Source organism: Pseudoliparis swirei, chromosome 17, assembly GCF_029220125.1.
Source record: "Pseudoliparis swirei isolate HS2019 ecotype Mariana Trench chromosome 17, NWPU_hadal_v1, whole genome shotgun sequence".
Lineage (NCBI taxonomy): Eukaryota > Metazoa > Chordata > Actinopteri > Perciformes > Liparidae > Pseudoliparis > Pseudoliparis swirei.
The window spans coordinates 16,347,808-16,469,703 of NC_079404.1; the positions used below are offsets into that span (position 1 = coordinate 16,347,808).

General features: G+C 42.3%; 4 protein-coding genes across 11 annotated transcripts; 2 read left to right on the plus strand and 2 right to left on the minus strand.

The window, feature by feature from the left end:
- Nucleotides 1–35,269: 35,269 nt before the first annotated feature.
- Nucleotides 35,270–37,716, minus strand: LOC130207591 (5-hydroxytryptamine receptor 7). The gene is made up of 2 exons (XM_056436237.1): nucleotides 37,127–37,716; nucleotides 35,270–36,176 (listed from the first exon to the last, which is right to left on the minus strand). Exons 1-2 carry the CDS (start codon nucleotides 37,714–37,716, stop codon nucleotides 35,270–35,272), a joined length of 1,497 nt encoding a protein of 498 aa, XP_056292212.1.
- A 3,870-nt stretch (nucleotides 37,717–41,586) lies between these two features.
- Nucleotides 41,587–45,787, plus strand: prorsd1 (prolyl-tRNA synthetase domain containing 1). The gene is made up of 4 exons (XM_056435635.1): nucleotides 41,587–41,720; nucleotides 44,160–44,285; nucleotides 44,387–44,476; nucleotides 44,683–45,787. The coding sequence occupies exons 1-4, from the start codon at nucleotides 41,640–41,642 to the stop codon at nucleotides 44,899–44,901; spliced, it is 516 nt and encodes a 171-aa protein (XP_056291610.1). The 5' UTR covers nucleotides 41,587–41,639; the 3' UTR covers nucleotides 44,902–45,787.
- A 2,690-nt stretch (nucleotides 45,788–48,477) lies between these two features.
- Nucleotides 48,478–91,319, plus strand: usp54a (ubiquitin specific peptidase 54a). Of its 8 annotated transcripts, none has more exons than XM_056434862.1 (22): nucleotides 48,478–48,564; nucleotides 66,214–67,004; nucleotides 72,078–72,170; nucleotides 72,284–72,418; nucleotides 72,510–72,623; nucleotides 73,161–73,243; nucleotides 73,489–73,591; nucleotides 73,704–73,850; nucleotides 73,968–74,117; nucleotides 76,270–76,501; nucleotides 76,794–76,985; nucleotides 77,494–77,628; nucleotides 78,532–79,243; nucleotides 79,552–79,670; nucleotides 80,302–80,466; nucleotides 81,226–81,345; nucleotides 81,981–82,167; nucleotides 83,307–84,181; nucleotides 84,471–84,565; nucleotides 85,709–85,825; nucleotides 87,905–88,145; nucleotides 88,696–91,319. In XM_056434862.1, exons 2-22 carry the CDS (start codon nucleotides 66,813–66,815, stop codon nucleotides 89,286–89,288), a joined length of 4,800 nt encoding a protein of 1,599 aa, XP_056290837.1. In that variant the 5' UTR covers nucleotides 48,478–48,564; nucleotides 66,214–66,812; the 3' UTR covers nucleotides 89,289–91,319. The 8 variants fall into 8 exon arrangements, with proteins under 8 accessions (XP_056290837.1, XP_056290836.1, XP_056290838.1 ...); XM_056434861.1 differs by lacking the exon at nucleotides 48,478–48,564 and adding an exon at nucleotides 59,990–60,078; XM_056434863.1 differs by lacking the exon at nucleotides 48,478–48,564 and adding an exon at nucleotides 59,990–60,078 and having other exon boundaries at nucleotides 88,699–91,319.
- Nucleotides 91,320–91,926: 607 nt separating this feature from the next.
- Nucleotides 91,927–120,607, minus strand: mmrn2a (multimerin 2a). Its single transcript, XM_056434870.1, has 11 exons — nucleotides 120,351–120,607; nucleotides 110,610–110,732; nucleotides 107,368–107,474; nucleotides 106,767–106,847; nucleotides 103,217–103,759; nucleotides 98,056–98,477; nucleotides 97,503–97,742; nucleotides 96,690–97,154; nucleotides 96,053–96,416; nucleotides 94,120–94,674; nucleotides 91,927–93,674 (listed from the first exon to the last, which is right to left on the minus strand). Exons 1-11 carry the CDS (start codon nucleotides 120,605–120,607, stop codon nucleotides 93,271–93,273), a joined length of 3,561 nt encoding a protein of 1,186 aa, XP_056290845.1. The 3' UTR covers nucleotides 91,927–93,270.
- Between the last annotated feature and the right edge of the window lie 1,289 nt (nucleotides 120,608–121,896).

Here is a 121,896-nt window from a genome sequence, read left to right on the forward strand (position 1 = left end):
GCAACATACATTAATTATTGCCATTTGCATAGAGTAAACATTACTCATATGCTTCATAATACATTAATAACAATATCAATATGCTCCCTAATATTTCCTATTATAATATCTTTCTATATGTATTAATTTAAAGCATAAGACCTCTGCACATGTTATCAAAAGAAACTATTACAACATAACACTACCTTGTGTAAATATTTTGTTTCCTCTGTGTATTTTAGTATTAGTATTTAGTATTGTTATTGTGTTTTATTTTTATTTTCTATTAATGCTCTAATGTGCATCCACTGCTGTGATCATGAAATGTCCCCACTGTGGGACTAATAAAGGAATATATAATCTTATCTTATACTTATATAATATACGAATAACCAATTGTAACATCATGGCTGATAACAACTTGACAATTGTAAAATCATACAAACTTTTTCAAACTACCGAAGATGATTAGACGTATTTACAACAATCGCACTGTGTTCTCAAGTATTCATTAACTATTAATGTGCACCAGGTAAAGCCACTCCATACAAGTATCCCCGAGGAGGAGTAATGGGGTCCAATACGAGTGAAATTGGAAATACACATAACACTAACTGTGCGTCATCTCCTCGTTCCCGTCATCATTTGATTGTCCTCCATTTTTCCCTCCTGGTGCTTTAATTGCGTGTCTCGCGTCCGCATCAGACAGATTCTCAGCTCGAGCACATTTACCTTCCCTTGATGAAGAATCAGCTACCGGTGTTTGGAAAAAGAACTTGTCAGAACTGGGTCGATTGGCTCTTGATACCTCCTCATGTTTGTTTTTTTCTGTCTCTCTCCTCTGTTATTGTTTCAAGGATTTTTGTTTTTCAGACCACTTCTCATCAGAATCTCCAATCCACACAACAATTTGAAGTCTTGTTAACTTCACCTAGAATTGAGTGTTTTGACATTTCCTGTACTTCCAGCTTTCTGCTGCTCTGTGTCATTAGTTGCTCCCTTTGATGTATTACTCTGAGCCTACTCACTAAATGGACTTTATTTACCCCGTATAGTTTTTCAATGTCAGATAATTGTCTTTCCTCGACCACCCCATAGTGCATTTACTCAAAATCCATCCCTGTTGAACCCTGAAGCAACGCACGACATCTTTTAAACCTCACAATCTATTATTGATTCTATTGCTTACCTTCAGAGGAGGAAAGGAGAAGCTGCAGTGAACCTCAGCAAAGTTTTAAGCTTGCCAGATGGCTTTTGGCCTTTTTGATGTTGTAAAATATATATATATATATATATATATATATTACAAATAATTACATTTAGGCAAAAATCAGCTTGATATTACAGCAGAATGTCTGCAGCTGTTTAATAAATATGTACCGTATCTACAACACCTTGAAAGTTCTCATGGACGGAGGAGTCAGTTCTGGAGTTCGGCTCAGTATTCATATCCTGTACCGTAACCACGGCGCTTAATCCTTTTCACATATTGGGACGCAGCAGAATGAGATGTAGGACTCCCTAATGGGAACGGATCACTGTCTCAATGGGAGAAAATAAAATGTAAGGAAGAAAGATGAGCAGGAAAGGAAATATTGGCAATATGACTTTGACATGTCAGTTATACAGTAAAGCCGAAAGTTTTGGGAGCTCTGGTCTGTGCAGCTTCCAAAGTTTAGTATATTTAGTAAAATAATGGACTTTTTTTGGCCTTGCTACTTACTTACTTACTGCAACCTTTAAACATAAGTTGGAATCATTAAAATTGTAATATTAAAGAACTTTTAATGGCTTGCATTTGGAAAAACAATATGTAATATTATGTATTATCTTCTGAGATTCTTTTCATTGATTCTGTAGGAGTCCCTTAATCTTGCCCCGCATTCGCCCATGGATTCAAAGCTTCTCAAAAGAAAAGTACATGTGTTTATTAAATGTAATAATAACATGATTTATAATAAGGACCTTACGGAGTTCACAAATTGCTTTCGACAGACAAAACTAAATAAAAGCAGTGACCAAAACAATATAAAAACAGAAAGTCCACCAGGGAGGCCAAACGAATGGAGGATGCAGATCTGACCACATAATATATCCACAGATAAAACTGCTGCTTTAGATCAAATCAATACATTACAAAGCTTAGAAAAAGGAAATGTAATTCATCAGAAAAACTAAAGGAATACAATCAAATAAAAGGATGACAAATTGGTTTCAGAATAATGGAAGTTTTAAGCTTCAACATTGGAACAACCAGAAAATACATCAAAAAAATACATTAAACTAAATATTTCCCGTTTGACGACAGAAAATAAACTGCACTTTACCTGCGACTGCAAACTGATGAGGCCGCCTCACTCACTGACTGGATCAGCGCTTCAGCTGAGAGAGACTCGGCTGAGAAGAATGCTGCAAACAGAAAGAGTGACAGACAGGAAGTGATGGACACACACCGAGAATAAGGCGGAAGAACGACGTCAAAGTGAGAAGAAGAGGAGGAAGACAGAGATGAAGCGACGGGGCAAAGAAAATCATGAGAGAATGGCGAGTGGGAGGGAACGGGAGCTGAGAGGATGTTTCCGGAGGCTGTGTGGGAATTAATCCAACAGTGAGCGGTAAGCAGAGCACAAATACATCACCGTGAGCCGCAGAGCTCCCTGTGCTGAGACGGCTGAAAGGGAATATTATTAACATGCAAATGTGGCCCATTTACTGCAGGTGCAAAGGCTCCGATTGGAATATTTGGATGAGTGTGTGTGTGTGTGTACATACTCAATGAATCAAACAGTGGCAGGTAAGGCATTCACACACACCACGGATTAGACGTATTAACACACACTTTGCACTTCTTTTGTGAGGACCATCATTTACGTATTACACACACTCCCATATAGCTCCTTTCACTAACTTTTAATCATTCTGGTTTATTATAACTTGGGTCATGATTTATGAGTTTAGACTGTAATTCCTTGTGGATATTGTTCTGAATATTATCAGAAGCGCACACCACCAAAGCACTTTGTTTGAGGTTTAAAACTGAAATTGCACATCCACCTTAAATATGCATATATATGCTGTCAGGGTCCATCACATCAAACGACCACGCATACTGATCTTTAACTTTGATTAGCTGATCATTATTATTAAATGTATTTAGACTTTTAAATGCTTAAATAGAGGTGAGAACTTTACAAAGTGTCTCGCTTGGTTCCAGGCTTCTGATTTGGTGACAGGTTGTGTTTACCTCACTGAGGGTTGTTTACGCCGTGGGGGAAACCATCAGCAATCAGAACTACGGTATTATTATACTTGACAAATGCAGGGAGTTTAATGACCATGAAAATGTCGAAAAAGCATGTAGAAAAGCTTTTTTCTTTAATAATCTGTGGAAAAAAAGAAAATCCAAAGCAACAGCTAATGCAGCTTCCAAGTCGGATAGAAATTGGTTTGCCACGTGATTGTTAGGGAAAGACGAAACGTTATTGACTCCGTCCCAAAACATAAATCGGCTAATAGAGAAACACAATGTCAGGATGAGATAAAAAATAAAGTGCAACAAAGTATAAATTCAGTCCGATAATCACCTGACTCCCTCTCAAGGCCTGAAGCTGAAATTGGTCCTCACAGAGATAGAAATACACCAGCACACACACACAAACACACACAAACACACACGTGCCTAATTCTGGCCCCGCTCAGAATAAATCACTCCTATTAAAGGCTGGAAGCGTTCGGCATTAGTTATCCACGACCCGAGTCCGAACCCGAACCCGAACCACTGTGGCAGTCAAACAGGAACAAAAGTTCTCGAGGGGCCAAACCATCCCCCCACAGGAAAAAACTACTTTTCTCTAGTCCCCCCCCCCCCCACCATACGTTTATTTGTGCTCATTTTTCCAGGTGAGTACTTAATTCCACCGAAGCTTCAGGGTGTTTCAGTCCAATCGTCGACGCTGCTCCGCATTGTGTTGCCCATCTTTTGTATGCGCCGATTGCGATAAGCATGAATGAAAAAAAATGCCATCTTTTTTCACTGTGATAATTATTTAAGCTTTTAAGTGTTTGCTGTCTCCCAGTGGCAGTTTAATGCCCCCATTATAATTATAATTAGTGTGGGAGGACGTCCCACCACCAGAAGGTCACCGGCTTGATTACAGGAAGGACCGACGTGTCCGTCACCCAGTAGCCTGAAGCTAAAACACACTATTAGAACACACTCTAATTTGAATATAACCTTCTTCTTCTTTTTTTTTTTTAAGATTGTCAACTTTCTCTGTAATTATATTTAATATTTGACACACTTGAATATGAAAAACCTTTTACTGTAGTTTGCCTTGATATTTATATTTATTTTTAAGAAGAAGTGATATTGTTAAAGGGGCAGTTCACCCCCAAAATCAGAAATACATATTTTTTTCCTCTTACCTAGAGTTCTATTTCTCAATCTTTCATGACCCAGTTTTGGAGATATCCTCCATAGATTGAATGTCTAACTTCTCTCAAATATATTCAGACTATATACCTAAATACCCAAATAATAAATTTTAGAGACTTGTCTGTTTCCAGAACTCCTGAACCGGTTACTCAAGATAATCCACACATCTTGTTGTGAGCTGCTTCATGTAGGAAATATAGTTTAAGAAAATAGGTCCTTCATGAAACTGCGCCAAACAATGTCTGTGGATTAAAACAATCCACTATAAATACGATAAACAACACCCTTGAATGATAAATAGCCACATAGTTAGGAGGAAAGGTATGTATTTAAGGTTTCTGGGGTGGACTGTCTCTTTAAACGTTGCTGTGGACTCTCATGTTTCTGTGATGGGGTGATATGATATTCAGCAGTATGCGGTGCGGAGTAAATGAAGGACAAACTGATCGTCTTTAAAGAACATTTTGTTTTCATTACAGAACAAAACACAATTATCGGTTTTATGGGTTTGGGAGCTGCTGAGGGCTTTTAGTCCCAACAAGGACAACAAGTCCTCCAAAATACAAATGGCTAAACACCTCATTCGTCCATGTCATCCAGAACAACAGAAGTGTCTCGTGGATCAATTCAAAAAAGTTACATTTACATACACACGCACACGGGTAAGGAGCATATAGAAACGGATGAAACGCAAACATCTGGAGAGGTTACGAGTGTAAAAGTGATGCGAGGCTTTGATGCTTTTGATATCATTCAGAAGTTCCTTGTGAGAATTAAAAAATCATCCGGTGAAAAGTCAAGATGACTTGCGTACAAGTCATTTTAAAATGAATTTAAGATGTTCACAAAGCACATTGTTTCAGTGACTGTATAACCAGTATGATGCATTTCTTTTAAAACGTGGCCATTGTAATGTTTTATCATCGTGAAAATTCTCTTTCACATTCATCCCTGAACGACAAAGAAAAGACGTCAACGAATCAGTTAAGTTGAGTCGGATAAGATTACAAAACAAGACGGAAAATAATAAATAAGAAGAAAGTTCACTATTGAATTTGGAAAATATATGACAAAACATCCGAAGCTGCATATCCGGCTTATTTTTCTGCGCTTTCAATCAAACAACTTGACAACGATTCAAATCTCAGCCAGTAAATGTGCACAAATTAAAGCAATCGCTGCCGAAGGAAGACCATCTTCAAACTGAATAATGGAGTGTACGTTACACAAGATTTGCTGTCAAATTATACCAAACCACCAATGTTCAAGGCTCTCATTATGCAGTATTTTTGTATAGTCAACAAAAGACCCATTTCAGCTCCAATGTCCAGATCTCAATACTCTTCAACTTTCCTGCCCTATGTGTGGCACTCAGCCTCAAACCCACTGGGTAGAAGACGGACAGCTTCACTCACAGATCACATAATCTTTTTCAAGGCTCAGTAAAGTCCCAAGACAGCTGGGCACTGTAGTCCATAGCCAACGTTACTGGGCCACTGGGAAAGGCAAAAAAAAAGGTCATCCAGCACATGAGGTGCACTTGGTTACATAAAAGCCAAGAGTGATGTTGCAAAGGAAGAAGGAAGTGAGATGAATGGAGGAAGGAGAGGAGGAGAGAGAGCAGATTACTGTATAAAAAAACATTTAATTTAAGGACTCCTATAGCCAGGGGTGCACATAACTGATACGCAGGTATGCATGCGTGAAGATAATCAACAATGCGTAATGCCACTTGTGTTACTTCGCGCCTTTGCGTACTTTACCGATCTGATATTGATCGTCTCTACACAACAGCATGTCATTTCTGTCTCTACGTGTCGCGTTAACACTTCTCGGCTTTCTGTCTCGCGCGCCACAGAGCTCCGATGCCGGCGTGTGTCACTTGCACTTGTGCCCCCCCCCCCCACACCCCTGCCTATAGCCACAACTTCTGTAAGGTTTGAGCGTGAGCTTTTGATTTCTACTCTCGAGGTCTGTCATGTTTTATTCATTAAAAAATATCACGTGGGCCAGAGAGGATCTTTGTAAAAATAATACTCTCTCTAGAAAGAACTAATTCAATTCAATTCAATTCAGTTTATTTGTATAGCCCAATTTCACAAATTACAAATTTATCTCGGAGTGCTTTACAATCTGTACACATAGACATCCCTGCCCCAAAACCTCACATCGGACCAGGAAAAACTCCCAAATAACCCTTCAGGGGGAAAAAAAGGGAAGAAACCTGGAGGAGAGCAACAGAGGAGGATCCCTCTCCTAGGATGGACAGATGCAATAGATGTAATGTGTACAGAAGGACAGATTTAGAGTTAAAATACATTCAATGAATATGACAGAGTGTATGAATAGTTCATAGTAGGCATATTCCACGATGGAGACCTCCACGATCCATCAGGCAGATGGCGGTGGGGAGGAGGGTGGTAGTCTCAACAGGACAGTGGCGTAGTCATGAGCAGGAATTCCACGACCCAGACGATCCATCAGGCAGATAGGATCTATGCCGTCTCATAGGGTCCGATGACCCCATGAGACGTAAAGTCAAGAGGACTTCCGGGAGAAAGCAGAGTTAGTAACGTGTGATTGAGAGATGAAATTCATCCTTAAGGAGAGAAAAAGAGGAGATAGGTACTCAGTGCATCCTAAACGTCCCCGGCAGCTATAAGCCTATAGCAGCATATCAAGGGGCTGGACCAGGGCAAACCTGATTCAGCCCTAACTATAAGCTCTGTCAAAGAGGAAGGTCTTAAGTCTACTCTTAAACGAGGTGACTGTGTCTGCCTCCCGGACTGAAATTGGAAGCTGGTTCCATAAAAGAGGAGCTTGATAACTAAAGGCTCTGGCTCCCATTCTACTTTTTAAGACTCTAGGAACTACAAGTAGTCCCGCATTTAGTGAGCCGACTTGAGCCGCTTCATTTTGTGACATCTTTTGGTTCCAGCATATATTGAGCCATCATTTCCACCTAAATATATATATATATATATTTATATTTATATATATAATAACAAAATAATACTGATTGCAACTGATTGTATAATAACAATCAGTTGCCATGAAATGTATTATTTATTATCGCATGCTCAACAGAGGATGCAACCTTTTTAATTATAAGGACTCCATAACATGAGGATAGTGTTAGGGCACTTAGAAGCTAGATAGCTTCAGCCTTAACCCTTTCGGTCAGCCGCATGTATCTTTCTTCTTTTTTTTAAATTACTGGTGGTTGTATATTTTGCTGATCGAAAAATATATATATAAACTAAAAAAATTAAAATAAACTAAAGATTTTTCAGGTTCAGCTCCGCTACTGGTGAGGCTGAAAGAGGAATTATTAATATGTTGTTTTCAACACATCTGTGTTTCATGAGACAATAAAAAGGGAGGTTTCGCTGACAGCGGGGCTTTCGACTTATTTTCATCGTCTAAAAAAAAAAGAAGTATTCTCACTGTTGTGCTATCAAACCAAAAAGGAATCTTGTACATTTGAATATCAGAGGGGGGAAACTTTTATTTAGATTCCTAATTTTTTCACAGCCTCTAAAATTAGAACCAGGAGGCTGTGAAATGGTAATTCAACATGTGCATCACACCACCGCAGATTTCAACACGACTAAAGTAGAGCACCATCTTGATTATGTAATATTATGTTGTGTCTGTCAGTCAGTCCCCCTGTCATTAAAATAAAAAATTTGATATTCAAGAAAACCAAGGAAGTAGAGGAGACTTGTCCTTCTGAGAATTAGTCCACAGCATCAGAGTGAAGAGATTTTGAAACGTGGTTAATTTGTCCGTGTTTTTATTTTTAACATAGGAAAAGGTTGATTGAGTTAAATACAGGCAACAAAAGTACCTGAAATAAAACAATGTCAGGTTAAAAAGTTTGTTTTGGTGTCACTTTTTGTCTTTTTTTAAAGCATTTTTTGTTTTTTTTTGTTTTACTCTTTATTTGTCAGGGACAAAGCAGCGCACATTATTACACAGAGTGTACATGTGATACAGAAGGTTTCTAGCCAATTGGCTAATTTGCAACCCCAGTCCCTGGTCAGGCCTTTCTAAAACAAAACAAAACAAAACAGGAACAAGAAACATGTCTAGATCTAAAACTAATCTAAAAGTGGTGTATGTGTGCAGACAGCTCTCCATACACAGAGAAGACCTGACAAAACATCCATGCATAGACTGAGTGTTCATACACCTAACCATACACATCATAAGATAATAAGATATATACAAGAGCAACACAGGCAGTAGATCCTCTAAACTAAACACAGTCAAATACAATACAATAAAACCCATACAATACAATAAAAACCCATTAAATTGAGTGTGTGCGTGTGTGTGTGTGCAGGCTGGCGCATGTGTTTCAGTGTTGACATCCCTGGTTTACTTTTAGCCAGAGTTTTACCTTGCTATTAAATGTTTTCAGTTCGGTTTGTGTTTTTAGTTCCGTTGGTAAGTCGTTCCAGAATCGGGTCCCTTTTGTTGAGAAACATGACTGACCGAAAGTGGTTTTGCGCATCTCTGCTGTGCAGTTGCCACCCACTGATCCCCTAGTGGCCACTCTCCTGGTGCACGTTTTTGTCACACTAAGACAGAGTACAGAAGGTGCTATGTTGTTTGCACATCTAAAGATGAGTTTTAGAAAGGAAAACTTAATGAAGCTGTCGAAACTTAAAAGCTTGTATTTATGTAAAATTAAACAGTGATGTGTGGTTATTGGTTTCTGGTCCATTATTTTCAGTGCCTGTTTGTATAATGATGTGACTGGTTTGACTGTTGTCTGGGAGGCTTGGCCCCATACAGTAATACAGTAAGATATATGAGAAAGAATCATTGCGTGAAAGTACAGCAAGGCTGCCTTGACTGGTATGTGATGTCTTATGATTCTGAAACAGTTCAGATTCGTCCGGACGGTCTTGCAGAGTTTGTTAATGTGTTGTTTGAAGTTAAGTTGTGAATCTAAGACAACCCCTAAAAATTTGAATTCACTAACTTCTTCTATGGCCTCTTGGTCTATTTTGATGGGGCATTTAGATTTCCCTCTTATAGAGAAGCACATGGAGACAGTCTTTTTGATGTTTAGTGTGAGATGGTTATCTTTGAGCCATTGGGATACTCCCTCCATCTCCTTGGTCAGGGTCTCTGGTGCTGCACCTGGTGTCTTAGCTGAGGCATATATAACTGTGTCGTCAGCGTACATTTGACAGTTCGGATTGACAGCATGTTGGTAAATCGTTTATGTATAGACTGAACAGCAGAGGCCCCAAGATGGAGCCCTGTGGAACACCCATAGTGGCTTGTTGTGTCGTTGAGAGTTTGTTGTTTATTTTGACACGTTGCTGCCTGTGCGCTAAGTAAGATGCAAACCAGCCGATTGCATGTTCAGAGAAGTTGAAGTTGGTTAGTTTGTTCAGGAGTATATTGTGGTTCACTGTGTCAAAGGCCTTTTTGAGGTCTATGAACACAGCTCCCACCACATTACCCCTGTCTAAATTGCTCTTAATGTTCTCGGTTAGGTAGCAGTTAGCTATTTCTGTTGAGAATCCTTGTCTAAATCCAAATTGTTTGGGGTGGATCATGTTATTGTGTAAAGAATATATATTATAGTTTAGCATAGCTTAGTATTGTTTGCATAAATATTATGTGTAAGATGGAAAACACTGAATGGAAGTTAAAATCTCCAGCGGAGCACTCTGGTGCCTGACTGATCTAAAGAAAGATAACAGTAACACTTGGTGAGGTTCCGTGAGCCCCCCTCCTCCGCATCCACACATTCCGGAGGTGATCACATACAAAGAGCTCTCTATACTCTCAGAGCATAGGAAGGGTCCAGATGTGGCCATTATTCTCCTTTTAGACACTCGAGGTCACTCACTTTCCCCCCCCTTCACCTATCCCCTCACACGCTCACACACTCACACATGGGAAGAAGCCCCGGTGTGTGGACGGCCTTCGGAGAAGATCCAGGCCCCATTCCTGAAGAGATAAGGCCCGAAGGAGTCTTCTTACAAGAGAGGACTATTAAATCAACTATCTCCTTTTCACAACCTATGCACTCATTGGCAGGCAGAAGAACCAATGAAGGAGCGGCAGAGGCGGAGCTGGCAACAAGAACCAATGAGAAGACACCGCCCCCTTATGCTCCTGTCCAATCAGACCTGGTCCGTTCGGTTATTTAAAATGGCCGAACACTCCAACGCGTCTTCTCTCCAGCGCTGGGGCCACTGGTCCCAGCGGAGGAGGGGGGTCCATGCATGATGTCTACTTGTATCCGGATTTCTGAATAAAACGCTTATAGATGTAACGTAGAAGTCTACCGCTCTTTCTTCCAGTGAGTGTCGTCCAGGTGGTGTGTCGCTGTCCAACTCCAACAAATGGTAGCAAGAGAATGGTTGTGAAATCCGGTCCAGAGACCTGAGGAGGACGAGCACGAGAGACCCCAGACGGACCACTTGTTCTAAGACCCGCTCCGAGAAACTGATCGAACCGCGGTGTCAAAATAAGGTAGGACTGAACCTATTTATTTCAAATCAGTCAAATTGAACACTCTAAACTTGATCAGGAGTATTGGATGTGAGTATTGGAACTGCTAAATGTTTTGACTTGATGTAAATAATAAAATAAAGCGTAAAAAGGGAAATCACGATACAGTTTGACAGAAAGACCTCAGGGAGGCATTAAAAGACTCTACAGAGAGCCGGTCAGGGGCCGAAGTCGGGTCAGGGGCCCGCATCAGAACACATGTGTATGCATAATCTGTGAATGAATGTTGAATAAATGTTGTCGGTGAATAAATGTTGTCAAGGTGAATACTGCACGTTGCTGAGTAAAGAACACATTGTATGGCGATTATGTACTACGTTTAAAAGCAGTTACGAGTTTGAGATTGAGGAAGATACTGAGAAACAACGAGGAAACTCTGAAACTTAACAAGAGCAAGAGAAAACGAAACACAGGAGGAGGAGACAAGCTGCTGCGCTCCCCCGGGCACGCGCCTTCACAGAACAGAGTAGCCCCCCCCACATAGCTGCGCGCGCCGTTTTACACCCTGCAGGCACACAGAGCGAGAGAATAACAGAGCAAGAACAAGGACGGAAGAATTCTTTTTGAAGATAACTATTAATTGATAGAGTGTGTGACCATCATCTTTCTGTCTGAAACATAGTTTTTAATAAGTACGTTGTTTGATAATATTAACAGAAAACGGACATTTGCAGTTCAGATAAAATATAAAAGAACACAACAACAACAATTAGCCCCCTTCCTCCCGTTTACCCTCCCCAACCAACACGGTCCCTAAGATGAAATCCAGCCGTTGAATATAGCAGAACAGACAGACTGACCACACGACACCATGACGACTCCAACTATATACCTGGTAGAGGAGACAGGACAATAGGCCCGTACAATTGCTACAACTGTGATGAGCCAGGGCACTGTGCCAAAAACTGTAAGAGGCCTAGAGGTAACTATTACGGAAGAGGTGCAGAGGAGGAAGGAGGAAGGACCTGAAGTTATAGAGGACCCCAGGGAAACCCTGTTCAACAACAGCAACAGCCTCCACAGCTACAGACTCCCCCTCAACAGCCCCCCCCCCTCTGCAGCAGACAGCAGCACAACCACAATACATCATAGTCTGTATCCAGCCCTCCTCCAAATCCATAAGCACTGATCTATCAACAGCCACAGCAAGCCACGTTTGCACCGCTTCAAGCTTAGTTATGCATAAAAGAAGCCCGTTCAGGAGTAACAACTGGGGCAACGGAGGCTTTAGACGAGTATTAATAATTTTTTAATTATAGTCAGGCTGGACATTGGGCTAATTTTTGTCCTTATCCACCACAGGGTTAAGCAGTCTCAGTCAGGACCACTTCAGTACTCTCATAATGTCTAAACCCCGCCATAACAAGCACCCAACACATAGCTACAGCCACAAGGCAATAGTGATCCACGGCACCAGGCCTGGACCAGAGACAACATTAGGCGTACCCAGATCCAACAGCTGACAGCGAACTGTATCCACTGAACAGAAGTGTGCCACGCCCACTAGTCACCCAATGATTCAACTGGAGACTAAAGAGACACTGAACAGGAAGCAAAGCGTCCGGTGGGACAGAGTAGATGATGATATCACACCTCTGCATGATCACATCCAGCAGTGGAGACTTTGGTTCAAAGTCCTGCATCCCTACTCGCCACCAGGGGACCAAAGACATTGTGCCCTTAACTCCTCCTTGATACAAGATGAGATCTGAGATCCTGAGGGACTGCCTGCAACACGAGATTGAGGTTCGTGAAGACCCAGCAGAGGAGGCTTGGAGATCTATGCAGAACAGCAAGGAGTAGCAGCGGCCGGTGAATGAACACCAGAGTTGCAGATTGTATGCAGTCGTTGACACTGCAGCTCGACGTCACAGTGTTGGTCCAGAGTGGAGGCACAGAGAAGAACAATGGTGAAAGCAGAGGTTGAGGCTACGGACTGGGTGCACAAACAAAATTAACACTTGCATTACTCCACATTTGAGAATATGTAAAGAACTGCACACACATCGGAGGTCCAGTTAGTATTAGAGACACATGCTTAGCCACACACATAGTAGAGAGAACACTGATCATGGGGACACTGACAACATGCGAAACTTATTTCCAGATACTTTTAGGACTAAAGGGTGAACTGATGTGTGACTGATTCCGATAGCTCCCGTAGAGATAGAGTTAAAACTAATGATTCAATTTAATCGTCACCAGCATCCCTTAAGGATGGAACAGACTGTAGATATATTTTTTAAATCATAGAATGGTTGTTATAGGAAGGTGTACTGGAGAGGACGAGGGCTCCCTGGAATACATTAATTAATTAATCTCCTAAACTTGGAAAATGGGCCTTGATTTGGGGCCAATAAATAAATTTGTAACCCGTTCTTTAATAATTAGGCCGACTTATTCACCAACACATTTTTGACAATTTGGATTAAAGAGATATTTTTCTTTGAGTGCTATTGCCAGTGTTGAAGATATAGTGTTGGGTTTACTATTGATTTTTGATAAACAATAGTGGTTATTATTACAGTAATGCCGTTAGGCATTGTAATTGATTTCTCATCACTGTTTCAGTACTGAGTTTTATTTGTTTATCTTTTGTTTTTTGATTGACAGTTTTAGAGAATAGTGTTGGGTTTACTGTGTTTTGGGAAAAGACAGTGGTTATTATTACAGTAATGCCATTAGGCTTACGAGTAATTGATTTCTCATCACCGTTTCGAAACTGAGTTTTTATTTTAGTCGGTTTCAAAGGATAGTTTTGGGTTTACTGTTTTTGGAAAATAGTGGTTATTATTACAGTCGTCCGTTGGACGTCTGAGTAATCGATTTCTCATGAGCTGTTAAGAAACTGACACCTATTTATGCGGTGCTAAATTGGCAGTTTTGTTTAAAGTAACGAATATTCTCCCTTCATTCCTTACCCAAGCACAAGGATGACGCTGTGAGTTCAGACAAGACATGGTTCTCCTGTATTGATATGACAGACGCAAGCATTTTTATTTTATTTCTCTCCTTTCTTCTAGAAGTTGACTGTTTATTAAGATTATTATTATTGAAAAGGATGGATTTAGGAATTCCATCCTATTTCAAAAGGATAAGCGATAGAAGCACACAACAATCTATGTTGACGCCAGACTATTAAGAGGAGGGCCAGAACAAGTACAGACTAATAGATCAGATATCAGTAGGTTTAGAATCAGTGACCCCAGAGAACCATAAAAATAATTTTTTGAAATCATAATATGCTTGATAAATGAAAAGATGTAATCTTATTTGTGTTCCTTCCATAGTTATGGTGATAGTAGATGGGGTTCAACGTCGACGGATTCGAAGAAGAGCCGCCACTCCTGTACACATAACTTGCGAGTGTTTGACCACATCCCATATAGTGCACACATGCACACACTTAAGGTATAGAGTTACAAGACGCATCAGGTCCGACAACAGAACACATTTTAACAACAAACTGCTGGGGAAAGTTGATATGCACTGGGCATAACCTACAAGTTTGGGTCTGTATATCACCCTCAGTCTCAAGGATTGGTTGAGAGAGCCAATCAAATAATTAAAAGGATAATGTGCGAAGGCGCTTCCACTAGGTACTGATGACCATGAGATCATTACCAGGGGGGAAGACGTCACCAAGTGAGTTAACAGGAAAAAGTATGCCAGAGCCACCCAGAGATGGAGGTCATATGCCACCTCTGGATGTCTGTAAAATTGAAATGCCAGAATACATAAAAGCTCTAATTTCTCTCTCACCAAAGCTCTCTCAAACCAGGTTGTTCGAGCCCAGACGATCGATCAGGAGGCAGCAGAGCCAACCAAAGTAAAAGTAGGTGACTGGGTCAGGGTCAGCGTTCACAAGAGGAAGTGGACTGAGCCTAGGTGGACTGGTCTGTACGAAGTGAAGGAGGTTACTTCACACATGGTCCAGGTCAAGGGTAAGGCAGAGGCACCTTGACACCACCTGACACATTGACCCCCCAGCTACCTGTCCAACAGGGACATTGACAGAAACACAATCAGATCGGAACAGCTGGAAGGCAGACAAACTGTTCTAATGGTCATGGGACTGACCCTTGCCAGTATCGTAGGATTAGTCATGTGAGGTTTAGAGAAGAACCTGCCAGGAAAGACAGGAAAAGAAAAGTAGGAAAGACAGGAAAAGAAAGGTTGTAAAGACAGGCAATGAAAGGTTGTAAAGACAGGCAAAGAAAGGGTGGAAAGAAAGGAGACAGAAAGGAGACAAGAAGGAGACAGAGAGAGACAAATGAGAGAAGAACTAGACAGAAAAGAGAGAAATCAAGAAAAGAAGACTCTTATTGTGAAAATACTTGGTTAAGCGACTTGACCGGAAGTGACATTTTGACCATGGGTTAGTGACATTTGACCCTCCATTGTTAGCGGAACTTTGAACTAATCACTAGGCGTTGAAGGCTGGAAGCGTGATTGAGTGAGGATTGGCAGATTTTGAGTCTGGGACTCTGGGGATTGGAGATAGCGGGCCTCATCAACAGATATCTCGGCGGAAGGAGGGCAGAGGACCAGGAGCCAATGAAGAGATTAGGGTCTGACCACGGCACACAGTTTTGCAACCAAACACTTACCACATTTAGAAACAAGCACCTACAAGAAGTTGAGAAATATTTCTAGAGAGCACATTCACACGGAGCAGTCTATTGCCCAATCACAGGTGATAGTCGAGCTAATCAACAATTGAAGCAATTGAGACAATGATGGCTAAATTATCCTCAAAGGAGGAGAACATTTCTCCCATGAGTTATTGACATGAAGACCCATGCAGGGTCTACAGAGAGTTAGGAGACAGTCCTAGACTTGACATATTTCAGAGAATATTCTGGGGAAAAATAACTGAATAGATCTAAGTTTTTCTCCAAGTAGGTTGCTGAAGCCCACTAGGAGCCAGCTGATGAGTCATCAGTGGAACCAGGTGACTGGGTAAGACTCGAGGTTCACATGGGAAGTGGACTGAGCCCAGGTGGACAGGGCCGTTTGAAGTTGTTGAAAAAACTTCACACGCCCTCCAGGTAAGAGGCCTCACAAAAACAAATGGCACCATATAACCCATTGTATATTTGCAGATCCGCCGACCAAAGAATCACCACCAGTCCCTGAAGAGTTGCCAACTCAGGAGGGTAATTCTGAGTAAAAGATGTGTGATCACCTTCACACATTTCTAGGCGCAATATTTGTTGATAATTATGTTCATATCTGAGACATTAGAGCGAGAGTTAGGACTGCGACACAGGAAGATGTGTGCAGATAACATCGACACTCTCACCGCTCACCGTCTCCTGTCATTAATGGCACCTCGATGTGCAAATGTTTTGTTTTTCCCCATAAGCTGTTTTAGGGTTCGAGCACGAGAGAGGAGGGTGCTGGACGAATACCTGCCTGCTATCAGATCCTAGTAGGATTTGAATATTTCTATGCCCCAGTCAAGGCCATAGATAGGATCAATTGCATTTATCATAACCAGTAAAGATAAATAAAGTTAGATTGGATTGGATAAGTAATTGAGACTCTGTTGAACTGACGGATGGCCATTTAATAGATGATTCCTCCCACACGGGGTTGAGAAGCTGTTCCTCCGACTCAGTTAAAGATTGCAAATTCAAGCCTAGAAAGTATTAGATACTTATTAAATATAGAAATTAAAATTAAAATGTTCATAGTCAAGTGTCACATTCTGTATAGATCCGGCCTAGTGGCTGTTGTGTTGTGTTTTCTCATTCTCTTCAACAGCTACACCTGACGCTCCAGCATCGACCTCCATCGTGTGCTGACTGCCTGCTGTGAGGACCTGCCATGAGGAGCTGCCCACAGGAGCATCGGACACCATCATCACCCGGCTCAGAGACTGAGGAGCCAATGAAGAGCACGCTCTACCACCCACGATGCTGCCCATGAGTCATTTCGATTCCAGGACCCATGCGACACCAGTGAAAGAACAACAACAAGCCTGGCCAGGACGATCCAGACGAAATCAAGTTCGAGACCACCGGATAAAGACCCCATCGACAGCCGGAGGAGACGCTGAAGAGGAGCAGAGGAGCAGAGGAGCAGAGGACCAGAGGGACCAGAAGGACTTCCAGGACCCAGACCAGGATGAAGCAGATGACGCAGACCAGACCAGGATGAAGCAGATGGATTGCAGCGGGGACCGGATCGTCAACTGGTTATCAGGATGCCAACCTGCTACACCAGCCGCTAGGATGCAAGACCCCCCCCCCCCCTGCCTGACCACTCTCAATTTCACCTCTTTCCTTCGACACCTGCACACTACAGATTTAACGCACACAGACATACTGACTTCCCTAGGATGGAAGATCTAAGAGGGTGGATCGGGTACCACATGACAGAAACCACGCCCTGTTTCCAGCCCTAACAGAGAGACTCTCCCTGAGAAATAGGTATCTTACAGGTCTTATGGGACCTTAATCTGAACGAAAGATTATATTTCAGGAGACTTATTCACGTCAAATGGCAGAGCTAAGACAGGACGAGGAGACCAGGACACATAGCCACTAGGAGGCCAGGCCATGACAAGATCTGGCATAAAGAGGGAAATAAATATTCCCAGAGAAAGGGTTCACATCCAGCGGATGTGAAAAGAGGGATTTGTAAAGAATATATATTATAGTTTAGCATAGCTTAGTATTGTTTGCATAAATATTATGTGTAAGATGGAAAACACTGAATGGAAGTTAAAATCTCCAGCGGAGCACTCTGGTGCCTGACTGATCTAAAGAAAGATAACAGTGACACTTGGTGAGGTTCCGTGAGCCCCCCTCCTCCGCATCCACACATTCCGGAGGTGATCACATACAAAGAGCTCTCTATACTCTCAGAGCATAGGAAGGGTCCAGATGTGGCCATTATTCTCCTTTTAGACACTCGAGGTCACTCACTTTCCCCCCCCTTCACCTATCCCCCTCACACGCTCACACACTCACACATGGGAAGAAGCCCCCGGTGTGTGGACGGCCTTCGGAGAAGATCCAGGCCCCATTCCTGAAGAGATAAGGCCCCGAAGGGAGTCTTCTTACAAGAGAGGGACTATTAAATCAACTATCTCCTTTTCACAACCTATGCACTCATTGGCAGACGAGAAGAACCAATGAAGGAGCGGCAGAGGCGGGAGCTGGCAACAAGAACCAATGAGAAGACACCGCCCCCTTATGCTCCTGTCCAATCAGATCTGGTCCGTTCGGTTATTTAAAATGGCCGAACACTCCGAACCGGCGTCTTCTCTCCAGCGCTGGGGCCACTGGTCCCAGCGGAGGAGGGGGGTCCATGCATGATGTCTACTTGTATCCTGATTTCTGAATAAAACGCTTATAGATGTAACGTAGAAGTCTACCGCTCTTTCTTCCAGTGAGTGTCGTCCAGGTGGTGTGTCGCTGTCCAACTCCAACAATTGCTTTCAAGGTAGTCAACTAATTGATCTTTTATGATCTTTTCCAGGATTTTGGAGAGAGCAGGTAGTATTGAGATGGGCCTATAGTTACCTGCTTGGTCCTTTGCACCTGTTTTAAAAATTGGGGTGATAATGGCTTGTTTCCAGCTTTGTGGGAATCTGCCTGTTCTAATGGAGAGATTTACTAGATGTGTTATAGGTTTAACCAGGGATGAGCAGTGAGTTTTAATGAAGGCGGTGTCCAACCCAAACACGTCCTTAGCCTTAGATTCTTTTAATGTGTTAATGACTTTGCATATTATTTCCTGACTTACCTCCTTAATTTGGAAGGATTTAGGTTTAGCCTTTGATCCCTGTAAGGTTACTGGTTCAAAGTTCTTAGCAAGCTCTTCCACTGACTGAATAAAGAAGTTGTTGAGTTCATTTGCAATTTCTAAGTAGTTAGTGCTGGTGTCCCCATTCACTTTCAGTTCTGTTATATTTTTTTGTTGCCTTGGCTTGTGTTTAGTGAGGCTGTTGAGGTGCTTCCAGAGTGATGCGCTGTTCCCTTCCGCTTCCTCAATCAGTTGCATGTAATAAGTTGTTTTTGCTTTTCGCAGTTCTCTGACTACTCTATTTCTCAATCCTTTAAAAATGAGAAGATCCGTATTAGTTTTAGTAAGTAATGATTTTTTCAAAGCATAGTCTCTCTGTTTCATGAGCTGTAGTATGTTATTATTCAGCCAAAGTAGGGAGACTTTTCGCTGCGTATCTTTGAATGTCTTTGTGTATTTCCTAACCAGGTTTATCAGGTTTTGTGTTAGGGAATTACAGCAATTTTCTAGCTCATTGGTCTGTAGCACATTATCCCAGTCTAATTTATGTAAGTCATCTTCAATTTGTATATGTTTGTTTTTGGGAATGCCCTGGTTCCCGGATTTTCTTTCATTTGTAAATTTTGGGAGACGTTGTTTAGTGAGTTTTCGGACGACCATGGTCATATTATGATCAGAAAGTCCTGTGAGTAGGTTATATGTTCTAATAATTCGCTGGGGTTTATTTGTGATTATTAAATCTATCAAGGTTTTACTTGTTCGTGTAATCCTCGTTGGGCCTTTCACCATCTGCTGGAGACTGTGTTTTGACACCAGTCTCTTTAAGTTCGTTCTACTTTTTTTCTCTAACCAGTTAATATTAAAATCACCCAGAAAAATTGATTCTGTACGAGCATTTATGTATTTAAAGAGTTTGTCGAGATCATCATAAAATGAAACATCATAAGATGGTGGATTGTACAGTACAACAATATTAAAATTCATCTTTGGCGATAAAACAATGTTCACAGCTAAACATTCAAGTGTCGTGTTCAGTTCAATTTCATTACATTTTAGAGTGTCTCTAACATAGAGTAAAACTCCCCCCCAGCCCTTGTCAGTGGTTCTATCTTTCCTATAGCATGTGTAGCCAGGAACATCAATAATGCTGGTCGGGATGTTGCTATACAGCCAAGTTTCACTCATTGCTAGAAAATCTAGGTTAGAGTCCGTTAGCAGATGTTCAATCTGGTCCCGTTTTGGCACTATACTACGGATGTTCAAGTGTCCGCCTAATATTCCCTTAGGTTTAGACGTAGGCTCCCATATTACCCTTGCATGATTTACAGTCTGGAAGAATCTGAATTCTCGTTGCTTTCTTGCTGATTGGAGCATACCTTTGGACATCCCTTTGGAGTTATTTTTCAGGGTGCAGGGTAGTGTCATGAACAGTGGTCCCCAAACTAAGGCCCCCGATTTTTCTTACAGTCTGGCCACGCAAATCCTAGACTAGCCCCTGTCAAATAGAATGGAATATGGCGAAAAGGTTAGGTAAGATCTCGGAAAGGGTTATTAATATTTGGTTATGTGTGGCTTTCTGGAAAACAATAAATGTTTACATAGGAACCCCTGCGATAGTCACACTTTTTCTGAGAAGGGAAAAGTTATATGGCCCTCACAGGAAAAAGTTTGGGGACCCCTGGTCATGAACCTCAATACGTTGTTACTGTTACATACTCATTACGTGCATTACTCCTCGGTGAGGGTCAACACAACCAGCCTACTTGGTAAGGTTTATAAAGATTAGAGTTCATGTTAAAATAAGTGTGTTACTAAACTTAAGGGACTTGCGGAAGTTTAGTGCTTTAAGGAAGCTCGATAAGACGGATGCTAAAGGGGGTATTTAAAAACACATTGAACATTTATGGTAGTATTCTATTTCCTCACCCAGATATAAAGTGTAGCCCTGGGGGGAAATCATTTTTAATAATAATAATAAGCCACAAAGATATTCTTGCTCACAACTGCAGCACACAAGTACCTTTGTAGAAAGTACGCTTGGAGTAGAGTGCTAGAGATATGATATTTTTTCTCGCAATGCCCGTGCGGTTGCCACGATAACAGCCGTTGCGATTTAATCCCAACCGGCTCGGGGCAGCGAACATAAATGAAGATCAACGTCCCATGTTGTTTTTCATGAACTACTCCATTAGCAACTGCTAAACCGATTGGGACTGCGTGCTGCACACAGCGCGAGCAGCTTTCCACGCGACAGCAGGACACGATGAAAGGATTTTGTCACCTTGATGAGGATTTTAGAGGCGTGCAGCTCTTCATCGCCAACAGCTCAGTGTGGCTGCCACGTCGCGTTCATTTACTCCCGGCACTATTTAAAAATGGATCAAGTGTCAGAAAATGAGAGAAGAAATGCATATTGGAGGAATGAATGCCGTCAGCGAACAGCGGCGATAAGAATCGATGGGCTTCCTGTGGCAAGCCATTTGTATGTAACTTAATACTTCTCCAATACGATTTGGAGGAGAGTGAACAGCGAGGCAGATTTGAATGAGATCAAATTACGACATAAAAACGCTGGTTTACACGCCGCATCATTTCCTGTGAATCCCTCGTCCATGTGAAGTCAATTGGAATAGAAGAGTCACAGGAATGGTAGACTCCGACACCAACAATAAAACAAGTTTCACACTGCTGTGGTTTTGTATACGAGCTGTTTTGTTTTCTGTTTATTTGATCTGATGAAATGCAAACAAACTCATTTTTCATAGAGGAGTGATGAAAGGGAGCAGGAATTTCATAGCACATGCTTTTCATAAAGGAATGACAATTCTTTCCCACAGAGAAAGAGGGCGGGAGAAAGTTATTGCTTAAGGAGATATATACTTTTTTTTTTTACTATATAAGCACACCGATTGTTAGGATAGAGTGGAAAGGTGCAGACGAAGCGGAAATGAAAGGGCAGATGGAACTACCGGTATTCTTTTGGTCTCAATCCAAAAATATACTTTTTGGCTAAGCTTCTGGAAATAGGATTTCTCTTCAGGAGCAAATCAAGTTGAGGGAGATATATTTGGGCAAAGAATCCAAAGCTCATGATCATACGTCTAAGCAAATCCAACAGTTCTACTTCAGCATTACATCATCTAAATAACTAAAGTCTCTTTTCACAAGACTTTTATTATCGTAGAGATCACACAAGTTAATTTTATACAGGCGTGTTTAAAAAAAAATGTCTAAACTATCGTATGGTTTGTTACACCGAACCATCTGAAAAGCCGTCATTGTTTGTAAAAACGGATATTTTAAAATAAAATACTTGGTAGGTGATTGGAGGAACCATCTGTCTGTTGCCAAAGCCAATCGGATCAAGAAATGCCTTCAAAACTGCTGTTATCTCAGCGAAGAAATATTCAAGAATAAAAGTAGAAAGATAGGCACGTCCAGGCACTTTCAGCAATATTGTTATAATAAGAAGAAGCTCAGAGACACTCAACAGACTAATTTAATTCATCTTTGTGCTCCTAATGAGCCGTGTGTTGGTCTGATGTGACCACATCTCTCTCTCAGTGTAACTCACTGCAAATGAGATTCATATTTTCAATATTGCCACTAATAAGCAACTTTGAGCAGCACAAAAGAAAATATGGTCATGGTTATTTTGGAAAAGGAAAGCGAGAGCCTCTCTACAGCGGAGCTGAGAACGTCGGTCCACGATGATTTACATTCGGAGTTGGTTTCTGAAAAGCAAACGGGCATCCTGCACATATAAAGCTCCCAACAGCTCACCATTTTGCATTTGGTGAAGAGAATCTCAGCACAAACGTCAACTTTTTAGCTTTTAGTTCGTCGCTTAATCTGGTGATACTAGTGGTCACATGCATATAAAACATCATGAGGTCAAGGAAAGATGTGCAGGAGAATTCATAAGACTTAGAAAAGAGAATCGGACCGCACTTACTCAATGACAGACGGATGTTTTCCTTTTAGCAATGTATTTATTTATTTTTATATCCATCGTGTGCAATTAAACAACGACGGCGGATGTTATCGGTGGCAGAATGGTGCGCCTCTGCAATTAATGCTGTCACAATAAATTGTGGGACACTATTATATCCTTTTGATATAATCCAATGGATGTCCATATTCTGAAAGTTAGCACTGCAGGGTCTTACTTTCGCCGAGAGAAATTCCAAAAGCTCTTGTTATGGACGCCATAAATGCGTCTAGCCTTTGAGACGGAGGACCGGCACTCGTGTCACGCGTGAAACCAAAAGTTTGTGCCGTAACATACGTAGTTTAAGTCACGCTACAAGCGTAGACATTTTACGCCAAACATGATGCTTCTTCTACCTTAACCAAATGATCACATCTCCTAAACCTAACTGCCACCATCTCACAATGTTAAACCATGTGTGACAATGTCAATCGAGAACCTTCGGCATCTAGACACTGTGCGAAAGGACGCTTTACGACAAGTAGGTGTGGGATCACGTTGATGCCTCCAGGTCAGGCCTCCATAGTAATACTAAAATACTAAATATACAGAGGATACAAAATATATACACTGACAGTGATGATAATGCTAGTTTAACACCTTTAAATCAAATAAACAGTATACAATGATTTTTTAATCAATATTTCAAGTGGATTTTTATCCCAGGAAACAATTCCGAAACACAAACTTCGTCAAAAACCCTCTCCAGCTGTTAAAGACGACTGACAGCTGATCCAGCTGTGATCAGAATCACGTTTCCTCGTTTCCTCCCTCCTCCCATGGTTTCCTTGTGCCTCTCCATGCATCCCCGGTGGGCGGGACTGAGAAGCAAGGAAAAGACACAAGCGAGTGGAAACCGAAACGCAATTAGGAGACTTTGGATGCACCCGTTGTGTGAGACTTGATTACAGGAGGCGATGCAGCGCGCGAGGCTCTGCACACCTGTCTCCACTTAGACAATCACACTCACACAACTACTATGCGCAGGTGTCACGCTGTGGCGTTCATGTCTCGGAGAAGAAATGTAATATGGAAGTCTTTTACACAAAGTTTCCTATTTTGTTTCCCCAATTCTTTCCGTCTATCTTCAGTCACCATTAGGCTATAGTATAGTGTGTCGCATGCTCTCAGCCCTGCATGACATCTGCGGTTTTCTTTTAAGCAAACGCAACAGGAGTCTCTTTTTAAAATTTAATCAGCATTTAAAAATGTGTGCGTGAGTGTGTGTCACACCAAAATGTATTTCAATTTCGACTAAGCGAAGAAAGTAAAGCTCTTCGGCCTGAGCTCACCAACAGCTTCTTCAACTTTACTTCATTCTGGAGGGCGTTGCATGAAGAGGGAAGAAAACATGAAAGGATTTTGCTTTTTTAATTGGAAATGTTGGGGTTATGACGTACTTTGAAGTTCCCTGCTGTCTCGTATAGCCTAATTTCTGGGGTGTCATATTTCTTCTAGCACCTGACATGTCAAACTCCTAATGCTCCTTCACTGCAAAAAAGAAAGAAGGAAAAAAACTACACGCTGCTTTTATATTTCTAAAATATATTTTTGACTTTTTTATTTTTGAATAGTGACTGCGAGAGTACTCCCAGCACCACAATCACAACCGTCTCGTCTTCATTGCGATTATTTCTTTCTCTGAATGACGACTCTTTCCTGCATGCAGGGCCCCTCCGGTTTTAATTTTTCTTTTATTCCAGCATTAAATGGGATTACCCGGAATTATACCCACCATGTCATTCCTGTACTGCATGCTGAGTGTAACACTAAACTGCCATGACTGCTGCATGTGAAATGACTCACAGATGCGCACGGAAAAAGTAAACCGCCGATGTTCCAGTGGCTTCTGAGTAGGCCTAGGTAGAAAGAGTCAAAATATGTCGATACAAGCATTTAGCAAACTGGTGCATTTGAGCTCCAAATAGGAACAAAAGCGAGTGTCGAGGCCTGTGAATAAAAATAGAAAATGGAGGTGGAATGTTTGAAAGGGTGAGACATGAGAGAGAGCACAACAACACAAAGGTGACAAGAAACCTAGATTCAGAAGTCTGGGTGGTGCGAGGGAGAGAAAGCCACGCAAAGAGACAGCAACATATGCCCAGCTCATTATTAAGTAGAGAAAAACGAGGCACATGACGACAGCGACAGAGAGACGGATGATGGAGAATTTAAGAAAGACACAAGAGACTTAAGGAAGAGTTTGTTTTTAAGCAAACTAAAGAGAGATGGTCGAGGACAGGTGACATTTTTTATGAGATATAAGATGGTGGAGAATTTTTTAATGGAGCAAAACTATTTGAGGAAAGATGACAAGATGACGAGACCCTGCCTCAGGTTATACTTCTGATGTGGATCTTTATTTGGGGGTGGAGTTACACAGGCTTTAAGTGTTGCTAAAGGTGTTTACATGAACATCTATTCATTATAAATTCTGGGAAGAGGACTTGCGAGTAAGATGAGGGGTAAAGTGTTTCTATAGTGTGGATGTAAAGTGTGTCTATGAGGTCTTAATGAGGCAGGCTGGCTGATCCTCGACTGCAAAGGCCTTGGCTGGAAAGTTGAAACCACTTTAAAGCTTTGTCTCCAGCGTCGATAAACGTCAGATTGAACAGCCCTCCTTTCTCGCTGCCACCGACCTAAAGACACAATCAGTGTAATGGCCGACCAGATGAAGTCACCGCTGTTTTCTCCGCCGCCTCTCCGCACACGCTGAGTCATCACAATCAACATGTCTTTGACTCGTCATTTTTGCACGGCCAGTTGGCTCGCGTCACAGTAATGACACTAAAAGCCGATAATTAAGTCCGGAGGGATTTTGACAGCCGCAGACTGTCGAATTTCTCTCTTCATCTTCCCATTGTTCATTCATTTGCAGTCCCTTTCTACTCGTCTCTTCTTGCATGACCGCTTTCTCTCCTCTTTTTCTCCATATGTGTCCATCATCTCATCTTTACCCTTCTTCCTCTCTTTCCATCTAAATCTGATTCTTTTCGTCTTCACTCTCTCTCACCCCTCCTCTCTTTGGCATGCACTATACTCACGTACACAAGTATAAAAACACAGAATCCACTTCTCCTGGTGTATAAGTGCAGCGTGTTTGTTGTTCTCCAGCTTCTCCCCTGCGTTCTGATGTGTTTTGCAGAAAGCAGAGTCAATATATTTCAAAGTGTTAACCCTTGTGTTGCCTTCGGGTCAATTTGACCCGATTCAATGTTTAACCCTCCTGTTACCTTTATATTTACTAACATATTTTACCCTTGAGGTCAATGTGACCCCAGCTATTAAAATCTCCAGAAAATTATTAGAATTAATATTGTTTTCCAAGTTTAAGTGTGAGGTACTTTACGTTTGTTTGTTGACTCCCGAAAGAACACCGACATTAAACATTGAATCGGGTCAAATTAACCCGAAGGCGACAGGAGGGTTAAATATTGAATCGGGTCAAAATGACCCGAAGGCAACACAAGGGTTAAATGTGGGAAGGCTGAGTCGATAGCGAGCGCTCACGTCTAACGCCATTCGAAAAGCCTCGGACCGGAAAGTAAATGAGTCAAACTTCAAATTGTGTCGGCATGGGTATCGATAACAAGTTCATTTTAATCAATAAAAAGTTGCACAGAAATACTGAAGTGCACTATATGCATAGATACACCCTTATTAGGTACACTTTGCTGGACCCATTTTGCCTTGTGAACTGTCATCATTCTTCGTGGCATATAGATTTAGGAGGTGCTGAAACGTTCCAGATGCTTTTGTTCCAAATTGACATTTTAGCATCACATAGTTGTTGCAGATGTGTTGATTTGAGCTTTGTGACATGAGTTATCTATCTGTCTGGAATCAGGCATTAGATGATGGGGCATGGTAACAAAAGGATGCGCGTGGTCAGCAATAATAATGAGACAGGTAGAGAGATGGATTCTACTTTTTAATTTTTAATTTCCCTTAAAAGTTTTGTTTCATTTCATGTCATTTCGATCTTTGGACCTTGAGAGGGAATGTGGTTGCGCTTTGTGATACTGTTGTCTTTCGTGAAATGTTCTATTTTGTGAGATGTGCTTTGACCCACAGGGCCTCCGTTGTTTGACCCACTGGGCCTCTGTAGTTTGACCCACATGGCCTCCATAGTTTGACCCACAGGGCCTCCGTAGTTTGACCCACAGGGCCTCCGTAGTTTGAACCACAAGGCCTCCGTTGTTTGACCCACTGGGCCTCTGTAGTTTGACCCACATGGCCTCCGTAGTTTGACCCACAGGGCCTCCATAGTTTGAACCACAAGGCCTCCGTAGTTTGACCCACAGGGCCTCTGTAGTTTGACCCACTGGGCCTCTGTGCTCAAACCAACAGCCATTTCACATACAAAGTCCCTTAAATGACCTTTGTTACCAGTTCTGGTGCTTTGTTTGAACCTCAGCAGATCGTCTTCCCCGTGTTTACTTGCCTTGGCTGCAATGTGATTGGCTGATTTAGATATTTGCGTTAATGAGCAGGTGTACCTAAAGTGATCAGTTATATTTAAAAAATTGTCATTTGATTCTTTGGCACTGTTGTCATTGAAACTTTAACACCAATGAAGCCCATTTTTCAATTTGTATTTAAATGTTCCTGATGATTATTATTGCTTTTAAGTGTAAGACACTCAATTGCAGCAATATGGTAATGTATGAAATTTAATATCTGAAGCCGCTTATTATCAGCTGGTAATGTTCCTGCTTCAGGTTTTTATACAACGGCAGCAGCAATGGGGAGCATTTGACTTTTCGCAGATCAGCATGAATTTTAAATTTGTTTTTGAACATGATATCTTCCTCAGCAGAGCACAGGGCGATATCATGAGAATGACAGTTAATTACAAAAATGAATATAACGAATACAGAGCTGTGAATCAGCATTCTGTCACTTGTTTCCGCTGTTCAGGCTCTTTTTCAAAATATATTACAGCAAGTTCATCTTGTTATTCATTAAAGAGGTGATTCATCTGGATTTTAAGGAAAGCTTATTTCTGAGATATTCATACAACATGTTTTATCTTCAAAAAGTAGGTCTAATCTTTGACGGACTCAAATCGTTTTTCCTGGGGAAAAGTTGAATAAATCTTATTCTGCATTATAAATACATGGTCATGTATTTTAATAAGTTTTTCATGTTATAAATTATTGGCATTCTAGTGTTGACACCCTGCAGAAAAATGGGGAGAGCCAAAGAATAGATCATTTATTTTTGAATGCCAGCATAGGCTAATTTAGCTGCAAAGACATATCATATCTTCAAATTTTATATTTTTACCTTCGCATTGAAAATGCGGAAGGTTAGCTTTTGATCTCCGTGTATTTATTTATTCATTTATTTATTTATTTGTATGCGTGTTACTCGCATAACACAAAAAGTATTAAACCGAATCGCATGAAATTTGGTGGGATGATTGGTTATTATCCGGGGACCATTTGATTAGATTTTGGGATCGATCGGGTCAAAGGTCAAGGTCATGAAAAGGTCAACATTTTCTTTTTACCATAGCACGGTCAATTTGTATCCAATTGGCATGCAACTAATGCCAAAATGTTCATAATTCAATGCCCAATCTTGTGATATGCGAAGGTATGCGCTCTACCGAGTGCCCATTCTAGTTTTATTGTGTTTTTGACATTGGAATGATGCACAATGCTTGGATGTGTAACCCTTGAAAGTCACATGTGTAACGCTGTTTCTTTGGCTCCACTCTTCGTGGTCCAATTCATTACTTGGAAGTTGTTCCCTCGGTTGTTGATTATTTCTGCCTCGAGTGCACCCCTGCTGCACGTAAATGTTTGTGAAACTTAAATTCCGACAGGCGCAATTCAAACAACATCACGATCTGTGTCAGTCCCCGTCTCTCGCGTCCTCTTGTTTCCCTGCAATTCCTGTCCCTGTGATTGTCTGCCCTGTCCCTGATTGTTTCCACCTGTGTCCAATCACCTCCAATACCCTCCCTGTGTATTTAAACCCTGTTTATCTCTTTCCCCAGTGTTGGTTTGTACTGTTTACATTGTGCTTGTTGACCTGTTATTTTGAGTTAAGAAGATTCAAGTTACTGTGTTTGGTCTCTCTCTCTCTCTCTCTCTCTCTCTCTGGCTGGCTTGCTGGCTACAGCAGTTGTGACAATCTGTGTCTCTTTGTGAAGCAAAACTCATATCTCCATCTAAACAGACTTTTCTTGGCGTCTAATGTTCTATTATTAAATGCATTTTTAGATATTTGTGTCATAATTCCAGGCCACACATCCTCAACATGACAGACAATGGTTAAAAAACTCCACTTGCTCTAATCAGCTATTACAACGTGTGTTTTCTTTCGGCTGTCTTTGGTTAATTTATTCATTAACTTTCCGAGAGCGAGGCCCTGAATTAACACCATCGGCCTCTTTTCGAAGCATCGCGAATAAATGTTGTAATGTGGTGGCGATACGAGGTGTTTTGACACTGACAACATATTTATAGAAAGACTAAGGATAGCTTTGAAGTGTTTGATTCTTCTGTGTCGTCTAATCAAACCGGGTTTGGTGAAACCATTTATTGTGCCATTTGTACGTGAAGCGATATACATTATTCCATCCTGATGATGATCTATTATGAGAAGTCAGTTGGTTTTGTGATCAAGATAAGGACAGGAATTCAGTTGATGTTTAGAATCATCTTTAATAAAAAAAAATGAAAAATGGCTTCACAGCTCAGCTCGAGGATAACAACGAACGCAGCACACACACCAGAGCAGCGGCGACCCCGACCTTCGACCTTTCACCTGCAAGTTGCCATGCGATGCCTGTGGAGAGCTGCAGAGGCCGGTGCCAGCTCAGCACTTTGCCTCTGCACAAATACACTATACATTTTCACTTCCGAGTATATATGTGCTTTCTTTAGGTGCTAATCAAAAGAGGAAGTCCACACAGGAAAGAAGGTATTCACGAGGAGCATTTGTTTGAGGCAAAGATGTCACGCTGCACGTTTTATCATCACGCACTCCCTCGATAAAGATGTATTCACATTTGACACATCTTCTCGTTGAAGGGTGAAGTTCTTCCTTCACCGTGTCGGCGCTTTGAAGTTCTCCATCGTCTGTTCACTGCGGTGTTATTGGTCAAACGCCACATTAAATGCTGTCTTTCTTAGGACCTTTTATACACACAGAAAAGTAATGGTTCTTAAATGGTTCTTTAAAAGGCTTTGTGGTTCTACGAAGAACCATCACCTACTGAAGAACGATTATTTCATTTGAGGCGCCATTATAGGCTCTTTGAAGAACTCTTTAAGGAAATGGTTCTTTAAAGAACCCTGGTTTGAAAGGTTCTTTGTGGAACCAGAAATATTGCCTTAAAAACTATTTTTGAAGGTTATTTGAGACACCTTTATAGGTTATTTGAAGAAATGTTTCTTTAGAGAACCCTGGTTTGAAAGGTTCTTTGTGGAACCAGAAATGGTGCTTAAAATAACTTTTTTGTTCAAGTTCTTTGAAGAGCTATTTAAGGAAATGGTTCTTTAAAGAACCCTGGTTTGAAAGGTTCTTTCTGGAACCAGAAATGGTGCCTTTAAGAACTATTTTTTAAAGATTCTTTGAGACACCATTATAGGCTCTTTGAAGAACTCTTTAAGGAAATGGTTCTTTAGAGAACCCTGGTTTGAAAGGTTCTTTGTGGAACCAGAAATGGTTCTTCTATGGCATCACTCTGAGGAACCATTTTTGGTTCCAGATGACACCGTATTATTTTTTCTGTGTGTATGTTGTTTTATAACTTGCACTTTTCTAAGTATTGTTCCAGGAATTGAAGTTGCCACACAGGTCATACAACTTTCCTTTTAAAAGGGTTATTAAATCCAGTAAAAGCCTGCAACAACAAGGTTTCACTGTGACAACGCATTTTACAGTCCTGTCCACAGTAATTGTTTGTGGGTTTATGCAGAAAATATAAGAAATGTATTAGTCGTAGATGCATTTCTTCCCTCCAGATAAATCCCATGAAGCTGTTCTCGCTGTGCCTTGTGGGTCTTTAAGACCAACTGTGATGGCCCGCCGCCCGCCGGAGAACAATGGAGTCAACTCCCTTTCTTTCTCCCGTTTCCACCATATTATACGGTATGCATCGCATTCCTCACACATTAAATGTGTGGTTCAAGGCATATAAAAGGAATATTTCCCCCCCTGGACCGGTCTTTGTTGTGGGCACTTTGATGCTGCTGGCAGTACAAAGTCCTGCAGGATCAATGTTGTACTTATTGTCCCAGTACATCCCCTTTGGTACATATGTTCAAACCAGTGGCGGCTGGTGAATTTTTTTTGGGGGGGGGCGCAGTTTAAATAGCACTCAACAATGAGAAGAAAAGAGGTTTTGAGTAGAATATTGTAAAAAACAAAGCTTTATTTCAAGAACACAGCGTGCTCATCAACACTGTCCAATAACAACTATCAACACACTGTAACTTTGGGCATGAGAGGTTCAGAGCAGCTTTAAGGAACATTGGGTTGGGTTTCAGAGGTTTGCAAAATAAAAGAGTTTCACCCTCACATGAAAGAGGTTCAGAGCAGAATAGAGTCAGAAAGATCACATGATACATTGGGTGACAGAGCAGACCCACTACTGTAAAGACAAGTAGCCTCCTCTCTTTAAAGTTGGCAAACTTCTCAATAACTCTAATAAGACAGGGTTAGCTTCATGCTGTTAGCGAGTTAGCTCCATGCTCTTAGCTAGATAACTGCGGCAAGATTCGTGCTTTACACTTGTCTGCAGCTCTTTAGATCCCTCACCCCGTTGTAGTCCAGAGAGTTTCAGTCCCAGGACTTTGGAACAACAGACAGGGGAAATTAAACAGCGCATTACTCACTGAGCCTCCAGCTGACCAGCTCCGTTAGCTACCTGCTCGCGTAGCTCCGCTGAGGGAACGCCGGTCTCTGATCTGCCGAATAGTCCAATCATGTGAAATAATAAAACGATGTCATTGGCCAATGAGCGCACATTTTTGCGACCCAAGATTCACGTTTCATCCGCCAATGAGAAGCCGTCCTTACTGAAACGACCGTGAAATGTTTTCTCGATGCCGTACACACACGTTAGACCAGCGACCCGAAAAAGGGGAGGGGCTTCTCTCCGTGATAATGAGTGGCGATATATTATATTTTTTCACATTAACTTAAGTGGTTGTTGACAGGCTGATGGTCTCTCACACACATTTAGCGCGTCAACACGGTATATTTACTATTTAAATGATTTGGCATATAATGTTTTTTGACAGGATGTATTTTTTTTTTTTTTTTTTTTCATCTAAAAATTTTAAGAGGGGCGGCGCCCTAGCGCCCCCTATGGACGAACCGCCACTGGTTCAAATGTGATTAAATGCTCTGAAACAGCCCTACATCGTGTCGTATTGTGGCCTCCAGGACATTCTCAAGCGGAGCATCTGTTGACACAAGAATCAAAATTTCATACATTTCTGGCACATTTATAGAAGCTGGCAGACAGAAGTTAAAAGTCAAGATAAAAGGATTAAAAGAGTGTCTCACTTCACCGTAGGTCCTTTCATTTTATTAGTTTTTTGTGAACCTCACATCGAAGATACTCTGGAACCATCCATTGTTTGACAGCCATCCGGTCTGTGCCTTTCAATAATTAGATGTTTGGTTGACGTGTCATTTTCGCTGCCATCATTTCCACTTTTTTTACCCTCATCGCAGGTTGCAGTGTTATGTTCTCCTTCTCACACTTTTATTTTTCATTTTTAGTGGTAGAATTCACAATATCACACAAGAAAAGAAGCAAAACGTGTTTAGCAATTTGTTTTTTTGTCTATTTCCCAATACCTTGATAATCATCTTGCAACTTTATCTTTGGACCTCTTCGGGGATCTTCTCGATCACCAGTTTACGAACCACTGGACTTAATCTTGAGTTATTTATGTTAAGTGAGAAAGGACAAACATCAAATGATAATACGGTTGTTATTTTATTTGAGGCTGAGATGCAGCCGACAACCATCAGACACCACAGCTGTGGTTCTAAAATTTGATTGACCGTTCAACACACCTCCGTTCCCCTCTGTCTTCCTCTTTATGTCACGCAGCTCATGCCGGGGCCCATAAAGCTCTTCATATGGCACGAAATGTAAATGTGATGACTATCATGTCGATTTTTTGGTTCTGAAATTGTTATTGTTAATATTTAGTATATTTATTTAATATAGATATTGTCAAGCTAACAATGACTTCACTCCTATATGAGCTATCGTGGTGTATTTATTCTATTGTTGTGCTGCTTCAAGAGGTTTTGAATCCTCTCTCTGCTTCGAATGCTCTTTTGAAAACATGTGCCACGGCTCAGATCTACTGGCACACACTCGCCATAAATTCGCCGACGGGAAATGGAGCCGTGCCACGTCGGCACGAGACAAAGTACAGTTCAGCAGGTTTGCGACCTTTTCAGCTCACAGCCCCAAAAGTGAGCCGATTACTTTCCTTAAAAATGCTGAAGGCATGAATGTGCAGAACCATAAACTAGGATTTTCACATGGTAATAACCGTAGATAGATAGGTACCGGCATTATTGAGCTTTTTAAAGAACTTTTATACACATATACAGAATGATGCTTTCCAAAGTGATACAAAAGGATGATGAAAGAAAGAACAAAGGTTGTAGTCTGGTCGACACTTTGTAATTCTGTTCTTCAGTTTGTAATTTACAATGTGGATGAGACTTCCCACCGATGATGAAGGCCAGCTGGGTGAATCCACTAATCTCTGCGGGGGTGGGAGTGGTGGGGAGGGGAGGGGGCGCTTAAAAGCACCAATGAAGCACGCGACTATCATCATCTCTTTCTCCCCTTACGCCCATATCAGATTTCTATTCTGAGCCTCATCCGGGATGAATAGCCCGAGAGACGGCTACATCAGATCACGCGTCTCTGTAATTAGTGTCTTAGATCCCACAGAACTCAATGATAGCAGAAGGTCAACAGGTGAAGAGCGGGATACATTCAACGGTGGTAAGGAAAGTAGTGAAAGGAATCGTATCTCAGGGTATGTGGCTGGGCCACTGCTATGCCCACGCTATCTGGATTCAGAAGATTGGCTTAAATTGTTCGTTTTTTGGGTTATTTTCCCCATAAATGTTTAATGTTATAGAGAAATACTTAGAAAAACAATGATTTCAGGGGCTTTAAACCATGTATTAAGATGAGAAATTGCAGGAATCAGCCTCTCACATGCAAGGAATTACAACTTCTGTCTGTTTTCACGGGACATTAATTGTCTTTTGGGGTTTTGGGCTGTTTGTCGGGAAACACTCTGAATTTCAAGACATCGCCTTGGAGGTCTAACAAATCTAGATGGGCGTTTATTTCATATTTTCATCCGTTGTTAAACTGATAACGACTTGGTTGGGAAAATATGAACGTACAAGAAAAAAGTAGGTCATTGTGTAAGAGAGTTTTAACCATGATCCCCTCCTCCGTCTGGTTGGCGCCTGTTTCACAAGCTGTTGTGTGACGTAGCACTGAGCCGTGGTGCAGTGAGTTTGTAACGGAGACCATTAGGTATGTGCTGCAGCCAAAACGATTCAAAGGGGATCGATGGTTCCCTGTGTTGGCTTCATATTAAGAGAGCAGCCTGATGGAGAAAAAACCACACATCTGATTGATATTAATAGTTTTGACGATAAGATAGTGGTTGTGTCTTGAATAGAAGAAAAAATGAGGTTTTTTTTGGCACATTTAACACACAGTGATATCCCCCCCACACACACACAAGCATCTTCAAAAGATATAAACTCATATCAGGTATGATAAATCATCTGAACAAACCCATTTTGATTCTTTTGCCATAAGCTTCGTCCAAGAATCGATGTGGTGATCCATTTGCGGAACCATTTTACGTCAGTTTAATTTTGTTAAATTTTTTTTCATCCTAACTTTTCCACTTGTTATCTTGCTCGTCCAAAGACGGAAACTCAACATCGGGACGTGGTGGCAAAAGAAAACGGTGATGACCGGGGACCACGATGAAGACATTTTGGTGTTCTAGCCACATGCCCCCCCCCCCCCCCCTCCATTTCTTTTATTTAGTTGTCATCGAGGGCACATTTTTTCCTTGGCTCAATCCGAAAAAAAATACAAGACACTGGCTACTGAGATAGAAAGTTTCCACTTGCGGAGATGGACGAGTGCAACGTCTGTGTGTAGCTCCGCCGACTTGTGTAACGACGTCAAGTGCACCAGACAGTGGGGCCGCAATCAGTGGTGAATGCACCACGGTGGCAACCGTCATTGCAATTGGTGCGCGGCACATAACGAAGAGTCCGCCGCAGCAGCCACGATTCAGATGGAGTTACTCCTTTCTCAAATGTTTCCCAAGAGTTCTTCGGGTGTTCCCTTCGTCGGGCATCCATTTAATCGCAGCTTCCTCCCTCATCTCGCCTCAGCGATCATTGTACAAATCTGAGGAAAGAAGCAATCTGGCGGCGTGGTGGCATCGTGCCGCAGTCCAAAGCCTCCCGGGCCGCCTCCCTCTGGCTCTCTCTGAAGCTGATTGGCAGACCGACAACTTCTACTCATCAGAGTCTCGCTTCGCCACCAGTTTCAGAGCCTCGTGCATGCCCGCCGCCGACAGCTTCCGATTGATGTTCCGGTAGCGGCACCGCAGGAGGTTACTGTAGGTGGTCCTCAGATCACGGTTGAAAAATGCATAAATGAAGGGATTAATGAGGGAGTTGGCGTATCCCAGCCACAGCAGAGTTCTCTCCAGCCAGAGCGGCACGCAGCTGCACTCCACGCCGCAGACGAAGGGCCTGGCGGTGGACACCAAGAAGAACGGCAGCCAGCAGAAGGTGAAGGCACCGACCACGATGCCCAGAGTGGCGGCGGCCTTCTGCTCCCGCTTGAAGATGGACTGGTTTCTCCTCTTCCGCCGTGGTTGGTGTTCGCCGGTCTTGAGGAGGCGAAAGACGCGAGTGCCGCACTCCTCCTCCACCTCGCGCTGGAGCTTCAACGCCGCCGCCACGCAGTCCAAGCTCTCCTCCTCTTCCTCGGCGTCCCGCTCACCCTCCGTGGAGTCGACGCTTCCAGTTTCTCCCGATAGCGCCGGCCGTTGAGCGTCTTGGGCTCTTCTCGCCCCCCGAGGGGCCGCCCCCGCCCCCGTGCCCCTTTCCCCCTCCCTGGGGAAGCAGGTGATATTGTGCTTGGCGGCGCTAAGTTTGGCGGTGTGGTAGATGCGGTTGTACATGATCAACATCACCGACATGGGGATGTAGAACGCCACCGCCGTGGAGTAGACGGTGTAGCCGAAGTCCTGGCTGATGAGGCAGACTCTGCCGTCGTTGACGTTCTGCGCCCAGCCGAACAGCGGAGGCAGGGTGATGGAGGCGGAGAGGAGCCACACGGACAGCACCATCTTGGCCATGCAGCAGCCATTTTGCCGGACGGGATACGTCAGAGGTTTCGTGATACCCAGATACCTGCAGGGGAGAAATATGTCAAGAGGAATGATTCCAACAGGAAAACACATTTATCTTTTTTTGTCTTTTTTCTCCTTTATCATTTCTACTCCAACACAAATTTATTTTTCTTGCCTTTTGTTAGCCACCTCAAGGTGCCCTTGATCAGCAACCCTTCCAGTTTTAAATAAAGCTGTTGTCTAAATGTCTGGGCTGTTTGCACTATTATAACCATTTACATAATCGAGTTATCCCGCCAGTCCACAACAGAAATGCAGTGTCTTGAAGGGATGATTTCCTAATTTCATTAGATTTAGAAAACTACCTGTCAAAAGATGGGAATCAATTTTATTTTTGTAATTTTTGTCATTTCTAATTTCGATTTGGTGCATTTTTTGTAATGTACTGAGTTTTTGCTCCGGAATGTATTTAACTCCCACTTTTATCCTTTTTATTCGATTCAAATAGGGTTAAGATAAAAAGAACCTGGTGCACAGAGGACAACGAACTGAACCTAAAGGTCAAAGGTCGTATGTCCAAGCGCCCTTGAGAGACACCCTGAGCCACAGTGAGCTTCTGCGCTTTGACTCCCTTACCAAAAAAAACACTTTTCAGTGACACGGCGACCAAATATCTTGCAAGACCGGTAAAGGCATTTTTGTAAGAATATGGGGTGTGGTGGGTGTGTGTGTGGGGGGTGGAGAGTGGGATTAAAGCAAATTAATTGTTTATAGTCAAATGTTTCTCCTGACTAAATCTACGTGTGGAGAGTTTTCTTTATTCCACCTTTTACGCACCGCAGTTTTGGAACCAGCAGTGTTATAAAATAAGGGTACCAATGAACAAAGTTTCTTTTACATATGCCCCGTTTTCTGTTCTGCTTTTTCTGAAGACAGTTTGTAAATGTTGGACGTATCGTTTCACTGCATTTCAACCTTTTACTCTTAAAGCATAAAATAAGTTTATCTCACCTATCGATGCTGATTACGCACAGACTCATGATGGACGCGGTGCAGCACATCACATCCATGGCGATGAAAACGTTACAGAAGAACTGTCCAAAAATCCACTGACCACCAATCAGATCCGTGATGCTGACGAACGGCATCACGGCCAGGGCCACCGACAGGTCCGCCACTGCAAGCGACACGATCAGATAGTTGGACGGCTGGCGCAGCTTTTTGACGAAGCACACGGAGATGACCACCAGCAAGTTCCCACAAATGGTGGAGAGTGTGAGCATGGTGAGGATCCCGCCGATCAGGACTTTCTCAGCCCAGCCGAAGCTGAGGATCTGCTCTCCGCACTGGGTCCCGTTCGTCTCCATGACCTGCGGCTGACTGGTGGTGGTCGGAGACGTCGTTGCCGCCGCCGCCGCCACTGCAGCTGCTGCTTCCGCGGCGCTGTGCGCAATCTTCAGCAGCCGGGGCGCAAGAGCCTCCGAGATCATCATGATGGTGGAGTCCCCAGGATCTCCACCGCCGACTCTATCCTCTAACATGATTGAGGATCTCATGTTGCCACTATCGACGGTTCCGTTATTCGACCCCGCAACAACCATTTTGCTGCCTTCTGTTCCTTTTTATCCATTGACTTGGAGACCCGTCCGGTGGTGACATAGACGCGCGCGGAGGTGCCAGCGTCAGTGTGAGAAATTAGTAATTCCCTTCACAGCCCCCGTCAGGGGTAAACTACTCTGACATGCTCTCTTTCCCTCATAAAGCCTCGACGCCTTAATTATTCTATTTAAAACTATATTCGTCATTACGCACGTGGCACGCTGCAGGCATACTCCCAAAATAATGTCCCAATAAAATACGATATTAGCCTATGTTCTTGTTGTCCGCTCTGCCAACCCCGCTACTTTTCATCCTCAGGTGTATAAATATAATACACTTAAAACCCACGGAGCGCGCATATTGTACGTCTCACATAAGTTGACATGTGACGTAAAAAAGCATGCTGGATGGAGCCTATAGGCTTTCGGGAAGCCAATATATAAATATATATAATCGTTTTTAAAAAAAATTATCCACAGACATAAACTCTTGGGCCTTTTTTGGGAATGAATTCCCCGGGAAAGGTCTTGGCGAGGACAATGTGTCCGTGGATGAGCGTGCGTAATTGCGCAGAATGACAATTTTCTTTGCTCCTTCTGGTATCGCCTGTGATATGGAGAGAGAGCAAGAGAGAGAGAGAGAGAGAATGGGCAGTAATTGATGGTGTGAAGGTTGCTGCAGGACATTTAAGACGATTGTTATGATACAAATAATACAACTGAGGAGCAATCTGACATATTTGGGATGATAAGATAGTCTCATAGGGCCATTATCAGTTTGTTAACATTTTCCATCACTCACACATGATTGAGTGACTTGTTTCCATGAAGACAGGTTCAATCTTATCTCCTGCTTCTAACCAAAGGGATGGAGCTGGACGGCTGAGCGTCATCTTTGTTATATAAGTGTTGGGACAAGAGCTGCAATTATACATTTATTTCCCTTTTTTTTAAACGTATTACATGTATGGTGCTGGAGGTGAAAGCAGGAACCCAAACTGCTCCCCAAGCCGTTTCATAATTTTCTGAGTCCAATTATTGTATGATAAACTCATCCGTGGGTGTGGTACTAATGCGGATAGACGTGGAGAGTGGCGCCCTCTAGCGGCCACAAGGAGCATGTTGCTACTGCTGCTGGTTTCTATCGTGCAGGGATTTTTTTTTCTCAATATGAGATTGTGTGTTTGTATATTAATTTACAATGTCAGCTTTTAAATGGTACAGTGTATAATGTATTTGCATTTATCTTACAATGTCTATAAATTGATTATTATGAAGAGCGGTGGTTCTCCGACTGGGGTTCGGGCCCTTGTAGAGGTCGTCAAGGAGACGCCGTCTATTCATCTCAAGTCATTTGTTTACAGCTTTGTTGACTTGTGCACCCTCACAATGACGCCATATCAGACACATCCCCCCCTGTATTATATATAATTAACCAAACGCCAGTGTAAACAGGTCTAGACTCTGTGTGGCCGAACCTCCAGTTTAGAAACTTGGGCCGTGACCTTCAGAGCTCTCCTGACGTTATTATGTTTTAGTACAGTCAGCAACTTTCAAATAGTTTGGTGATGAGTTACAAACTGCGTTGGTAATTGCAAACTTTAGATCAAACACTTATGGCTCTGACAAACACATCCACCACCTCGAGATGGACTGTATATTGATGAATATTGATGAAGTGTATATTTTATTACATTGTTTTATATATATATATTGTCATGATGTATATTTTATTACATTGTTTTATATATATATATATTGTTAATACTTTCTTCTTTTTTTGTGTGGATATTGTATAGTTTATTCTCATTCTTATTCTTTTTTTAGTCTGCTACTGCTGTCGGGTGTTTTGCACATAAGAATTTCACAAACCGATTATACTTGTATAAAAGGGGATGTGACAATAAAAACTTGACTTGACTTGACTTGATCTTTTCTCAAGACGTGGTTCAAACCTGAAATCGTACCTGTGGTGAGAAAGAAGTGGCTTCAGACGGGGAAAAAAGCAGACTCGGGAGAATATTAGAAACAAAAATCATCAAATTTAGGACACCATAAAACATATGTTAGGCATTATGTGCAGCTCACCTTACATACATGGATACATGTTGTTTTGTCTTATTATGGACAGCTGTGTGAAAACCTGCCAGTCACTATCACTGGCATCTCTTTGCAGACATCATGTTATTGTTTGACTCTTTTTTTATGTTGTTTTTATGCATGTGGGATTTAATAGGCTGACTTTTTAATACTTGTTTACCACCTATTATCTGTGAATATTGCATTAATGTTATTATCTTTTTTTTTGTTTTATCGCCCCATTCCACGATCCCGATAACAAGTCCAGCCAATGAATATATGAATAAATGAATAAGTAAATGACTGAATATCACCTCTTGCACCGCTACAACTTGTTTTACAATCACTTAAACTGAATTTATTCAGGTCATGTATTTGTTTCTTTGACTTTAATCTTTTTGTTATGGCATTTTGATTAATATTGGGAAGCATTAAGTGCAGCACATCACAGTCACTGTCCACGTTCCTCAGGTTGTTGGTAATTGACGACCTTCACTTCTCTACCGGCTGTTTGAATTGCCAAATAAAACTATTGAAGTGCCTTTAAAATAGGGTTAAGCATCATAAAGGTTCCTTAGCCTGAATTCTCCTTCACACAAGGTCTCAAGGAGGCATTTCAAAGTTTAACCAGCCAGCAGACTCGTCGTGTCCACGCAAGCCAATTTCACACTTTCCACTAAGTTTTATACAGGTTATAATTCTGCCAAGAAAATATTTGTTTTCTTCACAATCTTTCTTCAGTCTGAAAGTTGAGTTTGCCATTGTTGTGTCGGAAATAGAGAGAAGCCTTTAACTTCTTCTGTCCTACAGCGCTCTCTGCTGGGGCCGGACCCCTTAAATGCAGATGTCCGTCACTCAGTGAGAGTTTAATGGTTGATGATGACATTTTGAAGTCCGGACCACTCGCTTGACTGGGTTGTTTGTCCTAAAAAAAAAAACTTTCGGATTATGTACCATCATAACATTGAGATATGTTCCATAAAATGACCTATTTAATAGGTTTGACCTTGTTCTGTATGCATGTGATGATCGTAAAAAAACAAATACCTAACACCCAAGGAGGTGTCACTGGAGGCCAAAGCATCTGGCCGAACGAGGCGCTGCATTGGAACACAGAAAGATGATTAATGAACGGTCAAATCTGAATAAACTAGTTAAAAAACATAATGACTGCATGTTTAAAATGGTCCTGAAGATCTCCGGTGTCCTCTGGGTCCTCCAGGTTCAGGGGATCACTGAACTCTGAGGCTCCAGTTCAGATGGTTTGAAATTATAGAGCTTGATACAACCACCATCAACACACTTAATGAGGGAATATCTTTGAGTCATGTCAGTAGAAAATCTGAGTGAGATGTAATTGTAAATAAATAGCTTTAACTAAAGTTTCATTTAACAAAAGTGACCCGAGCAAATGATTTTCGGTTAAAAGTGACCCAAGCAAGGGACCCGAGCAAATGACTTCGGATCACTTTTCTTTCTATCTTTACATGTTGTGATATTACAGGAACAATTATTTTATTGTTTATCTGTATGTTGTATTGACCTAAAATTATTCTCAATATAATTTGTGAGTGTTGCAAAATCCAATGTAGAAGGCCACACGAAGTGGCAGAAGATTTGAGAACACCCAGTAGCTCACACAGTTCTCATCAGTATCATTGCGATGCTATTCGAGACTCTCCAGCAGGGGGCAGTGTTGCAGCAGTAAAGACATCAGCTGCCGTAGAGCTCAGTAATGAAGAAGAGTTTTCTTCTTCTTCGTGCAGCTGCTTCTGTCCGTCGCACAGACATTGATGTCCAATCCTTCGCAGTTTTCTCTTCGTGGATATAAAACATATTTATTAAAGATGTCTGAAAATTTGCGGGCCGAGCTGGAGAAATACCTGCAGAGCTTAAACATCCGGACGACGTGCGTGGAGCACCCGCCGGTAAAAAACAACAACTCCGGTTGTATGTTCACTCTGCTGATGTTAATATATACATATATATATCATTAAATATCATTTATCATATACGTCATTGAAGCTGGCAGAGGAATGCATTGCTGCAAGACGATTGCCTCCCATTGGAATACGACCCATGTCTAAGTTGTCTATACTTATACAGCACATTGTTAATAGACACGTGGACATATACATAAAGTTATTTGAATAAATGAGAGTTGCATTGCCTCTCTTGTATGCCGAGTCTGGGATGACGGTCTCTCCCAATTAAAAACGTCACCTAAAAGAGATGCACTGGCATTTTATTTTGAAAATATAAAGGTGATATATACACTACCGTTCAAAAGTTTGGGATCACTTAGAAATGTCCTTATTTTTCAAAGAAAAGCATTGTTTTTTCCAATGAATATAACATTAAATCAATCAGAAATACACTCTATACATTGTTAATGTGGTAAATGACTATTCTAGGTGGAAACGTCTGGTTTCTAATGAAATATCTCCATAGGTGTATAGAGGCCCATTTCCAGCAACTATCACTCCAGTGTTCTAATGGTACATTGTGTTTGCTAATCGCCTTAGAAGACTAATGTCTGATTAGAAAACCCTTGAAAACCCTTGTGCAATTATGTTAGCACAGCTGAAAACTGTTTTTCTGATGAGAGAAGCTATAAAACTGGCCTTCCTTTGAGCTAGTTGATTATCTGGAGCATCACATTTGTGGGTTCGATAAGACTCTCAAAATGGCCAGACAAAAAGAAGTTTCATGTGAAACTCGCCAGTCTATTCTTGTTCTTAGAAATGAAGGCTATTCCAAGCGAGAAATTGCAAAGAAACTGAAAATTTCCTGCAGCGGTGTGTACTACTCCCTTCAGAGAACAGCACAAACGGGCTCTAACCAGAGCAGAAAGAGAAGTGGGAGGCCCCGGTGCACAACTCAGCAAGAAGACAAGTACATTAGAGTCTCTAGTTTGAGAAATAGACGCCTCACAGGTCCTCAACTGGCAGCTTCTTTAAATGGTACCCAAAACGCCAGTGTCAACGCCGACAGTGAAGAGGCGACTCCGGGATGCTGGCCTTCTAGGCAGAGTGGCAAAGAAAAAGCCATATCTGAGACTGGCCAATAAAAAGAAAAGATTGGGATGGGCAAAAGAACACAGGCATTGGACAGAGGAAGATTGGAAAAAGGTGTTATGGACAGATGAATCCAAGTTTGAGGTGTTTGGATCACACAGAAGAACATTTGTGAGACGCAGAACAGGTGAAAAGATGCTGGAAGAGTGCCTGACACCATCTGTCAAGCATGGTGGAGGTGATGTGATGGTCTGGGGCTGCTTTGGTGCTGGTAAAGTGGGAGATTTGTACCAGGTAAAAGGGATTTTAAATAAGAAAGGCTATCACTCCATTTGGCAACGCCATGCCATACCCTGTGGGCAGCGCTTGATTGGAGCCAATTTCCTCCTCCAACAGGACAATGACCCAAAGCACACCTCCACATTGTGCAAGAACTATTGAGGGAAGAAGCAGGCAGCTGGTATGCTGTCTGTAATGGAGTGGCGAGCACAGTCACCAGATCTCAACCCCATTGAGCTGTTGTGGGAGCAGCTTGACCGTATGGTCTGCAAGAAGTGCCCATCAAGCCAATCCAACTTGTGGCAGGTGCTTCAGGAAGCGTGGGGTGAAATTTCAACAGATTACCTCAACAAATTAACAGCTAGAATGCCAAAGGTCTGCAATGCTGTAATTGCTGCAAAAGGAGCATTCTTTGACGAAAGCAAAGTTTGAAGAAAAAAATTAATACTTCAAATACAAATCATTATTTCTAACCTTGTCAATGTCTTGACTATATTTTCTATACATTTTGCAACTCATTTGATAAATAAAAGTGTGAGTTTTCATGGAAAACACGAAATTGTCTGGGTGATCCCAAACTTTTGAACGGTAGTGTACATTCCCAAACTCCCACACATTTCTGCTTTTAAAATGCACAATTATTGTTTTTTGTTTACCTTTCAGTGGCTGGACCTTCTAGTATCTACATACTCAACATACCCACATGCATAATTAAATAGCAAAACACTCTCTCATGGAAAAAGAGGGCTGTTGGGCAGTCCCTCCAGCTTTTGAGAAACAAGAAATCATTTTCAGATCCATGCTTACAGATTTTATAACACGTTTCTGCAGCAATACCTTGCTGTGACCGGCGCTTATGACCACTTTTACACGTAGCGTCATTCAGCTTCACACTGCGGCCCTCCAAGCAGGTAGAGGTTTATTTTATCAGCAAAAGTCCGTGTGAGATTTCAGTTTCTATAATGATTTAGTAGGTTCAGCAGATGTTAAACCTCAATGTGTCTTCAGAAAAGAAAAGAAAAAGCATGAGAACATATCTGAGTAATGGATGTTTCCCATCCTCCCTTGCAGGTGTTCACCGTGGAGGAGATGATGCCTCACCTGCAGGACGTGAGCGGAGCCGTCACTAAGAACCTCTTCCTGAAGGACAAGAAGAAGAAGGGCCTGTGGCTGGTATCGGCTCGGCACGACCGCCAGGTCCGCCCACGTCTGCACGTTCACCCTCTCGTCCATCTGGTCATGTTTCTCAGACCGCGTCCTGACTGCAGCGTCCCATAATCCTCTCTGGTCCCCTGCAGGTGAACCTCAACGACCTCGCCAAGAAGCTCGGCGTCGGCAGCGGCAACCTGCGCTTCGCGGACGAGGCGACCATGTTGGAGAAACTCAAGGTGAGGAACCCATTCGTTCTTCAGTGTCGAGTCATTTAACCAACCATTTAATTTTCCACCTGGGGGTCGTATCTTCTGAATATTAGTATTTACTTTTACTTTAGATAACCGCTATTACCATCAGGAATGCTGTCCACGTATTTCATACACCATCACTGGCCGATTTCTGCTTCCTTTGTTGATTCCCCGCATCCGGCTCCTCTCAGGTGGGTCAGGGCTGTGCGACGGCTCTCGCTCTGCTCTTTGACCGGGACCAGAGTGTGAAGTTCGTCCTGGACCGGGACCTGGTGGAGGGAGGCCACGAGATGGTCTGCTTCCACCCCATGACCAACGCCGCCACCATGGGGCTCCGGCCGGACGACCTGCTGCGCTTCCTCAAGGAAACGGGACATGAACCCGTCCTGGAGAGCTTTACGTCGGACTGAACCGGAACCGGATTAACCTGGGACATGAAAACAACCCGCAGAGCCAAATATGGACTTTATTCTGCTTCGAGGATAAAAATTTAAAAAAAGATAACAAATAATCAAAATAAGGCTGTCACGATATCTGACTTGTACTGCCAATAGAATGAATTCACATCAATGATAAATACGTTTCTATATTGGCTAATAATCAGTCAAAATATGAGCGTAGGGAGAGTGTGACCAATTACTATATATCAGAGAGGTTTTTATTTTATTCTAGAGGCGTTGGATAATTTACATGGTATTATACATGTATTATTAAAAGGATTTTAATGTTTTATTTTTACACATCACGGTTATTGTCAATAGCGGTATCTATTGCGACACCTCTAGATCAAAGACAACGCAAAAAGTCTTCATCGAGTACACGAAGGGAAGCTTGTGACTTTAATTTCATGACGCATTGTTTCGTATACTGATGAGCATGAATGTAGAGGGAAACATTTTAAAGCTCTTTATTTTTTTCATAGAATTGTCAAAAGTTGAAGATTAATTTTAGAGACCAAACGCATACATTGACTATCGGTTGTTAAATGTTCTGTCGGTCCCTGCTGATAAAATAAGTTTTAGGTGAATTTATGTTTTCCTTTTATGAAAATCAATCTTCAAATTGCCAAAATAAATGTTTGGTCCAGTTTGTCTGCTGATGTAATTAATTAAGAGCTGGAACTCCTATCAATAATGTGTCATATCTCCTGTTGATATTCTGTATTGTGACTGTAATGTGCACTTCCGCCTCTAGGGAGCACCAAAGATACACAGTGGGAAGGGTTGTTGGGCTTCTCGTGTAAAATGAATCACGTTTATGAGCTGTGACTAATGCTTAATAAATCGTTGAATCGTGCTTTATAGATCAATTGTGAGCCATTAATAACGTTTGGGTCAGGAACAGTCCCCCATTTAAATCTTGAATGTGTTTGTTAAGAACTAACATTTACAACATCATTGAAATGGTGATAAAAACCCTATATTAATTACAGACTTGTTTTTTAACGACACATTAATAACCAAATAGCATAACTGCATGTCTGATTTACCAATTGATGGTTACTTAATCAGTCATTCAATCAGAATTTATTTGTTTTGCTCTTTTTTTATATTAAAGTTAAGTAAAACACAAACAATAGCTGATTTAGTAATATATATATGTATATATATATATATATATATATACAAAATATTAAACATTGAGGAAACATTAGAGTTGTATTATTAGAAAAATAAATGAAGCTCAATTAAAAGCCAGACCAAAAAGATAGGTCTACAGTTTTCTTTTGAATAATTATTGATTTAACATTTGTTTACAACTACTTCATAGACTTTCAAATACCAAATATGAATTAATGACTTAATAATATATATAACTGCAGACTTAGTGACCTGAAGTGGGCCTCCAACATTAACACCATCCGCAAAAAGGCCCAGCAGAGGCTATACTTTCTGCGCCAGCTCAGGAAGTTCAACCAGCCTCAGGAGCTGCTGATCCTTTTTTACTCCGCCATCATCCAGTCTGTCCTCTGCTCTTCCATCACTGTGTGGTTTGGATCGGCCACCAAACAGGACAGAGTCAGACTACAGCGGATCGTCAGGTCTGCAGAAAGAACCATTGGTTCCAGCCTCCCCTCCATTCTGGACTTGTACACCGCCAGAGTCAGGAAGCGGGCAGGAAAGATCACTGCAGACCCTTCACACCCTGGACACAAGCTGTTCCAACTCCTGCCCTCTGGTAGGCGCTACAGAGCACTGTACGCCAAAACCACCAGACACAGAAATAGCTTCTTTCCACTGGCCGTCACCATGATGAACAATTAATCAGACTCTTCCATCTGCACTATCTGCACCTTTTGACTACTGTCTTTAATGTCTTTTTTATATTTATCCCGCTTATTGTATATTGTGTGTGTGTATAAGTACGGAAGAGCAAAGTGTAACCGGAGTCAAATTCCATGTATGTGCAAACCTACATGGCCATTAAAGCTGATTCTATTCTATTCTATTCTATATTAAAAGCAAGAAACCTTTCATAAGTAATGACTTCACAATCTGGCAACCAGTTCTCATTCAAGGCTTCTGATTGAAAACGTATTACAAAGTGGTTTGTTAAATATTAATAAAGCTGTGAGTTAGATCTCATAGATTATTTATTAGGCAACTTATTTTTGATTCTCATCTATTCTCTGATGTTGAAGGACGGTGGGAAGAGATTACAGAAAGGATGCGTTCTCTGACCCTGTGATTCAGCTTCAGACTGACCTTGAAGCCCTCATGGTGTGTCATTAGAGGAGAGAAAAGAACAAAGCAGGAATAACAGGAACTTGTGTGGAAAGTAGGGAGAGGCTGAAATTCTGGAAAGAATTATAAAATCCCTGCAACAATACATCAGTGATATTAAAGCTGGGGTCGGTAGGATATTGTTTCAATCATTAGGCAAGAAATCCTTAATAATATGTGCATTTGTTTAGGGGGCTCACTGGCTATAGCCCAACAAATGCAATTAGGGATTTAGATTGTATCTATATTTTTAATAAGATAACAGATTTGTTAGTCTTTTTATTCACTTATAATGGCATGGGACGCACTGTACACACAGAAACCATTACATATGGACTTCTGTATCTATATATATAGATATATATATGTAAATCTCTCAATGGAACAAAAGGTGCGTCGCCATTCTCGTGCTTTTATTTTGAAAGGACAACTGGATGTGCCGCGTGTTTGTTGACAGCAGCTTGGTCGGTCCTCCAGTCCTCACTCAGCGGTTCCTCAGACTTTGAAGGTAAGCAGCTGTGGTGGGGGGAGGTTGTGACGCAGCATTCATGTTTATCGGACTCTTTAACCTGCACCTGCTGCGCGTTATGTGTGTGCATGCGTGTGTGTGTGTGTTTGTGTGTGTGTTCGTGTGCGTGTTACTACCCGCATGCACAGTGACGCTGCACGTGCACATCCATCCATCTTCCTGCTGCTGTGAAACATGCTACTGGTGTTTAAAGATGCAGGCTGACGTCTCTGTGGATGTTTGAATACACGTGTGTGTGCGTGTGTGTGTTGTGTTTCCTGTATCTGAGAAATTACTACAGCCCAAAGTGCTAGTATTTATGCCTCTTCACGGTTCTCTTAATGTAACGTATTTATGTTATGAAACTTTTTGAGTGAGGAATGGACCGGAAGGATTAAACTAAAGTTCCGAAACTAATCAGAAACTTGTTTTATCATTTAAAATGATTTACTATTTACTATTGCATCAAAGTTTATGTATTAAATATCTATTATGTAATACTTTATTTTTTATATATATTTAACATTTTAGATGTAATGTTTATCAGTTTGTAGATTCGAAATAAAATTAAAATGTATAAATATATAGTGATAACCTTAAATCGGGAGTGTCTGTACAGTATTTTACACCCTGATTAGGTGTTTGAATTTCTGTGGGTTTAATGAAAACGTTACTTATTTATTAATACATCAAGATCAGTTTAAGGAGCATACTTTCTGTATTAATTTAACTTTCCCTCCAGGCTGGCTGACAGCCACACACTCAACCCACTCTGATGATGTCATAGTTATCTCAGCTGGAGCAAAGAGACTAAAACTGAAAACCAGCGTTTCAAACTGAAGGTGAGGAGTTCGAAAGACGGCGCTGTTTACCAATCAGGGAGGTTCTAGTAAAAGACACTACCCAGTTGCAATATGGGAAGTGTAGGAACCAGTGTTTCAGAGAATTAAAGAATGTCTCCTCCTCTGCGGCACAGATCTTAACCAATCTTCCTCTTCACACTGAATCACTGGAGGACAATTTAAAGGAATCAAATTGATTGAATTTGAGGTTGTGTAAATATCAGCAGAACAAAAGTAACTCATAAACACAATAAACTCTCTCTCTCTCTCTCTCTCTCTCTGTGTGGGGGGCTCTCTCGCCCTCTCTCTGCATTCCTAATGAGAGTGTGTATTGTTGCATTGTTGTGTAAAATTAGCAAATGAATAAAACGTTACATACTGACACTCAGTTCCCACGCTGAGTTTGTGTGTGTGTGTGTGTGTGTGTGTGTGTGTGTGTGTGTGTGTGTGTGTGTGTGTGTGTGTGTGTGTGTGTGTGTGTGTGTGTGTGTGTGTGTGTGTGTGTGTGTGTGTGTGTGTGTGTGTGTGTGTGTGTGTGTGTGTGTGTGTGTGTGTGTGCCACCCCCCTTTTCTAAAAAGACTGTTGTGAAAATCCTCTGTGGGAAAATGTGTATGTTAGCTGCCACAGTGCCACTGAGCAATTCACGATTGATATTTAATACTGAATATAGCATTGAAGTGGGTCATCATTTATTTTCAAATCAAGACACTATTCGGCCCAAAGGCCGATTGTTTTTTAAATTGTATATCTTTTTATTATTTTCTTTCTCAACTTCATTCTTTTACTGTAAATGTTGTCTGTTATTGTTGAAAAACTAGTGAACAGAATCATCATCAGCAGCTTTTCAAAGTCGTTGTATTGGTACATAATGATCATGTGAAAAAAATCTATATTCCTAAAATAAGATGAATCCCAAGCATATGAAGCTAAAATAGAATAGGAGTAAAATAGAAAGGACACAAGGGAAATTGAAGACAAAGTTACACGGTAAAGCGACAGTGGTTTAGTAATAGCACTTAGTGAGCAATCCAGTATATTGTTAACCATAATCATAAAATCATCTCCTGCAATTTAAAGACAGGCACCAGGTAGAAGTAGAAGTACAAAGTGAAATGCAAAACACTCAAGGAAAGCACACCGACGTTGCGTTGAAGTGCTCTCTCGCCTCTGCGGCCTATCGCTGTCTGTCGGCGGTGGTCCTCAATTGCAGCTCCATCGCCGTGGCGACAGAGAGCAGTCTGGTCGCCATGGGAGACGAGACAGAAATAAGTGTGTGTCCTTACTTGTGTGTGTGTGTGTGTGATTATTATTCTTCTCCCACGTCTAATTACAGTGTTACAGAACCCAAAGTTAAAGTGCTGCTGACACACATGTGTAACTGTGACTCTGTATGTGCGTGTGTGTTTGTGTGTGTGTGTGTGTGTGTTAAGCTGCCTGGAGCGTCATGATGTAATTGTTTTTCTGCTGTTTTTAGTTTTGTGTGTTCACGAGACACTAAACAGTGGTGGGAGTGAAACAATACTGATAACAGAAGTACCAGCTGCTCTCTTGGCAGCACTGTGGCAGTTTATGGCATTTTAGTTGCAGACACACGGATAAGAAAAGCAGCCGACTTCAACTACACGAGGTCGATAATACTTCTGTATTAATAGTATTATTAAGTCGGCTTTTGAATGCGGGACTTTTACATGTAATTCGAATGCTTTAACATTGTGATATTGGAACTTTCATTGAGATCTGAGTGCATTTAATTCCTCCTCTTGCGGATGGGAACTGCTGCGTGTTGACTAGTTTTAGGGAAATGCAGTTAGCTTAGCTTAGTTTAGCACACAGGCCGTTTGTCAATATCATCTAAGGACTTGTGCACTTTGGAGTTTGGACCCGGGGAGTCCAGACTCCGGGGACGCAGTACGGTCTTTCTGCCATTGGACCAGCAGCTCACTTGATGATGTCACAACCTCAGCTGTTGTTGCTAATGAGCTTTCTCCAGTTCTTTACTTTGAAGTATTTTCCCAATCAAACCAAATATGACAACCCTGTTTTTTTCGTTTTCATTTTCATTTCAAATTCAAATAGAAACTGGGGGAAACAGTGAGCAGCTATAGATATTATGTTGTGCAAAAATCAGAGAGCTTTAAAGGAGCTGCAGGATTATTGTATTACTTTTGAACAGAGCCAAGCTGGCTCCTTTCTCCTGTTTGCATTCTTTGAATGACCCCGTGACCTTTCCTGTACCGCCCCTCTCAGGACAAACGTTGCATATATAGCCGCGCGACAAAAGAGACTCGGACGTTGACTGCAGTTGTTTTTGTTGCCCTCCCTGCTGGCGTTTCATCTCCAAAATGAATTTACCCAGAGTATAATCCTTCTCTGGTTTATACATTTGCATATTTCATTAATTGGTTGGTTCATCCTGTGTGTGTGTGTGTGTGTGTGTGTGTGTGTGTGTGTGTGTGTGTGTGTGTGTGTGTGTGTGTGTGTGTGTGTGTGTGTGTGTGTGTGTGTGTGTGTGTGTGTGTGTGTGTGTGTGTGTGTGTGTGTACAGCCCCAGCAGGGTTTCTAGACCCAAAGCCTCATTAGATGCAGAGGACTGTGCAGGAGAGAAATAAGTTGTATCTTGATGTGACGTTCGGCAAGGAGACGGCTCAGATCGGAAGTCAGACCAGCACCCTGGGGTGCCAGGGGGAATTCAGAGGGCACTACATGTTGCTACTTAATTTGTTTGAAAATTAATTATTAGGTGTAAATAGTAAAGGTGCCTACTGTAATGTAGTAGCTGTGATTGGATTAAAATGGGAAATAGGGCATATCATTGGAGCACTGGGATCCACAGTTTGAACTATTATGTATGTGTGACAAATTATCCCTCACACACACACACACACACACACACACACACACACACACACACACACACACACTTGTGGTGAAGTGTCTGATCTGCTTTAATGGGTCTGTGAGGAATGTTGGCTAATCTCTAAATTGGTTGACACATGTTGTTTCCATCATTTATCTATCTATCTATCTATCTATATATATATATATCTGTTTCTCTCACTCATTTCTGTCTTTCTCAATCTTGTGTATTTATCTCTTTTTTCTTCTGTTCTAGTTTGTATTTTTTATTTCCTGCTCATCAAGAAGAATTTTACGGTTAAATTATACATCAGGTTGTAGTGAATAATCAGTAGTCTGTGTTTTCACGCATCCTTGAAGAAACTTGTGTGGCGGACGCTTCCCCTTTAAGAGATCCAGGAAGTGCTCGAGAGCAGGGGGGCGGTGGCTGAGGGGTGGTGCTTATTGAGGAAACAGGTGTGTGTGCTGACAGGGATGATGTCATTCTCTTGCTGAGTCACCTGGGAGACGGATGCTGAGTGTAGTGTGGACGGAGAGAGAGATAAAGGAGGAGGAAGAGGCAGAGGGCTGCATTCATCACTCCTGCTTTTCTCCCCGAGGAGGCGTCGGTGTGAGGAAGCAGGCCCAACAGAGGAGGAAGAGGGGGAAGAGGAGGCATTTGAATACTGCTGTCTGTCAAGGTGAGAGAGCGGCAGCAGGAATGAATGAGACACACACACACACACACACACACATTTACTCGTTTGTCCTCTCTGGGGCTGAACCGTCTCATTTGAACTCATCGCTTCACTGTGGTACTTGATTTAAGACCTCAACTCTGTAAAGGACTGTGCTGGTGGTGTTTCTGCATGCTTCAGCTTAATATACACTGTGTGTGTGTGTGTGTGTGTGTGTGTGTGTGTGTGTGTGTGTGTGTGTGTGTGTGTGTGTGTGTGTGTGTGTGTGTGTGTGTGTGTGTGTGTGTGTGTGTGTGTGTGTGTGTGTGTGTGTGTGTGTGTGTGTGTGTGTGTGTGTGCGTGCCACACACATGGCCATAAGTATGTGGCCACCTCCGTCCACTCACCTGCGAATACCTTTGATGTGTTTTTTTTCTGGTTTGGTCGAACCCCTTTAGTCCCAATGGAAGGTCATTATCATGCTGCAGCATATGATGATAATTTAAACAATAGGGAGCTTTTGGGCTCGAATAATTAGGTGATTAATCCATGATGATCATGGAGGAGGAGGAGACAGTCAAACAACAAACCTTCTGCCTGTAATATATCCAGCTCCACTTTGCTTGTTTGTGGGGAACTGTATTCACACTGGATCGTTTCAAACTGTTTCCTGCTCCTCTCTTGCATTGATGACTCATTTGTTGTCCTTGTTGATCCGACCTCGTGACCTTTTTAACCTCTGGTATCTGTGAAGCGGCCACCAGGCTCGCCGCGACCAGGAAAAGAAACGAGCATGCATTCGCAACAGCCGCAGGCACGTTGGTGCGTGTTTCCACTTGACCTTCATGCAAACTGTCGGTCTACTGAGGGCGAACATCTACGGTGGCCCGACCGACGGAGCAAGCCTTCGTTGACGGTGAAGTTCCAACAAAGCTAAAACCTACAACTCTACTACCACTTCACTAAACATCGTCGGACCCAACGTGACTCCTGACTGGCTGAGGGAGAAACTCCTAAAAAAAATTGTGTTTTCGTCAGGCTAAACTTTGAGATATCTTAGAGTAATTCAGTATTTATTTATTCTGACCGAAGTCAGAAGAAGTCCGTTCGCTCTTCAACAAACAATTTACTTTGGACCACGGAGGAATACAGTTCTCATCCGTCTGACAGAATTATTCATCAAACCATCAGACCCCAGTTTGTTCACCAATTCATGAAGTGCATATTTAATTCAATAAATACATAAACAAGCCCGATTCCATAACTATTCAGTTAAATCACGATGAGGTGAAGGTTTTTCGATGGTTTTAGTCTCACATTGAAGAAACGGGCACATCGAGGCTGTAAATATGTCCAGAAACCTATTTTATTACTTTTATTGCGAAATTATTTTACTTTAATAATATGTCACTTGTAAAAGAACAAGAGTTGCATAAAAATACTACTCTAAAGTTGTAAAGAGTGTCAGAGTGTGATGGATAAATCGCAGAGACAAAACGGGTGACGAATCGTCTGTACACACACATACACACCCACTCACACATAGCCTGAGGTGTGTGTGTGTGTGTTACCATCATATGACTGAGAGTAAACAGTGTAGATGTCATACTAGGGAATGGGAGGATTACCTCATTCAGGAAGTGGACATAGTGAAATAACAGGACACACACAGACACACACTGTAACTGTACCATATGCTCGGTGTCACATGACAGCATGTTGAGTGTTCGGTTGCTTCAACCAGAAACGTTTTTATTAATGAAGCCTTCATGATTTTGTGTAACTCTGCCCGTATTTTTATTTTTTATTAAGCATACTTGAAATATCACATTTCCAATATTTATCCCACGAGGAATCACATTTAACATGTGGTAAAAGGACAAGAAACGAGCAACATGTAGCTCACAGGTAGTTCTCGTTAAAGGTCAAGCTTGATATTAATTGTGAAATTGATGTTTTCATGTGCGGATGCAACACAAACGTCCCGAAGAAGACTAAACATTGACTTTGTCGTCTCTCAGAGTCAACAGTGTCTGCCGAGACATGCTCAAGGTGTTTGCATATCAGTGTGAGCTTCCATATGGTTCGCCATCTACTCTAAGGTATTATATTAAGTAAGTTAACAAAAGCAGTGTTCGGGTTGTATGTGTCAGGGGGCTTTTATTGTGACGGGGAAAACGGAAAGAGAAGAGAGGAAATGTTCCGGGAGTGTGTCAAGAATATACAGTGGGTACGGAAAGTATTCAGACCCCTTTTAAAATGTTCACTCATTGTTTCATTGCAGCCATTTGCTAAAATCAAAACATCATTTTGACAGAAAAAAACAAATGTAGAAATGTTTGCAAATTTATGAAAAAAGAAAAACTGAAATATCACATGGTCATAAGTATTGCAGTCAACGGAGCATCATGTTAATGTTTTGTTACATTATAAAGAAGAGGCGCACAATAACCATAGGCCACATTGGTGGCAGATGGTTGTGCCCTGGGACTGCGTTGGTTCAGACTAAGATCTCTCAATAATTATGGGATGGATTTTCATTGAATTGTTGTCCAGAGGATGAATCCGACTGACCTCAGTGATCCTCTGGATTTTTCCTTTTGCGCCACCACAAGGTTCGACTTTGTGGATGTTGGATGAAATGGGGTTCAGATTGTCATGGCGCCCTCAGGATGAACTGTACTTTAATCTTGCATCAAACATCAGATCAAGATTAAAATGTGTTCACTACTTTGGTTTATGACCAAGTAACTATTCACATTCCCATCAGATATAGTAAAAACAAAGTGTTAATCATAATGATGTTTAAACTGTACAGACATTACTGACTAACAGCATTTCCACTTTTAACCGAGTAAAAGATCTGAAGACTTCTCTCACCGCTGGATCCTGTTTAAGATATTAACTCGTGCACACAAAATATTTTCGTGTGCATACGATTTTTTAGAAGAAACATTTCAGGAATTTTGGGGCAACACAATTTAGTACATTTTGCCCCCAAAAAACTCTGGATTTTTACAAAAATATATAATTTTAAATGCAGGTCATTTACACACATGTTTTATGTATTCACACTTTTACTTAAGTAAAGGATCTGAGCACTTGTGGCCCTACTTACTTTATGTGACATGACTTCACGAAAAGATTCAAAAGCATGCATGGGAATATCATCATCATCATCCTCATCATGATTATCATCAGTATTGTTTGAAACAGTCTTTGAAAACTCAGTGGGAGAAAACTGGTTCAAACAGGACGCCCCCCAGTAAACACACACACACACACACACACACACACACATACGCTCGGTAATGAGCAGGAAGCTGCAGCAGGTCGGCACTGTCTCCCTCTCGTCTGTTTTGGCCTTCGGAGTCTTTGTACTCAAATCACAGCAGTTTTTTGTGTGCGAGCAGAAAGAGTCTTCGCTCTCACTTCACTGAGCTCTTTGTTCCTCATCATAAAACCACGGAGAGGGACAGTAACCATCAAACGCACCGCTGTGAGGAGATGGACATGACTCATTGTTGTGAATGAAAACACGTCGCGATGGCACAAACTGTTCATCGCAGTCTTTCGTACAACCGGGGAAACAATCTCACAATCATCTGGTTTTTATTGGAAACTTTCACTGAAAATTACCTAAAAAACGTGTTCATCTTCCTGTCACAGTACCTGAAATAACATCAAAGGGAGTGCTTTACTTTTTTTTTGTGCAGGATAACAATTAATACATTTTTTTCTTCTTCATATTTATCAGAACACTCACAAGGTTGTAAAGTCAAATTGTGATATTTCAAGAATAAAGTCATAATAAGATGAAAGTAAAGTTTTGATCAGAATAAGATGTAATAATATTTCCAAAATTTAAATATTATTAAAATATATACTTCAACAACCTAAAAACATGCACATCCTTTAATCATCACACGTAGCGTTTCTTTTAATAGCTTTTTACTTCAATACTACAAGTAGCTCATGAGTAAATAAACCTGTTTCCTTATTGTGATTTAATATTCACGTGCTCCTTCAATCTAAAAGCGTGACTTATTTCCTGCATAATACCTTTTGCCCCATGTGGTGAAAAAATACATTTCTTTCTGCTTTTAATGCAACATGTTCCTTGTCTGTGGCAGCTGTTTTCTCTTTTGGTGACCCACTTGTCACTGTTGTCCTTGTGCTGTGACCTCTGACCTTTGACCTCCTCAATGCTGCTCGGTGTGATCCTCTCTGGATAGAAACTGTCAATTTAAATCTCCCAACGCGGCGAACAGATAGACGGAGCTTCTCCACTTTATATTGATTGCGAAACATTTTTCAAACGAAGGGTTTTATGAAGCAAAAGGAATATAACAAAAAACTGACTTCAGACTTAAAGCACGAGTGAACTTGAGGATCAGCAATTTAGTTGAATTGAACTTGGATTAAAAGAGTTGACTCTTAAAGTTTTGTTGAACCATCACTCAAATAAACCCCCTCCAAAATAAAAGACCTTTCATATGTTCCCTCTATATTTCCTCTGTCATGTACCTCATCTTCAGTCTCTACGCTGTTCGTCCGGTTAGCCCACAGTCGTTCAGCCAGCCGGTAAACTGTACATGTAATGATGAAGAGTGCTGAAGAATGCAGTGCATGGTTCTAATCCATTTACATGTGTATACTTTGCCATTTTTATATTTAAATTGTGCAAAATTCCCTCATTTCCAGAACTTATCTCCCCTTGGAAAATATCTGGATTGTACCAACCCTTTGCAACTTTGTGCAAGGCATCCATTTTTGTTTGCCTCCACCCTCCATCTGTTGGGACTATAAAACTGGCTTTTTTCTGGCGAATTTGCACACGCCAATTGCTGGTGCGAATGTCTTCTATTTGTGTGACGGATAACCGACCATTTAGGTGGCATTTTAATTCAAATGTAATGCTATACAATGCAGTAAAAGTCCCTTTTACGCCAATGTTTTTATTAGTTGACCTTTTCTCTAGCGCCACCCTCAGGATAAAGTTTACATAGCTGTGTTCAGGTGTTTCCAAAAGAGCTCTGTTGACTATGCCAGATAACATCTGTTTACACAGATCTGCTCCCATTAACATCCATGGCGATAAACGTCATCGCATCATGATTCTGTCACACTGCGGAGGAACTTCTCACCGGGTGGGGAGGGGCGGGGGGGATGAGCCAGACCCTTTTTCCTCTGCTGGAAACTCCGAGAGCTGCCGCTGTGCTTTTAATATAAAATCCAAACATGTTGTAATACTCTGGAAGTACAAGTATTTGATGCATATATTTTCTGCGTGTGCTCTGTGCAGGCTGGTCCTGTCAAAACAATCCATCTGACAGTCACAAGACTTTCCATCTGCTCCCTCTCTGCAAACTGTTTACTTCCTTTTGAGTTTACTTCAGTGGTGGAAAACATATTTCGATCCTTTACTAAGGCTAAGGCACTTTTATCACATGAAAATACTCCTCTACAAGTAAAAAGTCCTGCATTAAAAAATTTACTCAAGTAAAAGTAAGAAAGTATTATCATCAGATAAATAAAAGTACTCTGTTGCTGAATATGTATATGTGTTTGTGTGTGTATATATATATATATACACACATTAAAAAATGTAGTCAAGTAAAAGTAAGAAAGTATTATCATCAGATAAATAAAAGTACTCTTTTGCACAATATATTTATATACATATATGTGTGTGTGTGTATGTACAATATGTATATATATATATTACTGGATTTCAATTAATGTAAATGCTGGGTATCTCATAATATAATAAGGAATACTTGTTTTGAGTTGATTTAATATTTTATTCAATTAATCTGAATTTGCAGTCGTAAAATGTTCTACTCTCTGAGTAGAAAAGTAGAAAAAGTTAAGTATACATACCTGGAGAAATGTAAAACCAAATTCATATAGAGGATAACAAGTAAGGCCTCTGCAGCCCTCTTTAGCCCTGTTTAATAGAAACCAGGTTGAGCAGCCTCCACCAGAGGAATGTTTGAGGGCTGTGGTTCAGATCTGATCTCCACCCAAACACTCCACATGAGACAAACAGCTTCTTCATGTTTTATTTCATTAAACATCATGAATTTATTTCTAACCACACTCTGACTGCCTGCCATCTCTCGCACATATTTTTCATCCTCTTGTTTATACTGGCGGCTTTCTTATGGAGCTCTGTTGCACTCCAGAGGATATTGTGTTAGTATAAGTAGTAGGTGGGGCAGTTGGTAGTAGTTATAGTGAGACACTATGATATTATGTATTATTATGGATACTAAGGGTTTAGAATGAGGAAAAATAATCGAAGACGTACAGACAAGAGCTTTGAGTCAAGTTATTTTCACTTTCCACTTCTTCATAATAATAACACCAACTGTTTTCTACAATTCTGTTTGGATAAGACAAACAGCGTAATAATTAAAACAATACATGCACAACTGGAGATTGGATGGAGTAGAAACGATTGATTTTTACAAGCCAGAATAATTTCGATAATGTAGTCCGTTCCAAAGTGTATCTTTGAAAACTGTGTCCAGATAAAATAAACGTGAAACAAGACGTTCATCAGGGAGCCTGGTTGAGAGTATCTTCAAATGTAAGACAGAGCTAGGCTAGCTGTTTCCCCCTGCTTTCAGTCTTTGTGCTAAGCTAACAACGTCCTACAGTTATGGTAGCCTAACATTAACAAAAGTATTCCCAAATCATGATCTCTCTCTCTTGCTCTCTCTTTCTCTTCTGCATTTTCATGAATGAATATTGGTCATACTCTTTTTAGAGTTACTTCTGGTTGAAGTATTCGTAGTATAAATACTATGACGTTTTGAATAGTGTTTGCAGCAGCTGTTAAAGTATTAATATGTTGGACTAAAATATTTATCTGAATGCTATACCTGCTAATGAATAATGAAACACACTTTAATGACTTGTTATATATAGTGTGTATCAGTCATTGGTTTATTATAATAACCTTTTAATAAACATTATGAATCCCTTACGCAGTGTGTGTCTTGGCAGACTGTGGTGAGCTGCCACATTGATCCTAATATGTTTCTGATGTGATCAATACCATGATCGATGCAGACACACACACACACACACACACACATTTGTAACACCAAACTCTAGTGATTATCCATAAATGTTCAGATAATTCAGTTTCTTTATCTGAACAAATACACATGATATGAACTAAAGGCCTCTTAAATTGCTGCGTTTTCTGCCCGAGTTTTATCTGAAATGAGTTTTAAAGATATATTTAGATATCAAACATGAAGGTAAAAGGAACAATCTGTCATCTCTTTTCTTGTTCTGTGATACGTAGGGAAACATTGGTTTTACTCCACTGCATATCTGACAGTTTTAGTTACCTTCGGGTGCCTTGAGAAGCGCTATATAAAATAAATGATTATTATTCGATAGATAGATAGATATATACTTTATTAATCCAAAGAAATTTAATTAACAGTAGCAGCACCAATAAAACAAAACACACACAAATAAAAAAAAAAAAAAAAAAAAAAAAAAACAATGAGATATATATGTATATAAAAAAAATATAAAAAAAAATATATATGTATATATACAACATATATGCATACACAATACTAATGACGATTTATTATTACCTTACAGATAAGGATTTTGGCCCCAAACATTAGTTAAAAATGAGCTCAACCTCAAGTCTAAAACCAGCTTTTACATTATTAATGCGTGAGTAACAATACATTAACGATCTGATATATAGTATCACAGGGGACATATTATACTATTAATACTTAACTTTAATTGCCCTGATACGACTGATGCGCACACTCGAGCTAACGTGTTGACACAGACGCACACGCGCTCATGCACGCGCACTGTGCGGCAGGTAGTAGCCCCTCCCCCTCAGTGCCGCCGCTTTAAACACAATAACCCTCCGTTTCTCCCGGAGCTTTTCGACCTAACTGTCCTCAGGTCAGCGGGGGATTTCTGCCTCTCCTCCGGGTTCGCGTGTCACAGGTGAGCCGCTCTCAAACGTCCATGTCGGTGTTTATTCTGTCCGCGGATTTGAACGCGGCAACCGCGGTCGCTACTCTCATTCACCCGGCGATAAAGCTCGTACTACGCCGTCGGTAACGTGACCGCCGGTTACACAAACGCGGCTCGATATTAAACGACACGCTTAACGGGGCCGTTAGATATTCAGCCGGTTTCGGCGGTTGGTGCTTTTAGCTGGTACCGCGAGATGAACTATTGGGTTTAAAAGCAGCGGGGATGCCGCTCTGCCTTCATTGTTCTCGGGGAAGTTTGGCTGGAAGTGGTGTAATGTGGAGCCCCGGTGCCTCTGTGTGTGTGTGAGTGTGTGTGAGTGTGTGTTGGTGTGTGTTGGTGTGTGTGCGGGGAGCGCTGCGCCGGACTCGGTTTAAAAAACACACCATTTTAAAACGCCGCATCGCTTTTTTAAGCAACTGTTCAATATGACAGGCGGAAGACTTGGCCCTGTGTGCTTGTGGTGGATCATACTATATATTTTGGTTTTAATAAAAACTCTTCGTTTTTAGTTCTCTGTCACTGTTTTGGAAGGAGGGAATTTACTCACACGAAAAGCAGATGAGGTCGTTTTTTTTTAAGTGACTTATTTTCCTTGTGTATAAGTGCTGAGATGTTGATTTAATTTCTTCCGATTTTAAGTTTGAGCCATGAACGTGTCACTAAAACTAACACGTGTGTTTTTCGGACAGGCAGCGGCTACATATTTAAAGCAACATTAAAAGTGTTCAATTTGTGAACCGAGTTTGGTGAGTCAGTTTTAACTGGAAAAGATTTTTGTAAGTCCGCTTTTTTCATTCCCATGTTGGAGACCCCGACCTGGTTATTAAATTATTATTAATTCGAGGGGTTCGAGGTGATCCGAGACTGTAACAGAGTAAAACAACCTGTAGGTCTGAATGGAGGCGCAGTAGTGCATGCTCTTCTATTTTTAATATAAATAAATCACTACTCGGGGATATTGGGGTACGAGATGTGTGTTTTGCACAGTGTTTTTGTTTTTCTGTGGGCTTTAAATTAAAAGTCACATTATTCAGCACTGTTCATGGGAAAATAATGAAAGAAAAGGAGGAGGAGCTCCTCCCAGTCTGGATGATTTACTGGTTATTCACCCAACTGCTGGAAGCTGCTGCTGCTTTGGAGGAATGTGGGGAGTGAAAATTAGAACAATACATTCACCACAGGGGGATGCGATGGAGGAGAAACAACAGTCTCTTGGCTTTTACAAAACTTCTTTTCGAATTCCCTTTTTGAAATGAAATCATAGCGAGCTCCATCGATCTATGTTTGACATATGTGGGTTGGCTACTGTGTGATGAAGATTCACCCCATTTACCCCTGGTATTCTGTACAGTATGTAAACATACTCCATAGTTTTATTATTAACTTTTCTTTCATGAAGAATCACACAAAGTAATTTTAAAGTTGCAGTTTGTCAATGCATAGCCAATTTAAAGTGAGATATTCTCATGGGTAGTACTACATTATATCACGTAGCCTAAGCATGTAGTACGCACAGTTATAGAATGTTGTAGTTGAGTAAAAAGTACAATATTACCGCCTTTGAGATATGGTGGTGTCGAGGTACGAAGTTGTACTCATTGATAGTGCAAGTACCTCAAAACTGTACTTCAGAGTAGTACTTGTATGCGTTATTTTAATGATAACATGGGAATCGTAGTTCTTTCTATACATCTGGTGCGAAAATAAGTTTGCCCCTGACCCGCTCATTTTCTACAACAAGTGCAGTGTTATCGTGGTGGGATTGTCAAGCCAGCGGAAGCTTTCAGCCTGAATCCAAATTCATTCTGTCGGACTAAAAAGACCAGACTGTTCTTGTCTTGAAGCAGCACAGTCACCGCTCGCCACAACTGACGTGTCCTTGACTGAGTCAAGACGTCGGCTTGTCTGAGAGTCTCGGAGGGACACAACAAGAAGCTAATTCCTCCTTTCACTGGGTTGAATTAAGTGATTGAAGTGCTCCACATTCCTACATTCTCTCGAGTTATTTTGGTGCAGTCGCAGCTCTGAAGGACAGCTGTATATTCATGAGCTCTCCTTTTTAGTCGTTAGGCCCCACATCCTCCTCCTCGACTGACTTGCCGACGAGGTCGGCAGCAAAAAGAGCTTCGGTATTTTACTCCTGTGATACTCCCAAGAGAGCAAACACATATTTTATTTAATTCATAGAGTTTGTAGCAAAGTCAAAAAGCTTTTATCTTTTAAATGCATGTCTGTGTCATGGCAGCAAAGGAAATGAGGTTCAATGACCTCATTTCTTTTAGAACAGTAGTTTCTGCTTCCTCCTCCGTCTGCCTCCTTCTGGGATTATCCACCATCACCTCATACTGTTGAGTGTTTCCTCCCTCCGTCTACATCACACACATTTCATTTTTAGAAATATTGATGTTGTTTGAACAGGTGTTAGCTGGAGTGTGCTGAATGTCCCGCAGAATACATACAATATTCTATTTTATATTAACCGAGCACCTACACTCAATCAAAAGGGAATAGTTTTAAGTTTTCATCTTGTGTCACCTGACGGGACAGTCTGATACCGGATCAATACGCTGTCTGTCTGCTGCCAGACTCTTTATCACTGCCTCACCATGTAGCCATCCCTGCTGGCTTCATCCCAGTGTTCCCAGTAGCATCACGTCTCCTGGTAGCTCTATTGTTAGCCCTGTGGAGCTGGAACCGAGCCAGCCTGGTGAATTAGAGCTGATTATAGCACTGAGTGTGTGTGTGTGTGTGTGTGTGTGTGTGTGTGTGTGTGTGTGTGTGTGTGTGTGTGTGTGTGTGTGTGTGTGTGTGTGTGTGTGTGTGTGTGTGTGTGTGTGTGTGTGTGTGTGCGTGTGTTTCTGTGTCTGGCTGTAAAGCCTCTGCGACAGACTGGCATTTTGTTATAGAACCAATTTTACACGAAAGCAGTCTCAGTGCTCACCAGGAGAGCAAACGACGTTTTATCGGCTGAAATAATCCTGACTCTCTGATTGGGTAGTCTGCCGTCCAGGTACGCCGACAGTCACCTGGATCCCATTTCATTCTCCTCCAATTTTATTCGGACCAGTATTGCAAAGTCTCACTCTAAGTTAAAAGGTTATTTCATTAAAATGTTGTATCGCAGTACATGATTCAGTCTTAAACCATTTGTTTTGTTATCACCTTCTTATTTCAGATATAAAACCATTGTGACATATGTATCGTCATCAGTGACATTTCATTTATATTCCCACGGAAATTCCCCCCAAAATGTGTGTTATTAGCTTCCCTATTCTCATATGTGAGTAGCCTATAGCACTGAGATCGCCGTCTCATCCCCCCGTATGTCTGCAACGTTATGCACATTGAACCGTCTCTGTCTTTTCTAATCTTTTTGTTAAACTATTATTCCAGAACTTTCCATTTGCCTCTACTGTATTGGAGACATTTATCTCCTAACGTAGACAAATAAAACCTAAACTACCTGTGCTGGGAGATACTCCAATTAGGGTGAAATTACCCTTCTTTCTTTCTAAAAAAATAAGCTTCTTTTCTCATTTCCTGAACAGTTATTAATAAAGATTTTAGTTTTATTAGCCGGAAGCAGAGATATCAGCCCGAGTCAGTCATGTTTGGGTGCTCGTCTCAGTTATTTAGTGTGAATGTCACCAGGGTTTTATTAAGGTCTATTTCTCTAATCCTCCTGGCTCCATAAGCCCCTAACGGCCCCTCACTTAGTCTTCATTTTACACTTCTCTCCTTTTTTTAAATTAACATTTCACTGGTGTTGATTAGACCTTGGGACACTGATGCGATGTAAAAAGCTTAAATCATTCAGGAAAAATAAGTTTTTCCAGCTCATTGCGGTGTAATGTGAAGGCAGCTGGAAACGTCTTCTCCACGGCTCATAAATGTCGTCGAGACCTTTTTGTCTTTTTGGCTCAAGACTTTTCACAAGTTTGTCAAACTCTGACAAAAAAACCAACCTTTTTTCTTTTGAATTGAGGAATAGATTAATCAATAGCGTGGTTGTGTAGAGATGATATTTATACCAACCGTTAACTAGATTTTCTCACAAATACTTAATCTATCGAAATAATTAACAGATTAATCGTGAATCTAAATTCTTCATATTTGCCCTTGCTGGAGCCAGGACATTATGCTTGGGAAATGATTTGAAAGATTGATCAAATATCAAAAAATCATCACCGACTCAGTTTTGTTTATTGACTGAATGTGTTCCCGCCACGGTTGGTTGGTTTGTTCATCAAGAAGAAATGTGTAATTTCTTTCTCTCAATAAATGAATTCATCAATTGAGGAAATGAGCTCTGCAGTCGCCGTCGTGTGCTTCAGATGGTATCGCCCACTTCCTGTTGGTGGCGGTTGCATCTTGCTGTTGAAGGCTTTTTGATTTGTTTGTTGTCATCTCAAAGAGTATAAATAAACAAAAATCAAGCTATACAAATAACAACGGTACACTCTGGTACACTGCTGCTTCTACTTTGAACTGATAACCAACTGCAATAAATAAGAAGTAAGTTGTTCATGGAGGAGTGAGACGGAAATACACACACACACACACACAGAGACAGACGGTCTAATCCTGTGCAGACAGTCTGATCAGGCTAATCCCTCCTCACCTCGCTCTGCTCTGACAGTCAGTTTACCGCTCACACAGCAACGACATAACACACACACAAACATATACTTACTTTCAGGCTTCTCTCGCTCTGTGTTGACACTTATTTATTCACTGCTGAGCTAAAATGAGGTAAAATCCCAGAGTTTATGTAAAACGGTCCCTTTAAGACCATCACAACATGTTTACTGTTTGTTTTTGAGGTTTGCAGAGCGTCTGAGTTGTGCCTGTTTTTTGTTTTTCACATTTTAAACCAGACAACTTGAGAAAAAGTGAAAGATTTACTGCAGCGTTGTCCCAAATCTTGTGTGTGTGTAACATCTGTGATCTCACACACATACATGTTCATAAGTACTTTAAACCGCATGTGCTACTTATAAAGTTGTGCTTTCTTTTTATATTTTATTTTTTAACATTTTGCCCATTTGTACTCTCCACCATCTTTTTATTGCAGCTGCTGAAAACCAATTTTCCCCGTATGGATTTGCATTCGATGTGTGTTTGGTGTGACTTGGCAGCAAATAAAGGCTGGAGTTCTTTGGCAGCGCAAGTAGACAGTCGATGAGATGAGAGAGACAAATAAAAGGCTGTAAATGCCTCTGTCCGTTTTAGTGACTGCAGTGTGAGGAGGAGGAGGAGGAGGAGGAGGAGGAGGGTTTCCTCTCTCTTTAGAAGTCGAACATTGTCTCCATATAAAGTCTTGAAAGGGATTTAAGGCCTTAAAACCAGCTGGGTCTGTTTTTTTCTTTTTACAGAGCATTGTTGGGTTAACGTCAGCATTACTGAACACACTGTCTTCACATTCTTCTTGACTTTTAAGGTTTCATAATATTTGTCAGCATGCAGCTTATTCACCAGCTTTGTTTGTAATGTAATGTCTATAATTATCTGCAGTAGGAGATTCAAAGCCCTTAAATAATGGCCAAAGAAAATACTTGTATGTCGGGATCAGAAATCTTTAACAAGTTGTGCAGGTCTTGAAAAGTCTTTAAGACATTTTAGCTCTTTTTATGGTTGATGTAGATGAGTTACAACTTGTTATTGATTCATAAAGTAACTACCTATCTTTTGGCTTTGAGCTCAGCCACTCATAATTGGCACATGTCTATATTAATGAAACACTTAAATGATCACTTTGATTATTCCGTGTCTTTTGTGGTGGTTGCCTTTGTGGGTTTTTTGTGTCTTTTAACGTAGCTGTTGGACTAGTTGTGTAACGAGGAATTATTGTTTGAAAACGTAATGAAAATGTAATACTACTTGATGAGTAACAGTTCATATTCTGTCATTGTTTGGCCATTACGATGGTAAAAGGGTGTCAAATTGTTCTCAATGCCATGTTGTAGAGGTCTTGAATATATATTCGGTAAATACAGCATAAACCGTGTGGATGAAACTCCAATAAAGCAATCTCACAGTCTGAATGTCATGTGCCAAACGCAGAAAATTAAATATCTCAAACTCTTTTTCTTTCTTTTGCAGATCTGACCTGTGACCCCCCCCCCCCCATGACCCCAGCGGTTGGTTCTGGCTAGTGTGGTGATGATGATGAGGAGGAGGGTGAGGCGAGGTCACGGCTTAGCTGCACATCTTGCGGTGTGAAAGGAGGGACGAAGAGGGACGAGTCCTTGAAAGTTTTTTGAGTGCAAAGAAGACGACCGTTGGAAGGTCACGCAGAGGGTACGGCAGTGATTATCAAAAGCGTAGGAATTTATGGGGCCAAAACCTGAGATGCAGAACTGCTGGATATCCTTGGAACCTTTTTTCAATATTTAGTGCAATTCTTGGACTGCAGAGATCAGTTTAAGTCTTTTACTGAGGACTTCATTTGTATTCTTCCTTTTTGGAGCAGAACTAGTTTCTTTCAGTTTATTTTTGTTTCCTCCTTCTCCCACGTGTCCGTTCTGTTGTCGGGAGTCTTCTTGATTTTTTTTTTGGGGGGGGGAATTTCATCCTCTCCTCCACCGGAGGGAATGGCTCTGTCTCCTTCGACACGAGAACGAAAGACGGGGAGCTGACTCCTGCTAGGAGCGAGGCCGAGAGGCGAAGAGGGAGAAAGAAAAGAGGAGCGTTCGGGGAAAATGTCGTGGAAGAGGAACTACTTTGCGTCGGGCGGAGGCGGGGAAGGCGGAAGCGGCGCCGGTGGCAGCAGTGGCAGTGTGAGCATGCAGGGGATGTTGACGACGCCTCGCACCGTGACGTCCATCGCTCCCAGTAAAGGGCTGAGCAACGAGCCAGGACAGAACAGCTGCTTCCTGAACAGCGCCCTGCAGGTACACCCACACTTTCTGCCATGTCTTGACTTCCCTCTTTCACGCACATGCATACACTACCTTTCTCTGTGACCCTTTGACCCCTCTTGTGAGACAGGATGTCCAGTGTACCCGTTGTAGAGCACACCAGCTGACTCTCCCTCTCGGGACCGGTGCACAAACAGTGTTTGCAGACGTGACATATCATTTGATTGAATAATTTATGACCACAAAGGGCTGAAACTATCAACAACCACAAAATACTCAATCAGTCCCCAGCAAGAGGAGCTTGTCTGTCTAATGACACTTGAACGACTGTCGGAAACAAAAACAAACGGATTGTTGTGCGTTTGTTTTTGCCCATCTGCTAACAGCTGTAGACTCGTGGTGACTTTGAAGACGACGGCAGTATCGGCCCTAAACGTGTTTTACGTGCGTCGGTATTGCTCAGCAATGCATCCACTGTCGCTGCTGACAGAAGCCTCAGTTCCACCGCAGTGCCTTTGAGCCAGCCACCAGTCAATGCTGCGGTTGGTAAACAGCAGTCAGACAGATGACTCCCCCATCCACATAACTACAGGTTTGATAATCTCCTCCATACTTATGTGAGCCTGTAATGAGCCTCCTCCAGGAGCCTGTAACGCCTCCCCAGACTGCACATTACACTTATTTATGAATCAGCCTTTTAAATAGGAGGTTGAGGAGGAGGTGTGTTGTATGCCTCGACAATACGAGCGGAGACCGCGCGAGAGCAGTAATTATTGGTGTTTAAACAGAGGCTGGCTCATTAACCCTGCAGGGTGGGGCTGCTGCTGGAGCGACAGACTCGGGTGAAGCGGGAAAAACACTCATTACGTCGTTTGACGGAAGCTTTGTGTGAGGTCAGCAGCGATATTGCATACGGCCAGAGGTCAGAGGTCACCGCACACAGACATCAGTGTCATCTGGCATCAATAAAAAAAAACTTAATCGGTATACAATTCTTAAATGGGTACCGAATTTTCCACGTCAGTGATATTTTCCGCTGTCGGTGGGAGTACTACTGCACATGTTTTGAAAGTAGTATCAGGCCTTGTGACGTCTTGATAGATGTCCTGATGTGACATCACTTGAGTCGGCGTTGGTTCTGTCTGAGGCCACGAGTTTGAAAAAAATAATAATAATCGGGCAGTTAGAAGAAGTGAGCTCACCAGACCTCAGTGGCCCCCTGTTTGAGCATTATAAGTTATAACACAGCTGGATGTCCAACTGAACCGGGCGTCGAGTTGCATTGTGGGTTATGTAGTCGCCAAGTTTTGACAAAGAGGAAGAATGTGCAGGGCAACGTCTCCGGTCTCCATCGATTCTGATCTTTTTATTTTTAAATACCAACTGGTTCCTGTGACTGCTTCACAATAAAACGCCTCCCTGTGTTTCCGTTGAGGTGTTTGGATGTGAAGCAGCAGCAGGAAGTGTTCAGAGTGCATTGATTGCCTCAGTCAGACCATACACCACTGTACTCTAATATTTATTCTCCACACATGCCCGACAAACCTCATTAACAGATTAATACATGAAAATAAATCAAACTTCAGCTCTAAAATAACTTCATACTTGTTTCAAGTAAATGTCGACAAACGGAGAATCCTTCCGTTGGAGTTCATCTCATTGGGATTAACGAGATGAACACAGTATGCTACAGTAAGGCTGAGGTATCAACTCTGCAGGATCTCCCGCTCCTCCTGAGCCCAGTGCACCGAGAACTCTCACACTTCCTCGTGACTCCTCTGCAGATACAACCTCGACCCCCCCCCCCCCCCCCCACGCCCACGCTTGTTCAACAGCCCTTCAGCTCTCCGTCCGTCTGTTCTTCTTGACTTGTCACCGTTGCCTCACGTCAAAACAAAGTGATCAAAAGGCTCGCGAGCAGCTGAGCTGAGGGAAGTGGAGGCGGTGTGGCGTGGCGGGCCGGGCGAGTCGTCGGGAGGCTTAGCAGCTCCGACATGTGACGAAGACGAAGTGAAGAGGAAGAATATGGCGGTAACGCATGCTGCTGAGGGTTTTAGTTCAGCTGTTCACGCAGCTTCATCTTCTCATCCTCCCTGCTGCTCGGGACGTCCAGCTTTCTGATTTTGCTTCGTTCGACTTTATTCATTCATGCCGTAATTCAATTCATACGACATTAATTTAATCGAGATGGGACACCATTCGCTGTGTTTGCAGGTTTAAACACAATAAATGTGAAAACTTTGAAACCTCTAATCTATCCAAAACATTTTTTAAATGTATTTGTATTATAATAGTAGAGACATCCACGTTGAAATCGGCTGTGATGTTTTTCTTCTTTTCTCCCATAAGTATTTCTAGCAAGCGGTATAATTCCCACACAAAGACGAACCCTTAAAGAGGGCTCCCTCCATTCCTCCAGCCTCAAAGCATGACAGACCATTACAACTACAAAGAGGTCCTCTCAGCCACCTGACGGCACTGTAGAAATATAATCCGTCTATTTAGTCTTTTGAGTGTGTTTAAGAGTAGAACGCACCTCCTTCAGATATTTAAAGAATTCATTAAAATCCACGGCGCATCCTCCCCCGTCCCCCGGTGGTTTACCCCCTCGGCAGGCGCTCCCACCCACCTCACAGCGTTCTGCTCCGTCAGAGAACCGCTCCTCCCTCCCTCCGCCTCATCCCTGCTTCGCCAGATGGGTTTGAGTCACAGGGTTTTATATATCTTTGACATTAAAACGCTTCCAGTTCGAATGTCTGCTGTGATTGAATGTGAGTTTGACGTAACATTATTAAAAAGCTTCAAAACTGACTGACAAATTGTCTCTGCAGGTAGATGTTCATGGAAAAAGAACTGAAACAAGAGCTGAAACGATCAGTTGGTCTGTGAGGACGTGATGCATTTCTTTGTCATACATCACATTAAAGTGAATATGTGACTGTTGGTGTGACCTCAAGAGGTCACCTCAGATTGTGGGAAATAATAACAGAGATGTTCACTGTTGGATGTCATTTTATAGATGAAATAATGAATAAGGTACATTTTAAAAACATATTTATAGAATGAAAGTATCCTGGATTTTTCTTGTTCGGGTCTGTGTCGACGGTTCGTTTCCTGGCCGGCCGAACGCTGCTGCTTCATCCCGCAGGAACAAAGTAACATATTGGACCTGGTGGGGGGGCGGGACAGGAAGGAGAAAACAAACGCACCCAAAGTGCTGACGGCACAGCGTTTCACTGAGGACTCCTGTCCCAAGGATGAGCCAGATTCACACCTCGGCTTTTAGTACAACACACCGGCTGTCTTTTTTAGAAGATGTTTGTGTGTGTGTGTGTGTATGTATGTTTATATAAAATGATTGAGTGATTTATGAATGTACTTCTGTCGATAAACCAATCGATTGATCAACTCATAAGTCCCTCTGTATATTCACGAGTTGAAGCCGTACAACTCTTGATAACAAGCTCCGCAAAAAGTGCCACAAACTGAGGCAAAGTTCTGTTTCATAAGAATTGTTCGTCGCTCCCAAGGATTCAAACTATACCCGAGTCTGACCTCCGGACTGCTGCGGCTCTTTTTAAAACCCCTCTCATTAATAAAGTGATGTGAAAATTCCTCTGTCTGAATTCCTGCCACTCGGGAGAGAGAGCGAGAGAGAAAGTAGTCTCCCCCAAAGTCTTTGCACATAAAAAAAACAACTGAAGTGTGAAAAATTGTGAAATATTCTGGGTTGAGCAGATGGGTACATAATATATACAGAAACTCATAGAAATATTCTCATCTGCAGTTTGAACCGAGTTTCTGTGCTGATGGCTTGTGATCCTGTGATGAGACCTCTGGCTGCCGTCACCGGTCCGACATCTGAAGTCAAAGCGTGGTTGTAGTGAGGGTGTTGGGTTGTGTTCGAACACGGTTAACTCCCACAGCTCAGTGGACAAGATAAGATGTTAGCACGTTTGTCAATATACCTTTATTTGTTCCTTCCCGTAAAAACTTCTTGAATCGATGTGACTTTACGTTGCTTGTCAGTCCAAACTGTAATCTCGTAAATGACCAAATAAGCGCCAAATACTCACATATTTAACTTTGCTTTTATAGCTGATGGAAGCGTGACTTAGTCACATTTTGCTACATTTCAAAAGTGAGCGTAAAATGTACTTGACAATTGGATGAAAACATTATGGCTTCTGTGACATTTGTTCTCTCTGACACGTGACGCATCGTGTTCCGTCCTTTTTTTTTTTACCCTGTACATCGTCTTGTCACACATACTCAAACTTTACCTCAACATCACTCTCACTTAAGCGCACTCCATCTCTCTCTCTCTCACACACACTCACACACTCCTCTTCACCACGCAGAAGGCCAGATGGTTTCCTGAAGCAGATGGAGAGAGTGATGAACAGAGTTTGACACACACACACACGCATGCATACTCTTTCATGTCTTCACTTGTGTTTTGGAATAAGTCTCTTTCGCTCTCTCGCACACATTTCATCTTGTCCTCAGGTCACTTAACCAAAAAAAGCTCTCTGATTGGCCGGCTGTGTTCTCAACAGCGGCTGCAGTGTGTCTGTGCTGACAGGTGATTGGCCGGTATCACACGTCACATTGAGCCATTTACTGGAGTCCGAGCGGCCGCTGCAGCACAGACGCATCGATTCATGCAGTCTATTCAGATGTTTAAGGATTTTTAATCTTAAAGATCAGTTGTCTGCCTTTAGTCTACGTACTTAAAAAGAAAAACGTTTCCTTGATGCGTTTGTCTTATGGCTTCAAATCTTACTGCAGAATCGTGGACAGAAAGGGTTTCGGAGAATCTTTCAAACTCTTAAATCGGATTATTTCAACCTGTAAGGTCAATCTTTCCTGCTCTATGTCGTCTGAGATTTGGGGATCATATTGTGGCAGGTATTCGGGTTTTTTTGGTGAGGGAGATTTTTCTATAAGTGTTGTCAGTTATATTATTTTACAATCTGACTATTTTTATTAAATCCTGAACCGTCTTCTCCTTATTTCTTTATCTGTTACCCCTTGAATGGGCACCTGACCAAGGTGTGTGTGGCTGTGTGTGTTTTTATTCCCTTTTGTGTCTCCGTCCCTCAGGTTCTGTGGCACCTGGATATCTTCAGGCGTAGTTTCCGCCAGCTGACGACTCATAAGTGTATGGAGGACTCGTGCATTTTCTGCGCTCTGAAGGTGAGAATCGCCCGTGTTCTGATCTCTGAAGCTGATCCCCGGGCCAGCTTCCTGTTTCTAAACACTCTCCATGCGTCTGTACACCCCCCCCCCCCCCCCACCTCGTCCTTCAGAGTATCTTCGCTCAGTTTCAGTACAGCAGTGAGAGAGTTTTACCGTCCGACGCGCTTCGCAGCGCCCTCGCCAAAACCTTCCAGGACGAGCAGAGGTTTCAGCTCGGCATCATGGACGACGCTGCAGAGTGCTTCGTAAGACGGCAGACGCTTCTTCGCTCGCCACTGGGCGTGAGAGGTACTCGGAGGACACGGTAACTCATTTCTGTTCTGTGTGTTTCTGCAGGAAAACATCCTGATGAGGATTCACTTCCACATCGCAGATGAGACCAAAGAGGACATCTGCACAGCCAGACACTGCATCCCCCACCAGAAGTTCGCCATGACGCTCTTCGAGCAGGTGAGACGGAGACGTGGTCTGACCGTGGACACTGCTCACCAGCCGAGTTCTTCTCTGCTGGAACAAGTGACAAAATATATATTTTAAGCTTTTGCAGTCTGACTCATTTGTCTAAATCAAGTAAAGATCTTCCAAAGTTTTAGTTATTTTTTAAAGATGCACTAATTGCAATTCTCTTGTCTTTCAAACTTTTGTTCTTCTTTTTTTTTTACCTGACCTGCCTGCCTTTTTAAATGAACATAATATATAATGACTCAAGGCAAACATTACTATATACTGTGTACGTAACCATATTGCAGAGCATCAACTATCATCTATCAACCCTATTAATTTATATATATATAATTATTTTTACAATATTAATAATGAGGAATATATTTCCTTAAAAGGAAACATAATTTGAATCAATATTATATTCAAATTACAATATCCTATTATCTGTTGAGATGTATTTTCAATATCAAGCTGTTGTCAGAATAACTGCGTTACACTGCCAGATGTGATATTTATGTGTGTGTGTGTGTGTGTGTGTGTCAGTGTGTGTGCAGTAGCTGTGGAGCAGCCTCAGACCCTCTACCCTTCATTCAGATGGTCCACTACATCTCCACCACCTCTCTGTGGTAAGTCTGTGTGACTCTATCTTTAGCTCCTATCTCAGAATAGGTAAGTTGAGGCCACACACACACACTCATGTCGCTAGGTAACACTTCAGGGTCACCTAGGCAACCGACTAATCACTCTCTCCATCATGGCACACGCCTAAGTGATTATTGTTTTATATACATCTTTATATACATCTTTTTGTATGAATAATTAGCCATAAACTAGAGCTATGAAATGAGTTTCTCCTCGTCCTCCTCCTCAGTAACCAGGCCGTGAAGATGTTGGAGACGAGGGAGAAGGCGACTCCCGGCATGTTCGGGGAGCTGCTGCGAAACGCCAGCATGGGAGACCTGCGCAGCTGTCCCGTGAGACATTTCATAACACATTTAATTGTTATTAATCAAGTGGTTACAGCGTTTAAGATGTAAGAATATCAATGTAAATGTTGTCCATGTTCTTCCTCCTCCTCCTCTTCAGAGTCAGTGTGGTCAGCAGCTCAGGATAGCTCGTGTCCTCCTCAACAGTCCGGAGATCATCACCATCGGTCTGGTTTGGGACTCTGAGCACTCGGACCTCGCCGAGGACGTCATTCACACCCTGGGAACCTGCCTGCGTCTTGGGGATGTATGGCGTTTTTGAAATATAAATTTGTTAAACAAACGCACAACAGAGTCATAAGCACACGGTGTTAGAAAATCCGTCCAGCGACTTCACTGAACTCGTCTTCTCTTTTGTACCCAGTTGTTTTACAGGGTGACGGAGGAGAAGGCTCGTCAGTCCGAGCTCTACCTGGTCGGCATGGTGTGTTACTACGGGAAACATTACTCCACCTTCTTTTTCCAGACCAAGATCCGACGATGGATGTACTTCGATGATGCGCACGTCAAGGAGGTATATTCATACCAACCAATCCTCTCTGTGCCAAAATCTAGAAATTAAATTAAATTAAATTATTATGTCATTATCTAGAAATTAAATTATGATGTCATAAAGATGTGATATTGTCTTTGGATGTAATGCGCCATTTCACTAATGCAGCTTAAGAGGACATTTTAAAATGTATTTTCACTATTGATTGAAGTTGGTAATTTTCAACACATATTTTTTCAAATTCACAAGATACCCAGAAGTATATGAAGTAATTAAAAAGACTTAAATGTTACACACTCTTTTAAATATATTTAGATGTCAAAACTCTAAGAATGCTTTTGAATGCAGTAGTTTTACTTTTAATAGAGATATTTATACAGTGATATTTTTACTTTTACTTAAGTAAAATGAAATTTAGTATTTATTCCACCACTGCAGTATATTTATTGAGTCACTGCCGGTATAGAAGCACAAATCTGAGTATGAGGAGGCGGTGTAAGGAAGGGAAATGGCCGCATGTTGTTGCCGTTAATCTCTTTCTCTTCCTGGTCATCCTCACACCTCTCTGACTTCCCTTCTTTACCTCCTTCTCCTCTTTTTACTTTTACTTAACTCTCTGTTCTTTTATTGCTGTACTCTAACCACATTAATGGACTCATGAGATATCACATTCCCCCACTGCCTCTGTGTCCCCCTCTCTCTCTCTCTCTCCTGGTTGTGAAAACAAGGATATCCCTCTATTGTTGAGGGTGTGGTCAGAGCGCACACACACACACACACACACACCCACAGCTTTTGCTCACACATCTCTTTCTTTCACACAATTTTCACACTAAGCGGTACACGGTTGACGGACAGGTCGAGGTTGGGGGATTTCGTGACGTCTCTTTTTAGATCTAAGCAGCTCTAGAGGTGAACAAGGACTTTTTATTTTTATTTTTGGCGGTGGGAAAATGGAGTAAAGGCTGAAATAACAAGCGGGAGGATTTGTTTCACAAACGGGAAAGAAAACGTTGTCTTCTGCCTGAACAAGCCGCCTCCGTAATCTCAGCTGCTGTCACTGTTTTTGCTGCTGTGTTTTCGAGGTGAACAGGGACGTCTTTCCTGCGGCTGGTAAATTAATTTACAGCAATGGTTTGATGTGGACCAGCTTTATTTCTTGACATGTGTTCAATAGGGCTTAGTATTGTGTCTCTACCTATGTTAAAACAACTGTTTTTGTTTGTTAAAATCCCTAATTGAATGTAATTAGCTTTTTTTTAAAGTAAAAAAACCTCAAAGATTTAATTGAGATCTGAATTTACTCTTTTGTCATCTGTGAAGGCAGAATATATATATATATACAGGACTGTCTCAGAAAATTAGAATATTGTGATGAAGTTCTTTATTTTCTGTAATGCAATTAAAAAAACAAAAATGTCATGCATTCTGGATTCATTACAAATCAACTGAAATATTGCAAGCCTTTTATTCTGATTTATTGCTGATTATGGCTTACAGCTTAAGAAAACTCAAATATCCTATCTCTAAATATTAGAATATCATGAAAAAGTATACAAGTAGGGTATTAAACAAATCACTTGAATTGTCTAATTAACTCGAAACACCTGCAAGGGTTTCCTGAGCCTTGACAAACACTCAGCTGTTATAAATCTTTTTTTTTACTTGGTCTGAGGAAATATTAAAATTTTATGAGATAGGATTTTAGAGTTTTCTTAAGCTGTAAGCCATAATCAGCAATATTAAAAGAATAAAAGGCTTGCAATATTTCAGTTTATTTGTAATGAATCCAGAATGCATGACATTTTTGTTATTTTAATTGCATTACAGAAAATAAAGAACTTTATCACAATATTCTAATTTTCTGAGACAGTCCTGTATATATTTATACTTGATGTCGATAACTTTTTAACGTCAACCTGGAAATGAACCGAGCGTCAGAAGATATGAAATGATGAATACATATCCGAGGTGTGACGGCACACAGAGGTCCCGGCCTCAGCTCGTACCCGTTCAAGAGATCCGGTTTGGTGTTTGTTCGGTTCACAGAGAGGAAAATGCATGACGATGCGTTTCCTTTCAGCTTTCTGTTACAAAACATTACAAAAAGTTATGCAACTAGTAGTAATAAGTACAGGATGTATTTATTCATATTTGTGTCTCCTGTTCTCAGATTGGGGGCTTTAGTACCGTCTCCTCGTGGACTCATCGTCCGCTGTGTGTCGCTCCCCTTCAGATCGGTCCCAAGTGGAAAGACGTGGTCTCTCGCTGCATCAAGGGTCACTACCAGCCGCTGCTGCTGCTGTACGCTGACCCGCGTGGAACGCCGGTGTCAGTCCAGGACCTGCCCTCGCGCTTCGACCTGCACCACCTCACCAAGGCCTGTTACGACAGCGAAGACTCGGGTAACTACAACACAGCTAGGAGTCGTAGTAGTAGCACGACAGCAAACATTCAGGTAACTAAACCAGGAGCGGTAGTGCTTGTTGTTGTAGTAGTTGTAGTACGATGACAGACAAGACTGAAAGACAGCTAACCGCTAGAGAAGTAGTTGTCGCAGTAGTCGTGGCAAGAGTGATGTTTAGCCGTGTCTGATATGATGTATAAGTGTGTTGTGTGTGTGTGTGTATAAGCACATTGCCACCGACTGCCCCCGACTTGTTTACTAACGCCATCCCCCTCCACTCGCTCGGCCAGGCCGCGAGCAGTCCATCTCCAGCGACACTCGCACCGATTCGTCGACGGAGAGCTACTCGTACCGACAGCCCTCCCACTCGCACCATGAGTCCCTGGCCAGTCACTACTCTTCTGACTCCCAGGGAACAGTCATCTGCACCGAGCGCCCAGACGGACCCCTGCACACCTCGCGCTGCAGCCTGGATACCGTAGGTGGGTCGATGGAGAAAAGGTGGTCCGGGTGAAGTAATGCCTCCATGAAGGTTGGGCGGATCGGCTCGAGGGACGTGCCTGACCATGATTGTACGACAAAGAAGACAAACCGAAACGAAAGCCTTTTTTATTTATTAATTAATCTGCTGATTGATCAATAACTAGTTCAATATACATTTTCAGTCAATATCTGCAATAATTTACATAAATGTAAAATCATGTTCTCCGTGTGAAGTCTTCATAATGTGGTTTGACTGAAAGTGGCCACAGACTATTAGCTGTTGTTGCAGCTCATCTCTCCGACAGCACGCCATTCATTTTACTTCTTTCATTTATATTTTATATATATTTGATTTGATCATCTTTTATTATGGGCAGATGGTATTGTTTTTATTTTCCTGTCTGAGCTTGCTGTGCAGTCATTCACGCTCTACCATTCGTCTTTACTTCTGCCATTGATGCGGTGGCCATGCTGTAAACATCTGTCACCATGCTTCTTGTTGCTAAGGCCACGTGACGGACAGTGAGCAGCACCAGTCTCTGAGGAAGGGAGGCGGGGCCGGGGATAGGAGGCGGAGCTCTAGCCGCCACCGGCGATCTAAACTCGACAACGAAGCCCCGTCGGCCGGTTACCACAGTGAGGGTAGGCAGGCGTGTTTGTGCTAATCAGGGTCCGGGGCACAGGGGCCAATCACAGGGCAGAGAGGAAGCTACAGGGTGGACTATTACATGCGTTTGTTAAAATTCAACCTACACTGGATATTTTATGACTATTTATGATCACGATATAGCTCCAGTACATGAACAGTTTAGATAAGGATCCCTTAAGTGTGGTTGTTTTAGGAGCAATGTTCAATATATATTGCATGTGTCACATTTCACGGCTGAAAAACAAATCAACCATATATATATATATAAGCCCATTTAAAAGACGTTAACTAACATTTAGAAATGCAAAGTAAGATTCCAACATATGAAAATGTATCCTAATTTTTAACTGTTCCAATATATGTCAGGCTCAAATGTTGACTTTAACTAGAATATGTGATCTGGCAGTTTTCCAGCTTATAACTAGAAAACTAAACTGGTTCGATCCTGTAAGGATGCACTGCCTTGTTTTATATTCCTTTTTTTTCTTCTGTGGCCAACATCACCCTTTTAAATTAAAGACTGAGGAAACTGAGCTTTTAGGGAGACTCTGATGACATGTTGAGATATTCCTTAATGTTAACATTTGGTGGATACATGCTTCTTTCTGGGGAAAAGAAAGATATAAAACTACAGGAGGAGAACTTGTGTTGCTGTCATCATTTTTAATTTTCACTTTTATTAAACCATTCGTTCTCTCTCCCCTCATTAATTTCTGCAGTCAGTAATGTACTCTTTCCTTTTGTCTTTATATTTTTTGCTATTTTTACTTTTATTTTCGTTCTCACACCTCTTTCTCCTCTTTTTGTCTTCCTTGCTTCTCTCCCTCTCATACCATCATTTTCTGCTTTTTCTCACTATTCCCCCCCCCCCCCTCTTTCTTTCCTCTTTCCTTCAGGAGAGACGTTAAAGGAGCAACAGGTTCCTCGTCACCTCCCCAAACCTCCCTCCTCCTCCTCCTCATCATCAACCAGTCGCCTCAGAGACTTCAAAGAGACAATGAGCAACATCATACACAGCCGACCCCTCTCCTCCTCATCCTCCTCATCTTTACCGGCTGCCGTCCTCGCCTCTGAAATCAACTCCTCCTCCTCCACCAACAACAACAACCACCATTATCCGGCCACCATTTCATCTGCCTGCCCCTCCTCGACTAAACCCCATGACTGGGAGGCCGACAGCACCAGCAGCGAGTCCAAGTCCAGCTGCTCGGGGGGAACGGGTTCGGGGAGATACCGCCCATCCTGGAGGCCTCGAAGGGAGGCCCTCAACATCGACAGCATCTTTAACCGCGAGAGGCGAAGGCAGGCGGGATACAGCCCGCTCGGCGCCTCCCTGCCCGACGACTGCGGGGCTCCGGCCTCAGGGGGAGCAGATGCCAAGGAGGATGCACGGTCTGTCAGGCCAGGCTCCTCCTGGACTCTTCCCACCACCGGCAGCAGCCACAGAGGAGATGGACCTGCAAGTGGAAGGGGAAGTGAAGGACGTGCAGAGCTGCCTCCTCCTCCTCCCCCTCCTCCCAGGCTGATCCAGAGGATGGAGAGCGGATACGAGAGCAGCGAGAGGAACAGCAGCAGCCCAGTCAGCCTGGAACTGAGCTTGGGCGACAGGTGAGCTCACACATAGTCCTTGTCCACTGATTTAGACCCTATGATTTAAACAACATACCAAACACAGCTGCACACGGGGCCAGAAAATGTGCCGGAGAAACCCTTCATTGACTTGTGTTTTTCTTCTCCAGTTGTCTGAAAGAATGTAGTCTTCCCTAACAAATGAGTAGCAAACTAACTATTTAATAGCAAAAAGGTGCTTTCAAGCTGAAGTTCAACTGTGACTAGTCGGATGGCTGGTTTTCTAAATGTTCAAGACTTATTACTGGATGGCACTGTGCTAAAGCCTGACTCTCTCTCGTCTTCAGGGACTGTGTTGTGAAGAAGCCCTCCTCCTCTTCCTCGGGTCCGGCATGGAGGAACATAAGGTCAAAGAGCAGTGGAGCTTTGCTGCAGGAGCTCAGCTCTGCCAACAGGGGGAGCCTCGGTATGAGTCCGACGCATAGACCTCACTTCATGTCTCCACTGCATCTTTCCATTGACTCTCTAAGTAATCGCGCCACTTGCTGCACACAGCTCGACTTGATGTAGAATCCTTCTTTACCACATATTTTAACGGCAAACAGAACGAAGGTCTATTATTTTCTGCTGCTGCCCTTGAAAGTGTTGCTGTTTAACGGAGCTGCAATCAAGTGGACTAACTTTTACCTTGTTTTTCTCATGAATAGCAGCATGTGCAGTGCAAAGTTTGCCCTATTTTTCTTTTCAAGTCATTGTATTTGACAATGTATTCTCTTCATAAGAGTTTTCATTGCAGCGCAGCATCGTCTCCTATTCAGAACCTCAGTATTGCAACTAAATATCGCCTACACCACCTCCAGAAGGTTTTTCCTTTTCATCTTTAATTTAAGGAAAGGAAGCCATTACCACTTAAATCGACACTACGTTTCATCTTGATGATCATCTTGTTCAACCACTCGAACTGGAAGCAACTGACAAATATTGAATCAGGCTGATCTAAATGTTTCACGTGGGAACACAATAATCTCTCCTTATAGGTGGTTTTGTTGCCATAGTTCCCAGTGATGACTAATTGTGTGTGTGTTTGTGTTGAGCAGCGCCCCCCATTGGCCGCAGCGAGTTGGACGAGCTGCAGGAGGAGGTGCAGAAGAGAGCGAGGGAGGAGGAGCAGCACCGCCGGCAGGAGAAGGAGAGGGAGGCGGCGCTTGGCTTCAACCCCCGACCCAGCAAGTACTTGGACCTGGACCAGCTGCAGATCCAGGGTACACACGCACACGCACACACACACACACACTAATAATGCTTTCAATATCTGTGAATTAACCATTGCATCATAGAACATATGGACTCAACTTTCTCTTGAAGAGTAAACATATATATATATATATATATAATTTATTTTTTAAATCAGTAAGTCAACAGAGATTCAGTCCATCATTGATCCAACTGTCAGGTGTGTGTTGTGTTGTTGTGGTTTTGTGTGTGTGGGGTAGTGTGGTGTGCAACAGGAATGTTCCTCATTGACCGAGTGAAAGGGCCCGACTTAGCTGGCACACAAAGGACTGAATGACCCACGCAGTATAAAGTGTGCATGTGTGTGAGAATATACAATACCACTACATGCACACTCTTCACTTTATACTTCTACAACTGTTTGTTGTTTTGTAGATTTTCCCAGTTGATTTTGAGCTGATTGTCAGTAATAATCTTCCCTTCAGTTACATTTCTGTCCAACACCAAACAGTCCCCCAACGTCTCTCTGCAAATAGAAAATGAATGAAGTCTTAACTGATGTTATGCTCTGCCGTTTATTAACCGTCTTCCTCTGATGTCAGTCTGAGGGCAGATTGTCAGAATTAATGGACTTCATGTGGGAATATTGTAATTTAAAAATTGCTACAAAGTAATACATTATAATCCTTTAGTGAAAAACTCCTATGACAGGTCTAAATTGAAAGCCTTACTCATCACCCAGCAGCACACTCACTGCGTGTGCTTCTGTGTGTGTGTTCATCCTGCAGGTAAAGGTGATAACTTTGAGAGATGTGTTTCGGAGGCGGAGCTTCTGCTGGACCAGTCGGTGCGTCTGGAGCAGGCGGGCGAGGTCACTGCTGTGCTGTCGGCTGTCAACGAAGTCGTCTGTAAGCTCCTCCCGATGCCCCCTTGTCTCACAGACGGACATGTTCAGCATCTCGCACCAAATAAACGCACTGCGAATGAGGTCACCACCCCCCGCCCACCAACCCTCTGCTTTGTTGCTAATGGCAACCAGAGGCAGCAGAGTGGCCTGCTGATGACTGCTTGGAATCAGCCAATGAGATTCCAGTGTGTTTGTTGTCACTGAGGATCACACACACACGCAGTCTCTGCTACACCACCTGTGCTTTCTCCTTTAGCCGCACACGCACTGCCCTGCTGTTGTTTCTGCAACACGACAAACAAAAACAACCAAAGCAGATGAAGACGTACAAAACTATGTTGAGACCGATTGCAAAGCAAATATTAGAAATCAAAGGCATCGAGACGAGAAGCAGTTTGGTTAATTTGACATTCTGAATATAATTTCTCCATTTCATCATTGTGAACCAAACCTGGGTTGTTTATCATTCCCATCATACACGCACTCATATTTTCATCATGTCTGATATTGATTTTTAAGATTTTTGCATGAAATCATCATAACAAGTTATTTTCTTCATCTTTATTTTGTTTCCTTATATATTCTTTCCTCTTTTTTTTTCTTCTGTTTTTTTTAATTTTCTGTACCCGGCTGCAGCCAAACTGCAGCTGGTGGCAGCTGAGGGCGGAGCTAGTAGTCACAGCCGGCTGCAGCGCTGCATGAGGAGAGCCCGCAGCCTGCAGCAACGCATGCAACTGCAGCAGCAGCAGCAGGACTCAGAGGCAGTCAGACTGCAACCGCAGCAACAACAGGAGGAGGGGCAGCAGCTGCAGGAACAGCCCAGGTACCACCTGTAGTCTGATCAGCCAATCAGGAGTAGCATTAGCACTCGGCCGCGGCGCATGTGTAAAATCCCAAAAAGTGAAATCTCTATTTTTGAACTATTTAATAATGACACTTTAGAGACTCACTCATCAGCTTTCCTTCCGGGACTGAGGTGAGATGATGGATTTCAACATCATCTCTGTGTGTATCTATCCGCCCTGGACTCCTTTGCACGGCCTCCTACTATAGTGCCGGTGACCAGGTACGGTTGGTGAGCACAGGTTAACATTAGAAGAAGAACGTATCGCTGAGACTCAGCGAGAGCAGCGGTACCACAGAGTTCTGGTTTTCATCTCTGCCCAAGACTTCGTGGAGCTGCAACATCTCACCGCACACCTCAGATTGTCACTTTGTGGATTTTAAGCCCGAGCAAAAGAAGCGCCGGCAATATGCAAAACCTTCCACTGGAAAATGACCAATAACAACAACTGAGCCACAGGAATAAAACATCAAAGACACGACTAAAGTAGTTTGATTTCATAGTTTATTTTTAAGTCTTAATTTTATTTTATTTTATTCACTAAACTGACTTGCTGGACCTGGAACTTGCTGGTCTTGATTCTTACTATAGGAATCAATGACATTGTTACTTCTGCTTCTTAATAGGAATACATGTAAAGCTCTATCTTGTCACATTAGCCGCAGCAGTGGAGATGTCATTATTAAGGAGCAGATACTATCATTAATATATTTCACACATTCACACATTACATTTCACCATGTCAACCGGCATCAGCTCCTGCTGACCAGTGACAGCTCTTTTCGTCTCCAGGTTGCATCTGTGTAGACACAATGTGAAGTCAGCTGTGGTGTATATACCCACTGAAACTACGCAGTCATGACAAAAGGCCCTTTTGTAAGATAGTTAAATTAGCAGTATTTAATGTTTTTTGTTCGTAATGAAGTCGACTGGGAGATGCGTGAGAGATTATCGACACGCCCCATGAAACGACTTCCGAAACACACAACGAGCCCAAGCTCTCCAACGACACCATCTGTTCCAAACATACTGCAGACACGGACACACACACACACACACACACACATACACTCTCTCTTCCTCACCGCCTCTCTCTCTCTCTCTCTCTCTCTCTGCAGTGAAAAGCTTTTCTCGCTCCAAATACTTTTGACAGAGAGACACGGCGACCAGTCAGCTGCCAGTCCGGACCAACAGGCCCCGCCTCTCTCTCCCTGCCTTGTTAAGCCCCTCCCTCCCAAAACAAACTCTGTGTCTGATGCCGCCACCAGCGCTGGGACCCCTGCAGGTTCACCCAGAGACGACAGCAGGACCGGAGGCCCCTGCTTTCTCTTTGGGAAGCCCCTCACCAACACCAGGTCCCTCCCTGCCCTGTGCGTGGATACCTGGGATCAGAGCCCCCTGGGAGACTTGGCTCCACCCCCTCCATCTGAGGAGGCGGAGCAATGTGTCCAGTGGACCAGAACGCACCCTGTCTCTATCCCAACACAGGCCCTGGCCCCACCCAGGCCATATCCTCAAACCCCTTCACCTGTTCATCTGATGATGGAGGAGGTGCCTAATTTCACCCTCCATCCACAGACCACCCCCCCTACCGCTAGCCCCAGGGTTGCCCCACTCTCATCCTCTTGCCCACTCAGGAACTGGTCCTGCTTGGATCCACGCGATGTTGTCGATTCTCCCGTTGACCCCCCAATCAGCTCAACCCCAGACCCCCCTTCCAATGCCCTCCCTCTGCCGGCTGTGAGCTGGCCTGATCCGCCCTGCTCCACGCCCCCCAGTCAGGACTACAAAGCAGCCCTGCCTGTGGAGCGCTGGGCGGAAAATGTCAACAGATACTACGGCTCCCAGAATGCAACAGGAGGAGGAGCGGGAGTGGCGGAGCCTGATGAGGAACTCTCGGAGCTGGACTCTCTGTACCAGGCCAGTTTGCTGGCTCCCAGCATGCAGCGGGGCAGCCGTGGAGTCAGTCCTCAACCAACCAGCAACAAACCAGGTAGTTACTGCAGAAAGAGGAGAAGATGTATATATAATATTTTATATATTATGGTTTAAAGTATCTCCAGTTATCTTGATGCTTTTAATTGATGCTGAGCTACCGTCGACAAAACCTCACACTGATAACAGCAGGGGGATGATTAGTCAGGATCACTGTCCCTTGAGACATGCAGCTCCAGAAAAGTAATCCAGTAGTTGTGTCGCACTGCTGCGACACAACCTTTACAGTTGGTACTGCAGCCACTGTTCATAATAACGTGTGTGTGTGTGTGTGTGTGTGTGTGTAGGTGTGAGGAGGATGCCGCCAGGATCTGGGCGGTCCAAAACACCAACGGCTGAGATCGAGAGATGCGCCTACAGAACACCCGTCACAACTCATAAGGTATTAATATGCATACTGGCAGCCAAAACATGTGAGCGCTCCCTGCTTCATACTTGTGTGTGTAAATAATTTGACATGTTTCACATGAAGCGATTTCACGACTTTCTATTGTTAATGTCATAACATGCCTCTCTGTGGTCTTGTTGCCAATTTGTGTTTTAAGTTTAATTACATTTTAGGTCTTGCCGGGGTACTTTTTAAACGTTTAATAGGTATTATTAAAGATCAAAGGGATACATATATGCCACCCAGATACAAAACACACACTTAACCCTTGTGTTGCCTTAGGGTCATTTTGACCCAAATCAATATTACACCCTCCCCCCGCCTTAGGATTAATTTGACCCCATTCAATGTTTAATGTCGGTGTTCTTTCGGTTGTCAACAAACAAACATAAAGTGCCTCACACTTAAACTTGGAAAACAATATTAATTCTAATAATTTTCTGGAGGTTTTAATTGCTGGCGTCAAATTGAACCCAAAGGGTAAAATATGTTAGTAAATATAAAGGTAACAGGAGGGTGAAACATTGAATCGGGTCAAAATGACCCAAAGGCGGGGGGAGGGTGTAATATTGATTCGGGTCAAAATGACCCTAAGGCGACAGGAGGGTTAAGAAAGCGTTTCCCAGACCTCGGCACTGATCTGTGCTGCAGGCTCCAGACATGAGTTTCTATAATAGACTGTAAATCTGAAGTGGACAGACGCCACCTATTGGTTAGTGGACTGTGGTTTGAATTCATTTTTTGGGGCTGTTGCTAACTTGTTTTTGATTTTTTTTGCAACTAGAAGTGACTTGAGAGGGTGGAGCCAAGTCCAACCGATAACACTGAATAAGACATTTTTAAAGCAAACCTAAAGGACACAAATTAAAAACTAACTCTGAAAGGTTGATACCCAGACCGTACAACGATACCCTGCTTTGTGGTCGGTTTAAATTAAAAAAAATAACATCGTGCTGTATTGAAGAAAACTTGAAACTAGCAATTGAGACGATAAACTCATGTATGCAATGTTTACTGAGGAGAAAAAAAATCAAGTGAGAAGTAGAGTAACTTTCTCATTGACTTCTATACAATCGGACTTCTTTATGCAACCAGAGGAGACCAATGATCTCCCTGCTGCCCTCTTCCTCTGTGCAGTTGCCGTCGGGCGAAGACGAGAGCTACAGCGCAGCAAACCTGCGACGCGTTGCTCGCAGCCTAAGTGGAACCGCCATCGGGCCGCGTCCCCAAAACCTCAGCCCCTCTGACAGCTGTGTAAGTTACACACACACACACACACACACACACACACACACACACACTCACACACACAGTCGACTGGTTTTCATTTAACATCCTGCTGTCTTGTTTACGATGTAACGATGCCGGGGTTCACTTTCTGAGCCGCAAGACACTTTAATTAAAAAGGGCCACCTGTAGACATTTGTTCAGAGCAATACTTTATTACTTATGAAGTTATTTAAGGAAATGCCTCAATATATTATTAGGTCTTCACAGAGATGTTCCATAAAGTTTTACCATGGATTTCAACATTTTGGCAACTAATGTTTGTTTGTTTTATTAGATGATAATATTTCTATCAGTGTCATTATTCAGTCGAAAGCTTTCAGACATTTTTTAACCATCAACTTTGCTTTTTTTTAAATTGTAATTTGTAGTGTGGATGAGAATTGCTTTACGATAAGGTGGTTCTGTGTCATTTTAAAAGGCCTTTTTCTTAACTGAGGAACATCTAAAACGTACCTTTTTTTTTAAGGGTAAACGATACAAATGGTGACTATCAAAGTGCCTGTCCACTGCTGGAGTGCTGCACATGTTTTATACACGTCTCTTCTCTCTGTGAAACCCCGTGAACATGTCCACCTCCGGACCGCCGCTGCTCCTGTTGTGGCAAAAATGAAGAGCAGAGAAACAATGATTTGATGTCGCAATCCAGCGGGACTGTATTAATGAGCACAAGGCAACAAGTGAACATGTCCGTCTTTCTAGAATATTGCGCATATATTTGTAGTGTAAATGTAACCCTCCCATCAGACCTTTTAACCAATGACATCAATTATTTGAAGAGCCGGGCACATGATTTACTCCGGTTGGATCAAGGTGACAGTGACCCAACCGCACCAGATAACCAGGGATCGTAGTCCGCATTCAGGAAACATCTGTTCGATAACCGAGTATCATAGCAAGGTGCATCATTATTAATGCTGGCTAACTAAGGAGTTCAACCAAGGTTATATGATTTCCCCCAACACTCCTCTGCACAACCTCTTTCCTCTCCGAGTATCTCCTCTCAGTTGCCGCTGGCGTTCGGCCATCTTGTACTCGGCCCTCGGGGATGGCCTCGGGCCAGCGCATTACAGATTGATCACTGATTTAACTCTTCCATGAAGCTTTCAACCTCGCCTCTCGCCGCGAAGCCGATCCCGAGCGACTGAGAACCGGGTGAAGTCCGACCTGCAGTCAGGGAGCCTCATCAATGATTCAACCGCTCGGCATGAAGAAGAATCGGCTGTGCTCAGGAAAAGCATCACTCTGACTGTTTCTCTCGCTTGGACAGAATTAAAGCTCTCGCTTGTCTCCATTTACTGCTGACGCCACACAAATTGGCCCGTCGGTCCATCAAGTCCTCATTAAGATACTTGATACATCATATTAACCAACTCTATCATATTTAATGTCGAGTCCACGAGCCCGCCATAAAATGTACTTAATCTCAGAGGTATGTGGGGGGTTTTCCACACAAGATTTCAAAGAGCGGGACAAGAACCAAAAGAATGTTTCATTCAAACTTTGGAGCTCCAGTTTTTTATAAAAAGTATAATATAAATACAACAGTATATTTAGAATATAATTTTTCTGAACTGACCCCACAGCTTTGAGTTCTGAGCCAAAACAAAATGGCCGCATTAGTAAAAATATCTCCTCCTCAACCTTATTTTTCCATTTCCAAATATATAAACTTGCATCTTAGAGATACAAGGATTTTTGTCTGGGTTTTATTTTGTTTAATTTTTCACAGTTTTCCCTCCATCGTGTTAATTTGTATTATTCCCCCTTCTCTTTTTTTCTGTTTCTCCAACACCTTCATTCCCCACCATCTTTATTTTTTGTACTTCTTTTTTCACTTTTCATTCTATGTATTTCTTTTTCTTTTCTCTCCCGTGTTCTTATGTTTTATCCTTCTCCTTCTTTTTCTTGCCTCATTTCCTTCCTCCTTTTTCCCGTGTTTTTACTCCTGCTCCGTCTTTCTCCATCACATCTCCTCTTTATTATTCTTTTCCCTCTCTTTATTCTACCTCTTTTATCATCTTGTTCCTCCTCTTCACCCTGAAGGAGACCCTGTCCAGGCCCCCCCTCAGACACTCTTCCTCATCCTCCTCCCTCCCCCGTTGCCCAAGCACCTCCTCCGTGCACGTCCCCCCCTCCTCCTCCTCCACCTCCTTCACTACAGACCAATCCCACCTCCTCCAACCCCAACACCACGGCCCCCCTGCTCCTGCACCTCCTCCACAGCACCCTCCCTTGCCGACATCACGGCCCCCGAACTCGGGCCTCTCCTCCTGGGGACACTCAGGTAACATACTGGCCCTTCACCTCCACTCTCCACCAGCACCACCAGAACCACAACAACCACCAAATATCAGTGATGCCCAAGCATTAAAACATCACTTCACTTAATTCTTTATTCTTTTTTTATTTATGTTATAATATCATCACCTCTGTATTGTATTCAGGGAATTTTGGCATTTTAGCACCCAAAGGTCAAATAAATAAATTGTTCCGGAGAACTTTATTCCTGGATTTGGAAGAACATTTTTGTTGGGAAGATAAAGTTAAATCTTTTCTTAAGATAGCGAGAAACTTCAAGTCATTTCTCAGCATGCCTGGAAATAACAAATTAATCTGCTACAATTTAAAATATGGTTCCGTAACACTTATTTAGAGTTTATTGAGCCGTTGGATGTCCTTGAAAGTAAAGCTTAATTTAAATAGAATCTTTTTTCTTTCAATTATTCTGGCTGCAGCACCAAGTTTAACGAGTTCAGGACATGTGACTGTTTAAGTGTTTGTTTCCAAAACCGATTTTCTACATTGTGTTCTAATCTCCTCCTCCTCCTCCTCAGCAGCTGGACCGAGCGTCCAGCAGCCGTTTCTGGTTGTGTCTGACCGGCACCCGGCTCTCTCAGGTCAAAGCCTCCACGGCGTCCCGTTGAGTTACGGCACTTTGCCCCGGGCTCCTCGGCGAGCGCCTCCTCCTCCCTCCTCCTCCTCCACCGCCTCCCTCCCTCGACCCAGAGCGGGCTCCGCTCCTGCCCCCCCGCTGCCAGCTCCACAGAGTCTCTGCGCCACCCTCTGCCACCCTCGCCGTTCTGCCAACGCCACCACTAACGGTCACTACCGGCAACCGTCGCTGCCCATTAATGTCAACGGGTCCAACCGCTACGCTCCACACCCCCTCAGGGGCCCCGGGGTGGCCCCCGGCCAGCCACTCCGCCGGGACATGCCCCCTGAGACCGACTGGCGTCGCGATGCCGACTCCTCCTGGGACCCCCGCGCCGCCCACCAGCCTCTCCATAGAAGCGTCTCCCAACAGCCTCCCCGGCCCCGCAGGGACCCCCAGCTCTGCTCGCTCTGCCAGCAGCTTCCTGCCGAGCCGTCACGCCCCTACTGTCAGTCCTGCGGCACCTACGTGGCTCGGTTCCGCCCGGTCAGCTGATCCAGCTGGAGGCTCGAGTCCAGGCTTGTTCCAAATGTCTTGGTATTTTTTTTTTTATTCTTTAAAATGTGCCAATGTTTCTTTAAATCCAACGCTGCCCATAATCTGGTCATCCATCTCATGGTGGATATCTCTCCCTGGAATAGAACTCTTGGGTCTCTGCAGCATCACCTGGACGAACAAACCAATCGTCTTGCAGGAATCTGCCACATTAATAATGCATGAAGAGTAATTGGTCTTCATCTGCTGATTGATAATATACATGAACGGCATGTTTTATTTAATTCTAAGAGAAAAAAAACATGAGCGCAATTTGAGTTTTATCGTTGAAAAGATAATGGTTTAATTTATCTAAAACTATTTAGATAATTAATTAACCACTTTTAAGTTATTTTCCCAGTAAAAATACCAAAACAACTCATTCCAGGTTCTCACATGTGAGAGTTTGCTGCTTTTATTTGGGTCTTGCGTGACAAAACATTTTTTTATTTGTCCAACAGCCAGAACCACCTTTTTTATTTAGTAATGTACTACTTTTAATACTTAACTTAAAATGTAGTGATTAGAATCTGCACAACACACTTAGTCATCAGCTGTGGATCACATTTCAGTTTCTATTAAATGTGCCAAAACATTTATTTTGAAAGGTCACAGGCATGTTACAGATGTGGCGTTTTTGTTGTTGTTTTTTTAAACCGATTACATTCATCACAATTGGTGATGCATAATCCCCAACGTTCACTTTGATGAAGCAACTTGTCGTCTGAGCTTCAACTGACTCTTTCAATATTGATCGAGTTATTTCCCAAATTAATCGTTTAATTTGTTACGTCTCTAAAATGTTAGAAAACCAGCAGACACACATCCGTGAAGCTGGAACGAGAGAATCATTTGACATGTTTTCTGTTTTATATGAATGACCTAAAACATTTATGAAGGGATTATCAAATTGCCGCCGCTTTATTTCTCCGATTGACGTCTTGAAGTTGTCGATATTCAACCGATCAATTCAGCTTTCCGAGAGAATAACCGTCTGAGGTGTTTCAGATGAAGATCGACGTGTCTGTTGTCGTGAGATCCTGATCTCTAACACAGCTGAACGGACGTCTGGTTTTTAAAGGAAGAACATGGGAGGAAGTCAGGAAAAGCTGCTTCTTTCCTGCCGCTTGTGTCTCAGAATATAAATCTACTCTACTTATTACTCTATTTATTTTTGTAGGCTTGTGAGACTGCGTTGTGCATAGATGAAACTATTCTACCTGGATATACTCTACTACTATAGTCTAATTTTCTAAAGGTAGCTAGTCGCCTTGTTTGGGATGTGGAGCCTTCTTATACCGTACACAAGGCTGTTGGTGATTAATAACTAAAGCTTTTATTTTGACAGCTAATATTTAGCATGATGTTTTATTATAGCCTATTATAGATGCAGTTCTTTCCTAGCGCAGCCTCTCTACTGCAGTTAACTCTTCATCGCTCGTTAGTGCACTTCAGAAGTGTTGGCGGTAGATTCACGCGCTTGTTGCCGGTGTGTGTTGACATCCTCCCGTTGTTAAGGGAGACGCTCTGCGTTGCGTTTCGGGTCTTGTTTTTGTACTCCGGTGACTTTGGATCGGTTTGATAGATTAATGAAGGAATACCTTTACACAATATGCCATTTTAATAACAACCGCAGAGCGAATATGTCCGACTGCCGAGGAAATACACCAAACTGGAGTTAAACATTCATTTAAAAAGACGTTTGGTAATTATCATTTCAAATTCACATGAAGATCCAAGGAGCTAAATATATTAATTGATTAGTAAGTCCTGATTTATTGATTGTTTGACTGACAGGATGTCTAGTTTACAAAGTAAGACCTTTAATTAGAGTTCAGACCAGTCCTGAGTTCATCATCATAGTCATGAAGTTATTTTTTTGCTTTGCCAGATTTTATTTTGTTGATTTTGTCGGTATATTTTTTTATGCTTATTTTTCTACATTGTAGACTGTAAGAGAGATGATACGATGATTAAAATGTTTAAAGGAAATGTTCTGCGTCTTTGAGATTTTATTTTATTTCAGGGGGAAATCATCGTCTGTCGACGCTGCCGAGCCACCAACACATCCAACACCTGAAATATTAATAATGATTAGACAATATTACCGGTATCTGTCAATAGTTGGATCATTAATTTACAGTTCACTTAACTCCTCCCCCTGGAAGGCAATTTCCCCAAATGCAGCTTAGCAGCAGGTGCCTCATTGTCGACATTTTTTTTATTATGAAGTCATAATAAAGCTTATTAAATAGTCTTCTTTAAGCATGAAGTAAAAATAAATAAAAAGCCATGCTACTGACAGCCATTGTATAAAAAGGACTTTGTTACGTCATACTACACATAACATGTTTTATCACATCGTTCTTGACATAATATAACACTTATGACAGAACTTTGACAGACTATCGCCATACACTACCATGACTTTTACTCTTTTTCTGACGATATACCTGTGCTATGACTTTTATATCACATTTTTACCAAATAATAAAAGCTTTTTTAAACTTATTATCAGAGACGGAGCCGGGATAAGCTTAAGTTAAATGCATCTCAAAGCATAGACATTTAGTCTTTCTGTATCAGATAATAGATCAACTTCTGTAGATAAAATATTTTTATTAAGTTACACAGAATGTTCCACCATGTGACGTTTCTAAAACACACTCATGACTTTGTTCACACCAACAAACGGCTCAGCTGTTCCTTTATATAAATATAGATATATCATATACTGCTCTGTACGTTCTCCTTACTATATTGGTACTTTACAAACATTACACATTCAGGTGACTTTAGATACAAACATGTCTTTATGTATAACTTTTTTTTTTTATCCCGTAAAAGACACAGGCGATGTGATGACTCTTACAGACATGTTTAACTTCTCTCCTCGGAGAGAAAACTGTCGGCAGAAGCTGATCCGTGGTCAGATTAGTGTCTGAAGATGAAGATGAATCTGGACTTCAGGTCAAAGTGACACTCAGTTGAGTGTGACAGCAAGCAGACGCCAACCAGATGAATCAAACACGTGTGCACTGAAAGCAGGGGGAACACTTAGCCTGGCATTCCCTAAAGTTCCAAAATATAACTACCAGCAAATCTGAGGATGTTATATGAGGGTTTTTTATCTTGTTTTGTGCAACACAACCAGAAACTGAACCTTTTGTCGGTCTTGTTTTGTGGGTGTTTTGACCCACTTTGTAGTCAAATAATTAACATTTTTTTGTAGTTTTGTGCTGGATTGATTTCTTGTTTGTCCTCATTTAACAAACACAATCTAACATTTTAATCAGTGCACTTCAGAGGTGCTGGTGTGTTTTCTAATGTTGGACACACCAAGGCTAACTGGTTTATAGGCTACCTGCTTTTAGCCTTGATGCTAAGCTAAGCAAAGCAACACGTGCTTCAGTTTGAGGCTTCGATTGAAGTCACTGGCAATTGGAGCGAGTTGGAAGACACCAAGTTCAGAGATACAACTACCCGCAAATCTGAGGATGTTATGAGGTTTTTTTTATCTCGTTCTGTGCAACACAATCAGAAACTGAACCTTTTGTCTGTCTTGTTTTGTTGTTGTTTTGACCCACTTTGTAGTCAAATAATTCACTTTTTTTGTTGTAGTTTTGAGCTAGTCATTTCTTGTTTGTTTTCATTTAGCAAACACAATCTAACATTTTAATCAGTGCACTTCAGAGGTGCTGGTGCGTTTTCTAACATTAGACACAGCCAGGCTAACTGGTTTAATTGTGTCTTTGAATTTCTTTCAGACCTTTTCTAGTTTGCCAAGTTTAGAAGTTTGGCTACGAAGATGTTATCCTGCAGATTGATCATAACGTGGTGGTTTAAAGGTCGAGGGTGCTTTGGATTAAACCTCCACGAACTGGAATATGCATGAATATGTTTTGACTCCCAGAGTCTGTGACGAGTGTCTCTCCTGCAGCCGTCAGTCGGTCCGGTGCAGCAGCAGCACGGTGAACACGTTGTCCTCCGACTCCGTCCATACCGCTCCGTTCAGTTCCAGCCTCACCTCCTCCCCCTCCCTGAGCGGCAGGAGGCCCACGTCGGTGACCGGCCCGGCAACCGTGACCTCGCGGCGGTGTAGAGACACCGGAGCTCCGCCCGGCCCCCTCCTCAGGACCACGTGGGTGGGGCCGGGCCTCAGGTCCAAGGTGAGGACGAACAGGTAGACCCCGTTCTGCGGAGCCGCGAAGGTGCCGGCGTCGGAGTAAAACTGACCCCGGTTCAGCGACGCTTCGAACGCGATGACGCTGTTCGAGACGCTCAGAGGGGATCCGGCCACGAGCAGCAGGGACTCTCCTGATAGGCTGGGCGGGGCGGGAGCAACACCTGGAGAGGACAGGAGGGTCAAGAGGTCAGGAGGTCTCTTGAGGACAAGCAGAAACTACTGGGATCAAATGCAAGAACACTCCAGTAGGTTCTTTATTAAAAAGTTTAATTGCGTGGTTGTTTTTACTCTTTAGTAGTTTTTTTAGGACATACTTTGACTTTTTAATGCAACTTTTATTACATTTTCATGGCACGCTCTATTATTTTTTTGACATTTCACGAAACTTACGACTACTATGATTTATTTTATAGCTTTTTTTAACAACATACAACTTTTTACGACATTTATATGGCACACAACACTTTTTTAAGACAGCGTGACACTTTTTGTGAATTAAGATGTGAAATTGTTACGACATACTTTACAATCACACACAAAAAAAGATGTGAAAAAAAGTTACTTTATTTTCACCGCAAAACACAAAAACATCGAGTCTCCTCTCACCTGATGTCTCCCTCCTGCTCCGATGGTGTCCTCCTCCTCCTCCTCTTCCCTCTGATCCTCCTCTCTTCTTCTCTTTCTTTCCGTCTTTGTTCTTCACCAGCTGCCACAGCTTGTCGAGCTCCAGCGTGGCGTCGGATCCCGCCAGCACGTCGGCGTTGCTGAAGACGTTCTTGAACAACCTCAGATGCTCCTCCAGGCCCCTCTTCAGCCTCATCACCTCCACCTGCAGCCTGGCCTCCAGGTCACCGGGCGGAGCCGCCTCCCTCTCGCTTGAAGTGTTGCCGGATCTCTCCTCTAGCCGGAGCACCTTCAGCCTCAGTTCCTCCACCGTTTTCTCCAGGTTCCACAGATCGCTGCCGTCTCCTCCGTGCTCCGGACGCCTCCCCTCGGGGTGGAGGAGCAGCTGGCGCTCGCGGGCCGGAACTCCATCGCTGCTCCTCCTCATGTTTACGGGGAGCCGGTCGTCAGAGAGAAGATGGGTCGAGGAGGAGGAGGAGGAGGAGGAGGAGGAGGAGGAGGAGGGCTGGTCAGCAGATGGTTTCTCCGCTTTACCTCCTGGGCCGCAGAAGGAGAAAGAAAAGAGGCATTGTATTAAAGGTCTGGAGTTTTAAGATGCTGCATCGAATCATCCCTTTTTAATCTACATCTCCTCTGTTTTATCTAATAAAGGCAAAACATTCCTTAAATACTGCAAATGTTACTTGTATTTTGTGTACATCAGTATTTCCATTTGATGTAACTTTATACATACTACATCTCAGAGGGATCCTTCCTGTACACATAGTGGGAACACGACATGAACCAAATGTTTTCATTCACAACGTGTCACACCTTCGTTCAGGATGAGACGTTTAGCTTAAAATAAATATATGTGAAGAAGATGTTGCCCAGCTCCATTGGGTTTATCACATGGGCTACCAGTGGCAACATCTTGAGTCATATTTGATACGTTTTTTTATTATAAGACAAAAGATGACAACACATCATAAAGTCAGTGTGAGAGTGTGTGTATGTGTATGTGTGTGTGTGTGTATGTGTGCATGTGTGCATCTGTTGCATCTGGATACTGTGACAGTTTGAGCAGTTAAATCAAGCTTTAAATCAAACACATGTGAAAGTAGATGGGACACAATATGAAAATAAACAACCTGCTGCCTGTGAGTTTAGGAATGAAATACAGAATCTGAATATGTGTGTCTCAGTGAAGGAGTCGATACACTGAACATTCACTTAATCTGTAGCCTCAGATTCTATTTCTCCAGTATTGAGTTGTAGTTCCTCCCAGCCGCCACGAAGTGCTGCTAGAAACCTGGATTTGACTTACAATGTTCTGACTATTTTCACACTATACTCCCATAAGGTACATTCAAATATAGTTGTGAAGAGACCAAATAAACGTATTTATTTATTTAGTTTATTTATATTTGTCTTATGTGTATATATTTGTATCACTCTGTGTTGTTTGCCATCCGTTATGTTGAGTGTAGTTGTGTTTGTGTAAGTTCTTTAAAGATAGAAATGCCTTGAATTTTAGCAAAAACACTTTCCAACCTTGAGATTCACCTGGTGAAATAAAGGTTAAGATAAATAAGGGAAGATGGTAAAGAAGTAAATAGCATTCACTTCAAAATATACATAAACAAATTGCATATTATGCAGAATGGCCTATTTCAGGATAATATTTACACAATATTATTAGATTAAAAAAGATATATACATTCATGTGTTCATCACTGTCATAATGCAGCTGATAAAGGTAGACCTCATTTAAAATATTGTATATAGTGCTGGGTAGCTTTATAAATAACACTACACCTATTTGATAACTTGAGTTACAAAGTACAAGGACCTCTAAATTGTACTTTAACTAACATTAAACTCTTTGTATGTGTTACAGCTGAAGTACCAGCAGCTTCCTCCGGGTGGCTCCTACCTGGCTCGTTTCCCAGCATTGAGCTGATGCTCAGGCCGTGTCCTCTCTGCTGCTCCTGCAGGAGCCTCAGCTGCTCCTTCAGAGCTGGGATGGAGTGGGAATCCTGATCCTGGACGGGCCACTCCAAGAACTCCAGCACCTCCTCCCCCAGCAGCAGCTCCAGCACGTCGCTGTGTCGTATGGCGTCCGTCAGCAGAGACCTGAAGGAGGCGGACAGGTGGTGCATCTCCCCCAAAAGCTTCCGGTCCGCCTCCTTCAGGACGGAGACCTCTGCCACGGCGACCTTCACCGAGCTGCTCAGCCGGTCCAGGCTGTGATCCAGAGTCGTGGTCCTGTTGCGCTCCGAGGCCACAGACTCCTTCACCTGCAGGACGGAGGGGAGGGCCGAGAGCGTGAGGTTTCCTTTTAATTAGTGTTATTGTTGTATTATTGTTTTTGGTCTTTACCAACTTGTGAGGGAAATGTCTCTGAACATTTAAGTTATGAAAACAAGGCTGTACTCTATTCTGCCTGTAGGGGGATCTCCACTTTTAGGGGCCTTTGCTCCTTTACTATAAACAATGAAACTCAATATAAAGCTACTTTTATAGTCATTTACTTTCGTAGAAAACTACCAAACTATGTTTATTTTCCATACCTGCTGGAGGCCATGTTGGAGCGCCTCCACCGCCGGCTCCCAGTAGCCGGCTTCGCTCCACTGGCCCCCCACCCCGTCGCTCTCCTCGTCCAGGGCTAATCTGTTGTCATTGGCCAGCTCCGTCACATTAGCCACGCCCCTCTCCAGTCGAGCAACAGCGGCCCTCAGGCCCTTGCAGTCGCAGTCCGTGCTGGAGTTTTGCTTGTAGAAGGCTTCGTACAAATAGTCCACGTCCACGTCCATCTCACGCAGCCGCTCGCCCTGCCGGCTGAGGTTCCCCGTCAGCTCGCCCACCTGCCACAGCACCGCCACTCTCGCCGCCTCCACCTCCAGCCCCGTCTCCATGAACTGGACCTGACCGTTCCGGGCCGTCTGGTTGATGTGCTTCTCCAGCTCCTTCAGGTCTCGCCTCAGCAGCTGGACGTCCCCCGACGTCCCCTCCATGTCCTCCATCAGGCCGTCCACCTGCACCAGGAATTTATTCATGCATCTAATTCGGCTTTTAAACCTTTTTTCTCATTTCTTCAGTAGCTTGTCGTCTGTTTGGTTGATTTCATGTATCATATGATGTATTATATCATAAAAGCAAAAAGTACAGGCACAAAAACAAGATACGTATGAGTCATGACACCTCTATCGAGAGATAAATAACTTGTTTTAATGACGCTTAATGTTGACTTCAGTCACTCTGAGTCTGTGAGTCCAAACACACGTTCTGCTGTGGATATTATAGTCCTGATGGCTGACAGTGACTGAACAGAATTATGGGTAACACAGATCCCGAGGGAATACATGTGTTTTGGTTTGACCCACCTTCACTGTGTTGTTGACCACCATGTTGTCCAGGCGCTCGATGGCCTCCCAGAGCGCCGAGGTGTGTGAGGGCTGCAGCGGCGGGCTGGGGGTAAGCAGGGAGGGAGGAGGGGGATGATCAGTGGTCTGATCCTCCAGCGGACCCTCAGTGGTCTGATCCTCAGTGGTCTGATCCTCAGTGGTCTGATCCTGGTCCAGCTTCAGTTCAGTTAGTGTAGTATTTATGGTCTGCAGGCTGAGCTGGGATCAGAGACAGAAGTTACACGGCTATGACGGTGTTTAATCATTCTTATCAAATACAGATATTAAAAGAAACCTGCTGATAACACCTCCGTGAGCATTACAAATGCTTTCAATAAAACTTTAATAATTTACTTCGAGGTTCCCTTGTCTGCTAACCAGAGAAAGATAAGACCTCTTAAATATTTAATGTGGTTTTATTTTCTGGAAGATTGGATGAAGTAAGATTGAATTAATTGCTTAAAAAAATGTATAATGAAATACAAAATGGAAACATTTATAGACTAGAGGATGCTCCATAGAGAGCACCGACCTGCAGCATCTTCTGGTGGCGTTTCAGCTTCACGTCGATGTCCGTCTTGAAGCTGGTGAGGTTGTAGTGCAGCATTGCATGCTGGGAGTGCAGCCTGTTCTCCATGTCTGTCCGCTGTCGCTCCACCTGCCTCTGGACCTCCCTGACATGCTGGAACGCCTCGTCCAGTTTGGCATCCAGGCGCTCCTCCGCCTCCTCGTCCAGTTGGGGGCTGGCCGGGGGCCCGGCCTGCATCTCCGCCTCCAGCTGGCCGCTCTTCAGCTCGGCCACGTCGCGGACCAGCTCCCCTACCTGCCGGCTCAGGTGCTCCAGTGAGCGGGTGAAGCCCAGCAGGACCGGCTGCAGCTGGGACATTAGCAGGGTCATCATGTCGGGGACGGAGACGGCGGGAGGGGGTTCTGAGTGTGGGAGGGCGTCGGCATCTAAAAAAGAAATTACAAATTACAGAGAATGTTTTTATTCGAGGCTGCTCACCAAAAACCATCCACTTATCATCAATAACTATATACCTCTCACTAAAAACCATCCACTGATCATCAATAACTAACTCTCAACAAAAAATGACCCGCTGCCCACATCCCCAGCTCCAAAATAATGTCATTATTTTACTCTAAAAATGACTTTTTTTAGTTATCATATTTATAAATAAATATATATTATGATCAAACTAAAATATAGAATCACAGCAATGCCAAATGTTCTATATTTTAATATTTAGAGGAATCAATAGTACCACCAGAATCGTACATACAGTCATGGCATGTTATGTTATCGTTTAATCTCTTGATGTCCGCACTGAAAAGTACATCATCATTTTTTGGAGGATTCGTCCGCTGGAAAAATATATACCAGACTTTACCATTTTTAGAAAAGCTACAAAAAAGAAGAATAAAAGCTTTTTATGCACCCACCCACACTCACAAAAACACAAATGTAATCAAGAGAGAACACACACACACAGTCTGGTTATTCATGGCTCTCTGGGGACGGGTATAGTTGGTTGGCTTCGCTCTAAAGTGGAACCAGTGGAACCTTTTTTCCAAATTGGAATATAAACACAGCGAAAGCATTCACGCGGAAAAAACCTCGCTCCAGCGGGGAAACAAAAAAACCTAAAAGTGTCTCGGAGGCCTCCGAAAACACTGACGGTGTCACACAGAAAGACCGGCGGAGAGAGATTGAGTCCAAAATGACACCAGCCCAGTTTCCATCAGAGGAGGGGAGATAAGATGAGTTTCCATCCGGTTTGTTCCTGTTGGTTCAGTAGAAGCCAGAACACACACTGACCGCGGGACGCCGCCGGTCCTCCAGCTGGACTTCGTTCACCGGAGGCCTGAGAGGCCTCGGAGGGGGGGGGGGGGGGGGGTTGAGTGTTGTTGTTGTTTCTGGTGGAAACAAACCCAACTGTGCTTACGTTTCCTGCTACTTATCTGCCTCCTGATGATATTTGAATCATTAATCTCCTCTCAGTGGACGAGCCCCGAGATTCCTATCACATCCACTGTTTCTGGCTAACTGGCATGAAATCCTTTTAAGCTTTCTGATATTATTATTCAGGAATCCCTGTTTTTACAACCACCAGCAGACAATAACTGTGAATACAAAGTTATGTCACGTTATGTTTTCATTTTGTCTCATTAGACGTGATTATGGGATAAATACAATAAAGAAAAAATACTCAATTATTGTTCTTGAGTATATATATATATTAAATACTTGAACTTAACTTGAGTATTTTCATATTTTACGTGATACTTTTACGAACTGCATTTAACTGATGATGGGTAGAGAGCCAACGTTTTCTTAGTTTTCTTTGCTTAAAAAAGATCCTAAAACAGCCTCCAACCAGCTTCACCCAAAAAAGGCAGATGCCTTTCACAAGGATGCCTTTTTCGCGTCATAACGTGACCCACCACAGTAACACATCTTCTGTTAAGGCCCTGACACTGGTGCCAATCTATTACCCCTAAAAAAAGAAGAAGTCAGACCAGCAGACTCCACGTGTAACTTCTGCTGACAGAGTCACGTCCAACCAGTCAAAGCAGATGGCCGCCCACCCAGAGCCACGTTTCTACCCTTTAAAGGGGAGCTTTGCTCATGCCACTGTCGCTCATTGGCGAATGTTGGGTCTCAATATGTATATATATATAGAGCATGGTCTAGACATACTATATATATATATATATATTAGGGCTGTCAATCGATTAAAAAAATTAACTAATTAATCGCACATTGTGAAATTGCGATTAATTACAAACTTTTAATCGCGATTAATCGCGATTAATCGCAATTGAAAGTTTGTTCCTTCTTTTTAAAGACAAAACTGCTTCTCTGACTGACAGGCTGCTATAGAGCCTCACATGTGTGGTGGGAGGTCCTTGTGATTTACTGAGTGATCATTGGTTGTTTTTTTCGCAAAATGTTGACAGACAAACAGATTGACCAATCACGGTGAAGGTTTCGTGTGACGAGTTCTTTCCGCGCGTCACCCGACACGTCGCCCTCCGTTCCTCTGTGTATCAGAGGGGGAGACGGAAGGAAGGAGGAGCAGGAGGAAACCCGACTGATTCATCCACGAGTTAAACTGATTTCTGCTCCTTATTTTTGCGGAGAAATAATTGTTTTAAAAACGGAAACAGTGTCAAACCGTACTGCCGCGGTTTGACACTCAGAGGAGTGTAACAACTTCAACGAACACCGGAAGCAAGTCGAAGTGTCCTTGAGCAAGGCACTGAACCCCCAGTTGCTTCCCGGGCGCATCACTGCAGCCCACTGCTCCTTAATAACTAAGGATGGGTTAAATGCAGAGAACTAATTTCCCCTTGTGGATTAATAAAGTATATAAAAATAAAATAAAAATTGCGTTAAAATGTTTTAGTGCGTTAAGGCGGCCAAATTAATCGCATAGATTAACGCGTTAACGCTGACAGCCCTAATATATATATATATATATGAAAAGTGTCTTCCAATAATTTCTGTAATGATTTGACTGAACACACTTACACCGTGTTGTTTCCCTGAAGACGTTTAAGTATTGGGTATATTTAAGTCCTGAGACATCTCCTTCAGTCGAGGAATGTGAAAACACCTGTTGTATATATATAGATATTGATATAGTCCATGAAATCAGAATGGTCAAACATGTCATGGGACAAAATAAAAGCAATGTTTAACGAACACAGCTAACGCTAACGTCGGAGCATGTTCTTTTTCAAATTAAGAATTTTTAAAGTGAGGATATCTATCTGTTTCCAGTCTTCACTTCTTCAAAGGGCCGTTTGACTTGGTTCAGTTTAGGGTAAAGGGGGTGGTGTGTGTGTGTGGGGGGGGGGGGGGGGGGGGAGAGGAATGCATCATGGCAATGAAGGGGTCCCCACAGGAATAGAAATACAAACGTGAGTGTGTGTTTGCCTTGGGTCACTGCTGTCGCTGTCCTCTGGAGACACAGTCCAGACACAACCACCTTAAACACACACACACACACACACACACATACATAAACAGACGCTTTTTAACACAACCTGTTTTCATTACAACTGACCCATCTCAACCACATGCTGCAGTGTTCTGAGAGGTCAAAGGTCACAGTACAGTGAGGCCACGCTGCGACAGGAAGTCTCAGGTCGACGTGGCGGGGTGGGGGCTGCGGGGCCGCGGGGGCCTTTGGAGGTTGAAATCCAACACACCCCGGTCAGCTGGCAGTGTTCCTAGCTAATGATTGTGTGATTTACGGACCCGGAGACGAGTCGACTTCCTGTCCGCACAAAACAACTGTGGTTCTGTTTTCTTCTTCTGACGTTTTGTTGTAAATGTCACAATTAAAAAGGTAAGGCGATACTTTAATGAGACGTGTGGGGAAACGAGACAACACAGCCGCTAACAGCCGGACGAGAACACTTGAAGACAATGGAAACCTCTGTTTTTATCACCTGGTCAGTTCGCCCATAATGTTTAAAATAGATTTATGCTTTTATGACAATTTGTTGAAAGATCTGCGGCTCATTATCTTGCAGCTAAACCTCAATAGAATCATAATGTTTTTTAGGCCAGAATCAAAGTACTCCAGTGATAGTTGTCTGTACATCCGTGGGTGCGTCGTAAACAGGAGCTGCTCACACGGAATTCGGCATACTTAATATACTTAATATTACAACACACACACATTCAAGTATAAGAGTATCCTCCAATAAACATACATGCAGGGTTTTTTGAACAGTCTTGCCGGGAAGGAAATACATCAATCTAAAAAAGTGATGACGGATTTGAAGGGACTGATGGAGCTGCAGAATGTTCCTTTAAGGATGATGTAATGCTGGACGGTGGGAGGTCAAAGGTCAGAGAGAACTGAGCACTGTGGGAACCTGAGAGCGAGGCCGATCCCCAAACAAGCTCCATACAGGACAGAGGAAGTGGCGTGTGTGTGTATGTGTGTGTGTGTGTGTGTGTGTGATGTAATGCACATGCTGGTCTGGTGACACAGGAAGTGTAATACAGTGTCATCTTAAAGTCCACGAACACACAAGACAGAAGAAAGAAAGGATTTCCTGTGGAGGAAGTGTGTGCATGTGTGTGTGTGTGTGTGTGTGTGTGTGTGTGTGTGTGTGTGTGTGTGTGTGTGTGGTTACCGGAGGTGTCATTTGCAGAGGAATGAAGCTCAGTGTTATTAGTCATAGGATATGAATGAAACATTAGGATTTGTATCAACTCCAACTGCCTTCACACACACACACACACACACACACACACACACACACACACACACACACACACACACACACACACACACACACACACACGCACACACACAAACCTTAATGATCATCATGTAGTAGTTGGATCATTATGTGTTTGGTATGTGTATGGTGGATCTAATTTTGATTATGGGTTATTTGCGCTGATTATTTTCTTTATTAATCGATTGATTGTTTGGTTTGTTAAAATAGTGAAAATATAACCAGAGCCCAAAATGACACTTTCACAATGTTTCAGTCTCAACCGCAACGATGTTAGGAATACGTTAGAATTATTGACATTATCTAAAGGAAACATCTGTAAAAACATCAAATGTCATCACCAAAAAACAGCTCAATGTTTCCCCAGCAGCCATTTTGATTGGTCAAGCAAAAGTGTTGCATAAAAGTCACATTGGATCAAAACTCACCAGGAAGATGATGGTGCTGGATGGGCTGATGGGGGTGATGGGGCTGGTGGGGGTGGCGCTGGATGGGCTGATGGGGCTGGTGGGGGTGGTGCTGGATGGGCTGGTGGGGGTGACGGTCGTACGTGTCCGTGGGGTGCTGAGGAGTGGGATGAGGGTTTGGGTTGTGGTGCTGGTCCAGTTCCAAGGCCAGGGCTGGGTCCAGGTCCTGGTCCAAGTCCAGGGCTGGGTCGAGGTCCAGGGCAGAGTCCAAGGCTGGGTCCAGGGCTGGGTCCAGGGCAAGGTCCAGGTGCTTGATGGGCTGGTGGGGTTGATGGTCGTACGTGTCCGTGGGGTGCTGAGGAGTGGGATGAGGGTTATGGTTTTGGTGCTGATCCAGGGCTGAGTCCAGAGCTGGATCCAGGTCCAGGACCAGGTCCAGGGCTTGGTCTGTGATGTTATGCTGGTTGTGCTGGTTGTCCTGGTAACCGGTGTCATACAGTGTCTGGTGGTCATTCTGTTCGCTGTTTGGGTCGACGCGCCGCTGCTGGAGCAGCTTCTGCAGATCTGAAACACACAAAAGAAATGTGAAGAAAAGAAAGCAGAACAGAACAGAACAGAACGGATCATCATACTGCGGCTCTACCCTCAAAGTGAAATATTGATCCGTCAGCCTTGAGTTACGTCACCAATTAGCGACGCTTCTGCTTTGAGTGTGTTTTTACGAGACCGCCCAAAGGTGAATCACACCTGTCAACTGATGACATCATCAGATATGAACCAAATCACCAAAAGAAAGCTGTACAGTCGATGTTTTTTGTTTTAATGTCAAAGACCTTAACTGCTTCACCAAAGCGCACTAGAGACACGATACACATGGGCCCATGTGGTCTGGCAGTAATAAAACCTGAAGCTCTATAACAATAAAATCAATGAGGAAGTTGATGTTGGATATAAGAGGGGCCCGGGGGTTCGATTCCCTGATCCCGGGCAGTCTGTGTGGAGCCTGTTGCCCGTAGGTGTGGATGTTTCTCTGTCTCGCGACCCTGAACTGAACACAACCAATTATAAAGTTATCTTTAAATGTTATGAACACATGAATTCAGAGGCAGCCGTGGATGTTTCCCATAAGTTGAAACAAATTAAAGTTAATAATACATTTAGTATTAATAGTGGCTTCTTTCTTGTACTTCTTTTTTACTTTACTGGATTTATTAATCATGTTTTCTGAGCCAAAATTAACTGAGAGAGCGAAATCGACAGGAAGTCAGACAGACGTCTAGAGAGTGAGACAGAGGGGGCTGATGGGAAAATAGACTGATGCATTTGGGTATTTCTGAATTCATTGTTCAAACTTTCAGTCAGAGCGACAGCCGGAACAAGGAGCTCCGTAGCAGTGACCTGCAGGCAGTGGCCTGCAGTCCGCGTGCAGGGCATAAATACACCAAGCTGCCTCCGCAACACCGGAGAGGAAACAAAAAGAGGAGGACGACCTGCAGAGTCGTCACATCTGAGACCGAGTGGAAACGATTCTCACGGCTAAAACAGTCGCTCTTATTTTGAAGGTTTACGTAATCAATATTATTATATTATAATAACGATGTTTGAAAGAAAATGTTGTGTGAGAGCTGGAGGTAGTTTATGGGTTTGTTAACAATAAGAACGATTTGCAATATCTCCCTCCTTATCTGTTGAGCCTCATCAGTGAGATTGTTAATCCACATTAGCATCCTGGTCTGGATTAAATCCAGGATGTAATATTTATATGGAACAAGAGAAACTTGGTGCGACTTAATTCCTCAACGTCTCAGTTATTTCTGAGAATGAACACAGTTTGGTCTTAAACTCAAAAGATGTCAATGTCTACTGAAGGTTTAGAACTTTTTAACTTTGACTGTGTTTGTTAGTGATCTTTCTGAGCACAAAATATGACGTGACATCTTCCAACCAATAATGGACAGATGATAAGAAATTCACTTCCGAAAGCTCCATATTATTAAAAAAATTGCCCTGTTTGGGTTATTATCGTCACTCCAGCTCAGCAAAACCCCACTTGAGTCTAACCCAGAATACGAACGCTTCATATCAGCTTCAAGTGAACTTGAATACATTAAAGAAACCTTGAACAATGCCAATTATACACAGAGACGACCAAAAAGCATTATTTATAAAGTTTCAGGTTTAATGGCAGAACATTTCATTGTAACTGCCACTTTTTATGAATTTAATATCTCAACTTCAGACACCAATTCATTTCCTTTATTATCTTACATTTTGATTTTTAACTATTTAAATGTTTCAACTGCAAACTTCAGCAGTATGTTTCTGTTCTCTCTCGACATAAACACATCCATTGTGTGTGTGAACAGGTTGTAAAGTTGATTGTGATGACTCACCTCTGAGGTGTTTGTATTTTAAGGTGTTATTGTGTCCCGTCTGTTTCTGCTGGGCCGCAGTTCTGTTGATTATTTAATTACGTTGACTTCAGCTCGCAGGAAGTCGGTTCAATCAAAGGCGTGGTGGGAGCGGACTGTACCATCGGAGGTGTGTGTGCTGTGTGTGTGTGTGTGTGTGTGTGTGTGACTGCCTCTTTGTTTGTCTTTCTTTGTTGAATCAAGGCCCCTAAAGGCCAAAGATCTATTTTAGTCTGAAAAACACACTGTTTTGATTCTCAGAGTTCTCGGTGGCACTCATAAATATTTCATGTTATGCACACGGCCGATGTTATTTAGTACATGGAGGACAAAACGCTGCACGATGGTTCCACCAGACTGACAACTGGAAGGGCAGAAAGCGACAAATCCAGTTCAATGAGAAGAGAAGAAATCACCAGTCGTTGGTGCAGATCTCCATCAGGTGACCTATGAATACAACTCAATGGGCTGACTCCACGTCCAGACACTGATGGTCCGTCGTAAACCCCACTTCATTTAAACTCAAAAACAGAATAAAAAACGATGAATGCTGGTAATTAACTCAAACAAACTTGATCTCACCAAACTGCTTGTTCCGCACACTTGGTCTTTTCAAAATAAACTTCCATTTGCAATCTAAAAGCATGAAAAGGCCAGGAAATCTAGCGGTCATCTTTTAAAGAAAGGTCAACATACACAAACACTGTTCATCATCATCCGCTCCTCATCGTCTGAAACGTCCTTCACCAGGATCCTGAGCACCGAGCGGCCATCTAACCCCCATCCACCTGTGCTGGGCTGAAGTTAAAACAAACAAACCTCCGGTCCGCTCCCGCTTCCTTTACTTCATCAGGTCACAGTAACATTCATCCACTGTCAAGCTGCTGTGACCTCTGACCTCTCTGTAGTGTACAATGTGTCACCGTATCGGTGCACTCGCCCACTCTTTCGGTGTGTGTGTGAGTCACCGTGTGTTACAGGCTGAGGATGGAGGGGGTGGAGGGGTGAGGGGGGGGGGGGGGGTTAGCATCACTCTACTGTTTCACAGCTTCCTCACTTTGTTCAAGAAGCAGGCATGAATCAGACATGTGTGTGTGCGTGTGTGTGTGTGTGTGTAGGTGTGTGTGTGTGTGTGTGGAAGGTGGCCGGCGACCTCGTACCTCGAGCGAGGAGCTCCGTTCTCACGTTTTCAGATCCTTCAATCGGAGCTGAACTTCCAGAATCCAGTTGTGCATCAGAGACTGAGAGTCAAACACAACACGCTTTAAACACACTGGAAACAAAAACATCTTAGACATATTTATATATGTATATGTGTTCATGATAAAAGAAATACTTTTGTATTTTCATTGATAAACTTTGAGTTTCAGAACAAACAAAAAGGCTGAGAATAGAAGAGAGGACGTCCTTCTTTAGATAACACTGCAGTTTCCCACCCGCACACACACATATATATATATATATATATATATATACACACACACACATTCAAAATCTGGACTGAATAAAATTCCTGAGCGATAGCAAAGTTGAGCTGTTTTTGTTAAATTAGAACAGGGAGAACGAGAGGTCGGGTTTCTATTCAGAACCACCCTGAACCCAGACTGTGGATCTTTTCCCACGCACATATCTGTATTTATGGCGTGAATGCTGATTCAGGTCGTTCACCAATGAGAGAGTGTATATTCCTACACCACATCTGACCTGAGAACTTCTTCTTCCTTCACAGGTGACAACAAAGCGATGCCTGTGCTGACCCACCTGCGTCCTCACAGTTGTGTCCTCCGTGTCCCGGACAGCAGCGCCACAGCAGAGCCGTGGAGATCTGCTGCCTCTGCCTGTAGACCGGCCGGGTGGACAGCTTGTACCTGCACACACACACACACACACACACACACACACACACACACACACACACACAGAGGGAGAGAGAAATATGTTGAAGCCACAACTCACATTTGAAACTGAAACACACCTGAAATCACAACATTGATGAGACAGACAGCAGCTGGAACAAGAGGATGGAGATCTGATCTCAGATCAGCGCTCTGCTGCTGTCGGGGGGGAAATGAAAACCCCTGAAACCTTCCCAGGAACTGGAATCCAACTGGAATCTGTTTGACAGTGTGGATTCCTCGTCTGAGGGGCTTTCAACAGGGCCCGCTAAGTGCAAACGGTTTGTATAAACTGCGCGTCATGTCCGTCTGATCCTTCGGCTAAAATTTGGAAAATCTAATTTAATGTGTTTTAATGAGATGTTGTGACTGTGGATCAGATTTCAGGAAATGTCTCTTAGGTTGGTCGTTATATTAACTGTTGTAATGCAGGCACACTGTATTAACTTCTTCTCCTGTACATTAGATTTCTTTTTTCTTCCCCACATTACAACTTATGGATAATCAGCGATGAAAGAAATATTCAAATAATTTCAGTAAAGGTACCCACACAGTTAAAGTACTGCACAAGGGAAAGTATAGTATTCTAAACTATTATGAAATGTAGTGGAGTAAAAATTTAAAGTATTATTAAATGGAAATTATGAAAATACAATCACCTTGAATGTGTACTTCAGTAAATTCACTTGAGATAAACTACAGATTGACAGTGAAATTAGTTTTGGGTATCCATAAAGGAGATCTGAGACGTTTAAGGATTTTGAAACTGATGGTTTGTATTGGAAATATATCCGAACACATTCCTCCTTTAACTGAGAAGGTTCTGTTCAGTCCTCCTTCCTAATGAGGATTTGATCCTCTGCATAAAAAGGCTTCAGGTATAATTTCCTCACTCCACTGGATTTTATTTATTTTAAAAAAAACAGGAATTACTGAGAATAATTATAATAAGAATTTCAATGAAAGGAGGGACAGGAACAAGGCTGTATCCTGTTGTTTGTACATTTAACATCTTAACAGGAATAAAATCGTCGAACTCATGTTTTTATTTCACGAAGCCAAACATGAAGAATGATTGAACAGCGCTGACTGACCTGTAGCACTGAAATCACACATATTACTTTCTGCTCTATTCTATGTCTTGAATTCTCATTTTTGGATGATTTTCTTTTTAATGCATTTTGCATTAATCCACCGACTCCTTCTCTGTAGTGCATATGGAAAATTAATTAATTTAATTTGGTCTAATGCAAAAAATACAATACTATCTAACCTGTAATTATTATTAAACTCATCTGTTTTTTGTTGTTGTGAGCTACACTTTGGGCTTTTGAGGATTGTGATGGGATTTCTCAATATTTTCATTACTTTTACAAATCAAACAGTTAATCAATTAATGGAGACATAAATGCATTAAGTTATAATAATCTGATGATGTATAAATGTATATATAACGGTCACATTGGACTATTTTCTTCTACTTCTAATACTTTAACAACATTTTCCCAAATACAATTACATACTTTTACTGAAGTAACATTTTCAATGCAGGACTTTTACTTGTATCATAATATATTTATGAATCGGAATCAGAAAGTTGTAACTTTTTTTCCTGTTATCCCCAGGACATTTCCTTCCGGTCACCCGCCTGCACATCACTTAATTCTTCATTTAAATACACTTACATACACTAAAATACACTTAAACACACTTAAATACACTTAAATACTAGGGCTGTGAAACGATTAAAATTTTTAATCGGGTTAATCACAGGTTTTTGTGGATTAATCATGATTAATCACATATTACCGATATTCTCGGTATATTTTGTGAGAACATAGAGATTTATGACAAAAGACGGATATACTGTATACATTTATACATTCTTCTATACAATGGTGCTGCAACTCAGCAGTTATTTAGCAGTTTTCTTCCATATGGAACATTAATACATCTTCATCCTAAACAGAATGTTTAACCCTCCTGTTACCTTTCGGGTCAATTTGACCCCATTCAATGTTTAATGTCGGTGTTCTTTGGGGTCAATTTGACCCCAGGCTGTTTTTCACTGTGTCAAACATATCAGAAATATAAACTTTTTTATTTATTTAAAGGGCTATTTAGGTAGTCAACAAACAAACATAAAGTACCTCACACTTAAACTTGGGAAACAATATTAATTCTAATAATTTTCTGGAGGTTTTAATTGCTGGGGTCAAATTGACCCCGAGGGTAAAATATGTTAGTAAATGTAAAGGTAACAGGAGGGTTAAACAGAGCATTTTTCTCTTGTTTGTCAACCATGAACTCCACCATGATACAATCTAAAGGTGGACAGATTGACAAGCGACTTTTTTTTTGCTCGGTCCCGATGCGCGCGCACGGAGCTCTTTGGCGCGCCAGACGGAGATCGATAAGTGTTAACGCAACGCGTAGAGACAGAGATGACATGCTGCTGTGGAGATACGATCAACAACAGACGTTTAGTTTAATAAAAGAACAAAGACGTGCTATAGAGAACATGTCAGGGGGCGGGCCAATCTTTTTAATGTCATGCGATCTACCAACACTACGCCGCGATCGACTGGCAGGTCGCGATCGACGTGTTGAGACCCCTGATCTACAGGAAGTAAAAGTCGTCACAAGGTTTCCGTAGGTGAACCTGCGGAAGGATCATTACCGATGAACAGACCGTCTGCATGAGAGCGGACAGAGTTCAGATTGAAGTGGTGTATTGGAAGCTCATTTTGCAAGTGACTTTTTTTTCGTCCCAACGACCAACAACAGACGGATTGGAAGCTCATTCTGCGCATGCGTTAAATGCGTTTTTTTAAAAAACTAGTTAAACCTGTAATTGGATTAACTGAGTTAACGCGTTATTTTTCACAGCACTATTAAATACACATAACTCTTCACCTTAAATACACTTTGACTTGTTACATTTCTGAATCCTGCCCGTCTGTGCACTTTACCTCATACTTATATTTATATTTTTAATTATCGCACTGTGTTTATTGTTTATTGTTGTTAATGTCATTGTCTATTGTCGCACCACCCGCCATGACACATTCCTTGTATATGTATTGACACGTATTGGTGTGTACTCACATGATCAGCTGACAGTCGAGCGTCCCACTCGGACATGGACTCTGAGACTTGATGGTGTACTTCTCTGTTCCACACGCCACCGCCATGGTAACCACACGCTGCTGCACGAACGCACACCAGTTCCTGCACAAGGGTCAGTCAGGAAGACGGATGAGGTCACTCGGAGGGAGAATTTGCTTGTTTGCAGTTTTGTTGTTGCCTCTTTCCTGTTTGGGGTCAGGGGTCAAACACAGTGTCCTCTCATCGCAGACCCTCAACATTTAGAGCCAGGCTATCTGTTTCCAGTCTTTATACTAAGCTAAGCTAACCCGTTGCTGGCCGCTGGAGCCTCACATTTACTGAACCGACAGTGAAAATGAACATTGGACTCTCAGAGAAGAAGAGGATTAGTATTTTATTCCAAATATCAAACTATTCCCACAAAACAATAATGTTCGAATAAATAAGAGGAAATATTGCATTCTTTGGGTAATACTTTCAGCAGCGGATGAATCTGCTGAGTATTTGGCACGCGGAGTGCGATGGACTTTCAGGTCTGAACATGAACCTTAATGACAAGAGGTTACACTTCAATCTAAATATAATGAATTCACACACGCACACACACACACACACACACTCACACACACAGAGGCAAAGTGTGGTTTCAATCAGAGTCAATGAGCAGCTGTCGTAAATGAACTATCAACATGTGTGTGTGATGAGGTCATAAGGTTACAGACATGAGCTAAGGTGTGTTTTGGGTCACCATAGACCACCCCTGTGTGTGTGTGTGTGCGCACGCACACTCGTTCATTTATTACCACGGCTTCTGTTTGTGTTGACCGGTTTGCTGGATAAAAAGCATAATGTTTACATGTATTTATTATTATATTTATATATAGTATATGTATTATAGACAAGGAGCCCGTCTGTGAGCGTGTGAGCTGCCTGACGTCGGGTTGGCTGGTAAAAACAAACCTCATCCACCCTCCAGCTAATCTGTTCTGCGTGGCGTTGATGTGTGTTTACTGTGATGTTGTAATGTTAATGTTGAGCTGTTTGTCTCATCACTTCCTGTCTGCTTAACTCTGGTTTCTCCTTTTTCTGGAAGTGACTCTTTATACAAACCCATTCATTCGGTAAACAAACTCACATCGTATCAGTTTTGTCTTCATTTATAGAACAGCATCCCTCTTTTCTGATCCTTTAAAAAAAAAAAATCTGTTTATGATCTCGACCCAGTGTGTGTAGACATTTGTGTTGTGCGATTTGGAGAAACATATGAAACCATTAATGTTCCAAAAGAGCTTAGCTGTGCTCTCGCTTCTACATTTCCCCCGGGACCTCCTCAGTGGGTGGATCACGAAGCATTTGTATTATATGTTGTGGTGAACCGGGGGAACCAAATGTATTTGTTCTCCACATATTATCAATACACTGCAGGATAAAGTTTCCCAATAATCTGTTTCCAGGTTCTTAACCATAAAAGCTTCGGTTCAAGCTTCATGTTTTTTACACCAACAAACAACAAAGTCTTAATACAGAGTTAGTAAATCGTGAGAAAACGCTTACTCCAGACAAAACTGATACCTTTGTTTGCTAAATAAATAAATGATAGAAATACACAGTGTAACCCCTCAGCAGTGTTTCTGTGCAAAGACTCAATGTCCTGGTGAATGCTGAGAGTGGAGGAATATATATATATATATATTTATATACATATATACATATATATATATATATACATTAAAGTAACAGGACTATATATATCATATATATATGATATATATATATATATATAATATATCATATATATATATCATATATATAGTCCTGTTACTTTAATTAAAGATCATTATATTGTGTTTGGATGTGATGAGGACAAATTTATTTCAACCTTATTTGAGATTTTTCTTTTTCAAGCGAGAGACATTCATACATCGGTGTATGGTCTGTGAATGAAAATACATGAAAACACAAGTGCATCACCAAGATGTGCCGGAATGAGAAAAAAAAAGCAAGCCGAATATTGTATTTTCAATTTCAAAGTATGTACACAAGAGATGCATTTGAGTTTTTAAACCCGTTCTTGACCCGTTGCCTTTTGGGAAAGTGTGTGTTCAGTGTTCATAGAGTGACATAAACAAGTGTTTTAAATGTTCCTTATTTTTTGCCATTCAAATTGTTGACCGACATTGCGAGTCGGCAACATGTGGTACCTTGTGTCTGCTCCAAACGATATCTGCTGCTCTGAACCCGCCCTGCGCCACGCGAGAGCCAGATAGCAGCTATTACACGCAGATCTAATTGTAAATCCATTGTTTCTACATGTGAACAAAATCCTCTGACTCAGAAAAGCCCCATGTGATTTCCTGTGGAGAGCTATGACATCACCAAAGAGACACCCACCCCCTGCCAGGAGATTCCTCCATATCCCGAGCTGCAATAACAAACAAATACACGTTTTGAAATACATAAAACATACAAAATGTCCAATTATTGATTAATTGAACTACCGGAGACACGTTGACGTTGTCGTTTCATACATCTACTATGATGCTTCTGCTGTTGAAAGATGGCAACTCCTCCTGCCCAGTGGAGGGAGGCGCGTTCCCATTTCTTAATCCAGTAAAAACCTTTTCCTTTTCATGGCTACAAACTCGGCTGCAGGCTCGGCTCAACTGCGACACATCTAGAGTCTCGCCTATTTGTTTCTCCCTGTGTGACGTGTGGGGTTTCAAAACAATAGAAAAAAATTTAAAACACGGCGTACCATGCATCTGGTAAAGGTGAAGCTCATTATGTAAGTCAAGGGGGGATCATGTGTTTGGTTGTTGATGCCATCAATAAAGTGTGTCTCCTCACTCCTTCACCACCCTCAAGGAAACAACAACTGCTTCAACAGAAAAAATACATTTCTTGCAATCCGCCTTGCCAAAAACGAACCCTTTATTTATTCTGTTGCCACGTTGTGGCCGTTTGTCGCGGCTCAAAAACTGCAAATGAATTCCATACCCTAGATGTTACGATCCGCTAACGTTAGGCACGAAACCAGATGACAAAAACCTTGTTTTGTACTCTTCTGTACGGGAGCACGGAGGCTCGGTAACCAACAAGTTGCAAAAACTCTCTCGAGATGGTTGAGGTGAGGCTCTGACCTCGGTTGGGTACTTTTCGCATGTTTTTGCAACTCGTGGGTGACCATCTGGACACCACCGTGAGATTCTACTCTTCTTCTTGGTTTGGGAGGAGGGGACACACACCTGGTGGAGATCTGCACTCCACAGAGAGCACTTTTGATTGCTGTCAGATACATGTAGTTCAGGAAGAGGTACAATATTTATGAAGTTTAGTGGAGTATAAAAGAGCAGAAAATAGACCCACCATCCTCCTTAACCTTTGACCTGTGACTTGTGTGCTGTAGAGAAATATTCATTCAGTCTATAATTAGGCTGTAAACAGGGTCCGTGGTCCATACTACTTTTAATGCACAGCTGGGTTTGAAGACATCAACAAGCCGAGTGGAAATGTAGAGATTAAAGGAGGCTGGAACAACATCAGAAAATCCATCTTTAATCTTAATCTTCAGCTTTTGTCCTGTCAGACTGAATTCACATCAACTGAAGCCTCTCTCTCTCTTTCTGTTCCTTCTTCACATGATGCAGCTTAAATCTCAGATATTATTATCTATTATATAACTTTCCTAGTTTAGTCTGAGGCGCCCCAGAATCAGACTGGGGCACACTGTTAAAGAACAATGAATACAAATGTGTTAAGACATTTAAACTACTGGTGATAAATGAATGCCAAAGTAACTTTCCGTACTTAAATATCAAATCACATCAATAAATAGTTTTGATTAGAGACGACAGACTCCTAACCGGACACGTAAAAGGCCCCCGACTTCTTCTGCATACGGGTGCAAGTGATTACCCTGAGGTTTTAGGAGGAGCCCTTTTTGAGGGGGGTGGGGTGTGCAAGGGTATACACACATGAGCACACACACACATTAATTGTGCAAAAATACATTTGAATTCATATAGAGAACATTGTGCCTGGTGCAAGAAAGAAACAGAAACAATAATGTTCAGCTGAAGACTACCGCAGCATAAATAGACCGTCTGCATATTAGACACAAAGGGTTCGAAATTGTTACACACAAATAAACAAATAAACAAATAAACACGCACGTTGACAAGCGCTTGACTATTATCTTGTTATTCTTTCAGTTCAGGGATTTGAATATACAGGAAAATGACTACATTCAATTTAGATATTTCAGGGCTGCCCCGAAATCTCTCAGACGAGGCTTTCGAGGAAATTCGAGAAATCCCCCCCCCCCCCCCAAGTCTCTTTACCTCGATTGTCGTTGTGCTTTTGCAATTGAAATGAAACAAAATAACCTTGATATATCTGCCTTTCCAACACTAATAGTCAGTCGTTTCATTTAATTTGGTGTTTTTCGCTCGTGTCTAACAGCACAGAACACACCTTTTCTTTATCTGGGGCTGAACCGCAAAGTGTCACATCTGCGATGTGTAAAACTGTCACTTTTTAGCCGTGTTTTATATTGTGAGCATTCGATTAAAAAAAAGATCCCCCTGGGAGCGAGACCTCCACTCGTCCTGAGAGAGACGGAGATCAACGAGCTGTTGGGTTTCTGCTGCAGGGCCAAGAGTTCTGAATGTCGACACCAGAGGATCCCCGAGGGCCGCAGAAGACTGGAGGGATCTGCTGTGACCAGCAGGTATCATTCAGATATCAGCACTCTATCTATTCTCAGTCGTGTTTGTCCTCAGGGCGGCATGAGGGGAAAAGGTCATGAGGTCATTAAAATGCAAAGGGGTCACCATCTGGAGACACGGGAACATCTGCAGCGTGTTCATTGGAAATGTGACATGAGGTTGTTGAGATATTTATCTCTTGACCAGTGTTTGATTGCTGCTGTTCTTTTGTTTTCATACTTACTTCATGTATTATTCTCTTCCCCGTTCTGTTGTATAAATCGTGTTCATAAATGAATAAAATATGAAGTGTGTGGATCAGACTTCTTGCTATCAAATCAGTTATTGAATTACTCAACAGGCGTCACAAAGAAAAATTACTTCACGCTCTTATTTGATTTATTTTGTATCTTATATGTCGACTGTTGATTGTTTTTTATTGTTGTTGTGTTGTTTGTCCCTCTAATGTGGACACGCCAGCCTCCAAGTCAAATTCTTCATGTGTCGAACACACGTATCTAATAAATTTGTCTGATTCTGATTCTGATTCAAATGTATAAATGATGTGCACAAAAACATATATTTTTTTCTTTCATGACATCTCCGGCTGGACTCAACAAACCGCCACAACAACCACAGCAAAAACAACGGGAGGCAGTTGTGTGGGGCGTGTACGTCGGTATCTCGACATGAACGACGCCATGCATGTGTCGCCATGGTTACTTGTTTATGTTTTGCAACAGGGAAAACTTTGCTGTTGGTCAGGAAGTTTCAGTCTTGATGGGCTCTCTCGTGGATAGAGAGAGAAGTAAGAAAACACTTCTGATACCTAAACATCCGTCTCTCGTCATGCGGCCTACGATGTCTCCAGACGTAAACACCTCCTCTGATTGTTGGTCATGATCAGATTCACCTGCACCATCATCAGTCTGATAACGACATTGCCTTTAAATCCTGTTTTTATTTTTCCCAATTTTCTTTGGGCGCCGAGTGTCATCCTTTCATCTGCCAGCTGTGTGTCTCCTGATAACGCCTGACTGAGCAGTAAATGATGCCTTCATGGTCACATTATCCGCAGCCTGAGCTTTCTTTGATCTGAATCTGGCTGCTGAGCATCTTCTTCTTCCTCTTCATTTCAAGTTGGATGAACTTTTACTTTGAAAGGATTTCAGTGAGGCTTTCGATTAGAAGATGAGCTGCAATTCAAGCAGCCGACGAGGTTGAAGGTCACAACAGCGAGACTAAAGACCCGATGCTCCTCTTGGCCCTGAAGGCCACCATGACAGACAGGAAGACTTCCCTTCAAAATAAGAGCATCTCTTTCTCTCTGAAGCAAGTTTCAAGAGGATTTCAGAGCAGTGAAGTGAAACAAAGACGGAAAATAATCTGAAAACTGCATTGATGATGTGGAAATCAGTATGTAAGGTCAATGAAATTATTAAACAAATAGTTTAAATATATATATTTTAACATGAACAATGCATAACGAAGTCCAACCTGAAGAAGAGATTTATTGCACCGCATTCTGTAGCAATTCTTATTCCACCATCGTCACTGGGCTGGTACGTGAAATATTGAAATATCTCAAATAAATTAGACATTAAAAGAAGATTAGACGTAACATGTTTTACAAATATGACTAAAACATGTATAAAACACACAAAAAAACTTCTTTAAATTCCTCCGAAGCCTCAGATTTTCTCTCCTTTCAGCTAAACAACACACTTTTCCAACTCCACTTCATCTGCACTTAACTACCTGTTGACGTCTGACCTCTGAAGTATGTATACCCCCCCAACTGCAAACGTGGAAAGCTGCTCTCCATTACAGCACAACCGCACAAAGACCTCCGTTCATGTCATTAAAGCAGCTGTTTAAAGTGTGTGTTTGTGTGTGTATGTGTGTGTGTGTGTGTGTGTGTGAGTAGGGGGGTCTTTTTAGCTAATGGAGGGTTGTTTTGTTAAGAGCCCTCGGGGATCATTTTATCAGCTAATCTACGGACGAGTCCTGCAGTCTAATGCATGGATGTGGGTCAGAATAATGACGGAGGCCAATGTGGACGCGCTCGAGACATTTAATCCTCTTATTTGATCTCAGAAACCCGAAATATCAGAATCAGTCCAATTTAAATGTTTTCTCATTCTTAATTCTTATCTTTACGTACCCTTTAGTCTAAAACCATCTTGCCCCAAAGTGTTACAAAAGTGTAGAAATGTCCAACATAAGAGCTAAATCAAGCACAACTGATATCTGTATGTTATTGGTAGCAGCAGTCAGCTGATCCTTTTAGTGTCATTTAGTAAGTATTGTTTGTTTTAACTTTCTAAGGTATGACTCGAGATCCCAGACAGGAAGTGCATGCAGGTGGAGTCTGTGATTTCCTCTGAAGCAACATCATCCCACCTTCAGTAAAAGATGCAAAGATAATGACACGGGTGAAAACGTCTTGATGTCAGAATGATAATAAATGATCCTTGAACATCCTTGTGCAGGTATGAAATGTGTACTGAAACATAGAGGAGATTGGTGCTGTCCATTCTAACAACATTCCTGATTGAACATATCTAAGTTGTAATATCTAAGTTGTAACTCAGTTGGTGATTTTTTATCAACAGAAGCCTATTGCAGGGCCATAAAGAAAAGTAAAAAAGGTTCTTATTACTGACATTGTCTGGACTGAAGTGGCGGACAGACTGGCATCCATACAGCCCTGCAGTGTGCGTGTGTGTGCGTGCGTGTGTGTGTGTGTGTGTGTGTGTGTGTGTCAGCAGCAGCCTGGGTGGTACCAGCCTATTATAAGCATGCTGGCAGACAAAACATGTGAGTGCTCCCTGCTTCATATGCAATAGGAGTGAGTGTGTGTGTGTGTGTGTGTGTGTGTGTGTGATTATAGTTGTATCTTTGTTTGGACCAACTTGAGTTGTAGCCTTTGATATTTTTGGGTTTAGATTGAGCAGTGATGGAAGGTATCTAAGTACATTTATTTGAATACTCTACTTAAGTAAAGTACCTTGAAAAACTTGACGTGGCCCCTAAAAATACTTTATTTTTTACTGCACTACATCGCGTCAAAGGTTTTAGTTACTTTGCATATTCAGATTATTACTAATACATGATGATTATTATCAAGTAATAAACTACCCTGGTATATAAAGCTATTGAATGAGCTCAATTACCCCCTGCAACATTAAAGTGATGAACACATTCACAAATAATCCAATAACATATATAATATATTATTCTGAAGTGGGCTATTCTACATCATGAGTACTTTCACTCTTGGTACTTTAAAATACATTTTAAAGCTAATAGTTTGTTATCTTTAGTAAAGTCTTGTTAGAGAGTATTTCTACACTTGTATATATTCTCTTTTAAGTTTACAGATATACTCAGAGGATAATGTCGGTATATTGTACAACATATATTACCAAACCCCCCAAAAAAGAAGGAATATGTCACATTCAACATCACAAACAACACCACACTGAATTTGAGCTATAGTTTAAATATACAGTCAGCAAGTTTAGCCCAGTGGTTCCCAACCTAGGGGTCAGGCCCCTCCAAAGGGTCACCAGATAAACCTCAAGGGTCACGAGATGATTGATGAGCGAGGAAAGAAGAAAAATACAAGTTCTGATACTAAAATCTGTTTTCCGTTTTTGGACTTTTCTCAAGCCTTTCAATGTTAGTTATGTATATATGTATTTAAATGAAACCATGTGAAATTTGTGAAATTGGGCTATACAAATAAACTGAATTGAATTGAATTGAAAGGTTTAGGAGAAATGCCTCTTTGGTTGGAACTGACAACAACTCAATGTCAACAACTCAATGTCATTAAATACAACTAAAATGTGTTGTATTTTATTGTTGTATTTTTCTGTGAATTTGACTGTTACTAGTAGAACAAAAGTACACTATCTCTCTCTGATTGTACCCACTGAAGTACCTTGGACCTTTGTTACACGAGTGGTTCCCATCAGCTAACAGCCTGATGAGCATAACATCGTTATTCCTGACAGCACTTATTCGCCAAAATAAGTATCAGAATTACACGTGTGCAATGTTGTATTTGGTCAAAATAGGGATTTGTAGTTTTATTGCAACAACCACAACAGTATCATTGAAAAAAACATATGACTCGCGCTTCTTTTAATCTTCTATTCATCATCAGCTGATTATTTTCTTCATTTATCGTTATCGAAAAAATGTCCATTGACCAAACCCTGAACTCATCCTGACTGTGATGCAGCCCGACTCACAGGATGTCGACTCACTCCTCCTCCTCGTCCGTTATCTGCGTGTCTCTGTTCTCAAAACCTCGGTCGCTAAGACAACAACATCCAATCTGACAACCTCCCCGCTAAAAGTATAAACTTCTAAAAGATGTATCGTGCTATAAGGCGAGCCTGTTTGGTTGTTTGGGTGAATGGTTGAAGACATCCGCATGATGTGTTTAGAAGACTCTCGTGCCTGATGTTTATGACACATCTGTTGCCATTCAGTGTTTTCTTTTGCAGGGATTTAATGCCTCCGCCAACCAGTCAAGTTGCCGTTTACACGTGTGTCTGTACAAAATGTCCTCATTTCCCCATTTTACCCTCTGAGACACATTTAATTTGCATAACAATTCTCGAGTTATGTCCAGAAACGTGATATGTGAGGTCACAGTGACCTTTGACCAACAGATTTGAAGAAGCACGCTCACGTGAATGGGATGGACGTGTGAGGTCATAGTAACCTTGACCTTTGACCTAACCCAAAAACACAATGCCTTCAGATCCTGGCCTATATGATTATGCAAGACTACCTGATATACAAAACAATGAAAATCAGCAAATATTCACATTTGAGACCCTGGAGCTGTTAAAAGTTTGACTTTGATGATAAATCAATTATTGAAAGAGTGACAGATTCATTTCTATCAACTTATTGATTAACTGACGTGGCTTTGTCCATTCAATGGAACTTTTTTGGAAGAGAAAAATCGCTGAAAGCAGAGAACAGATATGAATGAGTGGTGCTTTGGACTCACCCGGTTCGGGCTGGGTAGTTCCCTCTCTCTCCCAGAGGAGGGGTCTCTGTCGCCCCGGGATGAAGCCTCTCAAGGTGGTCGAGAGACACTTCTCCACCTCCTCTTCCTCCTCCTCCTCCTCTTCTTCCTCCTCCCAGTTCCTCCTCATCCTCCTCCACCTCAGGGTCTCGTGCTCTCACCTCACAGTGAGCGCTCACCAGTAAACCCAGTACCAGCACCAGTCCTCTCACTGCCATCATGTCTGCTCCCCTCCACATCACCGAGTGGACGCTCCTGTGACCACCAGCTGCTTTTAAATGGCCGGGTGGGGCGGTGGGGGGGAGGCCACACCTCCTTTACTCTGCTCCCCCTCTCCCTTCTCTCTCAACGGGCTTCTCCTGCTCCGTCTTCATTATATTTTGATATGTCATCTATAAATCTGTCACTTAACGTCGCTGCCGGTAAAGATACAGGGCTCATTCTAACCACTCTATATACTGCTGGGTAGCTTAATCCATCATAACTGAATAGCTGACTGTATTTTGTATTAATAATCTGCCGAGTAATAAACGTATTTGAATATTTGAGGAAGAAAAAAAGATTAATTGGAGTGTGAACGAGGCAACAATGAAGTTTAACCTCTTTTATTAATAAACTCCTTTAGTCTATCTGTCTTCATGCTTATCCTGGGGAAGTGATAAGAACAGAGGAAATCCAGAGCTGCAGGAGAAATGACCTCCTTCCTTTCTGTGTGTGTGAGTGTGAGTGTGTGTGTGTGTGTGTGTGTGCGTGTGTTTGCTGCTGTGACGGTATTCTTCAAAGGGCTGTTTGAGGGTTAAAGCATGTCACCATTAAATGTGCAGCAGTGAACTAAATGCACCACACAGGCCCTGATTTACATTTCCGCTGCTCTAAGGCGTGAAACAGGAGACAGAAACTAAACTTCACAATCATTCAGGTTGATCATTATGCAGTATGAAAAACCTTCATTCAACAAGCAGATATTTTTTGATAGAATTTCAACAAACCATCCGTGAGAAGTATTGATGAGAGGTTATTCGACCCAGTAATCATCATCAATTTAACCAAATACATGGTCAGGCGTCTCACTGTGACTCTTTCACAACAGTGAGGCGGATTACGGTGAGTTCAAGTGAACTGAAGTGGAGGAGGAAGAGTCAGAGGGAGGAAGGCTGGCGGTTCCTGTCCCGGCTGAGAGAGACTTTTCCACTGGGAGGGGGGTTGGGGCGGGTTGCATGAATGGGGGTCATTTCCGAGGATTGTTTCAGAGCTGTTTGGAGAGATGGAGGAGAGATGAAAAGTATGGCAAAGAAAGAGAAAGTCAAGAAGGATACTGAAGATGGAAACGAGAGATACTTTGATATATCTACAGATTTGTGGATATTTATCAAATTCCTGGTCAGGGCAAAAATTAAAAACAATATGTCAACAAGACAGCACCAGTGGGAAGTACCTAACTATATTTGCTCAAGTGCTTTACTTCTGTACAATTTTACTTACTTACTGAGTATTTATATTTCCTGCCACTTCATACTTCTACTTCCCT

Excerpts from the sequence above, each read along its gene's own strand:
- mmrn2a (XM_056434870.1), bottom strand. The coding sequence starts at position 120,607 with ATGTGGAGGGGAGCAGACATGATGGCAGTGAGAGGACTGGTGCTGGTA. Across the intron at positions 107,475-110,609 it reads CTCGACTGTCAGCTGATCAT|GTACAAGCTGTCCACCCGGC; the intron begins GTGAGTACACAC and ends GTGTGTGTGCAG. Across the intron at positions 103,760-106,766 it reads AACGGAGCTCCTCGCTCGAG|ATCTGCAGAAGCTGCTCCAG; the intron begins GTACGAGGTCGC and ends TGTGTGTTTCAG.
- usp54a (XM_056434862.1), top strand. The coding sequence starts at position 66,813 with ATGTCGTGGAAGAGGAACTACTTTGCGTCGGGCGGAGGCGGGGAAGGC. Across the intron at positions 72,419-72,509 it reads ACGACGCTGCAGAGTGCTTC|GAAAACATCCTGATGAGGAT; the intron begins GTAAGACGGCAG and ends GTGTTTCTGCAG. Across the intron at positions 74,118-76,269 it reads ATGATGCGCACGTCAAGGAG|ATTGGGGGCTTTAGTACCGT; the intron begins GTATATTCATAC and ends TCCTGTTCTCAG.
- prorsd1 (XM_056435635.1), top strand. The coding sequence starts at position 41,640 with ATGTCTGAAAATTTGCGGGCCGAGCTGGAGAAATACCTGCAGAGCTTA. Across the intron at positions 41,721-44,159 it reads CGTGCGTGGAGCACCCGCCG|GTGTTCACCGTGGAGGAGAT; the intron begins GTAAAAAACAAC and ends CCTCCCTTGCAG. Across the intron at positions 44,477-44,682 it reads CCATGTTGGAGAAACTCAAG|GTGGGTCAGGGCTGTGCGAC; the intron begins GTGAGGAACCCA and ends GGCTCCTCTCAG.
- LOC130207591 (XM_056436237.1), bottom strand. The coding sequence starts at position 37,716 with ATGGTTGTTGCGGGGTCGAATAACGGAACCGTCGATAGTGGCAACATG. Across the intron at positions 36,177-37,126 it reads TGCGTAATCAGCATCGATAG|GTATCTGGGTATCACGAAAC; the intron begins GTGAGATAAACT and ends TCTCCCCTGCAG.